Source organism: Ursus arctos, unplaced genomic scaffold (genome assembly GCF_023065955.2).
Source record: "Ursus arctos isolate Adak ecotype North America unplaced genomic scaffold, UrsArc2.0 scaffold_23, whole genome shotgun sequence".
In the NCBI taxonomy this organism is placed as follows: Eukaryota; Metazoa; Chordata; class Mammalia; order Carnivora; family Ursidae; genus Ursus; species Ursus arctos.
Window position 1 is genome coordinate 44,781,783 of NW_026622908.1, and position 140,159 is coordinate 44,921,941.

General features: G+C 55.3%; 3 protein-coding genes across 6 annotated transcripts; 1 reads left to right on the top strand and 2 right to left on the bottom strand.

The window, feature by feature from the left end:
- Positions 1-46,554: 46,554 nt before the first annotated feature.
- Positions 46,555-88,822, bottom strand: LTO1 (LTO1 maturation factor of ABCE1). Of its 4 annotated transcripts, XM_026482975.3 has the most exons (6): positions 88,643-88,817; positions 86,975-87,080; positions 85,439-85,509; positions 82,406-82,523; positions 81,985-82,097; positions 78,266-81,514 (listed from the first exon to the last, which is right to left on the bottom strand). In XM_026482975.3, the coding sequence occupies exons 1-5, from the start codon at positions 88,690-88,692 to the stop codon at positions 82,029-82,031; spliced, it is 414 nt and encodes a 137-aa protein (XP_026338760.1). In that variant the 5' UTR covers positions 88,693-88,817; the 3' UTR covers positions 78,266-81,514; positions 81,985-82,028. The 4 variants fall into 4 exon arrangements, with proteins under 4 accessions (XP_026338763.1, XP_026338760.1, XP_026338759.1 ...); XM_026482974.3 differs by having other exon boundaries at positions 78,266-82,097; positions 88,643-88,821; XM_026482978.4 differs by lacking the exons at positions 78,266-81,514; positions 81,985-82,097; positions 82,406-82,523 and adding an exon at positions 46,555-47,188 and having other exon boundaries at positions 88,643-88,822.
- Positions 60,970-71,868, top strand: CCND1 (cyclin D1). Its single transcript, XM_026482972.4, has 5 exons — positions 60,970-61,377; positions 62,930-63,145; positions 63,660-63,819; positions 67,589-67,737; positions 69,891-71,868. The coding sequence occupies exons 1-5, from the start codon at positions 61,180-61,182 to the stop codon at positions 70,053-70,055; spliced, it is 888 nt and encodes a 295-aa protein (XP_026338757.1). The 5' UTR covers positions 60,970-61,179; the 3' UTR covers positions 70,056-71,868.
- Positions 88,823-101,279: 12,457 nt separating the features above from the next.
- Positions 101,280-106,305, bottom strand: FGF19 (fibroblast growth factor 19). Its single transcript, XM_026482872.3, has 3 exons — positions 105,927-106,305; positions 105,456-105,559; positions 101,280-102,830 (listed from the first exon to the last, which is right to left on the bottom strand). The coding sequence occupies exons 1-3, from the start codon at positions 106,165-106,167 to the stop codon at positions 102,516-102,518; spliced, it is 660 nt and encodes a 219-aa protein (XP_026338657.1). The 5' UTR covers positions 106,168-106,305; the 3' UTR covers positions 101,280-102,515.
- Positions 106,306-140,159: the final 33,854 nt, after the last annotated feature.

Consider the following 140,159-nt stretch of genomic DNA (forward strand, 5'->3'; position numbering starts at 1 on the left):
CCCCATCCGGCCCCCGACCCCAGGCTCCACAGGGCCAGCGCTGCCCTTGGCAGTGCCAAGAATGTCCACCTGTCCCTGTCTGTCTGTGGGTTTCCTCCTCCTTTCCCTCGAGGGCTCGGCAGTGCACGTGGATTGCCACCTGCTGCCCCAGCAATGGCCGTGCATCTTCGTGGCAGACCACATAACCACCTCTCCTTGGCCATCGTGGGTCCCACTGGTCACCATGTCACAAATACACCCCAGAAAGAGAGGCCAAGCGGGTGAACAGCCCCCATGGCCGACACACTTGACTTATGACCGTGGACTCCACTCCCTCTGCCGAAAATTCCCCGCATGCCCGGTGGTGCCCGATGGCGGAGGGGTCCGCACGTTGGTTAAGAGCGAACCAGAGACTCTGCCCAGAAAAAAACCGGACTTTGTACACAAGGGATTGATTAACATGGCACCTACACAACACATTGCCTGTGTAAGTGCGTGTGTGTCTGCGTTTTCGGGAAAACTTGTCCGGCGCGTCTGGAGCTGGGTGGTGTGGCCACATCCACTTCACTACATGGACAGATGGGGTCCAACAGGGAGGGGCAGGTGTAAAAACTCTCAGTAAATGACTCAGTTACACACAACTTAGTTAGTTCCTTCTGATCCTTCAGGGGCGATTTTGCCCCCCTGGAGTTGTCTGGAAATACCTGGAGGCATTTTTGCTGGAGTCGGAGGGGCGTTGCTTTGGCATCAATCTGGTTGGTGGAGGCCAGGGGTGCTGCCGCACAGACCATGTGCCCAGGACAGCCCAGCCACGAAGAATCATCAGGTCCAAACGTCAGCAGTGCCCAGGCTGAAAACCCCTGCTTGGGAGGGCTCGTGATCCTAGTTTCTGTGCTGTTTGAGTGGTTAGAGTACTTTTGCACTTTTAGTTGTCCAGGAAGACCCGGACCACCGCACTCTAGGCTTCCCAAAGCCACCTCCTCGCTGGTTTTCCCGCGTCCTTCTGTGTCCTCATCTCCAAAGGCAGACCCTGTGAGCTGGCTGCCTTTCCAAGACCTTGTCCTGGCCCCTTTTCCTCACTTTTCCCCGAGGGAGCAACCACAAATGCCTACCTTCCTGACTCCCTTGTCCAGGTGTGGCCACGGAGCCACTTCAGACCACAGCAACACAGTAGAAGCCATTAGCTGGGATTCCCAGGAAAGCTTTGAAAAAGGACAGAACCTGTTGACTTGCCCATCAACCTTGGTCTCTTTCCCCTTGTTACCCAGAGTAGGGACCCCCCCTAGGGAGGGACAGTCACCATCTTTGACCCTGAGGATGCCTTGACTCGGGAATTGTTTTGAAGACCACCCATAAGCCAAGGGCTCCCACTTTCTGCCTGCACCCCAGCCTGCCCTTCCCTCCTGCCTGGCCAGTGTCCCCCTTTGTGTGTCCCACAGATGGACCTCTAATATATGAAACGTTGGAGAAGCTTCCCGCCCCGACCAGATCAGCTTTTCCCATGGTCCCCTCCAGCTCAGTGGGCAGTGGCATTTCTGCTCTTCTGGTGGCTCAGGTGTGGACCCTGGAGTCACCTTGACTGCTCTCTGTCTCTCACATGCCAAGTGCAAGCTTGGCAAGCCTTAGCAAATTCTGTCTGGCTGGCACATAGTAAGAGCTCAATAAATACATGTTGGATGAGTGAATGAATGAATACAGAAGGAGAAAGCGCCTGGGTCCTCACTGATGCCATGCAGCCCGTGCCAGCCTCTCCTGCACGAGAGAGAAGACCAGATTCGCCGTAGCGGGCGCCACGCCGGTCACTGCAGGCGTAAGACGCCGCGTCCACAAGGAACTCGGAGTCTAGCGAGGGACACGGACGAATGCACAGAGACTTGTGGACGGAGCGGAGCCTGCAGTCTGCAGTGAGGGGCAGGTGGAGGGTGTTACGGGCTCCTCTCCTGTTCACGCTCCACCAACAATGAATCCCCACCACCTCCCCATCTGGAACTTTCCTGAGATCCCTGTCCCTCCACCTTCTCCCCTCAGGCAGTCCTTTCCTTTGCGTCGGCCTACCTGCCAAGGCTTCCCTCAAGGACACTTCCTCCATGGCACCTCTCCCGAGCCCGCCAGCCTCCCTGATCTCCGGGGAACCCTGACAGTGTCTGAGCCTATAGCACAACGCCTGGTGCCGGATAAGCCGAGGGCCGGTGTCCCGATCAGCAGAGGGAAGTTTGGGCACAGACATGCAGACACACACCAGGCACAGACAGAGGCAGAGACCAGAGGGACGCGGCTACAAGCCAGGGAACGCCAAGGATTGCCAGCAGCCACCAGCAGCTGGAAGAGGCCAGGAAGGATCCTCACCTAGAAACTTCAGAGGGAGTCTGGCCCTGCAGACAACTCGATCTGAGCGTTCCGGCCTCCAGAACTGGGAGAAAATACATGTAAGCACCCCAGGGTCTGGCCGTTTGTTCCAGGAGCCCAGGATGACCCAGCAGCTAGCTCACACACCTTGCAGCAACTCACACCTGCCACAAGCTCTCCAGGCAACGCGGGTGCGTGTCTGGCGCTGGCCACGTGCTGCCCAGAGCCCGGTTTGGAGGAGCCTCACCGATGGCCTTTCATCCCCCTTGGCTTATGGGATTGGCAGGAACCAAGAGTCCCTTGTCCTCTGCACCAGGGTCCACGTGGGCACAGTGCTCTTGCCTCCCCTCCTCGGTGAGCGCTCTTGGCCCCGCGGGAGGCAGGCTGGAAGGGCCGCCCCATGGGAGCACACTTGCGTGACCGCCTTCTCCCGCATCTCGCAGAGCCAACGCCAGTCCTTCTGGGTTGTGGGCCCCGGGCTTGCTTCCTGCCTCCTGGAGCGACTCGAGCAAGGGGGCGCTGGGGAGCCAGGCCTTTTACTCCCGCTGCAGGGTAGTGGTGCTGCGGGGCAGGGTGGGTCCAGGCCACAGCAGGGCCACCACCTGTCTCCAACAATCAAAGCGGAAGCCTCGGGCAGGGCTCCCGTCCACCCTTGGAGGGCCGCTGAGTGATAGCCCGGAGCCCCGGCCGGACCCGCTCCGCCTGTCGCATCTTGCCACACTCTCAGGACAGTTTTCCTGGGACTGGGGGCTCGGTGGCATGGGATGATAGCATTGTCCTCCTGGCTCTTGGTTAAAAAGCTACCCTTTCACCTTGGGGTGTCTGCCCCTTACCAGGGAAAAAGAACAATCTCTCCTCCCCGCCCTTGCCTCAAAAATAACCTGTCAGCCTTTCATCCAGGAAGGAGACCCCAAGCATTTCTCTGAGTTCCCAGGATGACCCTGGGGGCCTGTGTGTTTTCTGTGTCCCCAAGGGAGTCTCACTGCAGCTCCGGAAACAGGAACTCCTGTGCCCATTCCTCCAAAAGCCGACCTCAGGTGGCCTGCAGAGGCACGTGCGGTGCTGTCAGCGTCACCGGTGCGTTCGCACAGACCGGGGCAGACCCTAGAGGAGAGCTCATTTTCAAGTCTACGGGCCAAACAGCTGGTGGGCGGGTCGTCTTCACCTTTAAACCAGCTGAGCCGTGATAGTGGACGGTCTGCAGAGGCAACGGTCCGTATGTTCACGGTTCTGTGGCCGGCACAATGGCTTTCCACCCGCTGAGGACCCCAGCCTGGAATGTGGGAGCCTGGTGCACTGTGAAGACAGCCTCTGCTCCGATCCATCCCTCAGAGAACAGGTCTCCTCCCCGGGCTGCCCACCTGGGTCCTCTGAAACAGCACCTGTCCTTCCGTCCAAGCTGTCTGATCATTTATACAGATGCGGGCACAGAAAACATTTCCATGCAAGTGTGTTTCTGGGATCATGAATTTGCTTTTCCAATGGGACGTGGCGAGTCGAGGGCCATCCCTGCAGTCTGTCCCCAACAGCCACAGCCGGGCTGATTTTGCAAAGCCAGACCCAAGTTCCCATCCCTATAATCAGCTCTCAGACTTCGATGGAACTGAGGATCCCCAAGGAGCTGTGAAAATGCAGATTCCGGGGACACCCTAGAGGTTCTAATCCACAGTGTCTGAGCCGGGGGCCAGGAATCTGCATTTCTACCAAGTTTTTCGTATGACTTTGATGAAGGTGGTCTGAGCAACACTGCTCCGGAGAAATACAGTCTAGAAACTTCTCACTGCGATCGTCTTTTTTAAAAAACCATGTCCCCACAAGGATCTGTGCTCGCGCGTGATGGGAACACCTTGGTTGTGTCCAGAGCGTTGTTGGCCACGGGTCTGGGCCAAAGAAGCGACAAATAATAAGCACCTTTTATTTTGCCTGATTAATCCCCAAAACCTCATAATGCTTTTGCAAACCAGATATTTGATGCTGAGGATTTTACCTGACTCTCACCGAGGAAAATAAGAAAACGGGAACGTTGGTGGTCTCGTCCTCAGACTCACATCCAGACAGCCCTGCATCCTTCGGGGAGGCTGTAAACAACCTTGCTGGGCGGAATTTTACATATTACGTAATTCACCCATTTCAAGGACACAATTTGATGATGTTTTAGTAGATTTACCAAGCTGTGCCGTTTCGGTCAGGCCCACTGAGGGCTCGTTCCCCTCGAAGCCCACTCCTGACCCCTCCCAAACCACAGTTAATCACGTTCTGTCTCTATCGTTCACCTTTCTGGACGTTTTGTAGAAAGGAATCACACAGCGCGTGGTCTCTTGGGAGGGGCTTCTCTCACTCAGGGTGTTTCCGAGCGTCACCCGTGCTGTCCCACCGACCGGCAGCTTGCTCCCTTGTAGGGATGGACGCACGGCACGTTGTCCAACCCAGTCACCAGCTGATGGACGTGTACGTGGTTTCCAGTTTGTGAAATCGCTCTTTTTAATGGCCTGAGGGTGTGTCCGCATGAAAGGCTGGCAGGGGCTGGTGAAAGCCCCGTGCGGGGTTCCACCATTTGGGCTCACCTGTCTGTGCAAGGCCAGTTCTCCGGACGCACAGCTTGAGGCAGGGGTTCTGGTGTGGAGGTTTATTGAGGAAGAAGCCTGTGACGGAGGAAAGGGGAGGGAGGACGTGGTGCAGGGACGCCTGGCACAAACCACACCATTGAGTTGTCTCTTTCTGAAGCTGGGGCAGCCTTTTGGACACCCTTCAGTTGGTCATTGGCGTGGGCTGCCCCCAGGGGGGCCACATAACTTCATAGGCAGGATGGCATCGGCCACGTTACCACCAAGGTTGGACTGGACCATACTTGAGATGGATCTGGGAGGGCTTCCTGGAGAAGGTGACAGTTCAGGGGTTCTCGGAAAGTAGAACTTGGTCCAGTCATGAAGGGGAGCAATGGAATTTAAGAGAGAAAACAGACGCAAGGAAGCAAGGAGGTCTTGCTTATTTAGGGACCCAGAATGTGCTGGAGCTGGAGCTCGGGGTAGAGGTGGGGATAGGGCGATGTTTTGGGGTTTGGGTTTTAGCTCAAGGGGAGTGAAAACCCAGGGGGTAACATGGGTACATCAGTTATGCAGTCTGCTCTTCAGCCTGATTGTTCTCATGGACTTGGCTGTCACCACCCCTGTGGCTTTCACGGGTGACCCAGGATGCATTGCGGGGGGTGGCTCAGCTTGGACTCTGTTTTCTTATTCCTTCCTTCTTCTGGTCCCAAGGCAGGGCCCTTATGGGGCCCTTATGGGCTCTACCCTCTTGCATACAAAGATGGATAAATTCTGAGGGATGCAGAAAGGGGCTAGATGTTCAATTCGTTCCCTAGCATCTCCAACCAGGAGGGACTTTTGTGACAAACCCCGTGTTTTCCTCTGCTTTCGGCCAGGGAGCTGTCCCACCAGACCAGTCTGACATCCAACAATGGTTCAAATCGTGTCTGCTCTGCTTTGAATGCTCTGTCTTTGCCCAGCCACGAGCCAGCTCTGTGAGGAAGGCCGGACTGCAAGGTTCTGGGTCCCGGCTGTGCTGGCATTTGCACTTGGAGGAAGGGAAAATGATCCATCTGTTTCCTGTCGGCTTTGGAATGCAGGGTCACCTGTCCGGGTGGGGGCTGCTGGCTGGCTGAGGTCATGGGATGGGCCCCCCAACGGCCCTGGGGGGTGTGATCGGTGAGACGTGCTCAGGGCACCCTGCAGAGAACATGGGCCCTGGAAACAAAGCCCGTGGACTTAGTGGCTCTCAGAAAGAGTAAACGTATCCTGGAAATTCGAAGGCTGGAGCTAAGAACACATGCTGGGACGTTCCAGCTGACCTGGCTCCAGAGGAAGGAGAATGAGCTCACGGCCTCCTCTGGCAGCGCGGGGTCTTCCCCCACCCCGGGGCCTTTGCTGCTGTCCCTGGCGGGCCCTGCCCTGAGGTGGGGCGACATGAGGAGGTCTGTTCATTGCTCTGCGTATCTACGTGGCCTCAGCCTGAGGGAAAGCCGGGTGAGGTTGGGGACAGAGACTGCGTGTGTCCGTATCTCCTGGGGGGCTGGATATGGGGGCAGTGCCACCTCCAACCCCCCTGCCTGGTGGGGGCAGGGTTCGGGGCTTTCTCTTCCAAAGTCCTTTTTTTTTTTTTTTTTAAGATTTTTTTATTTATTTGACAGAGACAGCCAGCGAGAGAGGGAACACAAGCAGGGGGAGTGGGAGAGGAAGCAGGCTCCTAGCGGAGGAGCCTGATGTGGGGCTCGATCCCCGAACGCTGGGATCATGCCCTGAGCCAAAGGCAGACGCTTAACAACTGCGCCACCCAGGCGCCCTCTCTTCCAAAGTCTTAAAACTTGGCTCTTCTTTCCATCTCTCTGTCTCTCTCTCTGTCCCCATGTCTCTCTCTCTGCCTCTTTGTCTCCGTGTGTCTCCCTGTCTCTCTGTCTCACTCCCTCGTCAGCTGGCCTCTGCTCCATGCTCATCCCCCTCGCTGCTGGAAGGTCTCTGAGGTATGCGGGATGGACTCCAGCACCGCCCCGAGCGTTCTCAGGCCAGAGAGAAGGAAGGAATTTATGAGAGCGCCCTGGGCGTCAGCGGGCAGGAGATAGTGACTCACGTGGTGTTAGGCTCTCGGTCCTGGGCTTCAAGCACCCGGGAGGCAGAGAAGGTCACTTACCTTTGCACATGGCAGCAGAGTTTCACCTCAGCGGGCAGCCCCAGGCCAGCGTGGGAGGCGCTGTGGGGACAGTGACCAACCCCGGAGGACGCGCAGAGCCGGCTACCTCTCCTTGGACATGTCACCCTGGGCGAGTCACCCGGGAGGGACCTCGTCCACAAAGGAAGGCCTGGGCAGAAGGACTCCAGGGCCCCCTCCGGCTAAACACACCCTCTAGCCCATGCCGAGCTGGCTGCAGGTGGGCTCCGAGGCCCCAGGGTGGGGCCCTCATTTGTTGCCCTTCCCCTCTGTGGGCCCGAACCGGCGGTGTGCGTGGCCCCACGCTCCTGGCAGGAGGATGCAGGGCAAGTTTCAGGTGCAAGGCTGAGCAGGCCTTGGGCTGGGGTCTCGGGGCAGCAGCCCACCTCTGTTCCCTGCCAGGCCTGGGCTGCCCACCCAGGCCGGCTCGCTGGCATAGAGGTTGAGCCCGGAGCAGCCCGGATCCAGTCTCTGCCCGCAGAGCAGAGCCCGGCCCGCTCCTCCCGCAGGCTGACAGTCGCAGAGTCTCAGAAGACAGAGGCCACTGGGAAGAAGGCTCAGAGCCACAGGAATGACACGGTCCTCAGTCAGGTTCGCTAAAATGTCTCTGCAGAGAGGTCACTTCGAGGCCTCTCGATGCCAGACTCAGCTCAGAATAATCTGGGCACCTCTCTTAGGGTTGATCAGCCACACTAGAAACCCCCGTGACTTCATGATCACACCTTGTTCTCCATCAGAGTGGGGTGTCCCCAGCCTGGTAAGCCGCCTCCGCTGAGAGCTGGCGGCCCCCGTCAGATCCGGCTCAGAGCCGCCGCAGCCGCGAGCTCCCAGCCGCTCTGCACGCCCGCGGTAAGGCCCGCTTACCGGCCCGGAGGCGCCTCGGAAAAGAGACTCCGCATCAGAGTCCTTACAGAATCTGGGTCTCTCTCTCTCTCAACATTTTGTTTTCTAATTAACAGACTGGATTTTTTGAGCATGTTCAGGCTTATGGAAGATGTGAGCGGAAAGTACAGAGCTCCCCTCCGCCCCCTCCGCCTCCCCAGCTCCCCCATTACTGACATCCTGGTCGTCGAGATTCGGGACCCTACCTCGCCTCGACATCGTCACCCAGAGTCCACAGCTGACCTTCGGGTCCACCCTGCTGTTGCGCACTCTGAGTCAGGACGTGTGAGGCCGTGTGTCCACCACCACAGCCCCCTACAGAGCAGTCTCACCGCCCAAAACTCCTGGCTGCTCCGCCCGTTCACCGCTCGCTGCCCCTCACCTCTGGCAGCCCCGCATCCTTCTGCCGTCTCCACAGTTTCCCCTTCCCCCGAATGTCCTACGGTTGGAATCGCACAGTACGCGTGGCCCTTCGATTGGCTTGTGTCACTTAGTCAAACACAGTTAAGGTTCCCCATGTCTTCTCGTAGCTCGAGAGCGCCTTTCTTTGCGGCGCTGAGCTCTACCCCGTTGTGTGCACAGACCACAGCTTGTTGACCTATCCACCCGCTGAGGGACATCTGGCCGCTCCCGAGTCTGGCCAGAGACGAAGAAAGCTGCTGTGAGCATCTGTGTGCGGGTCGTGTGTGAACATACGTTTCCAATCCCTTCGGGGAAACACCAAGGAGCACAGTTGTTGGACAGGCTGGTCCACATGTGTTTAGTTTCGTCAGAAACTGCCAAACCGTCCTCCAAGGTGGCCGCCCTGCCTGGCCTTCCCGCCGGCGGTGAGCGCGAGGTCCCAGGACTGTGCGTCCTTGCGGGCACCGGGCGTGCCGGCGGGGTTGGGGTTTGGGCCCTTCCACTTGGTACGCGGTGAGGTCTTTGCCCAGGTTCTATCCTTTGCTAATTCTTTGGGAAGAATCACGAAGAAGGGCGGGACGGGATTCCAGGGAAGCTCCTGAAAGGGAGCTGGCTCAACTGGGAGGTGTGTTCTTCCCGCCCTCTGCCCTTCCTCTCTGCTGCCTAGAACTCGCATGGGATGGCTGAGCTCCCGCAGCCACTCTGCACCCCGAGGAGTCTCTGAGGCTGGAAACTGGGCGCTAGGCTGGTAGAGCAGACAGACTAAAGAAGGAACGGGGTTTCTGGTGGAGCCCTGTAGCACCCACGGTCTGCTTACCTCCTGACTTCTTTTAGGAGGAAAGGAAACAAACTTCTGTGCTGGATAAGACACGTTTTTGGACTTTTTATGACATGTAGTCAAATTACTTCTTTCCTGTCTGAAGAGCCGTGCTAGCAAACACAGCCTCGGTCTCCAGTGAGTCTCCACGCCTGGGACAGCCGCCGTCAAGAGGAAGCAAAGGCATTTAGCACATATCCAGAACCCCCCTGGGACCGGCCTCGTGCTCTGGCCCCACAAGAGGGGTGAGAAAGTGCCTGTTCTGCGTTGGCGGGATGGCCCCTTGAGTGGCAGCAGGAGCCGTCAGCCCGGACAGGGGAGGGGGCACGCTCTGGAAAACATGGGACTAGTTGCAGCAAAATACGTCATCAGATGTGAGACTAACAAAGAGCAATGCATTTCCGCATCAAGACATTTTATGTCACGTGTAATTTTAAGTACGTATATGTGTGTGCTCGTGTGTGTGCCACGAGGTCAATAATCAAACAAGTAGGTGTTTCAAATTCCACCTTTAGCCCCAGAAGCTAACGGAGTCAAGCTCACCAAAAGTTACCTCTGCTTTAATCTTCCCTTTGGGGAAACAGAGGCCCACACCATCCATCGGAGATCATCAGGCATGTTGAATAACTGTCTTGTGGGATAAGGGAAAGAGCTCTCAAAGACTCATTTGGTTGAATAAATTGTTATACTTGGTGTTTTTTTTTAAGTCATGTTATTCGATAGTTAGTACTATCCGATATATTCTAATCATGAGGATTCTAATGATATGCTAATGTGACTCTAATAATATTTTCTAATCAGGTGGATGTCCTGTGAAATTTGCCCAGGGTGTGAGGTGCCCTGTGGAAACATCATTGGTTGCCCTTCTCAGCCCTGGATTTTAACTTGCCCCCTGTCCCTACTGGGGCATTTGCTGGTCTTGGATAGAATGGCCACCACCTGAGGCCAGTCTGAGCACAGCTCAGACACTCAGACCCAGCTTCCGGGTCTTGCATTAACAACACCTGCTTTCGGCATTGGCCAGAACCCCAGCACGACCTCTGGGCCTCTGGAGGTGGGGTGTTGGGTCACCCTTAACCAAGAATAAGCCAGGCCCCAGGCAGCCTCTCCACGGTTCCTACTCCTGGACGGTGAAGGAATGGGTGCCGTTGCTCGTTGGAAGCACTCTTTCCTGGACCTACTGCTCCCTGACCGTCAGCTGTCCATCTTCGTACAGTCACGAAATCTCAGGACTGCTGGAGACCCTGCAAACCATCTCTTTCGTTTAGGCCTCTCCAAAGAAAGACTGTGGCTTCAGTAACAACTTATGGCCCATCACACAACAATAACTAAACTTCCTAGATGTGAAAAAGCAAGCAAATAAGTTGCTTGTTGTTCATTTGTTTTTCTTCCCATTAAAAACACACATGAGGTAGACTTGAATCAAGGTAGCTTACCCATGGTGGAGAGCCGTGTTTCAGATAGGCACCTACGACGATGTAATACAAAGCTTTGTCACAAAATATCTCTTTTCATTACTTTTCAACATTTTGGGGGTATAAGTAGGAAATTTAAGATAAGAAGCACTCCTAAAAATGGCAGGTTGTAGAAGTTGTTGGTTGCTGCGAATGGGATGGTAGAATTCACCGTATTGAAGTTCGCTTAGACTCTGGAAAGCGACGTAGGTCTTCTTGGAAGAAGGGAATGAGCAGCAACTCCATCCATCCACGGGAGACCGAGTTGGCTGCAGTAATCTGTGTTGACGTGATTGCAGAGCCAGAGGACTAGCAGTCGTGTTACCTGGTGGGGAGCTGGGAGGGAAAACCTTCCCCACCAGGAACAGGACCCGGCACTCAGTGGACTAGCTCCCTGTCACTGGGGTTGGCATGACAGCCGGGGTGTTGATGCTTTCCTGACTGTCAGTCCTGAATCTAGTCTTGAGTTCAGGGTTGTGAGTTCAAGCCCCACATTGGGCTCCATGCTGGACGAGGAGCTTACTTAAAAAGGGTGGGGGGAGGGGATCATGTTGTATGCACTACTTTATTAATTAAATGTCCGTATCGTGAATTATGATTAGTTGTAATCAATTGTGATTAAACTTACATATTAGTTTTTTTTAACTCAATAATTTAACTAAGTTTTTGTTCAGCACCTGCTGCATGCCGTCTTTGGGTACCCTGCATTTGCGAGGCTCACAGTCCGCAGGGAAGGCAGCAATCATGGTTCCATATCACACAAACATATTCCCTTAAACTGCCCACTGCAATGAGATGAAAGGTGACTACAGACTAGATCGGGAGCACGGACCTGGACAGGGGCCCAGGGAAGCATCAGACTGAGCTAACAGGAAGAATAGCTACGGGTCTCTCCATTGAGGGCCAGACAGATTTAAGGACCGCTGCACCGGCCTTTAGGAAAGGACATCTCCCTCCAGGACTCCTTTAACGTATTCACCTCTACTTTCCTGTACAGCTTTCACGGTTGGGGTTCTTGTTTCTTTGTTTTTTCACTTAATTTATTTTTAGTCTTCTGGAACTTATTTTCGAGTGGGGGATGAGTATGGATCTATGCTCATATTTCTCCTGTATACTCTCCATTGATTTGGAACACAAACTATATTCTACCTATTGGGGGCCTGTTGCTGAATTTCTCTTTCATCCCATTAATCTGTAAGTCTGTTCCCATTACCTTACCACACACAATCCCTACACCCATATTGTAAAAGCCTTCATTTATGCTTCCTTCACTTTTCTCAAACATTTATGTTTCTGGATGACTTTTAAATTCTCTTTGCCAGCTTCATCCTAAAATCCGACTGGGACTTCATTTGGCTTGTGTTAAACACATGGATTATTTGGGCAGATACTTGACATCCTTAAAGTCATGGATAGTCTGTCCATTAATAGAAAAGTTGTCTGTTGCACCAATCTTCTTTTATGTCCCTCAGTAAAGTTTTATAGTTCTCTTCTTTTATAGTGTTCTTTCTGCACATTCCTTGTGTAATTTATTACTTGAGATTTTACAGACTAGGTTGCTATTGTGAATGAGATCTGCACTTGTTATGATAGCTCCTACTGAGCACCACTGGTATACAAAAAAGCTATTGATTTTTGTAGAATTAGTTTCTAACTAGCCACCTTCTGAATTCTCCTACACTCATTTTTTGTGAATACTTCAGGATTTGCAGACAATCCTATTATATAAAATACATGTATGTTGTTCTCTCCTTGCCAAAACTACACCTCTGTGGGGACTTTTGGAACAATATCGATGAGTAATAGCAATAATGGAGCATTCTGGCCTGAGCCAGACTTAAATGGGAGTGTCTAGTGCTCGGTCATTGAGTATAAAGACAGCTGTTGGGAATTATCCAGATGTTATAGGTTTTTCCTTCTTTAGACCTAGCAATGTGGAGAATTATGTTAGCAGATTTTCTAATATTGAGCCCCACCTTCTTTGAATAAACCTGCCTGGCTCTGCTATAGGCTTTTAAACATCCAGTTGGAATTGATTTGCCATTATTTTATTTGAAATCTTATTTTATAAATCTCTATAACTTAGGTATGCCTGTAGTTTTGCTTTGTGCAGATAGGAAGACTGTCCTTCTTTATTTTTAATGATAAGTGTAGTCTAAATTGCAGAGAGATGTGGAGTTACTAGAGCACTGGATGGCACTCAGACTTTTTGGAGGACATTTCATTGGTAACTTTTCAATTTCTCCTCTGGGTGTTTGTCTTTTCAGGTTGTCAACCTTGTCTTCGTTCAATCACTGGGTCATTTCCATTTTTCTAGGCAGCAACAGGCATCTCACGAGCACCCAGAGAGCGCAAGCGACTTCTCAGCAGTGAGTCCTACACAGCCTTTGGGAGAACTGTGTGAACGATCGATCGCGGGGTCTGTGTCCACCCCCCAAGCCCATCCTTAGTTGTTTCTCTCTTTATACCTTGATAATGAAAGCATTTAATCTGTCTCGGAGAGCAGCCTTGACCTCATCCCTCAAATGTCAATATGTCTGTAATTTCAGTTTTTATTTCTGCTTTGCCCTAATTTAGAAGAGTGTTTTCATTTTTACTTTTTGCAAGTAAAATTGGAAGTGTGTTTTTTAAGACCACATGGTTGGATTATAAATTTCTGGTTGTACTGCTTTGTAAATACGACATAAGAGCCAGAAAATGTTCATTCTCTATGTGTAGGATATAGAATTTGCTTGTGGCTCTGTCCGTGCACTCACACATATCCCAAAAAATGTTTATTAATTATAATTATATTGTATGCTCTATTTTTTGCCTATTTCATAGATTTCCTTACTATGGGCCCACAAACCGTATCCACTAGTAGACAGTGATTCAGAATTCAGAATTTTTTAGTCTTTTGAAAGGTAACATTTGGTATTTTACATAATACTCCCACAGAAGATTGCTCTTTTTCAGTGAAATGCACAAATACTAGCACTAAGTGACATAACACCCTCTGTAACACCCACCCATCAACTCAGATCCAATTTGGCTGCCTAATGGGCATCAGGCTGATAAAGTTTTGGCTTTCAGAGTTTTGGGGGTTCCGAATATGGGAAAGAAATGCCGGGCCTTGGTGGGTTTCTGCCCTTACATTTCTAACAATTTTGCATTATATATTTTAGGGCATAATTATTTATCACCAAAAGGCTCGAGTCAGTATGTCTTTATCGTGATTTGTACTATTTATCAAAATAAAATTGCCTCCTTTCTTCTGCTTGTACTTTTGCTGTTGAATTTTACTTGAGCCAATATTATTATTGTGACTCCTACTTTATTTTTGTTAGCACTTTCTTAGGATGTATTCACCTATTCATTTATTATTTTTTACCTTTTGAAAAGAAATGGCAGGGGCGCCTGGGTGGCACAGCGGTTAAGCATCTGCCTGCGGCTCAGGGCGTGATCCCGGCGATCTGGGATCGAGCCCCACATCAGGCTCCTCCACTATGAGCCTGCTTCTTCCTCTCCCACTCCCCCTGCTTGTGTTCCCTCTCTCGCTGGCTGTCTCTATCTCTGTCAAATAAATAAAAAAAAATCTTTAAAAAAAAAAAAGAAATGGCACATATTTGATACTTGAATTCTTTTGTTAAATTTTAGAGTCTTTTTAACAAAAGAATCTATTTCATTTACATTTATTATATTATTATTAAATTTATTATTATTACATTTATTATTATATTATACATATGTAATACATTATTATTCATTACATTTACATATATTATTATTACATTATAAGATATTCAGTCTATTTGTCTCCTTGTTGTATTATTGTGTGTGCGTGACCTTTTTCATTCATTGTGTTTCTGTCTTGGTGTGTAGAATCTACACTAAGTTGAATCCTATGAAATTGTCTATAGTCAGCGGTTTGGAACTTACAAATACGGAAATTGTATAGAGTTCAGTCTGATAGCTGACCACTATCTCCTACTGCTTTGTCAATGCTGATGAGTTTCCTGACTTTTCTCCCCTCTGGATTCTGTAGTAGGTAATTTTCAGGAGACTTCATCTTCTGGATACTACCCCACTTTTCCTGTCTTGTCCCACTTGGGTGAGTTTGTCCTTTTTTGCTTGTTTGTTTGCTTGCTTTTAAATCCCTGAACAAAGCAAGATTTGTTCAGGTGCCATGTTTTTAACCAATTGGGCAAATCAGTCATGCTGGTTGGGTTTCCTTTCTGAGATCCTGACAGGAAAGCAAGCCAAGTGCTCGATTTCAATCTGATCCCCAGTTTCCTTGGTCAGAGCTTTACCTAAAATCCTACTCTCTGCTCTGCTGGGGTGCATTTTTGTCTGTTCTTCCCCAGTTTTGGTATTAGGCTACCTCTCACTGCTTTTTGTGCCATTGTAATTGTCATGTTTTCAGCGTCCCTGGGGGCATTTTACTGGAAGTGGGAAGAGAATTAGCTCTAGATGTCACCTGTACCAGTTAGCTAACTCACCCCTCCCCACCAACTCATGCTATCACATCCCATGTAAAGTTTGGTTCTTCTGAGTCACACATTAAGCACCTTGCAATTTTAACATAAACCCACAGACATAAAATGATGGTGGCAAACAAGGCAAAAAGGAGCCATGAACCAAAGCTTATGGCAGACAGCTTTGCCGAGACACATAGAACAGCATCTGCTCTCAGCCTAACAGTGATAAACCTTCCTTGTAGCAATCAGAGTGATGTACTAGCAAATACTCTGATCATCAGAACAGCAGATTTTAGCCTTAAAAATCATGTTCATATACAAAAGTCCAATGTCATGAGACAGATGAGACCCTTGGTAGCGTTCCTTGTTGACAGAAGCTTGGCTACACGGATAACAGCCAACTTTTGTTATTACAGCTCGCGGGAGCCCATGTTGGCCACACTTCTGTAGCCAGTGTGACAATTCCACCTCTAAGCCTTATGCATTCACAAGCATGTACCCCCTTGGGCTAGTCAGGGCATCACCTTTTACCAATAACTCTACCAGTCCCAGACTTTTCCAAATGGGGTCCTAAGTGGTGAGCTATGTGGAAAACACTGAGTGCCCCCTGGCTTTTCTCCTGGCTGTGGTCATCACAGGCTTTCTAAATCATGAATCTAATCAAGCCTCTTTCTGCTCAAGTGACTGCAGTGTTTCCCACTGCTGAGACACAGGCCAAACTCCATAGGGCAGCTCTAAGAGACCCTTCGCAGAGCGGCCCCCAGCCTCTGCAGACTCTGAAGTCAGCTTCAGTGACCCTCCTCACTGGCCCTGATGTCATTTGTCCTTTCAATGGCTATGCTCCTTCCCATGGAAGGCCCACCCTCTTCCTACCCTCTTCCTCCTCTTCCTGCCAAAATCCAGCTCATCCTTCAGGATCCACAGTCTTCTCTGATGTCCCCAGGCAGGCTCAGTCAGTCCGCCTCCCATGGTCTCACTGTCTGTCCCTCACCAAGGCAGGTGTCCTAAGCCACTGATTCCCATTCTCCACAGCATCACTGTGCTCAGACTTGGGAGGACGTGCCCACGGACTGGCTGACTCGGGAGGTGGTGTGGCATGGAACATGGGTGTGGGCTCAACCTCTCTGTGTCTCCTAGACTCATCTACAAACCGGGAATCCACAGCACCTGCCTCTTTCTTCAGACCGAATGAGAGCGTTTGTAATGTGCTTGGCCACAGAGCCAGTACCAGGAGAGGAACGCTGGCTTTTGTTATCACTGTGATTGCATTCTCCTTACCCTTCACACCCATGTCTCCTCGGGGCCACAGACAATGCCTGACACAGGGTCAGTGCCTGAAGCATAAAAGGTTGTCTGTCACAGCGGGGGACAGAGCCATGCTCTCCCCCACACCGTGTTACCTGCCATTTTTCACCTGTCCTTCTGGCTCATCCCTGTGTTCCTTCCTGCTGGGACACATGTGCTGGGACTGAAGTCTGAGGCAAAAGATGTAGCTTCCAAAGGGATGGGTCTGAAATAGTCATGGCTGGTTTGCTTCATCTTAAAAGCTGTTTATGGTGGATCCCTTATCAGATAGCTCTCCCTCCACACCTGCCCCGTGAGGTTATCAGCCAGGAGCTGGAACCCGTCGGGATTCCTGGCCACACCCTGGGGTGAGAACCAACAGAGAATGCCCTGAAATTTCTCTTGCATCTCAACCGTGTCTTTAGGGTTTTCTCCAGAAATCTATAGCATATCAGTAAACACAACCTCATAGAAAACCTGGCTGGATTTTGACATTTAAAAATGGCAATGATTCAAACACAGACTCATGCTTCTAACCCTCCTCAGGAAATGCTTTTTGGTGACCAGAATTACACATTTACATGCTATGTTTCCGATCAATGGGAGTTCTCCAGCTGCTGGCATGTTTGCTTTGGGGTTTTTTTTCCCCAGCACTGTAAGAGCTTGTTGGAACTGGACACAGAAGAGTTGAGTCAAGTTCCTCAAGTTAGTTCTGAATGTTCAATTGACTAGTTCAAGTTCTCTGCATGACCCAAGGCTGACTCACCCACACCTTGGCCACTGCCCAGTAGAGTAAACTTAGATACTGCAGACTCACTACATAATTTTTATAACAAAATCCATTCACCAGGAGGACTCAGACTGGCCTAAGACAACATGTTCCATGGGATGGTTAAGGATCCTTAATATATAAAGAGCTCTTAAAAATCAATGGGAAAAGAGAGAATGCCTATGGGAAAACGTAGAAAAGACATGAGCAGACAATTCACACACACATAAAAAAGACCTAATTACCGGTAAAAATATGAAAAGGCCCCCAACCTTATCATTAGTTAGAGGGGGGAAAAATGAAATAATATAAGGGCACGTGTTTTGTTTTGTCTATCAAATTGGCAAAGACAAAAGAAGTTGGCAGTACCTAGTGGCAGTGGTTGTTGGTGGAACCATCAACCTCTCCAGCCTTCACAGGAGAGGTGGGGTCTATGTGACCCTGTTAATCAAACCTTAAGCTGGATCCTCTTTGATAGAAATTATGCATCAAGGAATTAAAACCTAGGAAATTTAGGTAAGTGTATAAGGACAGATATAAAAGGATTTTCACTAGGGCATTATTTTTAAAAGCAAATTATATAAACTCCTCCACCCAAAGAAAAACACCAAACCCATATGCTCTCACAGGGAACCCTCCTCCTAAACCTTTCGTCCCAAGGCCATTTAAAACTCTGTGGAGCAAAGAACGAGAAAGAAAACTTTCAAACTGTTTTCATAAAGCAAGTGTAACACGGATACCAAAACTTGCTAAAGGGTTAGATAAATATCTTTTACAAATATCATGGAGAAAATCCAAACTAAAATATAAACAAAATTTAGAAGCACATCAAAGGACCAAGACTGGTACAATACTAGGAAATACGTTAATATAATTGATCATATTAATTGACCTAGTGGGAGAAATCAAATGACTGTTTCCACAGTTGGAAAAGCATGTGACAATATCCTGATAACACCCTCAACAAAGTAAGAATAGATGGAAGTGTCTCTGATATGACAAAATACATCCATCCGGGTCAGCCTTGTGCTCAACAGAGAAACTCTAAGACTATCCCCTGCATTGTTCCAGAATTACTAGCAGATACAATTTTAAGAACTATTAGAAGTACAGGAATCAAAAAGGAGACAAAGTCTTACTCTTTGCAGATGATACCCATTCATTCCTAGAAAATCCATCAAAATGCTAGTCTAAGCAATAAAATAAATAAACAAGGGAGCAGCTATATGAAAAAAAATAGCTTACACACACACACACACACACACACACACACACACACACACACCCAGAGCTACATTAGAAGAGAACACTTGATTTTCAGCTATTTTTTTTAAAATAGTAGTAATAAACATAACAAGAATTTTTTAGATCTATATGGAAAAATCATAAAAAACTATTGAAGGACAGAAGACAATTGGAAAAGCAGGCCAGGTTTAGAAGTCACTCTCCTTAAGCTGATTTATGAAAGTCACTTGACTCCAATGCAAACATGAACAGCTCTTTTTCTCTGACCAGACAAGGCAGTGCTAAGCTCCATGCAGAAAAATGGGTAAGGCAGCCAGGAGAACCATGAAAAAGAAGAGGGACAAAGAGAGGCATTATCCTGGCAGGTAGTAAGACAGGTCTCTAAAACAGTGTGGGGTCATGAGCAGATACACACACTGACCAGAGACACAGTCCAGGAAGCCCAAGTGAATGTGGAGCACAGATGGGTCCTCAGGTCAATGGGGAGAACATGGCCAACAGATTCACCACCTACGCCGCCATAAACCCCGGGTGAACCAAAGGGCCAGATGAGAAAAGAAAAGTCACAAATCATGAAAGACTGGAGGAATATGGGGAAGAGCTCTTTTATAGCCACATGAAGGGAAGGCCTTTGCAGTATGACCAAAAATATAAAAAAGATAAACAAAACCCCACCCCATAAAATGTACTACAGAAAGGTAAACATCTCACAAAACAATGAGTGGGGAGACACACCGTGTCTGCTGTCATGTCACTTCTTGCTCTGGCGGGTGAGCACAGAGTCCCTGCCCGTGTCCCCCCACCCCTCCTCACACAGTAACACCAGCACGTCCTTTCCTCTCTGAGATACATGTTTAATTAAACCACTGATTGTCATAAGATTGTGACACGCTCTTGGGATTGCTGAACCAGAAGAAACACTGATGGTCACCTGGGCTGACCCCAGCAAATAATTCGATGACAACTCTAACGGGCTGTACCATGTCCCCCCAAAATTCATATTTTGAGGTCCTAACTCCCCAGGGCCTCCAAAATGTAGCAGTAATTAGGTCTGGAAAGAGGTGATCAAGGTAAAATGAGGTCACTAGGGTAACCCTGACCCGCAAGAGAACGAAGACATTCCTCCAAGCCGCCGTCGTGTTACCCCAGACACAGGGAAGCAAAAGGATCTGCTTCCAGGCACTGTAACAAGCCACATTTTCCCAGAAAAATTCTCCCAAAGAAGTCATGTTCTTCCCTGTCGTTTTCCTCCCTTGCACCATTTTAGATTCTAGAGCATTTTCAGAGAAATTTAATCCTTATGTTTCAGATTCATTTATACTGAAATCATCAAAATGCTTTTTTGTCTGTCTAAGAGGATTTGGGTATTCTTTTTATAGACCCATTGAAGCCATTTTTGCTTTGAATCACGTTCTGGCAGCTCTAAATGAATTCAGACAATCCCCCGCCAACCCCCCCACCCCGCATCCGTCTCTGCCCTACTGTCAGAAAGCTCAAAATCCAGGCAAGTGATAAATTTGGCTAAACGATTTCCCCTCCCTTCACATACTGAGACTGGTGGTGCTGGGGGTCTGCGGGGGCCCTGCCCACTCCCACCACCTGCATGCTGGAGGGGCTCAGCTGACTCCCGTGGCCTCCCAGCATGCTGTCCCCTCATCTAGATTAGACTCTCAAGCCAGGGACCTTGAACCCTCTGAGGGCACACCCCTGCCACGTTCGGCACACGCTGTCCGGGGTCCTGGCTTAAAAAACATCACCTGGTGCCTGGCCCAGGGCTTCACAAACCTGGCTCCATCTTCAGACCATGTGGAAGCTTTGGACAAACCCAGAGGGTTGCAGCAGGAAGAGCAGCAGGTGTCCTCACATTGTCCTTCAAAGCTGCCCCTGGGGTGCCTACGGGGGGGTGGGGCGAGTGAGGGCTGCCCACACTCTACGTGCAAAGGAGATGTGGGTGGGCAATGCACAGATGCCTGGAGCGAGGGGGGCGGCCACGGGAAAAGCAGCAGTCTCCAAAGCAGCCCCTTCTGCACCTGCTCTCCTCCACCCCCAACCCCACTGGGGCTCCTACCCAGGGCAGACACGAGGCTGCCAGGAGGGCACAGGTAACCCTCCCCCGGCCCCCACAGAAGGCACCAGACACCCCCTTTAAGCTTCTTCTCCTGCCTCAACTTTTCAGCCTTTGAGGACATACACTCCCAAAGGCAGGGACAGGGTCTCCAAGCCATTGCCCTCCTTGGGGCCGTCCTGGGGCCACACCAAGGAACTGCAGTCGCCAGGGCGTACTTAGGACACAGGGCTCTGCTGGCTCTGGACACTTTGGCATCACAAAGGCAGAGAAGGAAGGGTGACACCAACGGCAGGTGGCCATGAGGGAGTGGAAGGGGGGATGTGCCCAAATCTCAGCCCAGGGCCCGGGAAACCCTGCACGTTGACCAGCGACTCTTGTCATCAAACCGGTGCTAATTGTCCAACTACCAAGAACACGTGTGATCAATTTCAGATACTTCCGCCACCCGCAGAAGCCAAGGTGTTTCCCTTACTGGATCTTTATCAATGGGATGTCCCTGGCCCCACTTCCTCGGTCTCACCGGGCGGAGCGTTGAGATGCGGAGGCCATAGGTCCCATTTCTGGCCTCCGCGCCTTTGTCCTCTTCCCGCGGTGCCCCCCCACCCCCCCGACTCTGTCTCCTCCTCTTCCCCCTGCGAGGCACAGGGGCGTCACTCGTCCCTGGAAGCCTCTCTGCCACACACACACACACACACACACACACACACACATGAGCACTCACGGGCACACATATCCATGCACACACACATGCGCTCACACACACACAGCTGCCTCCTTCTGGAAGATGCATGGCCGGACATCAGCAGGGACCACGTGGGTCTCACCTTGGCCATCTCTGCCACTGTCCCTCTGTCCCTCCAGAAAACAGCACATGGACCACACCTGCTTGCGCCCGTGAGCCCCACGTCCCTGTCCTCAAGCAGCAGGGCAGCATCTCCAGGCTTGAGCTCCTGAAGGGCATCGTGATGGTGCTGGGCACGGGCCTGAGGACTAGGAAGGCCCTCGCTGCGTGACACCGTGAGGCAGCGGGCCCTCTCCAGCTGTCTCTGCTCTCTCTGTTCTCCCAAGAGGAGAGATGCTGGCCCTGACTCTGTCCAGTGGTCGGGCATTCGGGTCCTTCACCTCTGGGCTCACCGTAGAAGGGAGCTGAGGGTCCGGGAAGCCCTGCCAGGCCTTCCCCGTGACGATGTGACGGGGGAGGGGATGATAACTGCAGGTGTCCCACAATCACCCCGATTTCCGTTGTTGCCTTGGATTCAGCTTTGGGCGGCCTGGCCCAACCACAGACTCCTGCATATGGCCCCAAGCATCGCCTGGCTTGCATTTTCCTCCCATGGAAACCAAAGGCACGTTGTGAGCCTGCCTGGGAAGGAGCCGGTGAGTGCCTCAGCCCCCCACCCACCTCACAGCCTTGGTCATGGGGGCGGGGGGGCGGCCCAGGAACATGGTCTTTTGTCCCCAGGTGCGGCCTCCCTTAAAGGGCAGCTCCAGCCTCCGAGAGCATGGCGAAGGCTCATTCACAGGACTTACCAGTCCCACAGATGGGGCTTAAGCAACAGACATGCACTGTCCCCCTGTCCTGGAGGCTGGAAGCCCGAGATGCAGGCATGGGCAGGGCGGCGTCCCCCTGAGGTCTCTCTCCTCGTGTGCGGACAGCCGTGCTCTCCCTGGGTCCTCATGGGGTCGTCCCTCCGTGCCTCCCTCCGTAAGATGACCTCATCTTCACTTGATCATTTGCAAAGACCTTATCTCCAAATAAGGTCACACTCACAGGTACTGGGGGTAGGGCTCCAACATGCGGGGGACCCAGTGCAAGCTGTAGCGTAGGATAAGAGAGAAAGATGCTGCTCGCCCTTCCCTCCAGGCCAGGAGTCTTGTCACCCTGGAGAAGTTGGGCATGACACAGACCCCGTGGGGCCCAGCTCCCTCACACGCTGGACCCTGCATGCTTGGGGGGAGAGAATGACATGGAATCCGTCTGTTTTGTGGCTCCAAGCAGACCCAACGGGCGCCAAGTATGAGAAGCTGACAACAACATGCCAGCCTTTTAAAAGGATTGTCGTTAAGGTTATTACTGTTATTACTGATGCAGCCACGGTTTTATTTAGACGAAAAACTGGCCATGAGCTCCTATCACCACCAAGGTCTGGTGTGAGTACAGATGTCCACCAGGTGTGAACACCTGACGAGCCACGCACACACTCTGAGTGCTTGCATCATGGGGAGGAAGAGGACCTCGCCAGGAATGTGACTGCGGAGACGGAAGACCTTCCTTCTGTGCACATCCCGCGAGTCCCACGGCCACAACGGTTACCTTTCACCGCTTACCTGGGGAACAGGAAGTGGGACTGCGTCCCCAGTGGCACAGCACTCGGGGAAGTGCTCCAGCCAGCGGCCCCAGCCTTGAGCCTGGGAAGCTCTGGAGGGGCTGCTGGCAGCCAGTGAGGTGTTCACAGGGGACATTTGTCCCCTTGGTTCAGCCCTGCCCCATGGAGGGGAGAGAAGGAACCTGAGGGCACACAGGTGGGGCTTAAGGAAGACCCCTGCCCCCACCTGGTTAAAGCAGAGGCATCCTGCGGAGGCAGTCCTCCCACACAGGAGCCAGGGGGTGGCTCCAGGCCCAAGAACAGTGGGCCAGGCCGCCCCCAGGGTCCCCAGGGCTGGCAGCCTCACGCCTCACCTGCGTGGGAGCACATCTGTGCTGCCCTCCTCCCCGATGACGAGAGGACAGGACAGGAAGCACAAGGAGGTGGGTAAGAAGAGGAAGGCAAGGTGGCCTGCTGCGTAGACAGCCGGCTCCACCTCTCTTTCCCTTAAGGCCAAAGGGGGCCCCGATCGGGTTCTTACCTCACAGAGCACGTGCCAATTCCGTGAGGCCTGGTGTGTCCTCCCAAAGCTCACGTGCCGAAAGCGCTAACCCCGACACCGCTAAATTTGGAGGCGGGGCTTCAGGGAGGCAGTGACGTGAGGTCATAAAGGCGGGGTCCTGATCAGACAGGACAGAGCCTTCCTCCTCTCCTACTGGAGAACGCAGTGAGAAGCGGTCATCTGCAAGCCAGAAAGCAGGTCCTTACCGGACACAAACCCCGCCAGCCTCCAGACCCTTGAACCTAAATTCTGTGGCATTTTGTGGTGCAGACCACAAGCAGACCACGCAGGTGCCCTTGTTTCAAAAATGATCACTTGCATGCGCACAGGGATTTGGGTGTTCAGAAAGCTTTGCTACCCTTTCCTCCTGGTCCTTACCCTCTCAGGAAGCACGGCGCCATCCCGTGGGGTGATGATGGGCTGTGGTGGGACCAGGCCCAGGCCCAGGTCTTGGGCCCTGGCCCACGCCATTTCTCATACACCAAAGTCACGTTTTATAGCCATTTATTACCGACATGCAAGCTCACTCCACATGGGCACCGAGAATGCATCCCATTTTCCAGAGTTGAAAACTGAGAACAGAAGCACTTAAGCCAAATGCCTCGAAGCAGGAGGCAGAAGCCGGGCGGAGGGCGCGGGGGGTGGGGGGGTGCTCCAGGTATTCCAGGCCGTCTTGGTTTAGTGGAAGGACAGTCAGATGCGTGATCCCTGACACATGGCTCCCCAGCTATGCAGGGCTATGGCGGCCTCTGCTTGGCCTCAGTTTCCCTCTATGTAGGCTCCCTGACAGGAACCCAGCGAGTCCGAGGCAGCCCCTACCCCGCCGCCGGATTCCACGCATCTGTGCAGAGCGCAAAGGCCGCTGACTTGCTGCCAGGAATCGGGTTAAAGGGCAGAGGATTTCGGGTTCCAGCTCACCTTGCACCTCCCGCAGTCTCCCCAGCGGCCTTCCAGAGTTGGGCTTGGGCGGCCGCGGGGCTGACGCTGCTGGCGGCGGCGGATGTCCCCCTCGGAGCTCCCAGCCCTCCGCACACGGCTGCCCAGTGAAACTGGATCCCGCGGGACGGCTAAGCCTTCGGATGCCTGCCATTCCTTGGCTAATGCTCGGCTTAATTAAGACATGGACTTTAATGGCATTCTCACCGATTACTTGAAGAAATGGCAGGTCCGTAAGATGATATTTCCTGCTGTGCAGGGATATCATGATGAAATCTCCAAGTCATCATTTCAACACGGGAAGTTATCGGCTACCTGGGGCAGCGTTGGCCCCGCCGCACAATCGGCCCGCTGTTCCGAGTGCTACCTAAGAGGCTGAGGCGTCCGTGGTCCCCAGCAGTCGGTCGGGGGGAAAAAAGGATCAATTGAGTGTGTTAGCTCTGCATCTAGACCTTCTCAATGTTTGGTTTGCTTTGATGCTGACGAAAAGCTCTATACATTTGAACTCGAGGCTTTATCTTTTCCAGACTTCGGTCGTGCCTTAAAGTCAGCTAAAAAAAAAATAGTCAGCTCGGGTTAAATTAGCATTTCTCCCTTTCCTTCTTTGTCTGTCTTTATGCCCTTCGGTTTTAAAAATAAACATCATCGTTTTATAAAAATTAATAGACCAGAATGTCTGCCGTTCAGCAGCCCCTCGTGGGACACAGCCACCAAGCACTGCTTACCCGGGTCGAGCACGCAGCCGAGTTCTGCGCTGGGTCTAATACACTCGGCTGTCCATCTCGCAGTCAGGGCCGTAAGGGGAAGGGAAAAGGGGCACGTATTTCTATAAGGAATCAGAACAAAGTCTCTATAATAACTTTCTCTCTAAGGAAATTATCCCTTTTCATAATGTGCAGCTCTGTTTCCCAAAGGAACAGTCTGGTATGAGCAAAATGGGACAGCGTCCCTAAGCTGACCTGTGTGCCTTTCCTGGTGTCCTCCCTCCCAGAAACAGAATCACAACAGGGCCACCATTAGAGCTGGGTCAGCACCGCCGGCCCACCCTCCATCATCAGGCCCTGGGCAGATTCAATGGGATAATGAGCTGATGATTCTGGTTTCCTCCATCAACACCCTCGTTCAGCCACTTGGTGTCCCGAGGAGTTTCCCAGGCCAGTGTCCACAGCGGGGAGAGCCGCTGGTGGGCTCTCTGGCCACCCTGCGCGTGCGTCTTGCCTGAAGCATGAAGTCACGTCCACACTGGAGTGGGTGTTTTCTAACACGGCTCCCCCTACATGAACCCCACCCTGCCTGCAGCTAGTGCTGCCTTCAGACCTGGCGAAATGCATGCGTTCTCGGGAAATTCAAGTGCATTATCGTTCTCCAGTAGACTGGGACGATGGTAATGAAACCAGGAAGGCTTTGCTCAAGCCAACAGTGGATGGAGCTGACCGTGCAGGTGTAGACAGGACCAGCTGGACAAGTGGAGAAGGAAACAACCACTCCTCACTCTAAATACCCCGGGCTCTGCCCCACAATGTCCTGCTCTCCGTCCCTCTTAGGAAGAGGGGATCTGTGCGGGCTTTTGGCTCAGAATCCGCCCTCTGCCAGGACCGTGGCTGTCCTCTCACTGCCTCTCTGCTAGGCGGCCGGCTCCTCGCAGAGAAGCACCGATCCGTTTGTTTATTCAATCCGTTTTGATTTATTCATCGGATTTAAATCGCCTCTTTTTGATAAGTGCCCAAAGAATGAGGGTGGAAACAGCTCTCTGGATGCAGACGCCGGCCGGTGGCTGGTCCACACGTGTTTTCTCTTAACCCCTCCTGCAGGGTCCCTGCCATGTGTCAGGCCAGTGGACGAGGGTGGCAGGGCCAAGAAACCACGGGAGACAGTGTTGCTTCATCCCTGGTTTCCCAGACCGGCCTGACTCTGCTGGGCAGGCAGATCCGTGTGCTCATGGAGAGGATACCAGACTTGGGACAGCTGCCACGGGTCAGACGGGAGCTCTCCTCCCCAGTTCAAGTCTGTCCAGATCCACCGTACGGAGTGGGACTCTGCCATGTCAGACCCCCGTGGTCAACCCACAAGGGCAGCCACTCTCTCACCCCAAGCTCACTGTGCCTTTGAAAGCCATGGTGCTGGCCCACTTCTCCCCATGGGCTTGGCCACCAGGAGCACCCCCAGCCTTTGATGTTGGCTGCTGAGGACTCATGGGCACCCCCTTGTCCAGAGAGCTCCCTCAACTGCACGGGAGCCTCAATACCACACAGCGGTCACCCTGGCTGGGAGAGCCACAGCCCAACGTCTGACTCACCTGGTGGTGGCCCTCAACGTGGGACCAAGTCTATGGTACAGTGGACACTCCAGAGCCCCCTGCGGGGTCAGGCGAGGGCAGTGTCTGGCTAGGATCATCATCTTGTTGAGCTTTCCCCGGTGCCCCTCCCTGCTTCCTTCACTTCCTTTCTCTTGAGAGCCCTCCCTTAGTAAATCATGTGGATCCCAATCCTTGCCTCAGGCTCTGTGTCCAGGAAATCTGACCCAACACCCTGCCCTTTTGTATCTACATCCTCAGTGGAAAGCCCTCCTTCTCCCTTGTTATGGGCTAAGTTGTGTCCCCTAAATATACATATGTTCAAGTTCTAACTCTCAGCACCTCAGAATGTGACCTTATATGGAGTTGGGCCTTGACAGAGGGAATTAAGGTAAAAAGAAGTCATTAAAGTGGGTGCTAATCTCATATAACTTCTAAGAAGAGGGGCTCAGGACACAGACACACACAGAGGGACGACCCCGTGAGGACCCAGGGAGAGGACGGCCGTCCACACACAAGGAGAGAGGCCTCAGGAGATCCCTGCCCTGCTGACTTCCAGCCTCTGGGCCTAGGAGACAGTGACTGTTTAAGCCCCTCCGCTGTGCCGCTTTGTGACGGCAGCCGGGGCAAACTGCTCCAGACTTGCCCTCACTGGCGTTGACTGCTTCCCTCATCATCCAGGTAGTTCATTATTCCGGGTTCTCCGAGACAGAATGAACCATTGACCTGGGACAGCCTTGGGCCTGTCTTAATATATAAGCATGTTACGGTGCCTTACGTGTGTCACAGGCATTCCTGTCCCTTCCAGCAGAAACTTTGTCTTTTTAAAAGGTATTCCCCATTGCCTTCCCCACAGGACCCAGTCAATTGTCAGCCCGTGCTTGTGGAGCTCAACCCTGGCCTGGCCTGAATTCCTCGACTCCCCGGGCAGGTGGTGTAGATGGTGTCACACCCCGGCTCGGCACCCGGTGGGAGTGTGGCCAGCTCTTAAGCGCTGGCTCCGTCCGGGGTGGCCCTGGGGACAGGCACTGGGAACTTCTATTTCTTTCCTCGCGGCTCAAGGCTTCCTAAGAAGTCGCTGGCGGAACCCACGTCACCAGTAAGATTACAGGCAGAAGTGAGCACCTGAATCCATCTTGGCCCCCCACCCCGGGGCTTCCTAAGCTAGGGCCTGGCTTCCCCCAAGATCCCCCCCTCGGGAGCGAGGCCGCGCGTCCGCTCACCCCCGAGGTCAGCGGTCCGATACGGCCGAGCCGAAGCTATCTGTTTAACAGACAACGGATCTCCGCGGCAGAATCCGCAACCGTCATCCAAGACGCTGGGGGTTTTCTTCCTCGTTGAAATGGATCTTTTGAGAGTCAGTCAAGAGGAAAGAATGCGAAGAGACGGAGTGCGGTGGGGTACCTCGGTGGAAGAGGCCCTTGACTACGGGGAACATGAAAAACAGAGAATTCACTCTTTCACCCACACACTTCCTCCGGTTACCTATAAATCTCCCTGTCAGAGAAACGACCCATTTGTTTTCCTGAAGAAGCCGGGAGAAAACGTCCAGAGTATGACATATTTACTGCGAATGTTCGCCATTGTCGGAGCCGAGTTTTTGAAGTAATGGAACAGGACGCGGTCCCTGCCCCCAGCCTCCGTGAGGATCCCCCGGGCTGCTTTGCATAAGCCGCCCGTCGGCCAGAAGGGGAAGCAAATGCAAATATCATAGGATGGATTATGATCACGCGGCCCCTGCCCGATGGACAATAGATTTCTCACCAGACCCAACATGAGCCACAGCCAGGTTGCGTTTATAAAAGCACTTTTGCGCCCTTTTCTCCTTCTCGGTATTTCGGAGTCCCTTCAAAGGCGTCAGAAGTGTTTGGTGCAGATATTCAGAATAAACGAACCCTTTTCTTCCCTCTGTGTGGCTGCCTTTGTAATAAGTCTTCTTATGTGCTGGAGACGTATGTAACTCAAGATGAAAAGACATTTTATAGCCTCGCGGTAGAATGCTGGGAAATTAGCAACATACCTGTGGCTCCCGCTCGCGCCGGAGGGAGTCCGTGTCAGGCCACGGGAAAGGGGCATCTGCACGGCCCCTGGGCACCAGCCTCCCTCTTCCCAATATTTCCATCCAACGGCTTTTCCGAAAGGCGTGTACAACTACTTCGGGTAACCGGCTGTGATGAGAGAGCACGATCGCTCGGTGGCCACGGACGCCCACTGGGGGCTCGCCCAAGAATTTGTCCAGTAACTGGTTTCCAAGAAGTGTTGTTTACATGTTTACGTCCTGCTCTGATTTGGAGACATTCAGACAAACGAGGCGAGGCGGAGTTGAACACAGGAAGGTCAGCCCTGAAGGCCCTAAGCAAGTCAGCGCCTCTTAATGGGCCTCAGATGACCCGGCTAAGAAATGGGTCTAATTATACCCACTGCCCCAGATTGTTGGGAAGCTTAATTAATGCTTGGAAGTGTTTTGAGATCCTCAGATGAAAACAGACCACAAACGCAGAGTGTCATTAGGGGACCCAATCGGATGCCTTCCTTTCTGCAGTAAAATGCTGTGGGCGTTATCTGAACTTTGTCCCTTCTGGCTATGGTGCTTCCTACGGTGTCCCTCTCTCCGCCACACCTGCTTTTGAGCCCTTGCAAAGCCCTTTGATTTCCACGGGCCACTTACCACGCTCCAATACAATAGTCCTCAGGTCTGAACCCACTCCTTCACAACACCCTTTCCAGGAAGGAAAATGTATCTTGCTGTCTCCCGCGGACTCCCGTTCATTTCTGCCTCCCCGACGGCATCCTTCTGTGATGACTGGTACTCACCCCACCTGGCTTAGATTGCTCAAACACACAATGGTCTTTCTTCACGAACAGCCAAGCAGAGGTCTTGGGTTCACTGTGTTTTATTTATTCTTCTGTACCATAATAAAGGAGAAAGACTTGACTGATTTTAACTAAATTTGGGCTCTAACGAAGGGATTTGGGATGCACATAATTTTGTTTTGCCCTTTGATCTGCCATCTTGGAAACATGGTTTTCTTGCTCAGATTGTGTCCAGTTGGCAAGAAAAATAGATGGCGGATCATGTGTGGTCAGAAGCTCCCAGGCTCACCGGTACTCGAGGTGGTTGTGCAATCCTGCTAAGCCACTTTCTCAGGAGTATTATGTGAAGTTGAGTATTTTTTAGTTCTAAACGCCAAACAGGCTGGAATGAAAGTGACCCTCATCTCCCTGGTGGGGTTTCTGCTGTCCCCCCTGCAGAGGACGCTTTACCCTCGAAGGTCACTTGGCTCCCTCCTCTGCCCGACTCAAAGCTCCACACAAATGTCCCCGGCCCCTCCAGCTTCTCCCGCACCCTCACCCGCTGTCACTCTCAATCTCTTAGCCGGCATTGTTTCCTTTGTGCGATGATCTGTTCTTGTACGTGTTGTTGTCCGTCTCCCACCCTAGAGCACAGTGTCCACGAGGCCCGCACGGGGGCTGTCTAATCCACTGCCATGTCCCTCTCCCTAAAAGACTACCTTGCGCATAGTGAGAACTCTAGAGAAGCAATTAGAGGGTTGGCCTCCGCCGTCAGTGGCATCGGATACTATCTCCATCTCTTAGCTCCAGGTCCCCGGAAGGCAGAGATTGGAAAAGAGGCTTAAGTGTGAGTCTCTCACAGAGGACAATGACCTAGGGGACAGGGAGCAAGGCTGGGGAGGAGGGAGGGCCAATACGAAGAGCACTGGGACTGCTATTGTTGTGGCCACTGGTTGCTCAACCCAAGGCATTCCCGGCGGGGCCGTATGAAATGCATTCCAGAACCTTCCTCTGGAGAAGGGGAAGCACTAAATCCCACCTTTGCGCGTCAGCCCCCACCCTCACTGGACAGAGTCAGCCCACAAAATGTTGACTTTCTAGCACTTCCAGTGTGTGATGTGCGAGTGTCAAGAGCCCACACACCTTCAGGGGTCCTCAGAGAAGCCAGGGGGCAGGAAGCAAGGAGCACATGCCGTGTGGAGCTCTAACAAGGTGCATAGGGGATACGATGATGAGCAGAGTCCTACTCTACTCTCCTACCCTAGCCTTTGCTCTTGAACCCACGCATTCCAACTTTGGGGGACACTGCACCATAGAACGGCCACTGGTCAGGTGCATTCACCACACAGGGCGAACGGAAGGAAGACGGGGTCCCCGATGCCTCTGGGTGTAGCCCCCTTAGCTGAGTCTTTAACAGGACACTCCAGCACTCTCTCAGGCCGTCTGCTTCCGGCTGATGGAGGCATATCATTGGGGCAGTGGATCCCATGACCATGTACTCAATGTTGCGTGTCCCCAGCTCTAAAACAAGAGCTTGGTCCAAGGCATGCCGTGATACCTTGTGACAGATTCTGTAAGCCATTTGACGCTGGCAAAGCACTGTGAGCAGAGAAGGGAAATCCATATCTAGGGTAGTGTCAATTCCAGAGAAGACAAACAGCCCTCCCCTCTAGCTTATCAGGGGTCCGATGTAACCCACTCGCCCTCAAGGAATGGGGACTTGTTGAAGGCTTGTCATTTGTCTGTGCTGCTGAAAGGGTGGACATCCGGTGTGAGTATTGGAGTGATTGGAGAAGACTGGCTGTTATCCTCAGGACAAGTCGTCCTACTCACCTGGTCACCGAGAACCTGCTTTGTGGGACAGCCCTCTGCTGGGCACTCAAGATCCGCACACATTTGCCCACTCCCCTAGGTCTACCGACATGCGTTTTCTCCAGCCTAACTTGTTCATCGTCTTCTAATTTTGTTCCTTCCAGGCTCCTATCCAGTCAGCCAAGCCAATTCTCCATGTCCAGGAGTCTACGCAGGCTCTGACTTCAGGACACTTCTCTCTCATGCAGAGTGGATGGCAAGTGTGCCGCCTAGAGATTTCCCCACCCCACTCTCTTTCAGGGCTCCTCCTCAGTGAGGATGTAACATAAAAGAAGTCAGTGTACGTAAGTGATGAATCACTGTATTATACACCTGAAACTAATATTACACTCTATGTTAACTAACTGGAACTTAAGTAAAAACTTGGGAAGGAAAAGAAAGAAGGCAGTTTTCAGCTAGCACCAAGATCCTGGGCCAACCCTTCTGTGAACCAGGTCTGAACTCTTCCCTCTCCCGACAGTTTATTGCAGAACACATCCAAAGATCATAGGTGTGAGTTGAGGGAGAAATACAGGTGCATGGGGGGCAGGCAACATGGGAGTCTGCATACCTGTCCGTGTCCTTACTTATGCCTTCCAGGCGACTTATAGCCAGCCAATCCCTGATGCGCCGTCCTACCCAGAACATACCACTCCTGATGGACAAGCTGCAGCTGACACTCACTAGGGATCCCATGGCCAGGTGCCTGAATGCTACACAGCCTAATGGCATGTCCTGAGCTAGTCCTCAAATGCAAGTCATTTCTATCGTAAAAAGCACGTCTCATCCAGAACTCTACGGGTCCCCGCGGAGACTCTTAGAGAGACTTTCTGCACGCTTCACCTGTGGATACAATTGGCACTATCCGTCTGATGAATCACACGTCCTGAGAGGCAGAGGGGCTCGAACAGCACCCTCCACCTGCTGCAGAGCCCTCTTGCCCCAGGTCGCACAGGATGCCTTTCACACCACTCAAGAGACTGGTTAAAACAGAATTTTGAGGTGTGATATATATTGCACCCCCCAATCCAAAGACATTAAGTGTTGCACTCCCATCTGAGTAGTAGGAGATGCGAGATGGGCAACAAATTGTTCTTTGCCTTGGGGGGGCTGTCCCAGCATGCCCCCAATGCTGAATCCCTAATCATTTCATTGATGTGCAGGCCCTTATGTTTTCACGAGTTTGTCTCCACTGCCTGGGCATGCATGGATCTCGATGCTCCATGCTTACCAGCTCCCGTTAGCACATGTTATCAGTTTAACAGAGTGGTACTATCTACAGACTATCAAGATGACTGTGGTTCCTGTGAGGTATCTTGTTTGGTGAACAGGAGAGTTAATGTCCTGGATCTGTAAGATAGTGAATGTGTCCTGCTGTCCTTCCCATACAATGCTCCTCACTGATGGAGATGGAAAAGAACACATTCACTGTATCAATAGAGGCATTTCATCCAAATTCCATTCCTGGCTCCAAGATGGAGAAGTCACTACCAGAGTTACCTTCCCACTATAAACAACTATATAATTGGAGGGGGATACCAAACAGTTGTGTTTGAGCTTTGGACAACAGGGAGCAAAGATTGTGATTCCCAAGAGAGGAAAAACCCGTGAGGTGATCCCACCAATTTCCCTTTGTCCTCTGCCTATGGGAAATTTCCCGACTGCAGTGGCTGGAGCAGAGCAGAGTGGCAAGCTTACTGAGCTGAAGAGGCTGCCAAAATAACCCAAATCAGTGATTAGGACACCAGAGGAGGCAGCTGTGCCAAGCGGGGACACCTCAAACACTTGTGCGGTTACCTGCCAGTCCTTGGCCAAGGGTGGGGCTGTGCATATGCAGAGAAAGATACCCAAGAATTATACAAGAGCAGCTTCTATGGGGTTGGGAGGCCAAACAGTGTTGAGACATACTGGAGTTCCAGGCCAGCCAGAAAGGAGAGATTTCCTTTATATTCTAGACATAAGAGACATCAGAAAAGTCATGCCTTAGGAGTAAAGACCATAATGTAGAGTGAGGTTTCGTCTAAGTCTCTAACAGAGCCTAAACCAAGTCCCGACAAGGGCCTTTTATGTGGCTAGAAAGCAGAATCTAGAGAATGAGTCAAGTCAACTTAGAGGGGAAACACCAGAGCCAAGTCTATGCAAGTTCATGTTATCAGCCAAGAATCCAACCACCCACTAGAATAAACACCAGCACTACTCAGAGACAAGTATAAGAATCTCAGATATCTACAATGTGTCATAGGCAATGCCATATACAAAATGTAGCTCCATATAACGGAAAATATTCTAGTCTAGACACGCCAAACAGCAAGAAAATGTGACTCATACTCAAGGGCAAAAGCAGTCAATTGAAAGTGATCCTGAGATGTCCCAGATGTTAGAATCAGCAGATACAGACTTTAAAGCTATTATTATAAATATGTTCAACGTGTTAAAGGAAAGTATGGTCCTAATGAGTGCATGGAAAGGAAATCCCAGCAGAGAAATCAGAACTTGAAAAGACAACTAAAGGAAATTCTTGAACTTAAAAGCACAACGATAAATGAAAAAGTAAATGGATTTACTTAAAAGAAGATTAGAAATGACAGAAAGCATGATCTGAAGACAGATCAATAGAAACTATCCAATCTAAAAAAAAACAGATCAGGGGCGCCTGGGTAGCGCAATCGTTAAGCGTCTGCCTTTGGCTCAGGGCGTGATCCCGGTGTTCCATCGAGTCCCACATCGGGCTCCTCCGCTGGGAGCCTGCTTCTTCCTCTCCCAATCCCCCTGCTGTGTTCCCTCTCTCGCTGGCTGTCTCTCTGCCACATAAATAAATAAAATCTTTTAAAAAAATAAATAAATAAAAATAAAAATAAAAAATAAAATAAAAAAAAGATCAAAAAAATGAAAAGAAAATTAGCAGAGTCTCAAGGACCCATGCAAAAAATCCAAATGGCCTGGCATATGCGTAGTCACAGTCCCAGAAAGAAAAGGCTGGACATGAGGCGGAGAAAAATGTTGAAGAAATCAAGTAAAAAATGTCCCCAAGTTGATTATTTCCATTTAATGGGGCGTGGGAAGCTATTTGCAGATCAAGAAACTTACTTTTCTTCCAAATAAGATAATGACAAAACAAAACCAAACAGCACACAAACTACACCTAGGTGTGTTACAGTAAAACCACTGAAAGCCAAAGATAAAGAGAAAATCTTAAAAGCAGCCACCGGAAAAAAGCACATTATACACAAGGAACAAAGGATGGTTGGTGTCTCATCAGAAACACTAGAGATCAGAGGACAGTGGAAAGAGATAAAAGATACTTCAAGTATTAAAAGAAAAGACGTATCAATTCAGAATGTGATATCCAGTGACGATGGTTCTTTTTTTTTTAAATGAGAGAATTGAAATAAGGCATTTTCAGGTCAGGAACGCCTGAGACACTTTACAGCCCGCAGATCTTTACGACCAGGACGTTCGTGCTGAATTCGCACCAGTTGGAAGCAAGGCTGCAGGAAGGAACGAGAAGTGTCTGACCTGGTAAGTCAGTGGGGAAATAGCCACATGCCAGTGTCAGATTTACCGTCTTCACCAGGAGCGGGTAATTCCATTTGACTTTTCCCACCAAGGGCTCTTTTTCCACAAGTGGGGGAATCCAAGCCAGGACCTCCAACACAGAGGTCTGGCGAGTCCAAGGACACAATAAGGGGCCACGGAAATGACCGCAGGCCGAGTCCTCGGATCTGCTGTGAGATGGACCTGGGCAGGAGCCCCATTTCTCACCTGACCTCCACAAGCCCCCCACTGTAAGTGCTGGAGTTTCAGCTCTCCTGGTTTCAGACCCTACATCCAACAGTCCCGGAAAGTCTTGGCACTGCCCTTTTCTCCGTGCACGGGCGCCCCAGCAAACAGCTGCATGTCACTTTGGGGAAGGGCCGGGGAAACGATTGCTGTATAAACTGGCACTGCCAGTACAGGACCCTTCCTCAAGGGGACCCAGCTTCCCCTTTAATCAGTTAGTTAATTAATTAATGGGGTCAGGGTCTGCGACCTGAATTAGAGCCTCTGCCATGAGTATTTTCTTGATTTCCATTAACGTCTCTTGAGCAGCCCCTGCACTCCCCCCACGTAGGCCCCTTCCTCCCAGAGCAGGAAGCATCTCTGACCCCCACGGCCTTGCTGGGGACCCACCCTAGATGTCAGCCTCATCAGCCTCAATGTCTGGAGGGGTGACGGCCAGGATAAGCCTCAAGCACCGTGAGTGAGGCTTTGGGGGATCTCTCGGCAAAGGGACCTCTCCCCTCTGTTGGGGGTAGTAAGGAGGTCGTTTCCGCTGGGGTGCAGGGTTCAGGGGAGTCTGAGGGTGTAGCATTCCCCAGCGGCTCCCGTCCTGCATCTCAGAGGAGCACGCTTACCCTGCCAGGACCTGACGTGCACAAATACGCCGACCCGGCTGGGCAGGGATCTCCCTTGCACTCTGCCCTCCTACAGCCGGACCTTGGGTTTGATTTTCACCACGGTCCGCCCTACAGGAGACGAAATCTCCGAAGGCTGCCAGAGGCGCCCTGGCTTCCCCGGAGTGACTGGAATTATCAGCTGGTCACTCTAAGCCTGACGTTCCCCGTTCCAAGGCTCGAGGGGCCATTTAGCAGGAGGCAGCCCGCTCCACGCAGCCCAACGCCTCACCGTCCTCGTGCACCTCATCCCCGGGAACGACAGGTGAACCCCTTGGTCTCCCCCCCAGGAACGGGATCCTCGTGGCCATCGGACGGTGGGAGTCACACCCCCACCGTGAAGCAGTGAACTAGGGCGATTGCCTGGATTTTAAACTCAGGGACCAACGTTCAGGAAGATAATGAAGTGAAAGAGCTCGGGCATCTCACCCTTGCCTCAGTGGCCCTGACTTCGAAGGGAAGAGCAGGAAGTTGGGGCCCAGGGGTACTTTGTGACCGACCATCCATTTCCTGATGCGGGCCGTACCCAGCCAGCCCGCCAAACCCTATGCCCCTCTCTTCCTCCTCCTCCTCCTCTTCCTCTCTCTCCTTCTACTCTTCGTCCTCTTCCTCCTCCCCTCCTCCTTCATTCTTTGGGATTGTCCTCTTTGGTGGTACAGTTTGCTAAACGTGAGCATTTTTTTAAAAAGATTTTATTTATTTATTTGACAGAGAGAGAGACAGCCAGCGAGAGAGGGAACACAGGCAGGGGGAGTGGGAGAGGAAGAAGCAGGCTCCCAGCCGAGGAGCCTGATGTAGGGCTTGATCCCATAACGCTGGAATCACGCCCTGAGCTGAAGGCAGACGCTTAACGACTGAGCCACCCAGGCATTCCCTACACATGAACATTTTGAAAAGAAACGTATTTAGACCTCTGGGGCAGGAGGGAAATTGTGAGTTTTCTGCCCACTGTTCTAGAAGGGAACAGAAAGAGGGGAGCTGGCAGCATCTCCCTGCTCTGGGAGCCAAACAGCTCTGTTTGGCTCTGTGAGATCTCCCTCCTGACACCAGTGTCCTTGGCCTTTCCCAGAGGCAGGTTCCTGGTGTTCACAGGCCCCCAGCCCGGCTGCGGAGCCCTCACAGACAGAGGGGCTCGTGTTATAAACATGACGCACCTGTCCCAAGTCCAGCCCTTGGGGCTCACACCTGCAGGGTCACCAGCCTTTGGCCACTTCTACTGGTGAAGAAATGGGGCTCGGAGAGGTGGCACCACGTAGAAGGGACAGGGCTCAAGTTCAATGCCAGCTCTTGGGATCCCAGATCCCCTGCCTCGTTTCCGCTCCACGCTGGCCCAGCAAAAACGCTGACCACCAGAGGACATGGCTGAAGGCACAGGGAACCCCCAGGCTGAAGGGCTCACGGATGGAAAGGGGTCCTCAGCCAGGCTACTCCTAAGAGCCTGCCCAGGCAGGGGGTCTAGGAGTCCTTGGGAAGGTTGGGGGGGAGGGGCCATGGGCGGTTGGAATACTTGAGGGGTCTGGGGGTTCAGGGCTTGTGCCCCAGATTCGGGTCACAGTGGGACGTCCCATGCTCACTCATAGCCACAAGGCACTTCACACTCAGTCTGAAACCTTAACAGGACCAGCTCAGGGATGGCGAGCAAGGCTGGGGGTGGGAGGGGCAGGCAACACCCCCAAAGAGAGGGTTGGTGGCGGTGCAGCCTGGGAAGCAAGCGCTTTTGCTTCTCAGTGTTTACAGAGTGGTCGTTTCCTGTCTGTCCTGACTCCTCAGGTGCTCTTGACCATGGGCCAGCTTTTCCCAAACCTATCACTCCCATGTTCCCACACACTTCCAGCAGAGGGTAGGCACTGGGACCCGGAGCAGGATCCCCCTCTCCAGGGATCACTGGTCAGGACAGGTCCCGAGGCTCCGGCAGAACAGCAGTGAAGTCCAGGGAGCCCTGGCTAAGAGATCAGGGCCCTTGGCAGTGAGGTGGGTTCCCATGGCCTCCGTGGGTCCAGGCAGCCTTCCTGGAGGAGGTGAGGTCCAGCAGGGCTCTGAAGGATATGCAACATTTGGATGGGCGGGCGAGGGTGGGGTAGTGCTGAGGACCCCGGGTGAGCCTGTCCCATCAGGCGTATCCGAGAGGTGACTCTCACAATTTCTCCGTGAGGGTTTTCAACGTTGCGCTTATCCTAGTGACCATGTCCTCCGCACACGACGCCCACGCAGAACCATCTGGAATGTTTCTGATCTCAGGGCTCAGGCTTCCACTTCTCACTCCTCAGGAGTGAAGAGATACCCAGGGCAGGGGCTCGAGCCGTTTCGGCAAAGTGGGGTGTTCGGCAGAGTGAAAAATGCTGCAGGAATCTCAGAATAACTTGTAAATACAAATATGACATGTATCGAGTTACAAAAAAACACAAATGGCACCGAAACTGGTTAACTGAATATTCTTTTAAATTAATGTGTGCTACAGAAACGGCTCTACTTCACTGATGTGTAAAATAAACCCCACAGCAGGTTTAGAAACGTCCACGGTTTTGAGGGTGCTGACCACACACAACATCTCAAGCCTCGGCAACAGCCATGATGTGATTTGAAAACATCCGTGATTTTTTTTTTTTTTTGAGAGAGAGAGCTCAGAGGGGGAGGGGTGGGCGAGAATCTCAAGCAGATCCCCGCTGAGCGCGGAGCCCATCACGGGGCTCGATCTCAGGACCCCGAGACCATGACCTGAGCTGAAACCAAGAGTCGGACGCTCAACTGACTGTGCCCCCCAGGTGCCCCTAAAACATCCGTGATTTCTATCCGCAGAAAGCCCCCCACCCCACCATTTCCAGCGTGGTCTGCTGCCGCCTGCAAAACGCCCAACTGCAGTCAGAGGCTGGTGAAAACAAAGACACCACTCTTGTCCCTTCCGAGTTCACGGACCCCAGGTGAGGGACCCCTGACCTAGAAGGTCTGTGTCGCTCTTCACGAGCTGGGAGATTAGTGTCTGGCTGCTACCATGCTAGCAGGTGGGGATGCCAAGAGGACCATCTCTCGTGCCTTGGGACTCAGGACGAGCTTCGCCCGCTGGGAAGACGCCCCACGGCAGAAAGGTGCCTGCACGGGGCAGAGCTCTAGTCTGGTTTAGCGTCATGAGAATGGCTGTACGTGTTGGAATGTGGGGTCCCTGTAACTGACAGCAGCTAACAGAGGCCAGCTTGACCCACAGAGGACATTTGCTCCGAGGGAAGGACACAAAATGAATGAGATGCTCCCCTTCTTTTTTTGTTTTTTTAAGATTTTATTTGTACGTTTGAGATAGAAAGCAAGAGAGAGCACAAGCAGGGGGCAGAGGGAGAAGGACAAGCAGAACCCTGCTGAGCGGGGAGCCCAATGTGGGGGCTCGGTCCCAGGACCCTGAGCTCATGACCGAGCCAAAGGCAGACGCTTCACCAACTGAGCCGCCCAGGCGCCCTAAGACCCTCCCCTTCTTAAGAAGTTTCTCATTTCACTGTTTAAGAAGTGTTATCCTCCCACGAGGATCCAGAGAGGCAGCCAACCTGGGCTGGGAGCCTGGCCTTCCACTGCAGGGTCAGAATCCCTCCCCGCCCCCAACGGGACTTCCTGTCTTCAGCCCCATCCACCCCACAAGTCTGCCCTACAGGAGAACCCTGGGCATCCCTTCAGTGGTCCCTGAAATAAATCCCAGGCTCCCTGACCTGGTGCCCCACCTTCTCTGCTCTGGCCCAACCCATCCTGAAAGTCATGCCTCCCCCTCCTCCACCCTCCTTGCCTTCCCTACCCTCTCCCCACCACCGGGGACTCTTGCCCCTCCCCACAGCTTCCAAATGCATTCACACAACAATGTGCCCATACCCCAAAACCGGCCTGCCCTCTCCACGGTGCTCCGCCCCACCCTCTTGATCATTGCCTGTTGGTTTGTGACGGTTTGTAGAGATGCTGGCCCCCACCTGGTTGGAAGAGCCAGGCAGGGAAAAGGAAGTGATAGGATGCAGGATGACGCTGAGTACCTCTTCGGTGAGTACTTGCCCCCAGGTTGTTGGCAGACTGTGACACAGAGCAGGGGAGAAGGGCAGGGGGCATCAGAAGGTCCCCCGAGCAAGGTGAGAGAGGGCCGCAGACAGAGATCTCGGGCCCAGCAGTAGGGGGGTCCCCAAGGATGGACCCGCCATTCTCAGGCAAGCCCTCCCTCAGTTAAAACCTCTTAAGCCATGAAAGCCGTAAAATAAGACAAAAAAGAAGCTTGGTGCGTCTGTACTCTGCTCCCCCACGACGCATACCCTCAATCAATTTAAAAAAAAAGTTCTATCTTGGGGCGCCTGGGTGGCACAGCGGTTGAGCGTCTGCCTTCGGCTCAGGGCGTGATTCCGGCATTATGGGATCGAGCCCCACATCGGGCTCCTCCGCTATGAGCCTGCTTCTTCCTCTCCCACTCCCCCTGCTTGTGTTCCCTCTCTCGCTGGCTGTCTCTGTCTCTGTCAAATTCAAAAAAAAAAAAAAAAAAAGTCCTATCTGAATTTGTGACCGCACCTCTCGCAGAGGCCTGGACCGGCTACCAGTGGAAACTTCGCCGAGCAGCGAACGCTGTGGTCTATTGACCAAAACAAGCCCATTTGCAAATTGGCAGGTGGAATTTGCTCCGTGAGGATAAAAGGCTTGATTCGCGACCCTTTGAAAAAGTTGTTGAGATATTTTTATTGAGTGCAAAAACAGGACCGGGGGGAAATAATTAAGTTAATAAAGTTTTTTACTGAATTTAGTTAGAAACGACGGTAGTGTTTTAAAGCAATGACTTCCACTGAAGTTTTTAAAATGTATTTTTACAAGCTGGGTTTTTTTTTTTTTCTTTTTCATCCCCCCCCCCCGCCTTGTTTTAAATCTTGCTCCGTGAAAAGCCTTCTAAATTCCTGTTAACCACATTATTTTCGGTTCCTGAACCATGGTTTTGCCCTGCGCCCAGGGGGGCCCCACCTCCCGATGTACAGATGGGGCGGCCGGTTTCCCAGAGGGCGGCTGGGCGATTCTAAGACGCCGCGATGCCGATCTGCAGAAGCCGCTGGACGATACTCAGATCCCCGAGGGGCCCGGGAGGTGTTGGTGGAAGACCTAAGGCTACGGCCCTTGTGACCCCTCGGCGGCCCGTCTGCCTCCCTCCCCGTCCCTGACCCAGCACGGAGACAGAGGGTGAGAAGGAACTCGCGGGGACCAGGGGCCATGTGAGCCCAGGTGGATTGCTGTGGACTGAATGTTTGTGTCCCCCCAAAACCAGTGTGTTGAAACCCATCCCCCCATGTGCAGTATCTGGAGCTGGCTTTTGGGGAGATGCTCAGGGTCAGATGAGGTCATGAGGGTGGGCCCCCCACCGGGATTTGTGCCCCCGTGGGAGGCAGACCAGAGCTCGTTCACTCTCTCCACCATCGGAGCACACGCAAGAAGGCGGCCAGCCAGTGGACTCTTGAAAATCTCCCCCGACCTGATGACCAGCAGTCTCATTAAAGCCCAGCCCAGGGCTCTCCGGGGGCCCCGCCCAGCTCTCCCTGCTCTCCTGACGCCTGGCCCTCAGAACTGCCCAGCTGCTCCCCCGCCATCCTTCCTGGGCCACGTGTTCTTTCCAAACTGAATTAGGTCTAACTTTGAATCTGCAGAGGCGAGACATTCCGTTTCAAGAATCGTACTGCAGGCAGGGTCGTTCTTGAAGACACATGTCCAACGTAACAGTGAAACACCCAGGCAGCCGTGCTCAGTGCAACCGTCCACCCAGCGAGCAGGCAGAGGTCGGCTCCCCTGAGCCAGGCCCGGCTCCAGGACCCAGCGGTGGATGAGACGGGTCCGAACATACCCGGGTCCTGCCCCGCAGAGCTCACGTCCATGCGAATACCATAAAGAAGGGAATTGCAGAGCAGGTCAAAAGGCAACACGCAGGGGCGCCTGGGGGGCTCCATCGGTGAAGCGTCTGCCTTCAGCTCAGGTCATGGTCCCAGGGTCCTAGGATCCAGCCCTGCATCGGGCTCCTTGCTCAGTGGGGAACCTGCTTCTCCCTCTCCCTCTTCCTCTGCCTGCCACTCGGCCTGCTTGTGCTCTCTATCTCCCTCTGTCAAATAAATAAATAAAATCTTTTTTTTTTTTTTAAGGCAATACATACTAGAGAAAAGCAAATGGCTGGGGTGCTGCACGCTCGGCGGAAGGGAAGTACTGGGTGGGCAGGGCAGGCTGCCCTGAGAGCATCGCATCTGAGGAGTTCAAGCCTGTGAGAGAGCCAGATGTGCCGATAGCTCAGGGAAGCAGCAGTGCAAAGGCCCTGAGGCAGGAGCATGTCTGACGTGTTGGGGGACCAGCCGGGAGGCCAGCAGGGCCACAGGAAATCATAGTGGGGAAGGACAGAGCGGGTGTGAAAGGTGCAGTGGGGCAGGACCTGGGGCCATTGGAGGGATTTTGGCTTTTCTTGGAGTGACATGGGGAACTGTCTGGAGAGGCTGCAGGGGGATTGGAACCAGCCACAAATGTTCCAGCTCTGTCCCCTTCCAGGCACGTGATAGGACTGCAGTGTCTCCCCACCTAAGGCGAGTGAAATGTCAGCATCCCTGCTGAGCGGACACTTCCAAAGCCAGAGCATGCTTCGCCAGGTACGTGCCCCCTCGTGGCCCCTCACCAGGTATGTTCCCGCCCTCGTGGCCCCTCGTGACCTGCCTGGCCTGGGACGGTGGTGCCCGGTCCCCTGGGACTGCCTTGGGCCAAGCCCCTTGCTGACCCGCTCTATGAGAATGAACAAGAAGCCTGTGTTGTCTCTGACACTGAGGCTGGAGATTTTGTTTGTGCAGTAGGACGCAGCCTCACGCAGGGATGGAGGAGTCCTGCAGGAGGGCATTGCCACGATCCACGCCAGAGGCCACGGCAGCTCGGGCGGGGGAACAGCAGGGGAGGTGGGGCGTCGCCGGTGTCTCGACACATTCGGACGGCAGAGCTGAAAGGCCTTGCTGATGGACTGGGCACGGGGGTGAGTGGAAACACAGGTCTAGGTGGACAGGCAAGGTTTTTGCTTGAACTGGAGGGATGGAATTCGGACCCGTCCTGATGGGGAGGCTACAGGTGTGGGGGGGGGTGTCAGGAGCCTGGACATGTTGGAGACGTCTCAGAAATGTTAGGTCTGCAACGTGGGCTGGGGACCCGGGCAGATATCCAATGGCTGCACCATCCATGAATGTGGGGGTCTCGGGCCAAGTCCCAGCTGGACAGGTCCACCTGCGGTGGTTGGGTTACACGATTCTGGGGTGGGGGAAGGGCCGCTGGTCATCAGGCCATCTGGGTGACCTGTGAGCTGCCCTCGCTGGCCATTTGAGGGGGAGCTCCTTCCTGCCATGCCAGGTGTGGACAACCCAAGTCCCACCCCCAACCCCCTTGTGCATCCTTGACCCCGGCCCTCAGGTGCCTCCCTGTCAAAGGCCACTTTCCTGGGTGCTGCAGGGGGACAGGGCAAGGGTCGTCTCCACTCTCAGAATGCCCCCCCTTAAATAAAGCCCCCGCCTTGCCGACCAGGTCCAGCCGCCTGGTGCCGACCTGAGCCTAACCCACTCTTGAGCCACCTCAACCTTTTCCTAAAACCAGAGGGAACGAGGCCTGGACTGGGGTGCAGAGGAGCCCCGGTGTCCCCGCCTCCAGGACTTACAAGCCCTCTGGAAGGAGAGACAGGGAAGGGAAAGATGGCTCTCATTCCCAGACTCTTCTAGAACAGCAAGAACCCAGATTATTATCACAACGGCTTACTTCCACCTATGTTTACCCGCCTGTCTGAATCAGGGAAGATCATATCCTTCCAGGAATAAGTAATTCTTCCATTCCATAAACTACTGTAAAAACACATGAAAATGGGGCACGCTGTAGGGGGACCACACCACAGTTCCAGGTCGAATGAAAGTGTGTAGACCAGCGTCAATCACAAAACAGAGACTCAGAAATCCAAACGCAAGTAGGAACACCCACTAGAGCCCGCGCAGCCTGGGGTTTAGCGGACAGCAGCATACGGAGGCCAGGTCTCAGCGGGGCACGCCGCGGTGGCACAAGAAGTTAACAAGAGGGGAGCCGGCGTCAAAAGTCATTCCTAAACAAAACGCTTATTTTATTTTTTTTGTTTTTTTTTTTTTAAGATTTTTTAAATTTATTTGACAGGATAGAGACAGCCAGCGAGAGAGGGAACACAAGCAGGGGGAGTGGGAGAGGAAGAAGCAGGCTCATAGCGGAGGAGCCTGATGTGGGGCTCGATCCCATAACGCCGGGATCATGCCCTGAGCCGAAGGCAGACACTTAACCGCTGTGCCACCCAGGCGCCCCTATTTTATTTTTGTTTTTAACTTCATCTATATATTTATGTATTTGAGAGAGAAAGAGAGGTAGAACACGAGCCAGCACAGAGGGAGGAGAGGGAGACGGAGAAGCAGCCTCCCCGCTGAGCAGGGAGCCTGGTGCCAGACTCGATCTCGGGACCCTGGGATCACGACCTGAGCCGAAGGCAGGCGCTTCACCAATTGATCCACCCAGGTGCCCCTGTTTTATTTTATTCCTAAACCGAATCTGACATACAACAGTATTTACTTTCAGGTGCACAACAGAGTGATTCGACCCTTACACGCATCACCAGACGCTCGCCGCGGCACGCGTGGGCACCTGGCACCACACAGCGTTATCTGAGACATCACTGGCTGTATTCCTTATGCTGTACTTTACAGGTCTGTGACTTACTTGTTTTTTAACTGGAATTTTGTACCTCTTAGTCCCCCTCTCCTATTTTGCCCATCCCCCACCCCTAAACATTTTTATTTAAAAAAATTTCAAACACAAGCAGAAACACTCAGCACTTAAAAAAGTGTCCCCAGCAAGTAAGCAGGGTTTATCTCTAGACCGACTGGCAATAAAGCGGGAAAACCATCTATCATATTAGCGTGAGACACAGTAAAAGGTCATTTAATTATCTCAATAGATGTCAAGGGGGCATTTGAAAAACATTCACCATTTCAAAATCCCTGTGACAGGTTTTATTCTAAACATGATGACAATTGTGAATTTCAAAACCCAAAGCCAGTATTCCTGAATTAATCATTCACTGGCAGCGAAAATCGAAATCATCCTGAGGTGTGCCCCATCCAGGGACCAACCCTATTTTAATGTAAAACCAGAAATGTTGGCGAGAGCTAATAAGAAAAAGAATGAACATTTTAAATATAGGAAAAGAAGGCATAAAAATGTCAGTTTTGTTGGAGCCACGAGTAGAAACCTAGGAAAGCCATCAAAAGTGCTAGTAAATTAATTCTGAAAGATATTGTACATTAAAGACTGTGTCAGCTGTGTCTCACACAGCTAGAATACTCGTGTAACATAAAAGATTTCAAGAGCAATTAAAAATCAAATAATTGAGAGAAACAAACTGAGGCCTCAGAGGGGCGGGGGGTGGGGAATGGGATGGACCGGTGATGGGTAGTAAGGAGGGCACGTATTGCATGGTGCACTGGGTGTTATACGCAACTGATGAATCATCAAACTTTACATCAGAAACCAGGGATGTACTGTACGGTGACTAACACAATATAATAAAAAAATAGTATTATAAAAAAAATCAAATAATTGAGTATCCATTTACTTGGGGAACACAAAACGCTTATTCAAAGGCCATGATAGGACCCTAATAAGAGGAAAACAGGAAAACGAAAAGCAGAACTTTATGGTGGTCCTGGTGGGAAGCAGAAGCGTGGTAACGGTGACGAGGGGGTCCCGCCGACATGTGGGAACTGATGGCTAAAAATCCAGGAAATTCACAAGCCGTTGGTGAGGTCATGCAGCGCTTGAGCTCTGCCCCGTGGCGTACCCGCACCACAGAGATCAGCAAAAGCCACAAATCGGGGCTTCTTTTCCCTAAAAGCCAGTTTCCCTGCACACCATCAGATGGAGGAAAGCCCAGAGATTTTCCTACCGATACTTTTAGGAATATGATAAATTCACGGTGAAATTCTAAAATTTCCCTTGAAATTCCAAAATTCCTCTTGAAGCAGTCAGAAGAAAGGACCACAGAGGGAGAAGGGTGTGTGCACGCACACGGGTGTGCTTGCTTGAAGAACTTAAAGTTCGAAAGATTCGTAAATGTGTATGTAAATGCCGAGGAAAGTCTGGAAAGAGCTACAAAAAGTATTACCAATGGATCTGGATGGTGAGATTGCAGGTGGGGTTTTTTTTGTTCCTAATTTTTTCTTATTTTATTTTCCATTAGAAACATGTATTACTTGTATGTTGGGAAAACACATGTTTCATTTTTTCAGATTCACTTTGACAAGCTAGAGGAAAACAGAATAGGAGACAAATGCAAAGGAGACAAATTCTGACCAAAAAAAGCGGGGGAAGCATCTCATTGGAGATAAGATGGAGAGGCTTGAATATGTAAAAAAAAAAAAAAATTAACTTCTTACATAATCATATGGGTAATAAAATGCAAAAAGAGCAACAGCCTGTAGAAAGTAAGTAATAAACACAAATAAAGATGGTTAACTCTCCAGGTCTATGAAGGAATCATCGCTATATCCAGCTTCAACTTTACAAGCGATCAGAGAAAAAGAAAGTACAATGTCTACACCAGAAAATTCAGAAAACAAATAGGCACACGGGAAAATGCAAACCTTATCGCTAGCAATTAAAAAAAGAAAACACCAAACAGGGGCGCCTGGGTAGCGCAGTCGTTAAGCGTCTGCCTTCGGCTCAGGGCGTGATCCCGGCGTTCCGGGATTGAGTCCCACATCGGGCTCCTCCGCCAGGAGCCTGCTTCTTCCTCTCCCACTCCCCCTGCTTGTGTTCCCTCTCTCACTGGCTGTCTCTCTCCATCAAATAAATAAATAAAATCTTAAAAAAAAAAAAAAAGAAAGAAAAGAAAACACCAAACAATATGCAAGCATCATTATTTGGGCTCTGAATCCAGCCAAAAAGAAACAAAGTGGTGGGACCCTGTGTGGGGGAGTGGTGGGAAAACAGTGCCCCTCCACACGCTGGCGGTGCCTGCTGTAATCTGCTTCTGTCTGACAAGTCCTCTGACTGCCCTTTTTCTCCTACTGAGGAGAAAAGACAAGCTATTTGTACTCTTTTATATGACTTTCAAAAATATGATCCGAGATAGTGTTTCCCAAGTAAACTTTTTGGAAACCTGCCCCACGATGTGACATAAAAAGAGTGTTCTGGTCACAAGCAAGCGTGGCTCTGTACTGCAGGACTTCTCAGTGCCTTTACGTGCAATGTGCATTGCATATCTCTAAGAGCAAGTAGCCTTTACCCGATGGATTTGACCTCAGAATCCTTTTATGATAACTATTGACCTCTTACGGAACACAAAGCTGCTGGGAAGCAGAGAATAAGAGAAGTGTTTTTGTATAAAGACGTTATTTATGAGAGCAAAACTTTGAAACCACCTGAACTGACCCCAGCATTCAGCTGTATTTAGTAAGAATGCTTTGAAGCTAAGTCCTCTCTCATTGGGCGGGTAGCTAAGCAGGCTTTTTCCACTTCTTAAAGTCATTGTGCAGAGTTGAGCAGGAGAGAGTGCTGTGGTCGTTCACAGGAGCCCAGTTTCCCCGTTGCCGTTGCTCAGGGTCCCTGTTTAATTGGGAAAACCAGAGATGTTATCAAAAATCACATGGCCTGCCAAAGTCAAACCGGAAAGCATACTTAGCACTGGATGTTCGGGTATCTTTGTTAACCTTTAGGAAGGGGAAGAGGCAGAGCCTGGTTCCCCAACGATGGTGTCAGCTCAGCTAACCGACCAACCCCTGATTAGATCTGACTGTGAGTCGGGACCAGAAACTTGCACCAAATAAACTCATTCATGTCTTTTTCAGTCTCCTGTGTTGTGGGCTTCTTTGCCTTCTGTTTCCTAGGAAGTGTTCCTGCTTACAAATTTTTGATCTTCTCCCAGGCCAATGGAAGGGAGTAGGGAATTCACCCCCCACATTGGTCCCATTGTAGGGTGAGGGGAGCTGAACCAGAGAAACACAGGTGTAAAACCAGAGCATCAGAGACTAGACAGATGCCAACGGATGAGGGACGTTCTCGAGGGCAACGGTGGTGAATGCAGGCCCAGGGGACCCTGCAGGGACAAAGAGAGGGTGGGGACCCACAGCCGGATATTGATTCCTCCACCCCACTCCCACCCTCCTCTCTCTCCCTCCCCAACCGTTTCCTCCTTCCTCCCAATCCCCCCCCCCCCAACATTTAGCACACACACTCTCTCTCTCTCTTTCTCTCTCTCAGCAGCCTGACCTTGGTGATTGGGGAAGCAAGAGAAACACACTGAAGCCAGAAAGAGTCCATGTGTTCCCAGTGACATTCAAATGACCCTGACCATCAGGGAGATCTCTTGGGCCAATGCCTGACCTGGACTGGCCTGCAGGCACCACTCTCTCTTCAAGCCAAAAACAGATCTTTTTCACCCTCAGCTTGGCTGATTCCTTCATTCCTTGGTCCAACGTATCTGTGCGGAGCCCCTACAACGCGCCGGACCCCAGGGTAGGGTAGAGAGGGGAGGGTTCTCGTCCTGCCCAGGACGCAGATAATCTCAAACACCAATGTCTAGCAAAAATGAGAGTCGACAGCAGTGTGCGTTCAGAACTAAGTGGTACACGAGACCAATGACTTGTATTTCCAGATTTTCAAAGCCAGCCATGGAAGGGCCCAGCCCCGGGGGCGGTGCGCGGCCTCCGGGCCAGAGCGTTTGCCCTGCTCCGGGATGGATGGCTGTCTGTGCGGGTCGCAGTCGGAGGTTTGCAAGTTTATCACATTAACGGTGCCTGAGCCCGCGAATCCAAATTACAGGCCGAAGCCACAAAATTGTCTCCCCATCAAAGGCCTCTTGCTGAACGCCCCCACAAACACCAGTGCCCCTTAATCAGGGTCGAGGGGATGGGCCAACGTGCTCTGCTACGGGGAGCACGCTCATTTTCCCAATTTTGCAGAGTTCCTGGGCAGTCTCCCTGTAATTTTCCTCTCTGTATTCTTTGGAGGGGGTTTTGTGCATCGAAAGCCCGAGTCTACAACAACAAATACCCACGCTGAGAGCCCTGGCCAGGGGCCGGCTCTGCCTGCACCCGAGGCTGGCGGGCACTGCGAGGGGGCTCTCCTGCGGCCCCAGTGCTCCTGTGTGGGGCCCCTCGGCAAGAGGAGCCTCTGTGCTTTTCTGACTTCCTAGAGCTGCCTCTGCAGACAGGACCCCCCTCCCCATCCCTGCCCTGCAGCCCACCTCTGTGTCAGAGCTCAGAGCTGGTTTCCCAAACTCCGAAGACTCCTGAGAGAGGTCTTCCCTGGGAGGCCAGCCACGGGGGGTCTCTCCCATCCATGAGCTCCTGGGAAGGCTGGGATGTGGTGGAAGGCAACAGGGTGGTCACTCCGTAGGACAGAACTCCTGCACAAAGCAACCAGCCGAGTGAGAGGCGCGCAGCGGGAGCCGGTCGGTGCAGCTGAACACAGAGCAGGCCCTTCAGAGTCCGCACTGATTGTGTCTTGCTTTGAAGGCCAAGGTGCAATGCACCTGGGGGCAGGGGACACCATTGCACAGGGCAGCTGAAGGTCAAGGGCAGAAATAGGGGAGTGGTGGGCGTTAACGACGGGAGTGGCTATTTTACGGGGATGAGTGGGAGGTCAGGGGGAAGCTGACTCAGGCACATGGTCTTGTAGTGCGGGGCTGGTGACTGTAGAACGTCTTCAGGAGGCCTTGGGGAGCCACAGAGGGCCCCTGAGCGCAGAGTGGCATCAGGAGGGAGAGCCCTCCCGTGTGTCAGGCGAGGCGGGCGGGCAGAGGGAGCAGTCAGGCACAGAGCCCGGGGACCATTAGAGTAACGGGGCTCTGCTCTACGAGGTGGAGGTGACTTTATAGGAAAGCTACACCTCGAGTGACGTCTGTCTCCCAGCTTGGTTCTCCTTCAGCATTGTGTTGGCGATGACGGGTCCTTTGCCTCCACACGAATTACAGAATCAGCTGGTCAACGTCCACAAAATCAGTCTCTGGGACTCGGACTGTCACTGCACTGGCTCTGCAGGCCACACTGGGGAGAGCCAACATCGGGACCACACAGTGGCTCCCCGTGCGTGGACGTGAATCTCTGCTTATTTGGTTTGTTCTCTGATTTCACGATTCAGAGTTCGGGACTTTTCGCCATGTAGATCTCGTATTAGACCTACCCTAAGTATTTCACTTTCGGGGGTGCTAAGGTAAGTGGGATTGTGTTTTTAATGTCCAATTCCACTTGTTCCTTGCTGGAATATAGAAAAGCAACCGACCTTCGTACGTCAACCTCACAGCCCGCAACTCTGCCACGTGCCCCTGCGTCTTAAGGCCACGACCCAGATGTTTCCCTCATCACTTCCACCCACAGCCCCCTGGCTGGGACTTGGTCACTCGGCCACACCCAGGTGCGGGGGGGAGGCCGGGAAGTGTCGTTGGCTGAGTAGCGACTGCCCTTAAAAATTCTGTGTCTACGGGAAGGAAATGAACATCAGAGGACCCCACGGTGGTACCTGCCACATGACCTCCTCTCCGAGGACCTCTCCCACGGGATTCCATCTAGACAACGCCGCCGCTGGTCCAGGGCTGGGGCGCTCTCTAGGCCTGCCTCCCATCGAGGCATCCTTATGGCTCTGACAGCAGTAACGGCTGAATCAAGCAACACACGTGTCTCCCAAGGGCCACATGAATCCTCAGGGGACTCTTTCGGCCACTGGCCCCAGCCCCCCAAGTCATGGCCTCGATCCTCACAGGACCTCTCTTCTAGCAGATGAAGCAGTGGAAGGCTGGGGTTTTGGGTAGAGCTTCCTGGGCCCCCGAGGAGACACTGCTTGGAAACGCAAGGCCAGGCCTTCACGGCACTGCGTGGTGACCACCGAGGAGCAGGAGAGGCCCAGACTCTGCCTCCTAAGACGCGGGGCAAATGGGTTGCCAGCAGGACGAGGGGCACACAGTAACCGCCGGATACACCCGAAAATGAGATGCGCTCTCCCTTCTGCGGCCGGCCGGGCTGGGGCCGACGAGAGCAGCTATCTGTGTGTGAGCACCAGGCCTGAGGCGGACTCTCCCGCCTGCCCATGAAGGCAGCCCCGCTGACAACTCCCTGCAGCCTCCTGGCCCCCCACCCCCACCCCACTCCAGAGACCAAGCTTCTCCTGTGTCGCATTCGTTCCTTGCGCAGCAGTAGATAACTAATACACCTGTCAACAGCCTGGGCCGTGTTCCGGGGAGGGGGGAGCTCCTGCTCCCCGGCACCGGCCACTGCCCTGTTGTAATACTCCGCGCTGGGGGCCCAGGGTCATGCCCATGTGTCCGGCTGGAAGGCAGGCTCCTTGGGAGCAGGGATGGTGCCTGTTCTGAGCAGAAGCCCCGGGAACGGGGAAGACACAGGCACATGGCAGGTTCGCTCTAAGCCTCTACTGGCCCTGGGAGGGACCACCTTCTCCAGCTGCCCCCCTTGACAAAAGACGAGACTCAGGTCCCCGAGTGGAGTAAGGGACGCTGGAGGGAAGGGAGGAGATTGGGCTCCTAGCCCCACTGAGCTTTCTGATGTCATGGGGCCAGCTCTTATTGTCTGCCATGGGGCAGGCCAGCCCGCGGCTGGGGTGCAGGACACACATCAGGGGGCCGACAGGACCAACACACCCCCAACCCCCTAACCACAGAGGGTGTGCGGTCACGAGCGCTCTGTCCTAGGGTGAGTCAGCTGCCCTGGGGTTCCTGCGGGGACAGAGAAGGGAAAAGCGTCTGGACGCATGGCTAAGATTATTTTCTCCGTGAGCCCCTGAGTTAGGTCTGGGGCGCTAAAGGTAGGTTGAGTCGGTGGGAGTCAGAGCTGAGACCCCACAGACGTGGTTGCCAGGGTTGCTGGTAATGCCCACCCTCCTCTCGGTCTTCATGGAGCCCTGACCTTCACACGGCTCCTTGGGCCACGTGCTGCTCCTACGGAGATTCTTACGTCACAGCAAAAAATCTTCCCCTGTAAGTGCCTGTGGGTCCAGACTTGATGAGCTCCCTGCAGAAGGAATAGGAGGAAAGACCGAAGGACGGACGAGGGCGAGTCGGAAGGCGGGAAACGGCTGAGAGAATCTCTCCGAAAGCGTCCAGGTCTGTCCCAGGTCTCCTGGGTCCCAGAGAGCTAAAGCCCCAAGGTGCTCCCCGCAGCTGGAGTGCACTCGGGATGGGCCCGGCGACGCAGGGGACGTGGGAACGCGTCCACATGAACTCACTCAAGACCGCTCACAACAGTGCGATTCCGACAGAGGAAGGGGAGAAGGAGAACCGCCTGACTGCCAGCGGGCACGGGGCTTTGTTTGGGGGTGAGGAAAATGTCCTACAGTTAGATCTTGGTGATGGTTGCACAACTCTGGGAATACACTAAAACCACTGGCTCGTCTGCCCCAAATGGTAAGCTTCATGCGATGTCAATTATATCTCAATAAAGGCGTTGTGTGAAGAGTGAACCTTGCAATATCCAGGTGCTTCGTCACTCGCCTCTTCCCTCCACCCCCCCCCCAATTTTAGAGTGAGCCAGCAGGCATCCCAGCTCCACCATGGCCACAGGACCCTACTGGCCCCACTTTCCCATCTGTAAAATGGGGATAAAGAGACTGTCCCCAGAGTGGCTGGGAAGGCACGGGTGGGAGCACTCAGTCAGCATCTGTCACGGCCCTGCCGTCCCCTGTACCGGGCACCGTTCCCGGCTCTGGGCTCAGCCTGGGCAGGAGAAGAGGGGCTGCTTCCCAGGTGCGGCGCCACACTTCCCCACCTGCCCCTCCTCTTCTTACCCTCCTGCCTCCATCCTCACCTCTCATCTCTTCTTTCCAAACAGCCTCTTTCTATGACCTTGAAACTCGTGTGCGAATTCACTGGGGGCAGGGAATCTGGGCTGGGCCTCGCTGGCCAGTAACCCAAGGGCAGGGGCAGGGGTGGGTGAGGCCCGGGAAGGGGGGATTCCTCTTCCAGGGGCCCCCCACCCTCCCTTGGGGGCCTCCCCCTTACAGTTGCGGCGCTCACCGGACAAGCCACAAGGGGATTCGAGACCTGTTGCTTTTCGACAACTCCAAAAGCACAGAGGACAGAGGGAAGGATGCCTGCCCAGGACAGGGCAACGAAAGGAAAACTTCACATACAATTTCCCCTTTGGCTGGAGGAATATCAACCCTGCTCATATAAGCCTTTGATTTTTAAAATAAATGGGAGGGGGAGTTGGTTGGGACCTAATGAAGGAGGTGTGCTTCACCCCCACTCATGAGTCCTCGGGGTGTGGGATTCAGGGTGGGTCTTTGCTAATGATGATGGGTTTTACAGGTGAGGGAACGGAGGCTCAGAGAGGGGGAGGTCCCACGCATGGGCCTTGGGGAGCCGGGACTAGGAAGGGCTGCTTCTGGAGCCCACACTCTCCACCCCTTTGCTTTGGCACTAGTGAAACCCTGGCAGAGTTCAGACTCTTCGATTTTGAGGGAAGTGTACACCCTGCACTGTCTCCCTTCAGGGTTTTGTCTTGTGCTGTTCCAACATCTAGAACATTCTCTCCTCCCTCTTTGCCTGTTCATTCTCTACCCTCCTCATTCTTGGGTGAAGCCTTTCTCTTCACCCCCATCAGAAAGCTAATGGCAATCAGACTGCTCGGGACTTCTGCGCGTCTACCTCCGGAGCGGAGTGAGCAAGACAAGGACGACAGTAGCTTGCAGAAGGCACCTGCCCGTTCGGCCATGAACTCCTGCGTAAAACCAGCTGTCCAGGCATTATCTCTCAGGTGCCCATAGGAAGCCTCTGAAGGACAGACACCGTAACTCACTCATGTTTGGGGCCTGTCTCCCTGCCCCTAAACAGCTCATAAGGCCTGACTCAAACCAAACACAGGGATTTGCTGCTACGAGGCACATCCCAAGTTTCTCCCTCTCCCAAGCCCTAGTGGGCTGGACAGTGTCCTCCAAAAAGCTATGTCCACCTCCTAACCACCAGAGCCTGTGAATTTGACCTTATTTGGAAGAAAAGGTCCTTGCAGATGTAATCAAGTGAAGGATCTTGAGATGAAATCATCTTAGGTTACCCGTCTGGGCCCTAAACCCGATAGCAAGTGTCCTTGTAAGAGACAGAAGAAGAGAGCACACAGAGCGGAGCGGCCACGTGAGGGCAGAGGCAGAGGCTGGAGGGGTGCGTCCAGCAGCCCAGGGAGCCCAGAGCCCCCAGAAGCTGGAGGAGCAGGGAGGGTCCTCCCCTAGCCCCTCCGGAGGGAGCAAGGCCCTGCATCTTCATTTTGGACTCTGACCTCCACAATAAATGTCTGTCATTTTAGGCCCCCCTCCCTCGTGTGGTCCTTTGTCGTAGGGGTCTTGTCAGGGCTGAGGAAGGGTTGAGGCTCCAGGTGGAGGGTGAGCATTCGGCTGGCCCACCCCGCCTCACCCCTTCTCTTTGGAATTAGTAAATCTTTTGCGGCCAGTCGGGGCTGGATGTAAAACTGAGTTCTTTACTTAGGACCCAGCTCGGGGTCCTAATCCCAATGCCTACCCCCCTAGGGCTTAGGAGCCCCTCCCTGAACCTCTCAGCCTCTCCAGGTCTCCCTACTGGCTCCCAAGTCACATGGCTGCCCTGGCGCCCCCATGAGCCGGCCCCGCGCCTCATCAGTGCCTGCGGGGTACGGACTGCACCACCAGGCTGGCAGGTCCAGGAGCCCTCTCTCCCCACGAAGCTCCAGTCATAGCTAAACGTTTAAGCCAGCCTCCCCCCACCCTCCCCACCCCTAACTGCAGCAAGACCCTGAGGCCAGGCTGTGCCCCGGCCACGGGCTCCCACGGTGAGCCCCATGGCTTCCTGAGAGTCGTGCCTCTGCTTGCAGCCGTGTCACTGACCCACACCTTCGGCCAGTTTCACTTGGGACTGCCTCCCCCCTTCCCCTTGAGTAGAGAGTGGCTCCTTCTATGCGATGGGATGACAGGCACAAACTCTGTTTATCCAGACACCTGAGCAGAGCCGTAGGGTATCGGCCCTCTTGGACGCAGCAGAAACCCCCCCCCCCACTTTTATATCTGTCCCTCATCCTTGCATTGACACTTGTGCCCTTAATTCATGTGCTTACCTTTTTTTTTTTTTTTGGAGATAGAGTGCACGTGCACCTGTGCGTGAGCAGGGGGAGGGGCAGAGGGAGAGGGAGAATCTCAAGCAGACTCCATGCTCAGCGTGGAGCCCGATGGGCTGCGGATTTTAGGACCCTGAGACCATGACCTGAGCCAAAATCGAGATTCCGATGCTCAACCGACTGAGCCACCCAGGCGCCCCAGTGGACTTAGTTTATAAACCTTTTTACCGCTTTTCCAGGGTGAGAAGGAAGAAGCGAAGCTTAATGTGGTTCAACTTTTTTTTTTTTAATTTCAAAATACATTCTAGGATTTAAATCTCACCTCCACAGACAGCTCAGGAGAAGTCAGCAAATAAAAGCAAGTTTATAGACCAGAAAGCCATTTTTAAAAATCCTCTTTCTGAATATAAACTGAAGTGTTTAATCAATTCCACATACACCGTGCATCACATGGCCTTCATTCTGCACGAGAACAAATACATGAATGAATACATTGAACAGGCCTTGACATACACCAGGCCCTGCTGCTAACTGCTTCACACATATTACCTTAATTACTCTGCTCCGTGGCCTTGGGAAGAGTGAAGTCATACCCCATTTTACAGAGGAAGACAAAGATTTACCCGAGACCGCACAGCTCCTGGAAGATGCAGGTCTGTAGGTGACACTCTTGGCACTTTCACAAATAGGGCTGCAAACTTCCTGACTTCCGGAAAAAATGCCTTGGTTTTGCACGAATTCTTGAAAAAATAGATTATTATCCTTATCATCTTCAAAGGGCCCTGAAATGGTTCTGACAGTGCCCATGAACACTGAGGAAGGTACGGCCTAAGGGCTGAGACAATGGGACATCACGGTTGCCAGTAGTGTGAGCCTGGATAAAGTGCCTCAGTTTCCCCACCCACCAAGTGTGTTCCTGGGGTTTGTTTCGACAGTGATGAGATCGGGGGCAGGGTAACTTGCAGGAGAAGTGAGGAATGAGGATGGGTCCATGAGTGGAGGCTTGCTCTCCAAACCCTGCAGTAGCCCAGATTCTGAGCAAATGGGCATGTCTCACCTGGGGGGGTGGGTGCTGGTACTGCTGTGTTCCCAGTAGCCTTTTCCACCCCCTCCCCCCCATCCCTACTTCGATGATTGCAAGTGAGCCCTCTCTCCACTCCGAGAGATGGCAATATCTGGACAGCGTTTGGAATTCCTCTCACCCCTCCCAGCCTGGGGGACCTTGGCGGAGCCGGGGTCCTGTGGGCACCAGTGGGATCCAGGGGCAGAGGCAGATATCCTGTTGGTTAAGGTCAGCGGCTCAGGATCCCCGGATGTCCTCAACTCTTTATTACCTTGAACTCATCTTCAGAAAAAGACCCTTCAGGACTTGTCAAAAAACAGCTGTAGCCAGCTTATCGGGCCTTTTCCTACCAGCTAAGCACTTCCCAGACTGGGCTTCCCAACTGTGCAGGGCATTGGGCTGTGCCACCCACTGCTTCTGAATAATAAGGAAAAGGAGAAGAAACCGGTAAGAAGCTGCAGCTCCTCTTCTGAGCTCTGTCACCGCTGGGAAGGCATAATGGTCACTCCTGTTCCTCAGATAGACAGTCACCTAATTACAAATAAGGGGGCCTGAGATGCTTCCCGTCTGCCTTTACAAACGAATGTCATTACTCCAGCAGCACAACTCTCCTTATATCGTTTAAAAACAACAACAAGAACAACAACAACAACAGCAACAACCTCAATCTATGGGCGCGGGCAGGGTGGCCGTACCATGCCTCCGCGTCCCGCACCCTGGGAGGTCCGCACGCGCTCGGGCGCAGCGAGTGCGCGCCTTCTCTAAGCCTTACGGTAAGCGCGGCTCTCAGAGCAACCACGTGGCGGCGGAACCGAGGCCGGGCGGGAATGTGCGGAATGCGCAGCGCGGCCGCGCGCTGCTCAGGAGCCAAGGCCCAGGTTCCCGCGGCGCGCGCCCTCGCCTCCCATCTCTACCCAATCGGACCGTACCGCAGTCTCCGCTGAATCGCCCGGGGCTCGCAGGAGTAGGTCCAGCCCCGCGCAAGCACCCTGGAGGGGTTTGAGGACAGAGCGCGGCCTGTCGGGCTCCTCGGACTCCGCACGCCCAGAACTCCCTAGAAGGTCTAAACCCGGGACTGCCGCCACCAGCCCCGACGGCACGAGGTCAAGGGGCCTAAAATCAGGGGTGTAGGGCGTTGGGTATGCAACCCCCCTCCCTGCACCTGGAAAAGAATTTCCTTTTGCTTTTCCCCTCTTGGCAAGTGTGTGGAGCCCCAGAACGCGGAGGTTCCCCATAATAAAGACCCCGGCCATCCCTCCACCCACCCCCGAGGCCAAGCGAAGGATGGAACCTCTCTCGCTCTCGGGCGTTCCAAGGGCACAAAGAAGCAGGCACGAGGATGTGGTCACATCCCGAACACAGTCTCCGGGAAAGCGCGGGAATGGGGATCGAGTGACCAATCCTCCAGGCGAATGAGGGGGCGTCGAGCCCTTACCGGGAGGAGGGCAGGGAACATTGCGGGAGCCCACAGCGACTTAGCACGGCCCCTCTTCCGGAAAGGTCAGCTCCAGCTAGCTAGCTGGCGGGCTGGGTACAGAGGCCCCTCCCGCGAGTCTCCACTGGGGCGCTCCGCGCGCTCTCCAGGGGCGGGGTCTGCTCCGCCTCGAGTAGGCCGCAGCCCAGCTTGGCCAAGGAAGACGCGGATGGGACTTGGCCTCCTAGGTCATTACTCCCACCCTTCAACCGATTTCTTTGCTTCGGTTGGAGGTGGTTATCTGCTCAGTCTGGGCGCCCCCTCTGCGGCTCTTGGCTAGAGTCGGGCCAGGGGCCTGAGCCAAGAGGCCAGGGAATTCCTAGAGAATTTTGGGGTTTCATATTGCTCAGGGCACCAGGCGATGCTTTTTGAGGGCGAAGTTCAAGGAGTTAGATGCTTTCCCCCCTAAGAGTGCACCTTCTCCCTGGGGAAACTAGATGAGTTAGGAGCCGTCGCCCACCCCCACCCCCGCACCACCTGTTGGGGTTTGCTTTTTAACTCCGGGCACACCTTGCCCAAGACCTTCGGAGCTAGGGGAGGAGTGTCCCGTCCCCGCATCCTGCCAGGCCAATGATTGGGGCTTGGGTAGGGGGTTGGTCTGTGTGTGGCTGAAATTCATTGATCAGGGGCGGAAACAAGTCCGTGGCTTGGGACGGTGGGAGGTGCGGCTGCCCGGGTTCCCAGCGTGTGGCTGTCCCAGGTGGGCGCCGGATCCAGAGTTCGTCCCGGGGCTCCCCGCAGCTTTGGAGTGCCAGGGGCCCGCACCGTGTAGCCCTGGCGGAGCTACTGCAGTGGGTGCACCTCCAGGAGCTCCCGAGGCGAGCAGGGTGGGGGAAGGGGGGCCCCGGGTCCCCGCGGCCCGCATTCGGAAGCGTTTTCCTGAGCGACTTAAGGGCTTAGTGCTTTCAAGTCGCCGCCGGTATGCGGCTGCAGGTGACCCCACCTTGGTGCGCCCCCTCCGGTCCTGTGTGGGGTGGGCGGCTGCGGGAGGTCGAGGTCAGTAGGAGATCTCCACTGGGCCCTGCGCCCCCTCCCCAAAGTCCCCGGCCGGGCGGTGCGCAGCCGCAGTGCGTGCAGGGGTCGGCGCCGCGGCGGGCCGGTTCCTGAATGAACGCGCTCCCTTCCCCCGCCTTGAATGAAGGTTCCCACAGCCAGGGACGGTGGCAAACGCGTCTGCCGCGGAATTCGCCCTCTCGGGGCCGGAGATCCGCCCCGGCCGGCTGCGGTCTCCCCTGGGGACGGGTGGGCGGCAATGAAAGCGGGAAGGTGATTTAAGTTACTTTTGGATTTTCTTTCCAACCAACTAGTGCCTTCCCGATTGGGTCGCTGGCCCTTTGTCTCCACATGGTCACCGAGAAATAAGCGCAGAGCACTTTAAATGACCCCAGAATTCGCAGTTCCTGCCTCGTGGTGGGTTTTTAAAAGGCACTGTAAAATTAAAACTGCAACAGAAAAGTTTTTAAGAGTTGCTTTTCTCTTTGGAAAAAAAATTTAAAATAAAAACGCGTCGTGGGCTCTCCTAGAAGCAGCCGCCCTCAAGGGCCCAGGGCTGGCGGCCCCCTCTGCAGCTCCAGGGACGCGTATCTAGGCTCCCCGGGGTGGGGGCTGGGCCGCTGGCGCTCCCCGCCAAGGCCCCAAATTCCTGCGCCTCCCCCGCGGGTTCCTGGACGGCTCTTCACGCTCGCCGGCCGGGCTTGCACTTTTGCGCCCGTCCCTGAGCCGGGAAATCAACGAAGTTCCTAGTCAAGATCTGCCCGGTCCGCCTAGTAACAGCGCCGCGCCCCCATTGGCTCATGCTAATTCCAGTTTCCTCTGTCTTTCTCCCGGGTTAGGGGGAAGCTCCCTCCCGGACCCCGAGCCCGTTTTGCCGTAGTGGGCGAGCCTCTTTATGACCCGCTGCCCCTCGCTGTCGCCGGCCGCCTCGGGCCGGGCCGGGGCGCCCGCGGGGCTCGCGGCCCTCGCCCTGCGGGGCAGCAGCCGCCCGGTGATAGCGCGCAGCCCCATAAATCATCGGGGCAGCCGCCCGGTCCGGATTTTATGAATGAAAAAGTAGCCGGGCCGCCCTCGTGCGCGGGCTGCTGCTGCTACGAGGCACCGGCGTGTCCGGGGCCAACAGGAGCCTGGGTGCCCGGGGAGGGGGACACGGCGGTGGGCGCTCCCTGCTCGGGCCACCCACCGCTTCCGAGGCGTGAGCGGGGGTAATTACCCTCCTGGACTCGGAATATTAGTAACCCTAATTCCCGGCGGGGGAGGGGAGCGGGAAGAATCAGCCCTGAGAGGGGGGTGTCTGTCTTGCTGCGTGCACCCTTGCGTAGGGGAGGGGGCTTTTCATCCGTTTTCTTTGAGCCTTTACTGTTAGGGGATCCGGCGGTTTGATGACGCTAGACTATATTCAGAGGGAAGTAAATGAACGGTTTTCTTAATTGGGGGCAAGTAGTGTAAAAACTTATCAAAAAAAGTTGAGATTGGGCAAAATGTCCTTTTATTTAAAAAAAAAAAGTCACCAAAGAGATTAAACCTGAACAAAAAATTTTAAAAACCCACTTTTCTATATTCTTTTATATGGCTCTTAAGGGAGCGGTAACATTGGGTTCCCTCTCGTAAAAACCACTAATATATATAGATGTTGTTTAAAACCAGATCAATAACACCCATTCCTTTAACTTAGAGTTGTTCTAATTTTTGCCAACCCCTGCCATCCCCCCACAGGCTCACGAATGCAGCCCCGGGCTAATTGTAAATGTGCAGAGATGTCCACACCCCCAACAAAACCAATTAGAAAGCTTCCGGTGGTCTTGTCACAGGCAAGAGAAGCGACTAATATTTCCAGCGATTTAATTTTTTTTATTATTAAAAAATAAGTCAGGACAGAGACCACTATTTTGCAGCCTTCCATTCAGGGCGTTTTTCTAGCTCTTAAATTGCCGGGATGGGGTGGGGGGCTGGGGGGAATAGGAGATCCCTGAAAGGATGTATTGGCCAAGGTAGGAAGACGACCGGCAGATCCCCCAGGCGGAGGACAGGATGAAGGAAATGCTGGCCACCATCTTGGGCTGCTGCTGGAATTTTCGGGCATTTATTTTATTTATTTTATTTTTTGAGCGAGCACATGCTAGGCTGAAATCCCTTTATGGCTTAGGGATACCCCCTCGGGCATTTGCAACGACCCCCCCTGGCGCGGGAACGAAGCCTCCACCAGGGTCGCGGACTCTGCTCCGCGTCCCTGAGTGCTAAGTGGTTCCTGAAATTAACACGTGTTAATGAAAATGAAAGAAGATGTAGACGCTGAGGTCCCTTGGCCGCCTCTCCGCCCGTGGGTGCCCTCGTGGCGTTTTCGGAAATGCGCCCATTCTCCCGGCTCGGATATAGGGTGTCGCTGAGCCCCAGAGTCCCCCCTCCATGCGGTCTCCCCCGGCTGCGGGTGGCCTGCTCGCCCCCCCACCCCAGTTGTCCCCCCTGCAGAGCCACCTCCACCCACCCCCAAATCCCGGGGGACCCACTCGGGGACGGCAGACACCCCTGCACCCCTCTTCCACGGCGGGGAGAAAGGCAGCCTCGGCCGATTTGCATTTCTATGAAAACCAGGCTTCGGGGGCAACTCCGCCGCGGGGCAGGCGCGGCGCCTCCGGGATGGCTTTTGGGCTCTGCCCCTCTCCGCTCCCCGGCGCTCGGAGCCCGCGCCCCCTCCCCCTGCGCCCGCCCGCCCCCCCCTCCCGCTCCCATTCTCTGCCCGGCTTTGATCTCTGCTTAACAACAGTAACGTCACACGGACTACAGGGGAGTTTTGTTGGAAGTTGCAAAGTCCTGGAGCCTCCAGAGGGCTGTCGGCGCAGTAGCAGCGAGCAGCAGCGTCCGCGCGCTCCGGCGAGGGGCAGACGAGCTCGAGGGAGCGCGGGGCAGCGGGAGCTAGAGCCGAGCGCGGACCGACCCGGGACCCACCGCCGTCCCCAGGCCGCCCAGTAGAGCCCCAGCCATGGCACACCAACTCTTATGCTGCGAAGTGGAGACCATCCGCCGGGCGTACCCCGATGCCAACCTACTCAACGACCGGGTGCTGCGGGCCATGCTCAAGGCGGAGGAGACCTGCGCACCCTCCGTGTCCTACTTCAAGTGTGTGCAGAAGGAGATCCTGCCGTCCATGCGGAAGATCGTGGCCACCTGGATGCTGGAGGTGCGGGGCTTCGGGCGGCTCTCTTAGGACTTTCCTGCAACTTGTTGCCCAAACCCACATTTCTTTGCCACTCACCTCCCTCCCTTCTCTCCCACCCCAACTTTGAAGTTTGCCGGGGTGCTGCTAGGAATCGCATTTTCAAAATATATAGATATTGTGGGTGTTTTTTGAACGAAAAGGGGGTGGGGGTGGGGTCGTTTGAAATTCCCTATCCTGGCGGGGGTAGTGGGGGGGGAGCGGTCGGGGAGGGGACCCTTAGAGAAAAGCCAGTTGCCAGGGGCACCCCAGTTGGTTCGAGGGTGCGGGCCGGCGGCCTGGGCGCTCTTTGTGGCCCCCGCCTGCGCCCGAGCCCCGCTGCGCCTCCTCTTCGGCTGCACTGCCGCGAGCCGCCTGCTCCAGAGGGAGGGGGCATAGATTTGATTTTTAAATTAATATCCATGGACACGTATGCAAGGGCCGCTCGTGCCAGTATTATGCGCCATCTTTGTTCTTTTATTGCAAAGCAAAAGTGTTTATTAATAATTGGGGGTAGGGTGGGGGCGGGGAGCGGCCGGCGAGGCGCTGGGGCCGCCGCGAGGGGCCGCGCGGCCGCCGGGAACCGGAGGGAGGGGCGCGGGGACGGAGCGCGGGCAGCTTGGGGGGGACCCCGCTCGGGAAGAGGGGCCCCTTTGTTCAAGCTGCAAGTCCCGGGGCGCCCCGCACGGCCAGCCTGGGCCGGGGAGCACGCCGAGCTGCAAGGTCGCGTGGCCCCCAAGACGCTGGGGATTGACCCTGGTCTGCAGGGGTCTCAGCTTGGGGGACCTGTCTGGAGCGAGCCGGCGGCCCGGGGCACACTTTCAGGCCTTCAGCGGGCGCCCGGGGGGGCCGCAGATATTTTAAAATAATTTTTGAAAGTGCGGCGTGGTGCCCTTGCGAGAGGGAAACGGCGCCCGCGCCCAGGGGGAAGGGGGGGCCCCCAAGTTTGAATTCCTGGGGCTCTCCCCAGAGCTTGCAACGAGCTCTCGACCCCTGGCCTGGGTAAAGGGCCGCCCGAGGGTCATTTTCAGGGGTTTTTTATGTACCCAGTTATTTTTTTTATATTTTTAAATATTTTTTGAAAAGATGACGTCTGGGGAAATGCGCCGCGGCGGCCTGGGACGCCACCTTTGTGTCTCGCAGGCGCTGTGAGCGCGGAGCCCAGCCCCGCGGCCCGCCCCGCGGCCCCGCGGCCCCGCACCCCATTTGGGATGAGCCCGGGCCAGGCGGGCCCCGGAACACCCACGCGGGCCGGGGTCCTGGGGCTGGCCGCCCGCGCGCGACGCACGCCGCTAGCCGTGCCCACTCCCGCCCCCACCATGCCAGCCTCCCGGGGACTTTCCCTTTCAGTTTCGGGGTGGGTGGGCATTGGGGACACGCGGGGGAGGGGGCGCGGCAGCGGCTGCTTCTGCCGACCCCCACTCCCGACCCGCCGCGCGCTCGGGACCCGCCGCCCGGGTGCGAGCGGGGGTGGGGGGCGCGGGGTCTCCGCGGAGGGGGCCCGGCGGCGACGGTCACGGCCCCCGTGCCCCGGCAGGTCTGCGAGGAGCAGAAGTGCGAGGAGGAGGTCTTCCCGCTGGCCATGAACTACCTGGACCGCTTCCTGTCGCTGGAGCCCGTGAAAAAGAGCCGCCTGCAGCTGCTGGGGGCCACCTGCATGTTCGTGGCCTCCAAGATGAAGGAGACCATCCCCCTGACGGCCGAAAAGCTGTGCATCTACACTGACAACTCCATCCGGCCTGACGAGCTGCTGGTAACCTGGGACCCCCCCACGCCCCTTGAGCCCCAGGACCCCGGGGGTGGGGGAGGTGCAGTGGGCGGGAGGCCCCCCGTCGGCCGCTAACACATCCTAGGCCCCGAGGACCGGCAGCCACACCGGTGGGGCCCCTCTCGAGGAGCGGGCGGGACCCCCGCCGCCCCCCATACCCAGCGCGCCCCACCACACACTGTCGCTCCACTCCCACCTTGGCTGCGCCCCTAGCGCGGCCGAAAAGTGGGCGGCGCGCGCCCTCTAGCGACGGTGAAGCGGGCGGCCCGCGCTGCTTACAAGGGCTCCCGTTCCAGGTGTGGGTCTCTTTTGTCTCCACTTGGAAACAGTTGGCCTTTTCTACGGCACCCCCTCTTCTTGGACCTCTTTTGGGGTGACATGCCGTCCTCCATTCCTGGACCCCCAACATGTCCTATCCCTTCTCTCCTGGGCCGTGTCCCACGGAGGGGGGGAGCAGCCCCTGCACCTCTCTTTATACTGGTTCACCCCACTTCCACAGCAAATGGAGCTGCTCCTGGTGAACAAACTCAAGTGGAACCTGGCCGCGATGACCCCGCACGATTTCATTGAGCACTTCCTCTCCAAGATGCCAGTGGCCGAGGAGAGCAGACAGATCATCCGGAAGCATGCTCAGACCTTCGTCGCCCTCTGTGCCACAGGTAGGGCGTCTGGGTCCTGCTGGCCCCCGGCCCCAGCCTCCCTGGGTGCCCCTTGCCCCTGGTGGAGGAGCATCTTGCCCTTTGCCTTGGTTTCCCCATCTGAGGAGCTGGTCCCCAGGCCCCTCCTGCTCTCAGAGGTGCTCCTCTATCCTTGGACTGTGTGCTGGGGCTAGGTGGAGGGTGGAGGGGGTCCCTTCCTGGGTCAGGCAGCTGAGGCTGGCCACAGCCACCACGCAGTGCCTTGGGGATGGGGGTGGGTGGTCCACCAGGCTGGGGCCACTCCGTGCTGAAAGGCATTCACCTTGGCTGCCCAGCCTGCCTCCCCTACTCCCGTCCTTCCCCCCCGCCCCCCCATCACCAGTCCTTCCCTGTGTCCTCAAGGGGCCCCCTTCTGGCCTCTCCCGGGCTGGGCCACCTGCCAGGGGCGCCTACAGGGGTGGGGAGCGCCGGCCCGCAGTGCCTGCACCACGTGCTCTGGGCGGCCAGCAGCAGCCCTTGTGCGGGGGCGGCCAGCAGAAGAGCTTAGCCGCCTGAGGCCCCGCCAAGGGGTGCCTCAGGCCTTCGCAGCTCAGCTGAGCCTGGGAGGGGCTTCAGAGCAGCCTGGAGTTGGGCTGCTGTGGTTGGCAGCAGGGGGCCAGCCTTCCCTCCCCCTGGCAGGGCTCTGGATGGTCCCTGGAGGCCCCTCCCTGACACCGCCCTGGCCCTGGCCCCTGGAGAGTTTCAGCACTCCGCGCAGACACCTACGCTCCGCATGGCCTCCCGTTTCCCCCAGCCCTAACCCTGACACCCTGTGACCTCTTTCTCTCTCCCTTCGATCGCATGGGCTAGGCCCAGGAGATCTGGAGAACCCTGCCTGGGGACCTATGCCCCCATCCCAGCCAGCTCTGCAGTGGGCCACCTCTGCCCCTGGTCAGGCCTCAGCTGTCACGTGTGTTTGGGGCTCAGCGTGGGCAACTGGAGGGCCACACAGCATCGAAAGGGGAAGTTGGCATCTGTCACTGCCTCCCCAGAAGCAGCAGAACCCCTAGTCTGGCATCTCCTGGCACCCTCCTGATGTTGGGGTGCTCCGATGGCTGCTATTTCTGGGTCAGGCGAGAGTCGGAAAGATTCTGCTGGCCTCCCCGTCCTCCGCCTCCCACTCAAGGAATGAACCCCTCCTCCAAGCCCTTCCAAGTGAGAGGAGTAGGGGGACACCGTCAGCCTGGATGGATCTGAGGGGTGGCAGCTCTGACCCTGGGGCAGGGGCAGGGAGCCTCCCACTAGCCATCCCCTTGGCCTCCAGGGGCCAGCCCCGCAAGCAGGCAGGGAGGCGTTCTCTGGCTGGGGCGCCTCGGAAGAGAGAGGCCTCTGGAGACTTCCAGACAGCCTTTTATGGAGCTGAAAGTGGTTCAGAGAAACGGCAGAGTTTCCTGGAGATAATGCAAGGAACGGTTCTTGCACACCCTCCCCCCCCAGGATGGCGGGGGCGGCCTGGAGCTCCCCTCCCCCAGAACCCCAGGGAAGCGGGGTGTGTAGCCTGCGTGCAGTGCCTGGCAATGCGGGGAGCAGGCCCGGCGCAGAAGCTGTAAAGGGGCTTCAGTGCTGGCTCCCCAGCTGCTACGGGTCCGTGGGCACGAGCACGCCGGGCCTCTGTCTGAGATGGGGCCCAGCAAGCAGCCCCTGGCCTGCAGGGTGCAGCCTGGGCCCAAGTCCTGGGCCTCCCTGGAGAGAAGGTGTGGGGATGGAAGGCGGTCACCCAGCTTCTCTCATGCATTAACTCCAGGGCGGGGCCTTGCAGGGGGCAGGCAGGCCAGAAGGAGGAGAGGTTCACCCGCCCACCCAGGTCCCTCGGCAAGATTGTCCAGGTCCAGATCCTCCCCTGCACGGTTCGAACGTAACTGAGATGCAGCCGTGCCCTTGGTCGCGAGGGACCTCTCGCTTTTGAGTGACGTGATGGCAGCTGAAAGCAGAAAGAGGTTGGCAGAGACGGTAGTGAGGTGGAGGTGTGAGCAGAAGCCCCAGAAGATACTTCTGTCCTCCCCGGAGCAAGGGTCCTGCTTGATGGTGCCGTGAGGGGGGCTCTGTGCTTGCCCTGGTGCCTGCAGACTGGGGCTCCCCCATGTGTGCACACGTCCGCCACACCGCGGTTGCTTTTGCTTCTCTGTGAACGTGTGTGTACATCCGCGTGCACTGGAGCTTGGCGGGGTGCTGCCGTGGGCGAGGTAAGCAAACGGCCAGGGCTGCTGGGACGCTGACAAGTCATCGAGGCTGATGAGTAGGTCTTAGCAAGGGTCAGCGATGCCTCCAGGGCCTTGCTCTGGCGGCGGCCCCAGGCTCTCCGCACCGCGCGGTCGGAGCAAGCGTGGGCGCTTTGGGCATGCAGTTGGGTTCCTCCTCATTGACACGCGTAAGCCCCGCACCGTGCACACGCACATGCATGCACACACTCTATCTACACATGTGAGCCCTGCACCATGGGCGTGCACATACATGTATGCACATGTGCACACACACGTGCACGCACGCACACCCCTCCCTGGGGAGGCAGGCTTTGGAAGCGAGCCTGCCCCCAGTACGCCATCCCCTCAGACGGGAATCTCGAGGTGCAGCCACACTGTTGCTGGGACAGCAGCAATCTGTGCAGCCCTGAGTGCCTCACGGAAAAGCTCCTCCTGCCTGACTCCCCGCTCGCAGACTGGGCGGCACTGCTCCCGTTCAAAGGCGGAAAGAGGTGGCTGCCTCTGGGATTTCTTTTTCACGGGGCCCGGCAGCGGGCTCTGTCGCCCCTGCAGGGTGGCTCCCCTGCTCCCCAGCCCCCCGCCTGCTGTCTGCTCCCCCCATGCAGCCTCAGCTCTGCTGTTCCCGGAAAGGCAGCCCAGGCCCACGAGGCCCCTCCCGCTCTGCTCACCCAGCCTGGTCCTGGTGCTCCACGTGCCCCACATGAGGCAAAGGGGCTGACAAAGACGCCACGCCAGGCCCCCCTGACCGAGGTGCAGAAATCGTCGGCCTCTCCCACCAAGAATTCCACACTGGGTGCCACAGAATGGCAGCCCACGGGCCCCGCATGGCCACTTACACATCCTCCTTCCCGCTTCCCCACCTTTTCATGACAAGTGTGGGAGGTGCTGGGCTCAGCCTAGGAGCAAAGGCAGGGGTCCTCCGTCTCCCCCCCCCCCCATCGCTGAGCTGTGCCTCAGGGCAGAGGTGAGGTAGTGAGGGAATGCTACCCCTGCTGGGTCCCAGGAGGAAGGTAAAGTGGGGATAAGCATCCCAGGCCACCACGGGGAGCGCTGCCCCCTGCACACTCCTGGAGGGCTGCCGTGGGGGACAGCGAGACCTGTGTGTGTCGTGTCCCCCCGCCCCCCCCCCCCGAGTGCAGACCTGACGGGCCACCTCCAGTCCCTGGGTCCCAGCCGCACATCTTGTCCCTTGTAGTCTGTCACCTTTACAAGTTAGTGTGAATAAGCAGCACGTCCCCGAGGCTCATGTGCAGCCATGTCCCTTCCCCAGAGGCCTTTGCGGTTTGTTTCTGCCGATGGCTGTTTCCTCAGTTTGCTTCTTATGTTTTCAAGTGAGCATCACAAGCTCGGGTCGGGTGAATCCTCGGCCTGGCTTCTGCAGCCCGGTGCTGGGTCCACCTCCCGACCGGCACTGCGGACCCAAAGCCCAGCCGGCCGTTGGCGGGGACGTGCCCTCATGTGGAGCTGGTGCTCAGGACTGTGGGGATCACGGGGTCCCGTGGAGGGTCCCCCACTCACGGCCCCCTTGCCTCTCTCCCTCTCTGCTGCAGACGTGAAGTTCATTTCCAACCCGCCCTCCATGGTGGCAGCCGGGAGTGTGGTGGCCGCCGTGCAGGGCCTGCACCTGGGAAGTTCCAACAGCTTCCTGTCCTACCACCGCCTCACTCGGTTCCTCTCCAAAGTGATTAAGTGCGACGCGGTAAGTGATCGGTCCGCGGCGCCCGCGCTAGCTCGGCAGGACCCAAAGCTGCCGGTCACGGATGGGAAACGCTGCGGCTCGTGCCAAGGCCCCCAAAGTGATGGAGGGTGTAGGGGACCGTGTGTGGGACGGGACAGGTGCCGTGTTCAGAGGCAAGGGACCTGGCCCAGGCTGACAGGGTGCCAGCCTCACCCCACTGTCCTGGGGCTCCTTTGGGAGGAGAAGCATCTCCCAGAACTTGCGGGCAGGCCAGGAGGGTCCTCAGGCTTCTGGCGCCCCCAGGGCTCCCAGGAGCAGGCGGGCCTCCCGGGGAGCTGTCCAGGAAGAGGGGCCACAAGGCAGGCCCGTCAGTGATCCGTGCCCTAATGGCATGTGGAGTTGGGGCCCAGTGGGGCTTTGTCCGGACCACAATGCGGATGGCTCGTAAACGGGAGCTTGAAAAGGCTCCTGTGAGGTCTGCAGATGCAACAATGGCCCATGGAGACAACCCCGTGTTTTATGGCCCCCTTTGAGTGGCTGCTGCCATTGGAGCCCCGAGCCGGAGCTGATTGTGTCTTCCTTCTTCAAAATACCATTGTTTGATGCCCAATTCCTTTCTTGTCTTAGAGAAAGAATGGAAATCACAGTTGCGGGGGTTTGTGGCCTTTACCAGACTAGACCAGCGAGGTTGGCGGGTCAGCCCTCGGCCCCGCTGGTGTGCTGAGTGGGAACCAGTGACCGCCCTGACCCCGGTCCAGGTCTGGCTCTGCTCGGGCTGCCTTCTGGTGGTCCACCCTCGAGGGCCCCAGAGGCCCGATGGGCCCTAGTAGCCGCCGGCCTCAGCGCACCACTGAGGGAAGGACGGCCGGGCCCTGGGCAGAAGCCCGCCCGTCCCGGCACTGCCGGCTGCCCGGAGGGGGCTGCGTTCTTGCTTCTCTCCCCGCTGGGAGTGGGCAGTTCCTGGAGGGGTGGGAGGGGGCTCCCCCCTCAGTCTTCGTGCTTACTGGGCCTCCTGGAGGGGTGGGGTGTCCTGGGTGGCTGCTGGGGTCCCTCACCACCGTGCAGCTCACCCTCAGTGAGGGGGACACGACACAGACGGCTGCAGATTAGAACCCAGATCGCAGCGGATGGACAGGGGAGAATTCAGTTGAGACTGAAATTTGTTAGGCTGGTTACCCGGTGACCAACGCAGCGGAGCCCCAGTGCAGAAAAGCCTCAGCCACGGAACCTTACGTGTCCTTGGGCTGCGAGCCGCGTCCCCCCTTCCCCAGAGCTGCTTCGGTCGCAAGCGTGGCTCTTCCCCGGGCCAAGGCTACAGGTCTCAGTGGCTCTGAGGAGGAAGTTAGGGCCATGTGGCCAAGGGGAGTCTCTTCCTGGATCCACTCCTTTTGGGCAGTGAACCCCTGTTTCCAGCCCCACCTGGTTGGGAGTTCAGCGGCCCCTAGGGGAAAGGCGCAGGTCTGTTTTGCAGGCTGGCCTAGAGACTCTACCTGGTTCTAGAATAGAAGCCCAGTGTAGCACCCCAGGGGTTGAGACGGGCCGCCTGGCACCTGTACCCCCGTGCTGTGGGAGACTTGCTTCCATGAGACCAGGAGAGGCCCCTGGACTCCCAAGATTCCTCTGGGGCGTTGAGACCTCGGGGACGGCGCCGGGCCAGGCCAGTGCATTCTCCCAGGGTGCAGGCCAAGCGGGCGAGGACAGAGGGGATAAAGGGTCCCGGCCGCCCCCAGCCCACCCAACATTCACTCTCAGTCATGCACGGCCTAACACTTTTGACGGCCATTCATCACGGAAGGCTGGATTCACCGCGAGGGCTGACACGGCGGAGGTCAAGTCCAAAATGCAGGGCTCAGGGGGCCTCAGGGCAGGCCCGGGGGGCAGCAGGCAGGCGGGCGAGGGCGTCCTCGTGCTCGGAAGATGGCCAGCAGCCCTGTGGCCTGCGCGGGGCCTTTGGTCCTAAGTAGGGCTGTGTGCGCCTCAGGCGGGGCGGGGTGGGGGGCATGCGGGTCGGTCCTGGGGTTTGGGCTGTGGCTCCACGTTTTCCTTCACCCGATTTGGGGGAGGCAGCGCTTTCGATGAGGCTCGCTTCCCCCAAAATGGCCCAGGTGCTGGCATGTGGGGAGGGCCCGGCCTGCAGGCGTCCATCTGAGGACCCCTGTCTCCCATCCGGCCAGGACTGTCTCCGGGCATGCCAGGAGCAGATCGAAGCCCTGCTGGAGTCCAGCCTGCGCCAGGCCCAGCAGCAGAGCCTGGACCCCAAGGCCGCCGAGGAGGAGGAGGAGGAGGAGGAGGCCGACCTGGCCTGCACGCCCACCGACGTGCGAGACGTGAACATTTGAGGGGGTGCGCACGCGGCGCGGGAGGGGCCGCCCGGGTGCTCCCCTGACAGGACCGCGCTCCTCGCCAGGACCGGTCACCACCAGAAGGGAAAGCTTCCTTCTCCTTTACTGTCGGTTTTTTCCTTTGCTCTTTTCTCCCTTCCGTCTCTGACTTCAGCAAAAGAAAAAAAGTACCCGAAAAAAAACTGTCTTTAAAAAAAAAAAAAAGGAGAGAAAAAAAATAGTATTTGCATAACCCTGAGCTGGGGGGTGGGGGGAGGTTTGCTACAAAAATAGAGGACGTGATACCCCATAATCAGCTAGGTTTTCTGTGGATCGTTCGTGACTCTGTTGTAAGGCTAGGCATTAACACAAGCAACGAGCGTGCAGGGGAGGGTTAGGGTGGATTCTTTCTGTGTTTAAAACAAAACAAAACAAAAAAAAGCATAAAAACATTTGAAAAACTAGAAAAAAGCCAGCCAACCACGTTTGGAGTAGAGGAGGGTTTTCGGTAGAAGCGCGTCCCGAGGAGGCGGCCGGAAGGCGGTCCTAGGTAGCCCGCGCGTCGCTTGCCGCGCATGTAGTCACTTTATCAGCCCTTCGCGCTCCTTTATTCCCTAGGTAGGCGAGTAACCCTTCACCTGTCCGTGGCTGATGGAACCGCAGTTAGCGCAGCGCTCCGCGTGGTCGCGCGCTGACCCTCTTCCCGCCGGCGGCGCCGCGCTCGCGGAAAGCCAGCTCCGATCCCGGCCCGCGCAGCTAGAGCGACAGAACCCGCCACAGCGACGTCATGTATTCTATTTTTATAATCTTCCTATTTTTGTAGTTGCCTGTTGAGATAGATGCTGGTTTCTCACCCCCACAGACCTGCAGCCTGCTCACATCCAGGTGAAATCCATGGCTCCTTTTTTTTTTTTTTTTTCCTTCTCAATATTCTAGAACCATTCCATTTCAAAGCACTTTCAATCCAGTGGTATAGGGAATCTCTCTTGTTTCTGTTGTGTGTGGAGGGCGGGGCGGGGGGGCAGTTTCTTAATGGAATGGTTTGGGAATATTCACGTCCTTGAGTGCAGACAGGATGGCGAGGCAAGTGCATGTCACTTAGGGAGTTAGCGGGAGGGGATGTTCCTGAAGACGAGCTTCTGGTCAGGAAGTGCACTCTTACGTCGCCAGGACGGTGCACTCCTTTCTCTGTAGAGCAGTGGAAGTCCGGGAGTCCTTGGTGCCAGCTGGTGTTCGAAAGCGTAGGGGCCTTTAAAGGTGGACCTAGAGAACGCGTAGTTTAAGGGTTAGGAAGGTTTTTAAACACTAAAATATATAATTTATAGTTAAGGCTAAAAAGAATATTTATTGCAGAGGATGTCTGTAAGGCCAGTATGATTTATAAAGTAATGCAATCTCCCCTTGATGTACACCCCCCGACACACACACACACACACACACACACACACACACACACACGCTTTTCTGCCTTTGATGTTGCAGGTTTCATACAGTTTGTCAAATTAGGTCCTTTTTCACAGGAGAGAGAAAAAGATCCTGAGGAAAAACACGAAGAGCATGGATTTGGCCGATTCAGCCCGTACTCGGTGTTGCCCTAAATGGGAACCCCATCTGAGAGGCCTCAGAGTTCCACAGAAAAGGAGGGTACTCGGAACAAGTGCAGCCCCAACGTATTCTTGTCCCCTGTCCCCTCCTTCTGAAAAAAGAAAGCTTAGCAACCAATAGACAATTTGCACATCTTGGTTTTGTACCTTTTCATAATGACTACGTGGTGGGGGAGTCGAAGGCGGCGAGAGCACAGGGCCGGTGCTTGGCGGGGGTGCAGGGGGTGGGGGCGGGGGGCGGAGGGCCGTCGGCGGGACCCCGCGGCGGGCAGGCTGCGGCTCGGTGTCCTGATTCGCTGCTACCGATGACTTCCCAGCGCGGTTTGGAAACAGATTTCACATCGCTTTTCTGTCTCTTTCACGTCGTTTTGCTGCTATCGGAGGATCAGTTTTTTTGTTTTTGTTTTACGATGTCATACTGCCATGTTTGAGTTTTAATTTTCTCATAGAAAAATGTATTAAGGATGCCTTTTTTTTGTAGATTTTTTTTTTATGTGATCAATTTTGACTTAATGTGATTTACTGCTCTATTCCAAAAAGGTTCCTGTTTCACGATACCTCATGCTTCTCTTAGCCATGTGCAGACCAGGCGGTCAGGCTCCATCTGACCCGCGGCCTCCTGCTCCGGCAGACACGCGGACCGGGATCCCGAAACGGGCCCGGCGGGGTGGGCTCCGGGCCACGGTCGTGCACGCAGCCCAGCGGCCCCGGGGCCGCGACCGCCCCCTTCTCCCTGCGCCTGTGATGCCGGGCTGCCCGCCTGACCTGGGACGTGCCACCATGTTAGCTTTGACAGCCGGATCGTTCTTGACGTGTAGCTACGAAAGTTGCGTCATTATATTATTATTATTGTAACAAGTGTGTCGTCACGTGCCACCGCGGTGCTGTGCTGCAGGACTCAGTCACTCCGGATGAGCGGAGTCGCCTCTGGACTTGGGGAAAGTGCCGGTGTCGCCTCTGCGCGTACGTGCCCGTGTTCTGTCCCCTTCATTGCCGCGGCACGCTCGTTCAACAAAGACTCCGGATCTCAGTGAGGCCCACTGACAGTGCCGTGCACCCGACTCGCCTAGCACGCTGCCAAACCCAAAGGATTTGCACCACGGGCGGCCCCTGCCCGGCTGGGTCAGCCTGGGTGCTCGCTGGCCACCGGCCCCGGCCCGCCCCGGCCCGCCCCGCCCCTGCAGGAACACCGCTTCTGCTTACCTCAACCGTTCTGGCTGCAGCATCTCTGTCTGAACCAAACGGGGTCCTTGAGGGACGGTCTGTCCTCGTGGGGGGGGTGGGGGGTGAACGTGGTGTGCGCTCGAAGGCCAAAGGCCGGGGGCAGGTCTGGGGAGCACAGCGGAGTCTGTCCTGTGACCAGCAAGGCTGTGAGGGTCTCTGGTGGGTGGGCACTTTGGGTCTGCGTGTTTTGGTTGCACACTGTGGCACACATGTAACTGGCACGTTTCCAGCAGAAGACAGAAGACGAACATGAAAAGTCTAGAAATAAAATTGGTGAACCCCCAGTGCAGTGCCTGGTTTTTCCTGGGGCGGGCAGGGAGCCGGGGTTCCTGGGCGGGGGGATGGCAGGCGGGCAGGGCCTCCGGCCTCGGCACCGCCAGCATGTGGGGCCACACCCCCTGTGTCATGGGGAGCTGATCTGTGCACTGCGGGGTGTTTGCCTGTACCCGGGCCTCCCCCCACCGGATGACGGGACGGTCTCCATTATCACAACCCACGACGGATCCTGACATGGCCAGAGGTCCCCGGGTGATCCGGAGGGAGTCTGTGATGATCTCAGCTGGGGGGACATCGGGGAGGGGGGCTAGAAAGAGGTCGGGACCCCTTGCATTGGCGGCTCCCAGCCCACATCTCCCCAGCACCGCCACAAGGCTATTTGCAGATAGGAAAATAACCTTTCTCTAACCCCTGGCGCAAACTTGCTGTTTGTTCTCGGTGAATCACTGCCCCGGTCCCGAGGCACCCCCCAGCTCAGGGAGGACAGCAGAGCGTGTGTTTGGGCTTCGGCCCGGTGGCCTTTCACATGGACCCAGTGACCTGGGAGGCCTTGGACACCTGTGACGTCTGCCTGGGCTTCAGATGCACGTGGCCGGCCTCGTTTCCAGCCCGACGTGGGGAGTGGACAGAGAAGGTGCCAGCAGGCCTCAGGGTCGGCTCCATGGGGCCTGGGCCTCTTCCCAGAGTCTGGGGTCCCCAGTGTGTCCTCAGCCCCCAGACTGTCAGGTGGTGAGGGCTCAGGAGGGAAGCCAGGGATATCACTCCTTGTCAGGTCAATTCGCCGTGGCCTTTATGAGGCTCCTGCTGTATACAAGCCCTGCCCCTTAGGGTGCCCCTCCTCCCAGCGGGAAGCCTCCAGATGGGCTACGCACCGGAGCACCTGGAGCAGGTGGGTGCGGCGGGACCGGGACTGCTGGCTTCCCCACAGCAGCCCTGTGCCAGGCAGGTGCACTCTTGGGGCTCCGAAAGGGCCTCTGACACAGCAGACTAAGAGGCGGTCAGAGCCAGGGGAGGCACCCAGCCCCAGGGGCAGGCCAGGGCTATCCTGAGGAGTGGTTTCGGGGAGCAGAGGTAACAATCTCACTGCGTCAGGTTCAAGCAGAAATCGGGGCGAGCAAATGGGGGAGCCAGGCCTGCAGAGCCCTTCCGTGGGTTCCGTAGAAAGGCAGAGGCGCAGATGGGGGGGGGTGCGGAGGCCTGGTGCAGAGCAGTGCAGGGGGAGGAGGGTTCTGGAGTCCCCCATGCCCTGTCTCGGGTCTTGGAAGACCCCAGGAAAGGACTCTGTAGACCTTCCCTGGCAAACCACCCACCCTGTCCCCTGGTGGGAGGTCTGGCTGCCCCAAGCATCTGCCTAAGGTAACAGCCAGCCTTTGAGGGACTTCTGAGACCAAGTCGCCCCCTGCTGCCCCTCTCCCAAGCCGGAAAGCCTGTCCTTGCTGGGTCCCACCGCCTCACCTGGGGTCTGCCCTACCTCCCAGCCACCTGTGCCCAAGCCCTCTGGGGCTTCTAGCTCCTTCCAGCTCCATCCAAGGTCCTCAGACCTGAGCCAGCTCTCCCCTTCACCCCTGTCTACCCCCCGTCTGAAGTGCCCTCCCCTTCTCCCCAGGGGGTGGGGGGGGTGCAGGCGTTCCCTCCCCTGGCCCCGGCAGGTGGCTCTGGGAGGTCTAGGAATCATGATACCTGGGTGTTCCATGATATCTGGGCTATGAGCCCTTGAGGACAGATGCCTCGCTGGTCCTTCTCTGCAGCCCTAGTCCCAGCCTGGAAAACGGTAGGTGCTCAGAAGTGGGAGCGGGAGCAGAACGGAAAGGGCAGCAGGCGGGGGCCCACCGGCCAGGCCCAGCTTGCTTTGTGAGCTGCAGAGGGGCGGCCCTGCCTGACCCAGGGTGCAGCGGGCAGACCCCCACATCATGAGGACACGTGCAGAGCTGGAAGGCGAGTCAGGTCTGCAGCAGTGGGCACTGCTGGGCTCCTAGGGGCCACGGCCACAGCCACCGCGTCAGGCTCCCAGAGCTCATCTGAGCCCAGCGCCCCAGGGGGCCTCCTGGAAGCCTCGCTGCCCGTGCATCTTGGCTCTGCATTTGGTGAGGGACGACGGTCACACCACAGGCCACTCCCAGCAGCGGGCACCGCAGCATGGGCTCGAGAGGGCACACATGTTCCCCGGGGGCTGGCGGCGTGAAGCGTGCGCCCCGCACACTGGACAGGCCTCTGCAGCACACAGGGCTCTGTCATCCCAGGAATGCCTTTGATCAGGAGTTTATGCAGAGGGGGCTGCAGCCCGGGGCTTCTAATCCGTTCCCACAGCCCCCTGGCCCGCGGCCCCCAGCCCTGAGCCACACTGAGGCCCAGGGCAGACAATAGCCGGTGGACGGTGGGCGGGCAGCTCCAGCCTGGGCCTTGGGGCCCACATCCGGGGCATTGTCACCGCCACTCACAGGGTCACGCAAGGAGGGTGGGGGAGAGGAATACGGAGCCCTGCTGAGGGGGCCTCAGTCGGCCTTGAGCCTCTCGGAGAAGGCTGGGGCCACGAATCCTTTCCATTTTCGGCTACGGGCAGTGGAGATGGGCGGCTGTCTCCACATGATCTCCCTCTGAGCTGAGCGTCCCGGCCCCTGGTCCCCAGTCCCCGGAGCATGGCTGGCCGGTGCTCCTTGCCCTGGTCCAGCACAGGGGAATCACAGCTCCCGCTCACCGAGCACAAATGGCAGAGCAGGCAGGGTGCTCAGGGCCCAACACAGTCCCTCCCTAGATCCTGAAACAACCTGGTGAGTGGGCCCTATGTTCTCACAGCTACAATCGCCGCCTTCTCAGCCAAGGGCAGGCAGTGTCTACAGAAAGGGTCAGAGCGAGGGCCCGAGGCTCTGCTGACCACCGGCTCTCCGCCCCGCTCAACAGCGCCCTGGGCAAAAGCAGCCACGGGTGACAGTAAATGGATGAGCTCGGCCATGTGCCCGTCGGGCCTTGTGTGCCCAAATGGGCAGTGGGCTGCTCGGGGGCCGAGGGTGGCGGCTTTCAGCCTCCTGCCCCAGAGGCGGAAACCAGGGCCCAGAGAGGGGCAGTAACTGGGCCAGGATCACACAGCCAGGACACGGACCGAGCCGGACCCAGGGCCAGATCTGTGTCTCTGGAGCCTGTGCTCCTGTCGGCATGGCTGCTTGTCCCTCTCTGCCCCTCAGCCCCCCGCCCAGTTCCTGCTCTTTCTCTCAAATAAATAAATAAAATCTTTAAAAACAATTTTTTTTAATTTAATAAACAAGTAAAACGTAGGAAGCCTTCAAGTGGCTCTTTTCACCCAAAGGCCAGCGCCTGCACTTCGGGCCCAGCTGCGCCAGGAGGCCCAGGGGTCGAGGTCAGGTCCCCCAATAGCCAAGGCTTCAAGTCAGCAGTCCCTGAAGTCAGGCCAGCGTCTTGGTCGGTGGGCCTGGAGAAGGGCAGCCAGGCGCACTGGCGGGGGAGGTGTGAGGCAGCCAGTCGTGTCGAAAGCTCACACACACTTACGGGCACGCAGTACACAAGGTGTTTTGGAGGAAAAGACCCAGGGGTTGGATCTCGGCTCCGCCACCTTCCGGCTCTGTGTCTTTCCCTCTCTGAGCCTCGACTTTCTCATCTGAAAAATGGGGATAACTGTGTCTACGAGAACACAGGCTTGGAGGAGGGCAGGGTGTTGTCTGCACCTTGCTCAGACTCTGTGACCTGGCCGAGCCCAGAACAGGGGCTTAGAAACCTCAGTTCAGTGAGTGCTTTGGGGGGTGAGGGCTCCAAGGTCCGAGTGTGTGTGCTCCTTAGCACGGTGCCCGACACAGTCACTACTCTGTAAAGGCCATCATCACCCCATGCGTCATCCGGGTGTGGAAGGAAAGGCCCCAAAACCCAGCAGCCCTCCGGGTGGCAGCAACAAATGGACCAGTTCTCGTTCTCTGTGCCAGCCCCAGTCCCCTGCCCGGTGCTGGCTGCTCTGCTCTGCGGCTTGGGTGAGAATGACCCCAACCCCAGCTCCAGGACAGGAGCTGACGGGTCAAACCCAACAGCACATCCGCCCCCCAGGGGTGTGGGGTTGAAGGGTGGCAGGCTCAAGGGTGAATGTGAAATCTAACAGAGCCAACGAGACATGGAGAGACATTTTCTGAGGCTTCTGAAAGACAGCCTCCCCCTCTCTTCCTCAGGACTCCCGGGACTGGTGTGGCTCTTCCACCACCCCGGGGGGCTGCTGCGGGCCACGGGGTGCTCTGAGCTTGAGGCCAGTCCTGCGGCAGAGCAGAAAGAAGGTACCAGCTCTCCGGACAGCTGTTGGACCAAGCCTCTCCTGAAGTGAGCTCCCTTTTGTTCCAGGAGGCAATCACTGTCCTCCAGTATGGGCTTCATGTCATTTGGCTTTCAAAGATTCCTAACGATGACAATTTCCATGTGTTTTCTACCTTTTCCAGATTTAACAATATAATCCCCAATATAAACGATGAGGCTGAGTTCTGGAGGCTGAAAGTCTGAAATCAAGTTGTGAGCAGGGCCACACTCTCCAGTACTGGTCAGCACCCCCTCCGGCTGGTAGCTGCATCGCTCCGATCTCGGCCCTGCCTTCGCACGACACCCCCTCCCCATGTGTCTCCTCTCCTTACGAGGACAGTCACACTCTCCCCATTCAAGTATGACCCGTCTTAACTTACGCCTGAATCACATCGGCAAAGACTACTTCTGAATGAGGTCGTATTCACAGGTACCAGGGACTAGCAAGGCGGCGTGGCTTTTTTTTGGGGCGGGGGGTAACAATTCAACTGGAAACAGGCGAATCTGAGCTCTCAAGCTGGGGGGCGGGTTCAGTGAGCACCCCGCCATTCTAGGGGCACTCCCCCACTAGAAACAGTAGATGCTCAGTGAATCCTTGTAGAAAGGGTGGAACCAACCCGTCACTAAGGCTTCAGTGAGCAAGCATTTCCAGGGCTCTTGTGCTCCCTGGCGCCTCACTCTTGAGCAGTGGAAATGGGGTCAGGCTTGCGTATCGCCCAAGACAGCACCTCTAGCCCCGCCACCCAAGGCCCAGCTGATCTGCTACAGGGCCCCAGACAGACATGGCCAAAGTGCTGTCTCCACAGGGGCCCCAGAGGGACACACCAGCAAGGGCCCTGATGCCAGGGGAGGAAGGTTTTATTCAGAAAGGAGGCAGAAGTCCTTGAAGCGTTAGGAGTGACTTTCCTTCTCGGACAAGGAACCTGCAAAGCCCCAGCTGGGCCACTTGATCACACGGACTTGGACTTGCCATCCAGCCTTCCGTGGCAGGGCCCTCAACTACAGGACTCCTGTCCTGTTGGAACTGGACACCATGCCCACTTGTCTCTGGTCAACCGTCCCTGCTTGGTGACTTCAGTTTCCGGAGTCAAAGACCAGCTTCCCACTTCATTCAGGACTGTGATTACTGTAGGAATGAGGATGACCTCACAGGGTAATTAGTTTCCAATCTCTCCAGATTACGCTGCTGTGAGAGGCATGGTCTGTGGGGCTGAGGTCAAAGGAAAGCTCACAAAGCAGTAGGGAGGGTGAAGGGCACTTCTTCTAGGAAACCCTCCTTGCCCACCTTTCCCTTCCCTTATTCTCAAAACCCCACTTACAGGCTCTCCAAGTGCCTCCAAATCCTTTTCTCATCCTGGGTGGAGAAAAAGCACAGTGAATATGAAACAGAAAGTGAACTGTGGCCCCTTCCTAGGACGGTTTGGCCTGTGCACAGGCATTGCCCTTGGTCCCGACTCACATTCCAGAATTCGATGAAGCAGCTCCAGGGGAAACGTTTTCTCCTAAGTCCTAGGTCAGCGTTCTTTCCCAGCAGCTGCTGGGGGGTGGCTGCTAAGGGCTGAGCCGCATCCCCCCAATTCCGACGTGGAAATCCTGACCCCCAGCACCGCAGAACGTGGCTGCGTGTGCAGACAGGGTCTTTAAAGAGGTGATCAAGGTAACATGAGGTCACCGGGGTGGGCCCTGATCCAGCATGACACAGAGACACGCGGAGGGACGACCCCATGAGGACCCAGGGAGAGCACGGCCGTCCACACACGAGAGAGGCCTCAGGAAGCTGCCTTGCCCGCGCCTGCATCCCGGGCTTTGGCCTGCAGGACTGGGGGGCAGTGCTCGTCTGCTGGGTGAGCCTCAGTCTGGGGTGTCTGCTACGGTGGCCTGCGTGGACCAACAGTGGCACAGAACACGCTGGGAGTTTCCAACGGGGAGGAGGGAGCAGGCCAAAGCCTTGGGAAACCGATGTTTTTGTTCCATCAGAAAGGAACAAATCCCACACCGGAGAGCTCCCAAAGTCAAGGCCAATCTGGACAAAGGTCAACATCCAAGAGCAGTAGGTGCACAGGACGGGACTGGGACAGGGGAGAGCGAACAGACACCGTTCCTGAGAACGACAGAAACCTCTCCCAAACAGCCTTGAACTAGCAGGACATTCATCAGCTCATGTAACGTGAAGTCCGAAAGCAAAGCAGCTCAGGGGCTGGCTGTCAGCGGCGGGAAGCCACCAGGGCCAGGTTCTCTTCAGCGCTCCGCTACATGTGCCCAGGTGTGGCTTCGTCCGGAGCCAGGTGTCAGCCGCCTGTAGTAACCCCAGGTGTCACTTCCACGGGACAAGTGATTCCAGCACACAACTTCCAAAACAGATATGCTCTCTCTTCAGAGCGATACCACCTTTCCCAGAGGCCCCCCAAAGACTTCTATCCGCTACCATCTCCTCGGCCAAAAGGAGCCATGCGTAGGCCTGAGCTCGTCACCGCAGATGCCATCACTTGGGACAGAGCAAAGGAAGCGCTGAGGTGGCCTGCTGGTGCCGTAATCGGGGTCTGTCGGAGGCGACCAAAGGTTCCTGGAGACCAAGTCCAGGCGGGCACACAGAGGTCAAGCCCAGTGTCCAGAGGAGAGTTCTGAAGGAGCTCAGTGAGGCAGCTCCATGACCTGTGGCTGCCCGCAGCTCACACAAACCCTGGGAACAGGACAGGCCAAGACTGGGGGACAGAGAGGGAGTCTGGCGCAGGAGGGATCCATTGCAACTGCTGACAGGTGGCTGGGCCAGGGCCCTCGAGGAGGAACGGACCCCTGCTCGAACATCACGGAGCACGGCTCTCTCGCAGGACCCATGTCTACCACACATTCTGATAAGACGCGTGGACAGAAACGCAAGAGAAAGCAGCAGCGTGGCCCACTCCTGCGCGCCCGCCCTCGGACCTAGATCCCAGCTAACTTGGAGTAAGGAATAAATTTGCTGGGTATCACGTTATAAATGCTCCCAGACAGCCTTTAGCTTTAAAATGGGCTATTTATTTTTCTCTCCATTTGTAAAAGGAAACCACCACCACAACACAGACCTTAGAAAACACAACAATCCACCAAGGAAATCCACCACAGCCGCCCCCTCCTCACCCCCCTGCCCGTCCCACCCACGAGGGATGCCCACCGCTGGCCTTTGAGGCCGCAGGATCCGACCAGGGGGTCGGCGCCGTCCGCAGCCGTAAGCACACCAGCTCCCGGGAACTCCGGGGCCGAGACAAGGGCCGTGCTCGGGGATGCACACGCCAGCGGCAGCGCGCCAAGACCAAGCCCCAGTCTCTTCCTCAGCACACTGGCCAGGGCAACCCAACGAGAGGGAAGCAAACCCCCAAACCCCGCTCATGCAGGCTGTCCGCACCACCAGCCTGGACAACACAGCGGCAACTGCTCAGGCGTTCCAGAATGATGTTAGGAATGTTAAAAACTGGAACAGATTCACAGTTAATGCCTTTATTCACTTCACACATGACTTTCAGACACGCTGCCTCAGACGGGAGCAGGCAGGACCTGCCAGCAATATGGAGGGCGCCCCCCGGAGGGAGCACACGGGGACGGGCAGAGGGACGCCCAAGGATCACGGTGGGAACCACCTGCCCCATTCATCCATAGCTCCCCGTCGATACAGATGCCTGCAAAGTACAGGCAGAAGAGATACGCAGTACCCTCAACACAAGGCTCCCTAACTCTGCAGAGATAACAGCAGCCCAACATGTAGTCTTTGGCCTAAAGTATTTCCCCCCTTAGCCATGTGAATGCTGCAAAGCCCCACCCCCACCCAGAGACAGTGCGACAAGCGTGTCCCAGCTCCCTCTGAAGCCCCTCTCAGCCAGATGCCATGTCAGCTGTCCAGTGACTCCCTGTGGCTCCACAGAGCACAGTGGGGACCCATGCACCCTAGGCCTGACAGCAGCGAGCAACTCTGTGGCTGTGAGCTCACGTTCCAGAGCAGGCAGCACAAGACGGCGGTGACACGGTGGTGACAGGTGGGCGGAGGATCGGAGTCCGAGCTGGTCCCCGCGGGCCGTCCCCGCGGGTCTCGGTTTCCTCATTTGTAAAGTGGGAACACTGAAGGGATTACACAGAACAGGGGAACGCATCACCCAGCGCCGGCACGTCCTCGGGGTCAGTGAATGGCAGTCCTGGCACACCGCCCACCAACTCACGTCACCTCAACCCAGGTGCTCTCAGTTTCTAAAAAACTATTCCACTAAGCACCGAGTCCAGGCTCGGGGGTCAGGGTAACCCTAGCCAGAGCCACCCCCAGTCCAGAACCAGCCAGGCCCGCCCAGCTGGAGAGGACCACCGGCCAGCGACCCTGGATCGGGAGCGAGTGGCCTCATGAGGGCTCTGGCAGGGAGTCACTCAGACTGCGGAGCAGACAGGGCCCAACAAAGGCCGGGCCTGTGTGGAGGGGCCACAGGGGGCCCCCAGGGAGAAGGAAGCCCTCTCACTGGCCACACTGGGGCCCCCCCACAGAACAATGAATACTCCATCATTGTTTCGCCTTGAATCACATTCTTAAACAATTAACATACGGACATCTGTTCCTTGATGTTCCGTCTTTGTTCATCTGTCATCCTCAAAATGAAAGTCCGGAACCTTCCACACTAATCTTAAAGTCCGGCTGAACATTTAGTAATGAACAAAGCTGAAAACACAAAAGAAAAAAGATGAATTTTTTAAAATCTTATTTATTTCTACTGACAAACTAGAACAAAACCTTCTACCTGCAGCTTTTCGTGTCTACGACACCAACCCCTAAAGAAGTTCTAACGACTGTCCGTTCTCTAGGCCAGCTTCGGTTTTCTTAAACAGAAACACAAAAATGACGTGCTTCCGTGGCCCACGCGCAGGGCACACGCAGCCCTGAGACCACAAGCGACGTGAGTGCCTGGGACTGTGCGTGGCTGGCTCGGAGAAAGGCTCTCCTATCAGAGAGAGAGGCAGTGGACAAACCTGTTTAAATTTCCCTCTAATTTTGTCTAGGTCCTCGTGAAGTTTATCATAAGTAGGGTCATCGTAAGGGAACTTCTGAATCATTCCAATCAATGATTCTAAGGCCTTCATCTTTTTGCTGTAAAGCACAGAAATAAAAGCTTTTAGTCTTCTGTACACAGTGGGCTCTGCTTACGTAACGACGATCCGCATCACTTACCTGAAAGCCGTGGGTGTGCTGAGCATGCCCGGGTCCAGAAGCCGGATGAGTAATTTTCTCACTACACACAATAATATTTTCCTAGCAACGTGCTCGCGCCCACACCCCGCGCTCAACATCAGGTGCGTATCAAGCTTACGGAGGTACCTGTATCCCAGCCAGGGAGCAAGCGACCGAGGCAACCCGCCGCGACCTCCCCTAGGTCACAGACGTGGGAACAGGCAAAACCAGACAAGAACAGAGCGCTGGGGCACGATCAAGCCTCTGTGGGCCGGGGATTTTCCGGGACCCAGAAACATCACGCTCACAGCCTTGGGGAGGTCAGCGGCAGGTAGACCAGCAAGGCCCTCCCTCCAAAGGGCAGGAACCGGTGTCTGGGTCCAGTTCCCTCTCCCAGGAAGGCAAAGCTCTGCTGGGAGGCGAGGGGGCTCCAAGGCACTCGGGTATTTAACTTCTCTGTGACGTGCAGACTTAACAGCCACCTCCGGGCTTTCAAGAGAAGTAACCTCCATCAAGCCCAAAACCCAGCCCACAGCAGGTACTCAGTTAAGCGTTAAGTCTCCTTGCTTCCCCTGGACCCTGGAGACCGGGGCTCGCACCTGGGGGTGGGGAAGACCGTTCCCAGATGTGCACATTGGGGAATGCACCGTGATCCTGACGGGCACCCTCCCCTAGACCACACTGGGTCATCGGAGTGTCAGAAGGATGCTAGGTATTGATTAATGGGAATCCTACAGAACTCTTCCCCAGGATGAATCCAAAGCAACCAACATCGCCTAAGAACCGGCTCGGAACCGCTGCTTTTAGGTACACGAGGAAGTCTGCCGATGGCAAGTCGGTTTACGAGAACTACGACGGCTACCTCTCTGAGACAATACAAACTGTAAAAGGTCAAAGGAAGTAAATTAAAGCAACGAAGCACTCAGTTTCCAGGGCGAGGGAAGGCAAATGCCAACATGTGGAAACGGCTGTATTCCAGCATGGTAAGAATACCACCCACTTTTAACTTGGCAAGTAGCAACTTATTCTTCTGTGGTCAGTGAAACTACTCGAAACACACCCGGCCCGTCACACCGTCAAAGTCAGTGCCTGTCAGGAGGGTGTGCCCGCTCCCGGCTGATCCACCAACACGGACGGCGCCAGAGCTCGAGCTCTGCCACGGCCAGACGCTGGTCTGCACACGGCTCCACCAGGCTGCTGGGGGGGTGGGGGAGGGGTGGCACCTCGGACTCCATCAAAAGACACGGCCCTCTGATGTAAAGCACCGTCCTCCAGTCTGAGATATCGCCTCCCGTGGCTTCTCTGGCGTTACAAGCCCCTTATTTTACTGAATGCAGATCGGGCTTTTCCCTTACTTGGAACATAAAGAAGCAAAAGACCCTCTATCAGCCTTCGACCATTATTTTAAAATTATCCTACCATAAAAATGCAAAAAACTGACAACAGCTCCACAAGACAGGCTTCTACGTTGTGTTCTAAGGAGACCGCGAGCTGCGCTGGTGGGGGTGGCCGCGAGGTGCCAGACGGCTTCTACCAGTCCCGAGCCCTGGCCCGGGTCCTCCTCTAGCTGAGACAGACAGGGCGCGTGGCTTTAAGAAATGAGGGAGCCCCTGCTCGGGGGCCAGGGTGGCACCCCCTGGGTGTGAGACCCTCCGGCCACCGTGCAGCTCTCCTGCAGGAGCCAGCACGAGTCAGTGGACAGGGGGAGGCTGAGAGAGAGCTCCAAGAACCACCTCTGCTCATCCTCTCACAGACCGGCCGGGGCAGAGAGCCAAGCTCAGCTGTGACTGCCACCCAGTGGCGCCACAAGTTGCCAAACACCATCCTGACCGCTCTCTCAGTCCTCAGAGGACCATCCCTACCCTGGATGCGCCTCGGCTCCCGTACACATCTGGTCCCCTGCCAGTGACTTGTGCCAATGGAGCAGCCCAGGGACTCAATCGAGGTAGGGCAGGCCATCTCAGCATCACTCACAATCAGCTGCGAGCACTCCCGTCCTCGAATACAGAGGCGCCCAAATGCTAGAAATTCAAAATATTTCAAATAAGATGACGAGTCAATGGGACAGGGGAGTGCCACCTTCCCTGCTGTCATCCACTCTCCTCTCGGGCCCCTCCCAGGCCAGGTGAAGCCAGCAGACATCAGAACGAGGCAGAGCCCCAGCCAAAGCTGACTCTGGGCTCCCAGGAGCAGCGCGACGCCAGGCCATGTGTGCCTTTCACTTCAGGCTTCGTTCCCAGCTTAAGAATGAAGACAGATGTGCCCCAGGGTCCCTGGGGCTTCAGCAGGTAGCACATGGCGAAAACAGTCTAAAAAGACTACAAACGATCCAAAAAATAGCTAGCATTTACTCAGCGCCCCCAAGTACCAGACACGTGTCACACACACACCGACTTCTCTCACCAGCACACCTAGCTGGGTGCACGAAAAACCTAGCAACAACACAGCCACCACTTCTGACCCCAGTCACACCAAGCCCACTGCACTGTGTTTACTAGAAGCTCTGGGGAAGATGAATGAGAAGATAAAATCCACTCCAACGTTATTTTACTGGCAGGCGATCTAAAATCCACTTGGTGTTCTGATGCCTGCAGGGAAAAGGCAGAGGGCTCCAGGGAGGCTTGACAAGTAATAACACATGTTCACCAGACACGGAAAATGAGCTCTGTGCTATTTACAATTTCCTGTGACTATCGTGACCATATTGAAGTTTGGTCTATTTTCTCCATGTGATAGATGAGGAAACTGAGGCACGAACTGTCCAAAGTCAGAGTAAGCTATGGAACCACACTCTTGCTCCACACAGTGAAAAAGAAAGAAGTCTTAAACTTTACCTGTCTTTCTCAGTGGCACAACTGTGCAGGAGACATCTCCAAGCGGAAGCAAAGCCTTGATAGCACCCGATCTGTGAATTTACAAAACAGTTAAGAGTGAAATTAATAAGCAACAAGCTACACTGTATCTAATTATCAAGCTCTCGAAACTAAAGTGGGACGGAAGGCAGTGGTGCTTCTCATGCCGCGGTTCTGGGAGCACCTGCTAGGCATCAGACCACAGGAGTCAGGTGGCCAAGCCTTCAGCAGGGCGGCGGCCACCTCCCAGAAGTTCCCACTGGCCCTGCTCCTGGCCCTGCATGTCCCATGTGGTCCCCTCTCATGCAGCGGGATGGCCCGCGTAGCCAGAACACAGGAAAGGCAGCGCATGGCTTCTGAATTTAGGCATAGCGGACATCACTCCTGCCTTGCTGTCTTGATCACTGGCTCAACTGTCATGAAGCCACTCAAGCAGCCCTACTTTGCAGTCCACGTGGCAACAGCAGCTGTGTGACTGAGCCATCTCAGAAGTGGCTCTCCCAGCCCCAGGGGAGCCTACACATGGCTGCAGGCCTGACTCCAGCCAGCACTGTGTGGCCCGGAGCCAGAACCACCCAGTCCAGCTGCTCCTGGACTCCTGCCCCTTGGGATGTGTGAGAGATAATTGGATGTCGGAGGCGCCCCCAGTTTACGGTGACCCGCTCTGCAGCAGCAGACATCTACTGCAGTCCCGACTGCCACAGGCTCTGCCATTCAGAGCTGGTCCTCCGTAGTGAGGGCCCATTGAGGGCAAAGGGAAGAGAAGACGACTATGGCTTTCAGGGGACTTCAGTGGGAACGGGTGACACAGGGTAAGGACTGAGGTGGCTGGATCACTGTGATACGCCAGCATAAACTGAGGTGGCCGAGGACCGGCTTTCTCATTCCCCAGACCGCACCACTTCATTCCCTCTAGGCAGGCACACCTCAGAGGGATGCGGGTTCGGTTCCAGACCACCGCAACAGACGAACTGCTTGGTTTCTGGGCGCATATGAAGGTTAAGTTTACACTACACTGTGCTCGAAGCGGGTACAACAGCAGTACGTCTACACAACAACGTACGTACCTTGGGTAAAAAATGCTTTATTGCTAAAAAACACTAACCATCATTGGACTCTCGGCGAGTCATAACCACCCATCACCAAAGTGAATATAACAATATTGAAAAGGATTGAAACAATGCAAAAATTACTGAAGTGTGACACAGAGACAAGAAATGAGCAAATGCTGCTGGAACAATGGTGCTGACAGGCCTGCCCGGCACGGGGGTGCCCAGACCTTCCAGCCGTAAAAATCACAGTGTCTGCGGAGCGCACGGAGATGAGGCGGGCTTGCACGGCAACATGCTCTGTCGGTCTGGACAAAGACTGTCGCTCCAGCAGCTTCCTCCAGGCCACAGCCATCTATCTAAAGAGGCCTCAAGTTCCAGCTCTACCATACTGATCACCACAGCAAATTATAAACTACAAGTGAAAAGGACACACTTCTAAAAATGGGGGGGGGGGTCCCCCACTTACCTCAGATCCAATTTTGGCTCCATGTAACGTGCCATACTGTCTTCCTTCGATGATGCCCAAACTGTTGCCTTCTTCATAGCCTTCCTGATATCCCTCCCCGTGAAACCTGTGATGGAGAAGCAAGCTTGCTCAAAGAAACAGGAGAAAGAGTGTTTTTCCTGGAAAAAAATTTTCTCTCCCATATTACCCAGACTCGGCAAGACAAGACACAGTAGAGTAGAAACAGTACCAAATTTAAGTCAGAAAACATAGGTCACGGGGCGCCTGGGTGGCACAGCGGTTAAGCGTCTGCCTTCGGCTCAGGGTGTGATCCCGGTGTTCTGGGATCGAGCCCCACATCAGGCTCCTCCGCTATGAGCCTGCTTCTTCCTCTCCCACTCCCCCTGCTTGTGTTCCCTCTCTCGCTGGCTGTCTCTATCTCTGTCGAATAAATAAATAAAATCTTAAAAAAAAAAAAAAAGAAAAAGAAAACATAGGTCACAATCCCAGGTCTACCCCTCAGTCTCTGCTGGCAAATCACCACACCTCACGAAGCCCACTCCGCCTCTTCTACAAGGAGGGGGTGGCCGAATTCGTGAATCCCAAACCTGGTAAGATACCAGAAAAACATGGGAGAGTTTTAAAGATACAAATTCGAGGGCCTCAGCCCCTGATACTCAGGAAGTCTGGAGGAAGGCCCAGGAATCCACTTTTTGAAACCCCCAGTTTGCAGCGACTCCAGTCTGCAGCCAGGTTAGTGGGAAGTTCTGAGTCTAGCCTACACGACTGTGTCAAGTGCTTCAACACACTCCGCCATATACACAGGGCTTTCCATCACAACTCAGTACACCAGCAGGGAGAAATGCCATCAGATCATCACAAAATATAGGAAGGCAGTGGTGCCCGGAATATAGGAACGGCTGGGACTCAACAGTGTGAGTGGGACCATCCTAACCTGCAGTCACCAAAAATAGAAGTCTGCTGGAGCCCCCTGTGAGGCAGTGTATGCCCCCACTTATTGGCTGTGTGACCCTGGGGAGTGATCCTGCCTCCTCATCTGTAAAACAGGGTGGATAATAGGATCTAACTCACAAAGAGGGCTTAAACAGTTAACCGGGATACAACACTGAGCTCACTGTTGGGTTCACACAAAGCTCTAAATAAATGTCAGCGGCTGATGGTTAAATGTTCGCTCTCTTTCACGAATGATGTCTATTGATGTCTCAAGTGGGCCGGGCACTGGAAGATGGCCACAAAGCAACTCGTGGGTCGCCACCGTCACAGCCCTAGGCACTCCCCAGGGGCTCTAGAAGGAGAGGGATGACATCTGACACATTTATCAGCATGTCCATGAATGCTGCCGTATGTCCCACCAGTAAGGAACAAGGAAAGGGGGCAGCGCCCAGATGGCAAAGGTCCGTCCCACCCAAGTACGGGGCGTCCCGGAGGAAGGCAGTCATCAGGCCGAGCAGATGCTCGGGGCCGCCCCGAACCGGGAGGCGGGTCGGGGGAGCAGCTGGGCACGTGGCGATCCGCCGAAGAGTAAAGCAGCGGCCACAGCACCTCGGCCCCACACGTGTCCGCGACCCCAGGGCGCCCCCCACCCGACGCCCGCGCGCGCGGCTCACCAGGCCCGCGCTGCTTCCAAAGCGAGAGAAGACGAAGGCCCGTCCCCGCCCCGCCACCCACCTCTCGTCCGCCATCACGATGGCGTCGAACATATCTTGACTCCCGGCCATGGCGGCTCCCGGCCCGAACCGCCCTGCCTCTCGAGCTCCGCAGCCCCGCGAAGACACCGCCACCCACGAGGATCGGGTACCCACTCACCGCTTCTGCGGAGGCGAGGCCACTTCCGGAGGCGGCGGCGCGGGGCAGGCCGGGTAAGGACGGCGCGCGGGAGGGCCCAGCTGGCGCCGCGGGGCTCGGACGCATGCGCGCCAGGGGCGGGGCCGGCGAAGCCGAGCCTTGCCTTCGCCGGAGGGGGGGGCGGGGAGGCTTAAAAGTCTAGGTGGGACATCCAGGTGAGCTTGCAGGTGCAGTTTATCCACAAGAGCCGCGGAGGAAATCACGAAGGGAAAACCAACATATTTTACTACGTGAAAAATGCACACTCGTGCACGCCGAAAGTGGTGATAACATTAAAAGCCAAGGAACGATCTGGATGTGTGTTTGTCCTAAATATTCTCAACTAAGGGAATAATGTGTCTGGTTTATAAAGAACTTACTAAAAAGGATAAGCAATGGGTGCATCCTAACAGGGGCGAAGAGATGGGCCAAAGGCTTGAGTGCGAATTCACTGGTCAGGCAGGCAGAGGGGAGAAGGGGGTGTCTGTGCCCGTGACCTTGGAACGTCACCTCCAGGACTTGCTCTGATGTTGGCTGCAGCACGGTCTGCCCATGCACCCCGAGGACTCCAGCAGCCGCCAAAAATCATGTTTGAGGCAAAAGTGAAGCCATACAAAATGTTCCCAATGTTCAAAGGAAAAAAAAAAGTTTACATACCCTCCAATCCCAACTACATTAAACAATTACGCTCTTAAAAAGAATGGAAGTGCACCGAAATGTCCACAGTGACTAGATCCAGAGTTTGGAATTACATTAGTTTTTAAATGTCCTCTTTTATATTTTTTTCTGAGCAGTCCGTGTTTGCACAGTGAACGTAAGGTACTCTTGGAGCATAAAAAAGCCCCATAAAACAGTTTTTTTCAGAAGATGAAATTAAATAGACTTCGTATATTTTGTGCGATGAGTATCTTTTTGTTTTTAGGTGGGTTTTTTTTTCGTCACCAAATAAAATCACAAAACATTTTGATGTAGGAAAAAGGGCAAAACAAGCAAACAAATCCACTTTCCCATCATTCGGCCACCAATTCATTTTTTTGAAAGATCAGGTACATTTCTTTTTTTAAGAAAAGATTTATTTATTTATTAGAGAGAGCGCGTGAGCGTGCAAGAGAGCACATGTGTGAAAGCGTGGGACAGAGGGAGAGGGAGAGCGAATCCCAAGCAGAGCAGATGTGGGGCTCCGTCCCAGGACCCAGAGACCACGACATGAGCCAAAACCTAGAGCCCGAGGCTTAACCAACTGCACCACTCAGGCACCCTGCCACCAATTGATTTTTGCTAATTTTGTTACATTGTTCCCCTTTGAATTTCCACATACAAATAATCAGATATGTATAATTTTATACCCTTATCCCCGCCTATTCATGAGTTAATGAAACTTAACATTATATTACAAAAATATCCCAAATAAGGGAATGGTTCTTTCAGTATTACATATATAAAGCAAATTTTTTGAACATAAACCCCATCAGCTGAAAGAAAACGAAACAAGCTGTACCTTTTGGAATGGGAAAACAGTGTGTGGTAGAGAAACAGACCATTACAGGATAAAACACATGGATATAAAGACATATACAGGGACGCCTGGGTGGCTCAGCGGGTTAAGTGCCTTCGCTCAGGTCCGGAGCCCTGCATCCGGCTCTGTGCTCAGCCTGGAGCCTGCCCCTCCCTCTGGCTTGGGTTCTCGTTCTCTCTCAAATAAATAAATAAAATCTTTAAACGAAAATGAAGACATACATAGAAGAGTACGAGTCTTAATTTCAAACTTTAAATAATTGTGCAAAGTTTTGAAAAATTACATGTGCTACAAAAATCAACAGTGTTGATTCAAACTATTGTTTTGAAAATAAAGCTTTGGAGAGATCTTCCCCTCATGTGTTTCACGGTTATGTTCCTAAAATACTGTCTTGAACCCAGATTGCTTTAACATTAAAGGGTAAAAGATTGGTTGTGTTATCTTGGATTCTCAATACTTGTCACAAATTGCTTCATTTTCAAATAGGATCAGACTTCTAAAAGAGGGCCTCTAAGGTAGAAAAAGGGAATTTTAGCATACAAATATAATTTATTTCAAGATCCTTAAATAAGTTTCAAATTCGATGTCCTTTTTAGCAACTGAATTCATTAAAAAGTAGGTAGAAAAACTCAGAATTAGTATTTCTCCTTGTTATCTGAGTTTTTTGAGGAAACATTCCGATATTTGCTTGTGTAGAGATCTTAGGAACTGAAATTTCTGCATTTAATTGAATGGAATAAGAAATGATAAATTTGTACAGGTACCATGAAAACTAAAAAGGTTTTCAAAGGTATAGAGCATTTTAAGCCTCCATATTTAGGATCTCTGAAAGCTGCCTTGATTGTATTTATTCTAATGGCTTCAATACACTATTTAAATATTTAATTCATAACAAAAGGTATAAAGGGATGCTATAATCAGCTTCCAGGAATCTACCATATCAACAAACAGAATACACTTCAAAACATCGTAATGATTCTCATATTCTTGTTCAAGTTCAAAGAGCACTAAATCAATATAACTAAAGTGAAAAACAAAATTCCTCAAAGTTCATGGGAAAGTATTCATTTACTGGAATTGATCTTTTTTTAAATTTTACGTGTATCTGCCACAGAATACACGGCCTGCAAAACTAGCCAAACCAAACCTGAACACGTGGGTATTCTGTTAACCCGGAAACACATCCATTCTATTAGCGAGTTAAAAACAAAACGTGTCATTCGTTCCCGTGGTGGTTAAAGAGGAAAACTGCCGCCCTCTCAACCGGTTTTGATTTATGTTTAAAAATAATCTGCAAGGGTAGGGGCCCTATAATGCTGCAGATTAATTCCGTCCTTAGCTACGGCGCTGGAGTGCTCACGTCTGGCTAATGGACTGATGAGATTATGAATAATCTTTCTCTTCTCCTCTAGGTGTTCCTGTGTTTGATTTTTCTTTTAATCATGGAGCAAAAATGCCTTTCATAATCAGAAGAAAAAACAAAGAATTGACTTCAAATTCTTAAAAGGAAGTCATTAGATGACAACTTACTTCCAGGAAATAAGTCTTCCTTTCATTCTATATTCATCAAAAATAAATGAAAATACAACTGGAAAAAAGAGGCATTTGGGGGCTTTAACATCCCAGTGTGACCCCCTGGGACAGGAGGCAGAGAATCTAAGGATTGGGTCCCTTGCAGGTTCTGGGGCTAATTCCCCTCTGTTCCTTCCCCAGCGTGGAGCCCTGGGAACCTACGCAGAAGGTCCACTTTCTTTTTTCTCTTTCTTTTTAACCCACTATTTTTTTATTAAGTTTTTATCTTAATTCCAATAATTTTTTTAAAGATTTTATTTATTTATTTGACAGAGATAGAGACAGCCAGCGAGAGAGGGAACACAAGTAGGGGGAGTGGGAGAGGAAGAAGCAGGCTCCCAGCGGAGGAGCCCGATGTGGGGCTCGATCCCAGGACTCCGGGATCACGCCCTGAGCCGAAGGCAGACGCCCAACCGCTGTGCCACCCAGGAGCCCCCTTAATTCCAATAATTAACATACAGTATAATACTAGTTTCAGGTGTACCATATACAGATTCAAAACTTCCGTACGTTATCACACACTGTACCCAGGGCTTGTCAGGACAGGTGCACTCCTTCAGCCCCATCACCTGTTTCCCCCCAACCCACCTCCCCTCTGGTTACGGTCAGTGTGTTCTCTGTAGTTAAGAGTCTGTTTCTTTGTCTCTCTCTTCTTTTCCTTTGCTCATTTGTTTTGTTTCTTAAATTCCACATGTGAGTGAGATCCTATATGGGGCCCTTGGGTGGCTCACTTGATTGAGCCTTTGGCTCAGGTCATGATCTCAGGGTCCTAGGGTCGAGCCCCGGAGTCAGGCTCTCTGCTCAGCAGGGAGTCTGCTTCTTCCTTTCCCTCTGTGCTCTCCCTCTCTCTCTCTCAAATAAATAAAAACCTTTTTAAAAAATGAGCGAGATTCTATGGTATTTGTCATTTTCTGACTGACTTATTTCACTTAGCCTAATACTCTCTAGCTCCATCCACTTCATTGCAAATGGCAAGAATTCTTTTTAATATTTTATTTTATTTTATTTTATTTTATTTTATTTTATTTTTATTTGTTTGAGAGAAAGAGTGAGTGAGTGAGAGAAAGAGCACGGGAGCAGGGGCAGAGGGAAAGGGAGAAGCAGACTCCCTTGCTGAGCAGGGGGACCAACGTGGGGCTCGATCAGGACCCCAGGATCATGACCTGGGCCGAGGGCAGACACTTCACCGACTGAGCCACCCAGGTGCCCCGCAAATGGCAAGATTTCATTCTTTTCGATGGCTGAGTAATATTCCATCGTACATATACGCCACCTCTTCTTTCTCCAGTCATCAGTCAGTGGACGCTTGGGCGGCTTCCATAGTTTGGCGATTGTGGATAATGCTGCTGTGAACATCAGGGGGCACGTATCCCTCTGAACTAGTTTTTGCATTTTGGGGGTGAACACCCAGTAGTGTGACTGCTGGATCACAGCGTAGTTGTGCGTCCTGTTGGCCACAGTGACTGCACCAGGGTGCCTTCCCGGGAGGGCCAGTTTCTACCTGTCTGCTCAGGAATCTCTGGCAGCCAAACGGCAAGAGACCTGTGATGGAACTGGGCGTCTGGTGCTGTGACCAGTGACCACGAGGCTTCTCCGAGCATTCACACCCAACAGAAGGGCCCCAGCCAGCTGGGGTCAGCCTCCACCCCGGGACAAGCTCTGAGATTTGGGCCAGAGCGGGTGACCCCAGCCCCCCACCCAAGCTCCTCATCACTCCATCGTCCTGACTGCCCTGGGACCCACAGGGACACAGGCAGTGCTTCCAAATGCAAGACAGAGAAAAGGTGAGTCTGGGCAGGTAGGGCCCACCTGAGTTCCTTAAAGCTCGGTTGGTCTCAGGGGACTCATATGCTTATGCAGAAGCGGACTCTTTGGGGGAAAGTAGCACAAAGCTCTGGCAGCGGTCCTTTCACTGAGAGGGGACCAACTTCTCCCGTGCACCCTTGCGTTCGCTTAGGCTTTTCTGTGCCGCAGTCCCAAACACACACCCAGACGTCTCCGTGGCTTCCCAGGAAGGGCTCATTCCCGCGTACAGAGTCCAGTATGGGCTGGGCGGGGGTGTCTCCAAAACTGTGATTTTTAAAGTAAATACAGTTCTAGAAGAAAATATGAATGTTTGAATGTTAGCAGAAGCCAAATTTGTGAAGCTTCCTTTGCAAAGGGCCCATGGCAGAGTGGGTGCTCCGTAGATGGTGTGAAGTAAGTGAAAGAACAGGGCTGGCAGGTGGCTGGGAATGCCTCCCACCCCATCCCCCACCCTGCTGCCATGGGGCCAGGGGAGGGAGCAGGGGCCGGAGGCCAGCAGGGCTGTGTTTGCCTGGCGTGTTTGACCACGGCATGTGGGGTCATCCCTGTAGAGGGTGGCCTTCCACCGTGGCCACTCAGAGGGGGGAGCGGTCCTGTCGAGCCCACATGGGACAGTGAAGGCAGGACCCAGCCTGGCTCCCCCCCACCTGCTGTCCCTGGAGAGGAGGTGAGAGGGTTCAGGAACCCCTCGCAGAGGCTCTAGGGTGTCTGCAGTGTGGCACCCCTTCCTTTCTTTAGAGGGGCCTCAGCTCTGGTCCTCCGGTGTCTGCCTTCCCAGGGCTGTGGCTCCTTCTGGCCCCAGCACCCCTCTCTGGGCTTTCCCTCCCTCTGCCCCTCCTGGCATTCCCCCATTTTTCCCCTGCCTGGGAGAGCTCCCTCCTTTCCACCCTCTGTGGAGCAGACCTTCCTTCTTGGGCTCTGTCCGCAGAGCCCGGATTGCCGGATTGCCGTGGGGCCAGCCCTGCCACTTCCTTCTCCTGGCCTGACTATCCCCCTCCCAACAGGGCGGTGACATGGGAAGGCAAGGCTGGGGCTCCCTGCAAGCCTTGGGGCATGGAGGGGAGACACCCAGTATGGGGTCTGCTGCAATAAAAGCCAAACCCCTTTTTCCACTTCTTCCTCTGCTCAATGTGTGGTGCTGCTCGAGGAAACCAGCTTTTCTGGGCATCTGAAATGCAGCCTCACAGCTGGGAATTAGTGGAATTCAACTCCCCCGGGGGCCTCAGTTTGCTCATCTGTAAAATGGGAGGAATACTGGTACCCACTTGCAGGGTTGCTAAGAGAATGAGTGTCTGGCATGCAGGAGATGCAGTAAATATATTAATAACCATTAGCAACATGACAACTTCCTGATGTATAGCTGATGCTGGGGCGCAGAAGGGAAGGAGTCTTCCCCTCCCTTTGTAACGCTCCTGGGGTCCAGTATCCGAGGTTTTCTTTTTTTATGGTATGTCAGTGACCATACAGTACCTCATTAGTTTTTGATGTGGTGCTCCATCATTCATTGTTTGCTTATAACACCCAGTGCTCTAGTATCAGAGATTCTTGACTCCACCGAGAACGTCCTCCTCGGGAGGGCCGAGACGTGCCAGGGCACCCACCACTGGGGGGCGCTGTTGCGCTTCAGGCCGCTCCTCTCAGCGCGGCTCCTGGCCACCTGCCGCCTGCCCCGGCTGGGGAAGCCCCTCCCGGCGGCCCTTCCACAGGGCTGGAGCACTCTTATCCCGAACTTCCATTGCCCCAGCCAGGCTGCAATAACGATGATAAGGACGCACTTATCTCTGTGTCAGACCCTTTCTTAGGTTATCGCTTGGAATTCTTAAAAACGTGGGTTGGAGAGGGATTTTATCACCGTTTCTCAGGGTGGACACCGAAGCTGGGGGGGAGGGCTGCTTGGCTTCTAAGGGGCAGATGTTAAAGCCATCCCAGGGTTGGCCACCCCAGACCACATGGCCTCCCTCCATTACCACCTGCCCCAGCCTCTACCTACCCAGCCCTCATTAGAGCAGGTCCTGGCCCACAGCCCATGTCCAGCTCTGAGCTCTCAGATCACACATGGAGGATACTCGCTCGGGCCAACGGACATTACCCAGCTCTGATGGAGGAACGTGATCTTGGAACTGCGTCCCAGGTCCCCCAGGGAGAGCACTCAGGCTCTGGAACTTTCCCCCATCAGCCTGCTTTGGTCTGGGCCCAGCTGCCCGCAGCTCTCAGACTCCTCATCCAGGGCTGGGGTGGGATCTAGGCTGCACATGGGTCTAGGCTCCCCCGCCACCTGGCAGCAGGCACTCCACCTGCGGCCCAAGAGCCACAGGGCAGGGCAGCTGGCAAGGAAGAAGGTGACCCCCGGCCTGCCTCGGGGCTCTCCCGAGCCCACCTGCCCGGGGCCCTAGCAGTCCCAGGCCAGTGTCAGTGAGTGGTGAAACCCCCGGCCTGGAGCCCTCCCCGTCAGCTCTCCGTCTTCCTTACAGTACATTCAGTTGCAGAGGTTGTGAGGACTGACTGTGCCTGGTGTGCTTTAAAGTTGCCCATGGATAAATTGACAATGCAGCCGGCAGCCTCTGGAAAGATTTGTAACGTGCATACCCTTTCCAACAAAGGAACTCCACTCCTGTCTTTCCATCTGTCATGGGTTGAATGATGCCCCCGAGAAGCTATGTCAAAGTCTTAACCCCCAGAACCAGAGAATGTGACCTTAGTTGGGAAAAGTATCTTTGCAGAAGTAAGGCTCTTGAGATCATCCTGGATTACCTACCTGGGCCCTAAATCCAGGGACAGGTGTCACGTTATAACACAGAAAAGCAGACACAGAGGGGCCACGTGAAGACAGAGGCAGATGCTGGAGGGATGCAGCCAAAGCGCAGGGATGCCTGGGCCCCCCAGAAGCTGGAAGAGGCAGGAAGGACCCTCCCCTAGCGTCCTGCAGGGAGTGAGGCCCTGCTTGCACCTTGATTTTGGACTTCTGGCCTCCAGACCGAGAGAATAAATTTTTCTTGTTTTAAGCTTCCTGGTTCTTTGTAATTTGTGACGGGAGCTCTAGGAAATGAACACTGGATGTTTGGGGTGCGCTGCTAGGAAGCGGGGAACAGAGCAGCAACCCAGGGCCTTCGACAGGACAGGCCAAGAGGCCAAGCGCTGTCCTCTGTGGATGGGAACCTGGGCCTGGCGAGGCGGGCTAGCTTAGCTGGTGTGACTGGGAAGGACTGGATCAAAGAGACGGGCAGGGTGGGTCCAGGCTGTGGGGACTAAAGACTCCATGGTGAGTGGTCATCGTGGAGAACCGTGAGGAGGCCAGAACGTGGAGCGGAGGCCAGAAGGTAGACAGGGGAGGCAGGAGGTGAGGGCAGCGAGAGCAGACGGGTGCAGAGGAATGTGTGCCTGGAACCACGGAGGCACCCAAGTATGTGGCACACACGCAGCCAGGGGACAGGGGACAGGGATGGGGACAGGGACAGGGACAGGGTGGGCTAGGAGGGACTTCATCTCTGCCCATAGTTGGCTTTTTCACAAGGAGAATAACTCACGCATTGGCATTAGGGTGATTAAATACACACCCCTTTAAAAGGAACCTCATGTGGAATCCAAGGATCCCCCCCATTCAATAGGCTGGAAGGTGGAGGCCCCCAAAGGGCCAAGGGATTCTGTGGCTGGTGTGAGAGCTGGGGCCGGCGAGGACTCCTCCCAGGCTCCACCTTGCCCCCAGTGTCTGTGAGCCCCGACTACCACCAAGACTGCACCCCGCCCACGTGGCCTGGCGGACTCCGGCGATGTGTCCCCCATTCTGTACTACACCCCGCAGCAGTGCTGGGTAATCCCCGTGACCCCCCGTGGCCCTCGGAATGAAGTGCACCTTCTCCATCTGGCCTAAAGGAGCCCTCCCTGCTGGGGTGTCCCTCCTCCCCTCAGCTCCGGGAGACAGGACCCAGAGCAAGCTCCCCAGGGCACTCGCGGTCGGGGGACTTGCGAGCCTCCTGCCAGCAACCCAGGCAGGGCACGCGCTCCTTGCACAGCCCTCCGCGAGCCCGTGGGGGTGCAGGTTCAAGCTCTCTCTTCCAGTCACTAACAGACCATCCGGGGACAGACGAGTTGCCGAGAGCGCCGCGCCAAAATCCCAACACCCATCTGTCATCTCAGGTCTCCATGGAGGCTGAAGTCCGCGGTTTGGGGGCTCCAGAGGGAGGCTTCTCTCCTTGGCTTGCAGAAGAGGGGTCTTCCCCCTGTGCGTCCCGGTCCTTCCTCCCTTCTTATGAGGACACCCGTCAAGGGTGACCTCCTGTTGCCTTAACCACCCCTTTAAAGGCCCCATCTCCAAAGACGGTCACATTCTGGGGTGCTGGGCAATGAAGGGAGGGAGGGGGAAGAAGAAAGTGGTTGAGCTCTGTCTTCCTCCGCAGACCAGCCGGGGCAGAAGGAAGAAGAAATAGAGCCATTCTCAGAGCACGAGAACGTGTTGCAGCCCCCCCACCCCGCCCCTCAAGAGCGGTGAAAGGAAGTTCTCTGAAGAGAAAGAAATTATAACAGAAAAGGGCTTGGAACCTCAGGAAGGAACGAAGTGCGTCGGACTGGGAAAACCAAGGGTTAATCTGTGAGACCTTCCTTCTCATGAGCGTTTTAAAGTCATATTTGACAGTTGAGGCAAAAGTTGTAACAATATGTGATGGAGTGCTTAATATATCTGTCTGTCTGTCCGTCTTTCTCCCTCCACCCCTAGTTGCAAAAGATACCCCTTCTCTCCTCTCCGCATCCCCTAATGGAGCCTCCCTTCTCATGACCTTGATAGTGCCCTGAACCCGAGGCAGGGGCCGCTGTTCTCCTGCCCTCTGTAAATGGATGACCGATTCCTGGGTCCAGGGAAGCCTTATGCCCACCGCCCCCTTATACTTCCCTGTCTTTTGGACCATTTCTAGGTGGCGTTTCCTGATCCAGAGGAGGGAAGCTCGCCCAGTTTAGCGCGCTGGATGGTGAATTGACAGACGTAGGCATTGTAGGCATTTCGGGAGAATTCTGTCCCCTCTGGGGTTTTCCTCTGGGGAAGCACCCTGCTGTCAATCCCTGAGCTTCCCGGGGCACTCCTCCAGGCAGAGAGGGGGTGACCCAGGGCTGGCCAATCAGAACAGCCCGGCCCCTGGCTGCCGAGATCAGGTGGGGAATGAACAGAGATCAGGTGGGGAATGAACATGGGACAGGAGAAGGGTTCTGGGACTCTCGTAGGAGACCTTGGTGGGAAAGGGCCGTCTGTCACCCCTGCTGAGGCTGCAGGAGGACGGAAGAGAAGCTGCAGCTGCTGGGGACCATCTGTCATTTCGAGGGGAGAAGATGCGAAGAGACAGATGCGGTCCAGCCACCCCGACCCCCACAGCCTGCCCGAGGCCAGGCACACCTGGCCCTTCAGGAAGGTGAAGCACCCCCCAGGATAACAGCCTTGAGGCAGTGCAAGGATTCTCCCGTCACAGGTGGAGAAACAGCCCAAAGAAAGAATTCTTTTGCATTCTGCTTCTGGGATCTCACCACTGGACAAGCTTATCCAATTGAACCACTTCCTGCCCCTGGTACTTTCTCATTATTTGACCCCACATCGGTGCCACGGAGCTAAAGCTGGGGCTGCCAGATAAAATACAGGACACCAGGTTAAGTCCGAATTTCAGACGAACAATGAATAATTTCGCAGCCTAAGTATGTCTCATTTTGCACGGGGCCGACTTCTCCTAAAAAGTGTGTTGCTTGTCTGAGATTCAACTTTTACTGGACATGCAGCGTTTTTATTTGCTAGACTTGACAACCCTGTCTGAGGCAGGGAAGGAAGATGCAGCAAGAGGGCAAAGCCACCTTCCTACGAGGAGCAGAGGCAGGTCAGGGGAGTGAATAATCTTCCCCGTCTCCTGCCAGAGTGTCCACATCAGCCATAGAAATGGCCATCACAGCTTTCTGGCTGCCAGGTCAAGTGAAAATGTGACCCAGAGTGAAAACGTATTAACCATCAACACTCTAGTGTGAATTAGTGCACAAAGATGTGCATTTTCTCATTATCGTCAGCGGTGCTGTGGGGAGGACACTCTGACTCGTTTTCCCCTTAAGTGTTTGTCTCCAGAGCACGAAAGATCACATGTAAACGGTTTCCCTGTGGCTGTCACCCTGGTCTTCACATTTGAATCGCTGGGGAGCGTCGCAAAATCGTCCATGTCCAAGCCGCACCCATTCCAATTAGACCCAATCTCTGGGGACATGGCTAGCGACTGGATTTTACCCTAGGTGATTTCACTGTGCAACCGAATTTAAGAACCCATGGAGATAACTGTCCTGGGCCATAAGTTCTAGTCCTGGCGAGGGCTGCTGTCTGGCAGCCTGCTCTGTACCAGGCATCTTCGCAGACAGGATTCCATGCGATTCTCCCAACAGTCCTGCAATGCACACCTTGTTTAGCTCACCGTCCACACGAGGACGCAGACTCAGGGGGGGTGACTTGACTTACTCAAGGCGATGCAGTTAACGGCCCTGGGGGGATTCGTTGCCTGACCCCACAGCCCTTCCGCCTTGCCGCTTCCAGACTATGCAGCTCTGGGCTCGTGCCTTCCCTCTGTGGTCCTACACTCCCTCACCTGCAGAACAAGGGGTAGAGGATGCTGGTCAGCAAGTGTCACTCACTCCATGTTGTCACCTGGGGCGGAGGGGGGTGTTCAAGAGTGAGGCGGCCCCGCGATGAGCGAGTGGAGGGTCCACTCTGGGCGCGTCCCCGGTGTGGGGTGCCTACCGGTTCAGAGTGGGGAGCCCTTGCAGGGGGGTTGGGAAGTGCCTCATGAAATGGCCTTGGCAGACTTTTAACTTTGATCTTCAATGGACTAAAGGCCGACCCAAGCGCCCAGTAACTCCCCACTGGTGGAGTGAACCGGACCCTTGTCCGTACCAGGCATGGAGTGGCAGCTCCACTCCTCGCTGCTCTCTCCATCCTCGTCCTGTTTTACAGGTGAGGACGTCAAGGCTCAGAGAAGCCGATGATTTGCTTCAGAATGAACAGCTGGTTGGGGAATTTTGCCCAAAGATGAGCAACTTCTCTCGCAATTTTTGGTTGTCCTGTTGACTGGTTATTACTGGCAACTAGTGGACAGAGAGCCCGGGGTCCCTGTTCACCATCCCAGCGCACTCAGGATCACCTGCCCCCAGCAAAGAGCTACGCGAATACGCGGAGGGGCACACTACGAGTCGGGGTCTGTTTCCTGCACCCGACACGCACCTGCACTGTAGCTGTCCTAAGCACGCAGACTCCCAGCAGACGTGGGAGGAGGAAGCCGGCACCCAGGCCCGGGCAGCCTCCGCCGCTGGGCTGTAAGCTGAACTAGCGTTCCACCGGAGCCTCAGCTTACCGGCTGGCTGTAAGGACTCGGAGCTTTGGGAGAAAGCGCAATTTTAAATGCAGCGCACACACGGAGCGTCTCCTCTGAGCTCGGCACCGCGGGTCTGCTTCCCTTCCCTTCCCGCGCTCCCTCACAGGCATCCAGATGGATAATGAAATGCCACTTTTGGTACAAATTGTGCTTTAATGTAGAAAACAAAACTCACGCACATCATAAATACAACTTGGGCGGTATAAATAAAGTAAGAAAATAGAGAGATGTACATATCAAACAAAATAAATTACTCATAAATACCACGTTGGCAACTAAGTGCTGGGGAAGGGCCCCTTTCCCTGCTGCTTCTGCAAGTTACTGGCAAGACCGGGGGCTTCCAAATCCAACCTTTCCTGGCTTTTGAATGAGATGCAGGTCTACCTAAGGGGGTAGGCTGCCAAGTCCGGCCACCCGGCAAAGGGCTGGGAAGGTGGAAACAGCCCCAGAAGCTGTGTCCGCTCCTCTCTGGTCCACTTCCATGGCACAGGAGGAAGGTGGGAGCGCGCCAGAGCCTCAGCGTTGTGCAGGAGACCGTGCGGGAGACCAAGAACGGGGCAGGCCTGTGGGGTTCTGTCCAAAGGGGCGCCCCTGTGAAACCCACATGCCCGGAGCAGATGGGATCCCAGGGAAGGAGGGCTGCTGGGGCTGTCCTCGAGTCCTGTCCCTCCGAGCAGGTGGTCATTCACTTAGGGAACAGCCCGAGCCCTGGCAAGTGCTGGCTATGTGCACTGGAGATCAGGGGGAGGGGCAGGTGAATTCCCCATGTGCCCTGGGCAGACTGCCAAGTAGTCCAGTGAATGTTATCTGTCCCAGAAGCAGTCATAATGGGAATTTCTTCAGGTTTACCCAGGCTGGAGGAGGGCCTCTGGGCTCTCCCTGTTCCTGAAGCCTGGTGGGCCGTGCTGTGCCTGGTCAGTTCTGTCCTGGAGGGGTTGGGGGAGAGCCAACGATCCTCTCTGGAGTGGAGACCTTGATCAATTCTCATGTGGTAGAGTCAGATTTACCGAAGGTTTCACAAAGTTGGTCACCTGTACGTGAGTTTAAAATGATCGCTTTTCTTCTGGCTGCCTCTGCTAGAAATGACGGGAGAGAACTGCAGGCCATTTCAGCTTGGCATAAAAACGTTCCCAAAGGTAGCGAGTTCCCGGTCAGTGAAGGTATTCAAGCAAGATCAGGGCAGCACAGCAAACTGTCCAGCAATGGCAAAGGTGCGGGGTGGAGGGCTCACGATTTCATCATCATACAAGTCTATCTGCTAGGAACTGGCACAGCCAATGTACAACTCTGTATATGTACAAGTTCTAGATGTTTCTTCCTAAAGCTAACTGGAGCACCAGCCCAGGATTGTACTTGTAGAAGCACGGCCAGAACCCCCTTTGCAAGCACCACAGGTCTGGGGTCCTGGCCTCTAAGGGCAGTGGGAGAGAGGCCACAACCCCGCTTATTTCTGGAAGCTGGGACTCTTCACTAGTCCCATTTTGGCGGCGATCCCAAAAGGGTCCATGCTGTCTGTTTCTAGGGGTGCAGAAAACCCGTCCGACTCCGCGTGGTCCTGGAGTTCCCTGGGCTCTGCTGGGCTCCCAGGCAGCATGGGCAAGAAGTGGGACAGGGGCAGAAAGCCTCTGTCCTTGTACAGCTGCCTCTGTTTGGCGCTGCTCAGAGAGACAGGGAGACGGTGCTTCTTGGACCGGTACACATTGTAGCCGTCGGGGCGGATCTCCTCCTCGAAAGCACAGTCCCCCGCGGAGTACTGAGGCTAGGGAGAGAAAGGGCAGCCGTGAGCACCAGTGGGAGACCCCTGGGGCCACACCACCAGAAGAAGAGAGGCCGGGCACAGGCGAGCATTTGAGCCACATACTCGGGCCCTCATGACTGGCCCTATGTATCTGTGTGTAGTTACATAAAGAGCGTGCTTAGACGTGTCAATCCATACGTCTATGGAGTACGTGCTACATTGTATTAACATACGCACGGAGCTTATCCTACTGCGTCAGTATGATAAATTAGAACGTTGAATGTTAAACATGTGACATATATACTTTAGCATTAACTCATACACACGTGTTTCATATACCTTTATACACACGCGCATACTTAGGCATATTGCATGTATGTTTTACGTATGTACTCAGTATCTGTACATACAGATATCTGTATCTTTTACATCTCACTTCGTAAATTTAGTCTTGTTCTGAGCAACAGATGCATGGAATCAGAGGTGCAACACGCGTGTCTGCCTCCCTGACCCCCCACCCTTACGGTGAACACAGGACTATGGACGTGAGCAAGTACCCAGCGGCCACTGACACTTGGGGACACACCGCCCAACTAGGTGTGCTCTCCTAATCCAATCGGAGGCCCAGATTAAAGCATCTATTCCTCATTTAGACCTGAGGAACAGTGGGCCATTGGAGGCCTTTTTGTCTGGTGCCCTTGAAGGAAACCTTAGCCCCCCAGGGCTCCTGCCTTCTGAGGGCTCCTGCCTTCTGTGGCGGAGAGGCTTCCAGGCAGCCTGCCAACATTATCAAGATAAAGGCGGCCCCCTCCCCCCAGGCCCACGACAGAGCCAGCACCAGCGGGGTGGCGGGTAATGCAAGCCGAAGGGCAGAAAACAGCCCCTGGGGTCCCAGAACACTGGTAGCCAGAGAGGTACTAGTGGGCCAAGCCCTGTGCCAAACTGGGGAAGGTCATTACCTGTGGGGACACAGAGGGCAGGGAGCCAGGGAGGGCTGGGCGGTAAACAACCCCGGGAGGCACCCAGTCCCGTTTGTGCCCCAGCCTACAAAGGTCGCTGAACTGCAGGTGGGTGAGCACTGTGCTGATAAGGCACAGATAAGACTCGAGTCTAACCAAGCAACAACATGCCCATCTCCCTGCACCGGGACAAAGCCACCAGACAGCGGGTGAAATACAAACTGATAAATAAACAAGGGAAGGAAAAGCAAATGGTGGCACTGTTTTACTCTCCCGGTTCTTCAGGAGAAACCAGCACCCCGTTCTCTTCTCCAAACAGAAAAGGAAATGATTACAAGTTGCTTGGAGAAGTGGAATTTATTAAAAAAAAAAAAAAATCCTCCGTCTTGGCTAAGCCATACCCAGGGGATCAAGAGCCAGAACAGGATTTTAGGGGAAGGGACACCCCTCACCCCAAAATTTGGATTAGAATGGTGGGCTAGACATGTCTGCGCCAGCCGGTCCTCCAGCCCTTAGACTCCCCCCCCACCGCCCGTCCTGCCCCAAGTAAATGTCACAACAAAAGTTGCAACTGCGGGTTTGTTGTGGCTTTGGGTGTCAGCTTTCAGCAAGCCGACCACCTCCTTTCTTTCCCTCCGTTCTGGTCCTTTCACGCAGGACTCCGCCATAAAACCTGAAACAGGCCCTCTGGATAAATGGATAAACTGGCCTCAGAGGCACAAAACAACTGGGATACTAAAAAGATTCGCGCTGCGGGGGAGGCCCGGCATCTGCATCTTTTCTGGAGGGGGAGGGCATCCCGGGAGGCGCGGTCTCCCCGCCCCGCCCCCTCGCCCCGCTCCTCCCGCCGCGCCCCCGGCCCAGCGGGGCTGCATTGAGGCCCTGCGCGGGGCCGGGACCTCACACAGCCTCCTCTGTGCGCCCGGGTGCGCGGGAGGGGCGCGGGCTCCCTTTGAACTCCCAGTCTTTGTTCCCGAGACCGAGACCCGGCATCCGCACACTTCCTGCCCGGAGACCTCGATGGTTACCTGGGCCTTCCCAGCCCGTTCCCCCCCCCCCCCCGGCACCCTCCCCCAAAAGCATCTGCAGTACAGGTGAGCGAGAACACGAGAACACACACGCCACTGGAATATTCTAATGCGTCAGCAAAAACCACACTGCTTTCTAGTAGATTAAAAATTAAGAAAAATCTCCCCCATCCCAAATGTAATTTTTTCTGACTTATTTGAAGATTGGCTTTTTAAAAAAGATCCAAGTTGTGAACATACTTTCTCGTGCCTTCCTTTTATTTTATACCGCAGGGAGGGAAACGGAGGCGAGGACCACACACGCGCAGGCCGAGACTGAAAAGGCCCGAGGTGGGTTTCACTGTTTAGTGTCTAAGAAAACCGAGTACAGCGTTTCCTCTGTCCCACTGGGCCGGCCTTCCGCGCAATTGCAAACGCAAAGGCATCTCACCCATTCTCTGGCCACTAGTCCGGGCCATAAACTTCCGTAGAAAAAAATTCGCACTTCAGCTTAATCCGGCCCCTCGCCTTCTTCCCTTCCGAGCTCCATGCCGGACCCGCGGCAGAAAGCGAGGAGAGCCTGGATTCGATCCAGCGCGCCCGGCTCCCCTGCGGGGCCCCGCCTGGAAGGAGGCGGAGGTCCCGCGCCCCAGCGCGTATCCCCCGGTGGAGACACCTACCAGCCCTTGCATCCTGCCGTCGGCGCCCATGCAGAGGTACCGGACGCTGTGCACGCCCTTGATGGCGACGGTCCGCAGAGCGACTGCCCTGATCTCCACCAAACCTGGGCGCGAGAGAAGCAGAAAGCTGCAGCGGGGACCCGCGGGGCCCACAACACGTGGATGCGGTGGGTGCACAGGCCCAGGCCCTCCCCCACTCCCCCATCTCCTCATGCTGTCTAGGACCCTGGGGAGGGAATGGGACGCCCAGGTGCCAAGATCTGGGGTTCCTGGGAGCGGGGGGTCCGCGGGAACCGAAGGGGGCAAGTGGAGAATAACGCGTGGGTGCGGTGGGTCCACGTGCCGGCGCCCACCTCCCTCAGCTCCCCGCGCTGTCAGGTGCCCCGGGCAGGGAGCATAACGCAGAGGTGCCAAAATGTGGGGTCCCCGAAGGAGATAAAGGGAAGGACACAGGGGCGAGTGGGCACTCACTGTGCGCGCTCTGGCCCCGCGCGCAGTCAACCCCGCCGTCGGCACGGATGCGCAGGAAGCAGCTGGAGAGGCCGTGGGGGCCGGCGGTGTACAGGTGCCGTAGGCGGATGGGCTCACCCCAGCCGTAGTGCACGTGCGGCCCCGCGTCCGAGAAGGCTAGGGGGCGCCCGGCTGCGGCCAGGCAGAGGCCGGCTAGGACCAGGGCGCGGGCTACCGCGCACCGGCTCGGCGCGCTCCGCATGGCAACTCCCTCGGGCTCCGCACGCAGTTCTGGCGGCGAGGGTGCGGGAGGCTGGGAAGCTGCAGGACTGTGCGTGCAGAGGCCGGGTGCGTCCCTCGAGCCAGCGGTGCGCTCTGGGTACCTGCGCACTCAGCACTCCTGCTCCGACGGCACTACGGCTCGCGGCCAGCGGCCTTATATAGTGCGTCTTACCCTCCCGGCGGGTGGGTGCCCGCGACACCCGAGCATTTCTTATCAGGATTGCATCAGCCCTCCGCCCCCCGCACACACCCACTCACACCCCGCCTCCTGCCCCAGCCCCTCCCCGGACCCCGCCCGGGTGACCCCGCCCAGGCCTCCCGGATCTCGGGGAGGAGGAGGCCCCGTTTCACCGGAGGGTTCGGGGGAGCTCCTCCCCGCAGCGTAGGGGCCGGGGGCCAGCTCTCTCTTGGCTGGGAGAGTTTGATTTTATAAAGCAATAAAGGAGACAACCGGTCCCCGCCCCCACGCCACCGGCTCCCCCAGGGAATGCGCTCGCGGCGGGGCGCTAGCAGGAGCGGGGAGCAGGAATCCCGTGACCAGAGATTGGGGCACTGACCTTTGCATCCCTCACCCCCTGTCCGGAGGAGCTTCGCCTTGGCTTTAGGGCTCTCTCCCCTTAAAAGCCCACATCCACTCCCTCCCACGACGGTCCTAACCGTCATATCTCCAGATGCAAAGCCGTCCATTAGAATTTCCCCCTGCCGCTCGGACTAGCTCACGTTTTCCTGGTCTTATGTTCTCGCGATCCCGGCCCCCCTCCCGCCCCTTTTACCCCTGTAAATTGCCCCCCGACGGGGGGCCGGGCTCGAGTTCTGGGAGGAACAATGGGGGAGTGGCGCTCGGCGAGCGCTAGATGGCGCTTCCTCCCCGGTTTCGGCCTCTGCGCCGGCTTGAGCGGCCGTGCCCAGAGCTGGAGGCTGGATGGACGGTTGTCCTGAAGGCGCCTTTCGCAGGCGCAAGATGGGCTCGCTTCTGCAGACGGGAAACTCAGGCTTCCCGGCTCGAGCCAGACGCAGCGCGGGGAGGCCCCACTGTGTTTGAGTGCCTTTTGTCGTTGGTCCGGTGCTTGGGTCCCTGAGCTCTTCTCCCGGGCCAGGGCGCGATGTCTTGGGGGACTGGGTGAGGAGAGGCCAGGGAGGCGCAGAGCAGCAGAGAGGGGCGCTGCTGGCCTGGGGGTGGGCGCCAGGCCGGGAAATTGGGGCCACTTGGTGAAGGGGCTCCTGCAATCCAGACTTCCTCTAATGATGCTCGGAAAAGGGAAAAGGCATCCGGAGAATTCCCTGGAGGGAAGGAGAGGGTCCTCCTGGGCCAGTTTTGGAGGAAAACCACGCTGTCTCAGCGAAAAGGCGATGGGCGGGCAAGCAGACGAGACACAGGGAGAGAAATCAGTGCCAGGCCTAATGAATTTCAATGAGTAAAGGCCATGTTCATACCCCAGTCAGTGACTGGAGTTAATGACCGAGCGTGCAGAAAATGTCACCAGGAAAGGTTTTACAAAAAGACATCATCTCAAAGGCTTTATAGACCAGGACCCCCACGCTGCGTGTCTTGGTTCAGAAAGCCACGGCTTCTGTTAAATCTAATTACTTCCCCCCTGTGGCTTTAAATCGACAGCGGCCCCTATTAAACTTAATTACCCTCCCCTGCAGCTTTCGTTTTAAAGATCCTGGATAAATGTGGGGCACTGAGGAGGATGGCAGAGCTGCCTTGGGGGGTGCCGCAGAATGGGTCTGGGGGCGGGGATCACGGGCTTCTGGCCCCACCCCTGCTCTTTTGCTGCCCCTCCCTTGGCCAGAGTGGGAGGAGAACCGCCACTGTGATCCGAGCTGGGGAAGGTGGTAAGGGCAGCAGCTTCCTATGTCCAGGCTCTGTTCTAAGCACACATTGGGTGTTCTCGGCTTAAACCCCTATAAGAACCTCCATGGTATTCTGTCCCCGCCTCCTTGAACAGATAGGAAATGAGGGTCCCAGAGCAGTGGGACCCAGCCTGTGAGTGGTGGGTGTGGAATAGGAACGCAGGCCATTAAGCTTGTGAATCCAGGCCTTGCCTCATCTCTGAGAGGTGGGGTGGCCTCCAGGCAGGATTCTCTGCACCACAGACCCACACCTGGCCACTCCCTGGGCAGGTCATGGACCTGCTGGGCCTGTTGCCTCCTCATGCCTGCTTTGAGCCTTGTCCAGGGGTCACATGGGAGAGTGGACATAAGGTACCAGATAGAGTTCATACGAGCGATGGCCATCCACTAAGGGTCGACTGGGTACTAAGCATTTCCTGGTCACGGGGTGCTCTGAAAGTCCGGGTGATTGACCCATGCTGCATATCAGGAAACTGAGGCTTGCAGAGCTGTCCAGACCGGGTTTGCCCCCAGCTCGGCTGAGCTAGGGGCCTGGGCAGGTCTGCTGGTACCCGTGGTCTGTGTGTTGGAGAAAGACTAGAGCGGCAGAGGGACGCGGTGCTGGCCGGCAGGGGGCGCTGCGGCTAACGCTCCAGGTGAGGAGGAAGCCGGTGCCGACTCCCATCCCTGCAGCCACCAATGTGCTGGATGGGATGATCTGGATTCTTCTGGTGGTGATGAACCAGGTGACGTACCCCAATGAGATTTCATTCACTGGGTGGAGGGGCAATCGGAGCAAGAGTCCAAGTCACCCCGATGCCCCGCTCAGCCCACCCAGGGCCCCAGGGGTCTCAGGCCCTGACCAGAAATACTTCGCTTGGCAGCTTTGTTCTGGATTTGATGTCAGGGGGAATCCTTGGGACTGCCCTTTTCCCAGGGTCACCCTCTCTCAACCCCAGCTTGTCTGAGTTGGTCCTGATGGTGGCAAATGAGATCCACACAAAGGGATTTTCATTGCTTCTAAACCCACGTCCCAGCAGCTCAGAAAATCCTGCTCCGGGTCACTTCCCAGTCTTTGCATTATGAAAATAGTTGTTTTTCTTTTCACTTTATGGCTAGAAATTTACGTGACAATGTCAAACATGCCTTCTTAAGTACCTAAGCACCTCCTCACGCCCATCCCAAATCCCCTGCCCCCGCCCCACAGTTGAGAAGTTCTTTGTAATTACAGAAACTTCTGGGTGGTGGTAAAAATCTTCATCATTAAGTAAGAACTGCCCAAGCCAGAAAGGGCTCTGAATGCTTGGGTTGGGGGAAGCCACGGTTCCTCGCCAAGCCAAGAATGGAACTCAGGGACGCCTGAGTTGGTCCGTACTTTTGCTCGAATCAGCTAGAAGGTGCATCATTTTCCCCAAAGCATTCTGTGTCATCAAAATCCATTTTTCCCCTAGTAGGATCATTCTTCTAAAAAAGCGGCACCCCACTAGCCCAGAAATTGGCAGAGGCCATATCAGAGCGGAAAAGGGAAGAGCCTCCTTATTTGTAAGACAGCAAAAGGAATGCTTTTAACCTCCCAATGAGTTAATGTGAGAATTAGCAAAGAATCTCTATCAATGGAGAGATAAATACTTATACAGAGACCGCCTGGCAAAGCTGGGTGCATAATAGAAGGGGTAGCTATTGTTATTCATTTAAAGACTACCCTGGCCATCTTTGCCAGGTTTAGTACTTATTTTAAAATGTAGTAGCAACCCTAAAAAAAAGACAGATCTCATCTATAGGGACAAAAAGCTCATCAGTACTTGCCTGAGGCAGGAGATGGGGGTGGGGATTGACCAGAAACCGGCAAGAGGAAGCTTTCTGGGATGGTGGGAATGTCCTTTTTCTTGATTGAAGTGATGAGTAACAGGCAGTGACATTTGCCAAAACTCATTGAATGGGGCCCTTAAAATTAGGGTGCATTTTATTTTGAGTTGTGCCTCAATGAAGTGGAGTTTGAACACTGCAAAAGCTGCTCTTGTTTGTGGATGAAAATTTGGTCAATACAGAAAACCACAAAGGGGCCAAGTCCAAAACCTGGAATATTAGGACGGCATTATGAGCTGCTGTTTCTGTTTGGATGAATTTCTTCCTTAGACTTTTAAAATATATATATGTATCTTAAAAAACAAACAAACAGCCAGCGTTTGTATCTTCTTTTCCCCCACTTACTGTGAATATCTCCCAGGACATTAAGCCCCTTTTACAGCCCCCTTGGACACTGGCGGATCTGAGTGAGCTGCGGTGAGTGTGTGGTCTGTTCCCTGCTTCTGGACATTTAGCTTGTTTCTAGTCTCCTCTCCCACAAAACATAGGGTCCGTGGAGACACAGCTCACAGCTATCCACTTTCAGAAGGGGAATTACCAGGCCCCATGGTCGTTCTTCCCATGCAGGTCCCAGTCCACAACACTGGATTGAGGTGGGATGTGGCAGCTTTCTCCTGGAATTTGGAAAACTACCCTTCTCTATCCACACTAAGGGAGGCACAACTTCTCTGGACGTCCTTAGGTGGGTGTGAGACTATGTTTAAGTCCCAGCCACCAGCAGCCAAGCAGGTGGCACAGAAGCTGGGATTGGAAGCTTCTTTTGCTACCGATTCAGACTCCCACCCCACCCCAGGACCCAACACCCACCCACTGGTGAGCTCCCCTGGCGGACAGGGCTTGGGCATGGCTGTGCCTCACTTTATCGTCTGTGATACAGGGGCTGGCAGTTTTTCCTGGGACAGAGGAATTCCAATCCACGTGCTGTAAAGTTGATTTCTGTACATGAATTCTAGTCATCAAGGTGGCTGTGTGTTCCAGTGGAAAATATTTAGACCTGTCAGGGTATCAGCAGCCAAGAATGCAGGAACACGGTAAATGTCACTGAGTTAAAGAAAAACAAATAACTTAATGAGAAAATACGAACCGTGCTCACGGTGATGTCTCTCAAAGCCATAACATTAAAATATTGATATTGGATGGGGCACCTGGGTGGCTCGGTTGGTGAAGCATCTGCCTTCAGCTCTGGTCATGATCTCAGGGTCCTGGGATCGAGCCCCGCATCAGGATCCTGGCTCAGCAGGGAGCCTGCTTCTCCCTCTGCCTCTGCTGCTCCCCCTGCTTGTGCTCTCTCTCTCTCTAATAAATAAATAAAATCTGGGGAAAAAAAAAACAACTTTAAAATACTGATATTGGGAAGCCCCAGAGTCACTGAGTGGGAACCCTGGTGATGCAGTGGCCCCCCTGACCAGCGAGACCCTTGGAGAGCTGCGGGGGCTCGGTCGGCTCCCTCCTGCCACAGCTGGCAGGTATTTCTTGGTATGGTTATTGCTCTGCCATCTGTCTCCTCCCCGGACATGTTTCCGTGGAGGTGGCAAATGCGTCTGCTTGGTTTGCAGCCGTGTCCCCAGTGCCTTGAGCAGAACCTGACACGTAGCCCGTCAAGAAATAGTGCACGAATCATTGAAAGGAAACCGGGAGGTGTCGGTGTGGCTGTGAATGCCCCGGATTCTTCCGTTTGTCTATCCTTTCCTTGCTCATTCTGTCCATCCTTCCTTCCACCCTTCCCTGGCCGGACATTCATTGTTCACTGATCTGAGCACTTTCTGAGCACTTCTGATGGGTCAGATCTCATGCATCGGACCTTTTCTTGCCCTGTGATACAGCAGAGGCAGGACTCCCCACCCAACCGGAGGGCTGTGCTCGGGGCACCCAGTGATGCAAGCAGGGAGGGTGAAGGTCGACCTGTTGCAGGATCACTGGGGCCAGCGGGAGTAGCACAAACAAGAAGCCTGTCCGGAAGTCCCCAGCAGTATACCCCTCCCCGAGGACTGCCCCCTGCATCGTAAGCATATTTCAAGAGCACTTCCGGAGGCAGCCATACCCACTCCCATTTTCACCATGACGCTGGGAATGCTGGAATTCCTCTTGGAGAGGAGTCCGTGGGAGAGAGAAACCCACCGGGGCTGGAGGAGGAAGGGAAGCAACTTTCTGGACCAGAGCCAGTCCCTGCTTCGCTCACCTCTAAGACCTCACCTCTGGAGGAAGGTCTGTTCAGCAAAGCCATTTCTCACAGAGGTCCCGCGGCAGCGCCTGGTGCCGGCTGTTGACCCATTTAAGGCAGATGAGACACCAAGGCACAAAGCCAGGCTGGTAGTAAGGAGCTGATGGGGAAGGTAAGGAGCCGTGAGCAGGCTCTGAGAAAGAAGCTGGGTGAGATCCCCCAGGGACAGCTCTCCTCCCACTTCGCCCCGCTGCCCCCCAGGCCTGGGGGGAGACCGCCACGCAGGACAGGTAGTCCCAGAGACGAAGCTTTCTTGGGCATCGAACTAGTGATTCCAGGTCATTTTACTCATTCTAGGGTTGGACAGAACCTTGAAGATGATTTCTTAGAAGCCCTGCGTCAGTGAATGAACACAGTAAGACCCCGAGAGGGGGAAAGATTTGCCCAAAGACATTCAGCCTGTGGGCTGCAGAGAAAGGACCAGAACACACTCTTACAGCAACATCTCCTTCCCTCCCAGCACCACGGCGTCCAGTGCAACATTTGATTTGTTATAAAGTCTTTTAAAAAAGAAAAACTCCACATGCTGATGATTCCTTATTAAAAACACCTGCTTGGGCAGACTGGCTATTTCAGGGGGCAGGCGAAGGGGGTGCCTGGGAACTGACCAACTGGCTGATGGGCAAGGAGTGTCCTTTTAGGAAGGCATTAAATGCCACGCTGAATTTTACACTTTAAAGTGGCTGACACTAAAAAATAAATAAATAAAAAATAAAATAAAGTAAAATAAAATGGCTGACACTGGGGGTGCCTAGCTGGCTCAGTTGGTGGAGTGCAACTCTTGGGGTAGCGAGTTCGAGATTACTTAAAAATAAAAAAAAGTGGGGGGGCGGCACCTGAGTGGCTCAGTCAGTTAAGTGTCCGATTCTTGACTTCAGCTCAGGTCGTGATCTCAAGGTCATGAGATCCAGCCCATGCTGGGCTCCACACTCAGCAGGGAGTCGGCTTGAGATTCTCTCTCTCCCTCTCCCTCCGCCACTCCCTGCCCCCATGCAGGCTCCCTCTCTAAAATAAATAAATCTTTCTTTAAAAATGTAAGTAAATAAATAATTAATTAAATTAAACTAAAAAAATCTTTAAATAAATAAATCAAATGGTTAACACTATGTTTGGTGAATTTCACCTCAATTTTTAAGACAGCAACAAGGAAGTAGCCTGCTCCAAAGGACATCGCTGAGCCCCTCGGGGACATCGAATATAGACTTTCCTTGGTCCGGTAACAGGTGCGTGGTTGAGTTTCCTGGGCTGGATGCTCACGTCGTGGTTACGTAGCACGTCCTTGCGATGCGGAGCCCCACGCCCCAGTATTGACAACTCACATAGTCACATGCACAACTAATTTTCAAATGGTTCAGAAGAATACCTGTGTGTGTACGAGACAGGGAGCACGCCACAGTGGCACTGGGGCGATGATGCAGGTGAAGGGGAAATAGGCACTCTTTACAGTATTCCGGAAACTTCTCAGCAGGTGAGGAATTTTTCAAAGTAAAATTACTGGAGGGGGACAGTCTAACGCACCTGCCCAATAGCCATTGGTAGCTTATGGCTAGTGGCAGGCATTGCGGTTGGCAGCCCACACACCAGGCTCCCAGCCACGGTCCTGGGGAAGTTCCTAGAGAGGGCCACGAATGCCTCCAGTCACTGTGGTCAATCCCATTTTCCGGAGCAGGAAACCGAGGCTCGGGCGGCTACGCGGCCCACCCACAGCGGCTGCACCAAGTGGTATGGAGAAGTCTGGCTATTTTGGGTCTTTGGGGGCGTGTCTTCTAGATAAATGGGAGTCATGTTGCATCCCTGATGTCACAGGCAGAGGACATATTTTCCGACACAGCCATTCCCTGGAGAATGACCCCAAAGTCTTGTCATTCCCTCGGGAACGCTCCCCACCCCCCATCCCACTCTGTGCAAGTAGATAGTGACTCAGTCTTCAAGTAGATAGTGACTCAGTCTTCTGTCTGTTGGTAGCTTCCTTTGGGTTATAAGTAATGTCTTTTTTTTTTTTAATGGGAAATGATTTTTACAAACTCAGTAGTTGGGTCTTATTCCACACTGGGAATTCAGCACCGAGTGTGAAGGGGTTGCTCTTGTAAGGGGAGCCCGAGGAGCAAACCTGCGTCCAGGTCACAGGGAACGGCCCTTTTAGGAACAGAGATCTTGGGAAGTCTAGCTCCAGCCCGGTGTGCTAGAACATTCTGCACTGTTTTATCGTCACCACCGAGGGTGGTCCCCACGTGGCTGAATGTGCCAGACCTTGTGTGTGTGCGTGTGTGTGCGTGCTCCCACGAGCGTGCATGGGTGTGTGCACGCAAGCAAACCCTCATAAGCGTGTGTGCGCGTGAGTTTGAGCACGTGCTCGAACGTGCGTGTGCATGAGTGTGTGCATGCCTGTGAGTGTGCGTGTGTGCACGTGTGTGTGGCCTGTGGGTCTCACAGCAGCTGTTCTGAGGGTTCTGTCTCCATTGTACAGACGAGTAAATGAAAGCACAGGAAGGACCCTTGTCCCTCGGCAGCACTTTCTGTGACTGACACAGAAGGAAGTGTGCAGTCCAATCACTATTTCCCCTGTCCCGTGTCTGTAAGCTCCGTGGTGGGGGGTGCGGAGGTCTTGGTCACTGCGGTCACCACTCAGGCCCAGGACAGGCCTGGCAGACAACTGCACGATTAATATGGGTTAAGGAAGGAGGACAGAAGGAAGGGAGGAAGGGCAGAAGGACAGGAGAGCGTTGGCTTCGGGCTTTGAGGCTTCCAGCCCCGCCTTTCTAGCAGGTCAGCCGAGACCAGAGGTATTTCTGTTTTGAGGCATTTAGACAGATGCTCGGGGCTCAGTTCCGGCTAGGGTTTCTGGCCGCACATACCACAGACTGAGGGGGTTGGAGATTCCTTCCCAAGGCTCCTGCTATGGGCCTTGGGACAAGCACTTGACCCGGCTTCCCCATCTAGGAAATGGGACGACACTCCGCGGAGGGCTGCGTGAGAAGGGAGAGGCTCGGGGAGTGCCCCAGGCTCCCGAGGCCTGAGGTGGCCGGGGCAGCAGGGCCTGGACTCAGCACCCAGCACCTCTGGGGTGAGTCCCTCAGCCCCAACCCAGACCTCTCACGCTCACGCTGTGACAAGAAGGGACCTCTTCCCAAAGCTCTGTCCAGGGCTGGTCTGGATTGCGACGCTGCCAGCCAGCTCACCTTGCCTCTAGGTCCCCCTCCCCCTCCCCCACCCCGCACCCTGCACCCCGGTTGCTGTAGCCCTCACCCTCCATTCCGGGATGACCCATCATCTCTCAGGGGACACTCCTCCCCCTGGCCCTTGTCCCTGGCCTGATCCCTGTTTCCCCCACCGTCATAGGAGACAGCATTGGTACAGGGGCCTGACCTAGGCTGCAGGCCTCATCTCCCCAGCCCCATTCTACAGACACGGAGACTGAGGCCTGGGGAGAGTCAGCCAGCGGGTCCTCACCGGTAGAGGCTGGCAGGGGGGAGAGCGGGGGCTCCCAACCCATGCCCCTCCTCCTGCTCTACGCCCTTCCTCTTCTGCTCTTCAACCCTCCTGTGTCCCCTTTTGTCCATGCACCTGTTCTCATTCTTGCCCTTTCCCACAAATCTCCGCTCATAGGCCCCATTCAAGTCCCAACGTCACCCCCATGTTAATTCGGATCCATGAACGCCTGATATCTCGTGTCAAGGTTTCTGGGCCTGGCCTACAGACAGTTCTCAACACATTCTCCAGGATGCTCATGACCCCGGGAGGCCAGGAGTCAGCCCTGTGGATGGACTGGCTCCTCTGAGCCTGAGCCCAGCCTCGGAGGTGGTCAGTCGTTGTGATCCCCACGCACAGACCTCTCCTCACTGCACGCAGCTCACCGCCAGACCCACTCTGTGCTCGGTGGTCCTTGGACAGGATTTCCAGCAGCTGACCCTGGTGGCAGCCACTTGGGGTTCCAGAAAGGTGGCAGCACATTGAGCTGCCAGCAGAGCCATGGGCTTACTCTCCAAGGTCAACGGCTAAGGCAGAAGTGAACTTGATTTCTGTCTTACCCTGGGGTGGTTTTGGCTTGGCTAGCCAGGCCAGCCTGCTTCCCTGAGGGTGTCGGTAGTGGGGGGTGGGGGTGCGCTTCAGAGACGCTGGCCAGGCAATGATGGGGACACGTCATCAGTGTAGAAAACCTGGCCTCTCATGGGTAGACCTTCCTCTCCCATCATCAGGGTCTGATTCCCATGATTTTGTTTGTTTTAAGCGTTCCTTCTAGAAGCTCCCTCACAAGACAGTTGCAGTCGCGGTATCCGTCTTTCTTGCACTCGGGACCAATAGGCTGGAATGTGTTTATGTGACGTCCCTGGTGAAACACGGCCAGCTCCGTCCAGCTCCTCCTCCCCTTACTGATACGGAGTGTGCAGCCAGGCTTGGAAGGGGGCACAGCTAAGGCCCCAGAGACCACCTGTCCCCCAGACATCACTCCCCCACCAGGTCACACGGGACTTTTCCGAGGGATAGGGACATGGCATTCCGTGCTTTTTGACTCAAAGTGGCCCCAGCCCACTGATGGTCAGCATCTTCGAGAACAGCAGTGGCCATTTCCTGGGCACCTACAATGTGCCAGGCTTTATGTGACCTGGAGTCCTCCCAGAGCGCATGGCTCTTCCTGCCCAAGGCCACACAGCCGGCAAGCATCAGGCTGGCATTTGAAGTCAGGACCCTTGGACCCTGCGTTAGTGTCCTGGGGCCGCGATAACAATCACTCACTGGGCAGCTCCAACAACAGAACTGGAGGCCGGACGTCCCGGACTAGGATGTATCTGGTTCCTTCCAGGTACTCCGAGGGATGGTCCTCCTGGCTCCTCCAGCCGCTGGGGGCTCCCCACACCCCTGGGCTCACAGCCGTGCCCCTGCATCCTCTGCTTGGCCTCGACATGGTCCCTCTGCTTCCAGTCTCTGTCTCAGGTCTCCCTCCCCTGGCTCTTACAAGGACACTTGTCACTGGATTTAGTCCCCTCCCCCCCCCCCCACCGATCATCCAGGGTGATCTCATCTTGAGAGCCTTCACTTAATTACACGTGCAAAGACCCTATTTCCAAATATGGTCACATCCACAGGGTCCAGGTGGACACACCTCTTGGGGACACCTTGCCATATCCATCAGTCAATGCTCAACAGAGGTAGCTTCTTCTTTGCCCGGAGATGGGATAGTGAGGGGCTGGTACCAGAGAGCCCTCCCGCAGAGACAGGGGAGTGCACTCATGGGTAGTAGGGGTGGGTGAGTAATGGGAGTCCTCTGGGCAGAAGCAGCCTGGCGAGAGCTAGCGGGCCCAATGCCCCTGAGGCTGGCCTTGGATGGTCATCCCGGCAGAGGGCCAAGAATGCTTCCCGACTGTTGGTTCTCTAAGGCACTGCCTCCAGGCACCCTGGGGCCAAATGGGGCTCTTTGGCCTGGTTTCCCACCAGCTTGGCAGGATTGCAAAGTGCCCTCCCGGTCCCCTCCAACCTCGGCCCTGGCACACCACTGGTACCTTCCCAGCCGGAAAAACCCCATGTTAGGAAGCTGGGCCTTGGCTTCCCGCTGCGGACAAGGCCTAGGGAGAGAACCCAGGAGTCCGGAACAGGTTGAAAAAGGCAAATGATCAATGACAAGGAACGAATGGGTCAAGGGAGGGGGTCCAGCCAAGCACTTGCACCCACACCTCAAATTGTCGCCATATAAGGCTGAGTGAAAAAAAAAACAAGGCACCAAACTAAATATACAGTAAAATGCGATGGTGTAAAAACAAAAAAAGAAAGAAAAAGAAAAACACGCAAAACCACGCACAGAGGTACATTTTTAAAAAGTGAGAGCATTTACCTATTTTATTTCTTATTTTTATAGTTCTCTGCTTTGCCCTACATTTTCTCCACTGGAAATGGACCCCTCTTATAGTCACAGCACAGAAGTTATTCAATCAGTCAACGATATTGTGTAGACATCCTCCAGGGGCCAACGAAGGTTGCTGAAGGCATGGTTGGGTGACTCCACTCTGTCCTGAAATGCCACGTCGACAGTGAGTGACCACATACGGGCACGTCAGTGCCGCCCCAGTGGTCAAAGGTGCGCAGACGGCGCTGTCTTACAGGTCGCCAAGTGTCACCTTGCTCCCAAACAAATCCCCGGAGTCCTGCACAACAGCCTTCCATTCAGCCTTCTCCAGCTAGAACCGAGTTCCCCGAGAGGGTCAGGGGAGCTGGCCTCTGGGGTGAGTCAGTGCTTGGTCACCCGGCTGCCCGAGGCTGTGACCCCCTCGCCGAGCTGGACTGGCCGGGCCACGTTGTGCGAGCCAAGAAGGCTTTTAACTTTTTCAAATGCTTTCGCAGCTCACAGTGGTGCCTTCTCCAAAGGGCTCCATGAAATTCTCGGAGACCCGTCAAACCCAGCGAGACTCTGAGCCCTTTGATTTACAGGACACATGTTTGCCAGCTGACACTTGGAGGCAGGGAGGGAGGCAGGGTGGATTTAAATAAGAATAGGGGTGTCAGCTCCCAAAAGGTGGCATATCTCTGCTCTAATTCCTTGACGCCCAGTATGGTTCAGAGGTCGGGGTTGTTAATGGGCAGGGAACAAATTGGGGGCTGCGGGGGCTGTCACCTTTGGTCCTTCCAAGAGGAGGGAGGGAGAGCCACTTGCGGTTCGGGGGCAGGCCTACTCGGTGTGCTCCTGGGTCTGACGTTGACCTGCTTTGTGCTGCTCCCTGGGCCCTGAGCCTTGGTTTCCTCTCCTGTAAAACAGGGCTGCTCCACTAGGCCCGCCCTGAACATCACTGTTTCTCCAGCGCCTAATACCACACTCTGCACGTCCTAGCATCATGTCGGGGCAGAGTGAGGAATGAAGCTGGAGAAAGAGAAACTTTGCCAAGGTCCAGGTAGCCCGAGGTTCCCGAGGAGGAGCTGTGGGTAGACTGCCTTTACTGAGCGTGCCCCCCTCCAGCTCTCGCACCTGTGATGGAGAAAGGCAAGCAGGTGGGGGCGGGAGAAGCGAGGGGTGACGGGCATGTCTCAGGTGCGCTGGAGATGATGCCCTGCTGGCCTGTCTCTAACTGGGGTGGAAAGGGGTGAGATGATTGCCCTGTTTTCCAGAACCCCTCTGTGCTTGGGTTCTCAGCAGCCAAAGGAAGACCACGGGACCAAACCACAGACCGTCAATGCCGAAGGGAGGGGGGGTGGCTTCCAGCTCAGTGCTAGCATGAGCCCGGCGTGGCAGGGAAGAAGAGGAGGGAGCTGGGGGTTGGGGTGTGGGTCACAGGTGGCAGTGGGAAGGGGCGCTTGCAGGGGGCTCTGCCAGTCTTCTTCTTTTGTCTTTTATTCCTACTTCCCAAATTTTCTCCAAAGACCTTGCACTAGCTTTATAATGGTTAAAAAAAAAAATCCTAGGAAGAAGGAAGGGAACGATCACATAAGCATGTAAACCTGTATACGTGGGCAACCTTGTCACACCCCTGCTTATCCTAGTGAACAATGGAAACCCACCTCAATGTTCAGACTGTCCCCGGGGCGAGCTTGGCACCCAGGCCGCGGGCGGCTGTGCCAGGGAGCAGCGGCAGGGCTGTGTTTGCTGAAGTTCTCAGCACTCAGTAAAGCCAGGCTTCGGAGCGACACCTGCGTGGGAGCCCACCCTGATTCCCCACCAAACGAGAGAGGAAGGTATAAAATAGCCCCTCACTTCCCAGCGGTCCTCTTGCTGACAGATCGGGGCGTCTGCCGTCTCCTTTCCGAAACGTTCTCTGCCTACGTAAGCACTTACAGGAAAGCCTTCCTGTGTTACATCTGTGTGGGCACATGGTGGCCCTGCTCTGGCTTTTCAAAGAGCCACACACAGACACCGTGCAAAATGCTGGCTTGAAACAGCTTGGCGTCATCGGGTAAAGCGGAAGCTCTCGGAGAGCTGCACCCTCCAGTTCCACCGCCGGCCGTGGTTTCCCTCCGACTCCTGCATCCCGGGCAGCCACGTGCCTCTAGCCGCCGCCCAAACAGTGCAGACGTCTCCCTACGGGGACAAGGATACATGAACCGAACCGTAGCGCGGCCACACCTGGAACACTACACAGCAAGGCGGTGTGGGCGGGCCACAGGCTCGAGTGGCCGCATGAACACGTCTCCCAAAGACACGGGAAACTGACTTTCTATTAGAGGCTTGTCCACAATAAAGCAACGAAAGTTTTGCAAAGGCAGAGAAGTCAGAGACAGGGGTTTGGGCTGGGCTGGGCCGGGGGGCTGGAGGGAGGGCTCTGGGCACCAAGCCGTTCTGCCTCTTGCCTGGCGGTAGGTCCTGTGGGTCTTCACTCTGGAGCTTTGGGAGAAGCCAGACCGTGTCTTTCATACGCGTGCTGTGTCTTTTCCGTATGTGCGCTGTTTCCTGCAACAGAAAGAGGCAGAGATTTCAGCGAGGGGCTCCAGACACAGCCACGCTTAGCCCTGGAAGGTGACATTGGGGGTCATTCCCACTCCTGGCCAATAAACTTATGACCACTCATCGAGGGCTTGACATCTGTCAACAAATTTAATCCTCACGACAATTTTGAAGACTAGCTTATATTGCCTGCTTTTCTCACCTAGCGAGCCTGGAGCACAGAGAGGTTGACGGCGTTTCCTGGAGGGGTGGGATGCACGCGCCTCTCCTTCTGGAGAGCCGAGCGCTTGAGGGGTTTTACTCCAAGAGCGACCGTAGGTGACTTCTGTCAACACCCCCAGAAAGCAGTGCAGACGGGCTCGGGGCTCCAGGTGGCAGGACCTGGCCTTCCCTGCCTGCCCCCAACCTGGGTGCCAAATGGCAGGGCCACCGGGGGCTTCAGGCTGTCCGGGGGGGCGGCTCCCCTTCTCGGTGCTACAAGCAGGTTGTAAAGCACTTTGGGAGCCCGTTTACACTAGGGCAGCGAATTGCACCCTCGAGGTGGTTCGTGACCCCATTAATTGCCCTGAGGTGGGAGGCAGCTGGGAGGCCCGGGAACAATGCTGGCCAGTTCAGGGGGGGCTGTTACCCCCCAGTGGCGCAGCATTCCACAGGGCTATGGCCTTCCTGGGAGGACCTGCCCAGGGGAGGGGGGGGGCAAGGGCTGCAGGACGCTGAGGGGTGCATGGACCAGGAGCCTCGTGTGGGATGGGGCCCCTTCCTGGGCGCTTGAGCTGACGCTCCTCAGGCCCCCAGCAAAGGGGATTTAGCTTTCAGAGCACACATCAGACAGGCCACATCAAGGGCCTACGCCTTCCAGGTGTCCATAAGCCAACAGGGAGCGTTGGCGCTGGGCACAGGCCTCAGGAATGCTTTAGAGGCTGAGGTAACCAAGCAGGGACTGGCTAACACCTGCTCGGCCTGCCTCTTGAGCGACCCGATGTGCCAGCAGCGTCCTGATGCCCTAGGCAGCCACAGCAACCACGCCCGTGCCACAGGGCACCTGCTGGGTGCGTCCTGGCGGTCCTGGCATTTAGGGAATGGAGGGAGCTTCGAAATGCATGTTTCCAAGGAGGAAACTGAGGCCCAGAGAGCAAGCCTGGCTCCCCTCCAGGGCTGTATCCATGTTGTGGCTGAGCATGGCTTGGGACCCAAGGCCCCCTCCTCTCACTAAGGCTGGCTGGCCCCTGAGCCTAGAAGACATCTTTGTGCCACTGAGGAAAGTTCCCCTTTGCTTGGCGGGCAGGCTAGACTTCAGCCAGGAGGAGCCCTTGTACAGGGCACAACCTGCACAGCTGTACAAGGCAGACCTGCCTGGACTCGTGCACAAGATGTGCCCTCACATGTGTGTGCGCCCAGGGATGCACGTCTCTGGGCGGCCTGCTGTCACTTTCATCAGCTTCTCAAAGGGGTGTGTGACTTCCTCAAGGGAGAGGAGGCCAGAACAGTGGAGTCCGTGCGTGGGGCTGGCCCAGCGTTGGGGAGACAGGGCAGTGCAGACCCCCCGGAGCGGGGATTCTCTCCTTCCCACCTGTGGAAACAACAGCACGTTCCTGTGTCACACTGCCCTCAGGGAGGCACAACAGAATCACAGATACCGGGGTCTCCCGCAGTTTGGGGGCCGGGAGGTGGGCTGGCAGGGTTCGCACACTTGCCAGGTCCAACAGAGAGTGAGAGACAGGTGGAATCCAGCAACGGCCCCTGCCTCCTGCCAGCTGAGCCTCACAGGCAGGAGGCCACTGTGGTCCTGGCTGGAGCGGGTCTACGCGGGTTTCTGGACCCTGGGAGCCAACAAGGAAACGGTGCCCAGCAGAGTGCTGGCCCCAGCGGGACATTCTGGAAGCTCCAGGCATGTGAGGGCCCTCTCTCTGCACGCCGCTCGGTGGTTCCTGAGAGCCTCGGCTCTGAATCGCCAGGGTCAGGTTTATGAGCTGAAGGTCAGGGGCTGCCCAGGCACCCACACCAGGACAGAGGGCTGACCTTTAGGTGACCAAGTCAAAGGATCCGGGGACCCCAAGAAAGGGCTTCAGACCTCTGGCCGCCATCTGAAATGCTGCTTGGGGGCTGATCCTAATCGCCCCTAATTTAGGGGCCAAATGGCCAATTAAGAGGCCGTTTGAGAGTCAGAGAAGCAGAAGATGAACAGAGGAGACAGAGGAGACCGTCGCGCTGGTCACGGGGCTCAGCAGGGGGAGGGCGGGGCCTCTGCTCTTGGCATCGCGGAGCCCGGAGGCCTGTCATGCCTGTACCCGCAGCTGCAGAGAGCGACTGTGGGCCCCCAGGGCCGCCGGGCCCCAATGGCCACATTCCCTGGGGCTCACCGTGCCCCAAATGCCTGCAGGTGCTTTCTTCCCGTGTCTCTGTAGGGTCGCATCATCTGAACACTCACGAGGGTCCCCGCGACGCGCTCCAGCCAGCCTGGGGCTCCACTCGCTCTGGGGAGCAAAGCAGAGCCCGTCCTAGTGCATCTTCAACCCTAGCGTGGGCCTGTGTGTGACTGTGCAGGGGTGTGCGTGTGCACGTGAGTGCAAGTCCATGCTCGTGTGCCCGTGTGCCCGTGTACACGTGTGAGAGACGGTGTGTGATGTCTCTGAGTGTGAGGTTGGCTGTGGGTGAGAATGTGTCCGAGTGTGACTGTGCACACCCACGTGTGTAGACTCAGAAGAAACAAACAATACACAAGGAAGAGCAACACACGGACCATGCCACCCCCCACACTTCGTGGCTTCGAACGACCGTATTGTCGCTGGAATTCCCGTGGCCGGGAATCGGGGACTCGGCCGGTAGGGGCTCATGTGGCCGCTGGGCTCCCTGAGGTGGCTCCCGCGCACAGGTGGCCCCTCCCCACAGGGAGGCCTCCTCCCGCCTGGGGCGGGGATGGGGCTTACCTGGGGGGGGGGGACACCGTGTGGGCATCTGGGAAATAATCCACCAAAGGGAGATGTTCCATCTACACCAGGCTCCTAGGGGCCCCCAGCAAGGAAACACTGGGCAGAAAGCTGGAGAAAAGGAGGGGTGCGCCCTGGGGCCTTCATGGAGTGGGTTCTAGGGAAGCCCAAAAGTCCGGAGTGGGAAGGAACCCGGGAGGGGGTAGGAGGTGGGGGAGGAGGGCGGGCAGTGGGGGTGGACCTCGGGGTCTTGGAGGCCTCCAAAGAGAAAGAGTAGAAAGAGCATTGGCTCTTGCTCTAAGGTCCGAGGGTTTAGAGGCTGGGGGCGGGGGGAGGAGAGGCAGGTACGTGGACTAATGGACACTGAGGCTCGGGTGGTGGGCCGGACGGGGAGGCTCTCTCAAGCTGAGGGCTGAGAAGGGGCAGCACACAGGCTCGGGGTTCTAGGGAGGCACTGGCCTGGGCTGGGTGGGTCCGCGGAGACCCCTGCCTGGGGGAGTTGCTGCAAAAGCGCAGCTGGAGGACTGAGGTCAGGGGCTGGCTGGCGTGTAACATGGGAACCTCAGAGCACGGCGCCGCTCACGGGGCGAGACCGGGAGAGAGGGGCAGGACCGGAGCACGTCCTGCAGCCCATGGCAGGGGGAATGGGATGGCGAGAGGTGGGCTGTCCCTGGAGGGCACAGGGACAGTTTCAGGGCCGAGGGCCTGGGCCTGGGCCGGCTGGGGCACACGGAGGGCGGAGGGCAAGCACTGGGTGCTTCCTGACCGGATGAACGGGAGAGGGAGGTAGGCTCGGGGCAGAGGAAGGAGGAGGAGCCCCAGCTCTGCCGCTCTGCAGCCCTGTCACTAGTGACCAACCGTTGGGAGGGAGCTGAGGGGCCCCCCTGGGACATAGGACTTCTGTGCTGACACCGGGATGAGTCGGTCAGCCTATCTGTGCGCTAACCGGTGACCTCCTGCTATAAAGCAAGGATCAAAGCACCTGCTGCCCGGGGCTGTGCCTGTGAGCCTCCCGGAAACCACTGTGCCCGCAGAGAGGCCCCCGGCCGTCTCCACGCACGGAGAGGATGTCCCAGGTAGGCTGGCCAGTAGACGCCACTGGCACCCCTACACGCGCAGGCGCCCTTGAGCCCCAGAGGAAGGCGCCTCTCTTCAGGGTCCCCCCAACCCACCTTGCTGCTGGGGGTCTCAAGGCAAATGCAGCCTAGCCGCTGGGTGGGCGCAGGGAGTGCCCTCTACCTGTGATCAGCCCACTTCCCAAATTCTTGGGGACCAGCTGGGGTCCCCCCATCCCAGCCTTCCCTCTGAGCCTTTAGTGGCTTTGTGGCCTTGGAGTCTTATCAGGTCCTCTGTGATTGAAAGTGATTTGTTTGGGCTGAAAGTAATTTGTTTTCCCATTTAAATTTGATTATATCCTGGGGGGGGGGCGCTTCCTACCTGACCCCCCACCCCAGGCCACTTAACCATTACCACAATTACCATAAAAACTCTTCAAAGGGCAGGACCCTCCCCCGAGACCAGCCCATTAGGGCAGAGCTGAGCCCCTGGGGCTGCAATAAACTTTCTGATGTTAAGTGGTGGCCGAAGTGTCAGACACATGCGATGGGCAGCCCGGGTGGCCTCTGTGGCTTCCTGGGCAAGATGCCTACAAATGGGGAACCCAGGGTCTCTGCGGGGCTTTCCTCCCAGCCACCACCACCAGACCCTGGAGGCACCACCCAGGACTGGCAGATGACTGACCACCGCTCCCCGGTATTAGGCCCCCAAAGTGGGCAGGCCCTTTGAAACAGGCTCCTGTATTTTCTCAACAGCACACCAGACAGGGGTAGGCTGTGCCCATTTCACAGATAAGGACGCTGAGACTCAGAGGTGGGAGGACCTGCCCAGGTCACCGGGAGAGGAAGTGCAAGACAGCAGGACGGAGAGCTGTGCCTGGGCGCCCTCGGCTTCCCCGCGAGACCATGATGTGAATGGATCCCCAGCAGGTGCTGGCGGTTTCAGGGGTGGGGTGCGGCCGGGGCAGCTCCTGAGGGGAATCCGGCCCCCAGCTCCCTGGCCAGATCTGACAGTCTGGGCTCCAAGGGAACAGGGGAACAGAGTGTGAGAAGAGTCTCAGAAGCCGCTGGGCCTCCGTTGAGCAGACATCTCAGGAGTGGCCAGGGTACCCACAGGAACAGCCACACCGGTCACGGCCGAGGCGGGCATCCAAGCACTGGGAGAAGCCATGACATTGCTCTGCAGCTGGTCCCCACCCTCCCCACAGCTCAGGGGCAGCGGGGCGATGACGCCCCTGTGACTGCTTCCGCTCCTCCTGGGGGGTCCAGCGGATCTTCCGAGATGTTCTGCAGAAGTCTGTAGCCCTGGCCTCGGGAGCCCGATGACCTGCACAGACATCAAAAATCCATTAGGGGGGCGCCTGGGTGGCACAGCGGTTAAGTGTTTGCCCTCAGCTCAGGGCATGATCCCGGCGTTATGGGATCGAGCCCCACATCAGGCTCCTCCACTATGAGCCTGCTTCTTCCTCTCCCACTCCCCCTGCTTGTGTTCCCTCTCTCGCTGGCTGTCTCTATCTCTGTCGAATGAATAAATAAATAAAATCTTTAAAAAAAATCCATTAGGAAACGGGGAGGAAAGGCAAACTGGACCCCTTCCTCCGCCCGCACCCAGAGTCCACCCCGCACCACAGCGCGACTGTTTGGGTGGGGCCAAGAGAAGAATAAGGACCTTTCAGAGGGCTGCTGGCGGGTGCAAACGCGGTGAAGGAATGCAGAGACCCATGACCTTTTGCAGAAGAAATTCTCCCTTCTCGGCCCGCCCAAGGCTCTGCTGGCCTCTCCCGCGGCCTTTCCAGGGCTTCCCTTAGAACCACTTCCTTTTCCTCCAAATGGAATGTTGGTGGGGGAAAGCCCTCTGTCTGGGGACCCCCGGGGACCCTCTGAGGGCTCCCTGCTTGAAGATGAGCTATGCCAGTGTCAGCTTCTTTCCTGGGGTGGGGGAGTTCTCCATTCAAAGAGGACCTGATTCTGCTCTCGCCCCCCGCGCCCACCATGGGGAGTGTCTACAGGCAGGGGTGCGGGTGTACGTTGCAGTGGGATGGGGAGGGCCTGGATGTACTGAGAGGTGGTGTCCGAGGCGGGACAAAAGTCACGGCCTCTTCGATTTCTTAACCAAACTGTCGGGGTATTTACAGGACGGCTGGTGTTTGTGCGATCTTACTCCCGGACAAATCACCCCACGGCCCACCGTAGACTTGTTCCCCACGGTGCCGTCTGGGTGGGGCTCAGTGGGTTTAGCTCATCTCCAGTCTGCTCCACGCCCGGGGGGGCCTCTCACCAGGAGCTCCACTGGGGCTGGAACATTCGGGATGGCTTCACCTACATGGCAGGTGGCTCTGCTGTGCTAGCGGAACAGGCTGGGGGCTGCCTGGGCACATCCCCCTCTCTTGCCGCATGAGCCTCTCAGCTGGGCAGCTGGGTCTCTCGACGTGGTGGCTCGGGGCTCCAAGAGAAGAGCAGTGGAAGCTGGCAAGCCCCGAAGGCCTAGGCCTGGAACTGGCCCCAGGTCACTTCCAGCACATTCTCCTGGTCTAAGCAAGTCCAGGCTAACCCAGGTTCAAGGGAGCTAGGTTCTAGCTCTTGACGAGAGCCAAAGCAGATCACCTGTGGTTTGGGACTTGTTTCCAAGAACCTTCCATTCTCATGGCTGATGGCTTATGCTTTTGGCAGGTTTCCCACCTTGCCAACAGTGCACGCCCTGCTGCCTCCCATTCCTGGATGCTGGGGAGGCCCCAGGGGGCATGTCCCCCCATTGCACTGAGTGAGGGGGTTAGCAGGAGCCTTACACCGAGAAGCCTGCTACTGTCGGTTCCCGGCCCCAGCTGGAAGGGCCGAAGGCCAGAAGAAAGTGGGGCCTAAGAGAATGAAGTGAGCTTAGAAGCAGAGGAGAGGGCAGGCAGGTGGAGGTGGGACCCATCCCCGCATCACCCATTTTCTGAAAGGCAGGTTGGGTCCCTGTCTCAGGCTCTGCAGTGATTGGCCATTAGTTCAGTTCCGGTTTTTTTCAAGTCTCCAAAATAAGCAAGACTTACATCAGAAGTTTGTTTCTGCCTCAAGAAAGTGTCTGTTGGGGGTACAGCAGCTCAGCCCCGGGGGACCCCCAGAGGCCTGGCTCCTTCTACCTTATTGCCCCCCCTCCCCAGACATTTTGTCCTCACCTGTGCATGACAAGACAGTGCTGCGACAGAGCCACATGTCCAGCAGGAAGGCGCACAGAAGGGAGCCAGCTCGTGCTCGCGCTAGGACACCTGTTTCTCAGGATACACCCGGCAGGCTCTCTCTGCTCTCGCTCTGGCCCTGTGGCTCCCTGGGAGGCTGGGGTGGCGGCGGGGGGGGGGGCGTCCTAATCTGGGGGCCATGCGCCCAGCTCAAGGTTGAGAATTCCACTCCCTTAGAGCAGAGCACATCAGCCTCTTGAGAACCAGGACGCCCTCTCTGAGTAACAGCATGAAGCATTCAGAGGAAGCTACGCAGGCTGGCAGTGGTCACTGATTATACTAAAACGTAGTTATCAGAACACATTTGGAAAATGAATTTGTGACTTAGGAAAACTCGTGCTTTTTTATGGATACACTGAAAAGCAAGACGGTCGGCAGGTCTAACAACCATCATCATTTAGAAGTGACGATGAGGAAAATCCGCCTTTCTAGATGACACAACCGCACGATGACATGAACAGCCCCGCGGATCCTCGGGACGACCGGGCCCATCGTGCTGTTGACGTATTATGGGTCAGGAATGAAGGAAGTGGTGAATTTAATGAATGTGTCACGTCATTCTCTTCCTGGTTCATAAGCCCCGTGAATTCCATCCGGGGTCCCCAAGGGGAGATTGGATATTGGAGGATGACTCACAGTCTCTTAGGATGGTTCCTTCCCAGAGAGACAGTATGAATGAGGACCCACCAACCCTGCTCAGCTCTGGGGCCACAGAGTCCCAGACCTTCATATGCACCACCTAATTTGGGTCCTGGGGTAGCAGTAACAAGGGAGCGCCAACTAGGTAACTTAAAATAACGGAAATGTATTCTCTCACAGTCCTGGAGGCCAGAAGTTCAAAGTCAAGGTGTTGGCTGAGCCATGCTCTCTCCGAAGGCTATAGGGGGGACCTTCCTGCCTCTCCCAGCTTCCGGTAGTTGCTGGCAATCCGAGGCATTCCTTAGCTTGTCGACGCACCCAATCTCCTTCCCTGTCTTCATGTGTGTCTGTGTGTCTCTGTGTCCCTGTTTTCTCTTATAAGGACACTGGTCATTGGACTAGGCACCCCCGTCCCCGATCCAGTGTGACCTCATCTTAACATACCAATTATATCTGCAAAGACCCTGTTTCCGAATAAGGGCAAATTCAAGGTACAGGGTTAGGACTTGAGTGTATCTTTTTGGGGGGCATAATTGAACCCACAACCCCTGCCTTGGACAATCACAGAGGATCGGAGGAGTCAGGGTCTCCAGAGAGATGCCTCATCTCATGGGAGGAAGCTGAGCCAAGAGGGGGCAGTGGGAAGGAGCTTAAAAACTCTTCAAACTGCAGGGTCTGTGAGGGCAGAGATCTCGTCCCACTTGCTGCGTTGTCCCAGCATCCAGCACGTGCCGGGGACGTAACTGGCGCTCAGGCCGCTGGCTGAGCAAATGGACGAATAAAGGGAAGTCAGGCGACACCGAGGCCACTGTGCTCACACTGCCCCGTAGCTGCTGAGCCCATATTCACACCGCTGCGTCCTCATCCCTGTCATGCCAGTTTCTGTAACAGACCACCACATTTCAGTGGTTCAACACAAGACAAGTTGATTCCTCGCTCACCTGACTGTCTGATGCGGATGCGCCCCGCTGGGCGAATGTCACATGATGGGTCGGGGCTCCAGGGTCCTTCGTGCTGGGCTCCACCATCTCCTAGGAGAGGGATTCGTGAACTCTTTCTGAAAAGAGACAGATACCGTATCTTTTTGGCTAAATGAGCCACACTGTCTCTGTCCATTGCAGCCGGGAAGCAGCCATAGGCCAGGTGTGACCCATGGCAGGTGTGACCCACGGCAGATGTGACCCACGGCAGGCCAACGCTGGTCCACGGCAGGTGTGACCCACGGCAGGCCAACGCTGGTCCACGGGGCCACAGCACACCAGCCCCTGTCTTCCTGCCATGGAGGGCTTCACTTTCAGCTGGAAGACAGGGAAAGAGAGCGGCGGAGAAGGCACACCCGTTTCTGCATCACTGTGTCTCTGCCATGCACATTCTGTCAGCAGGAAGTTGTGGCACGGCTCTGCGGGGATCCAGGGGAGGTGGGGGGGGGCAGCTCGTGCATGGATGGTGGCTCACTGGCTCCAGGCCTCCCCTGTTCATGATGTACCCATCAGGAATGTCTGGGTTGTGCTCAGTAACAAACATCCCCTAACCCTCAGTAACTTGAAACAGCAAACTTTCTCTATCTTTCCAGCCGTGCATCCATCTGGGTTTGCAAGGGCTGCTCAGGGACCCAGGCCAATGGAGACCTCACCTCACCACGTGTTCCCCCCACTGCCAAGGCAGGGGCTCTGTGAATCGCTCACTGGTGTTTAAAGCTTCTGCCCAAAGTGGCCATTTCACTGGCCAGAGCGAGTCACACGGGTTCAAATGTTACCACGTTCTCAGAACAAGAGAAGCAAGCGTGTGTGGATGGCCTAACAATGACACAGCAGGAGCTGGCCTCTCGGTGGGCAGCGGGCTGCCTCGAACGCCCAGCCCAGGGGCCAGGCCGCATGCTCCTGGAGAGGAAGAGCCCAGCCTCCCAGGTCATTGTCATCAGAGGTCTCGCTCCAGGTAAGTGACCAGGTTCCCAAGGGGGGAGGAGCCAGCACGGAGGAAGCTGCTGGGGCCCAAAAGCCCCCAATATGGATGGCTGCAAGGTCCACTCTGTGCAATTTTTACTTCCTCCTGGAAGGCAGGGATGGCAGCTGGGGAAAGACAGGATTGGTTTAAGAAGACACACTGGCCTGGTGGCCGACGTGGAGGGTGAATGAGAACGCTCTCAGCCATAGGTGAAGGAAAACTCAACCCAAACTGTTTAGGGAAAAAGTGGAGGGGAAATTTATTGACTCATGCAAATAACAAGTAGGCAGGGAGCGCTCACATCAGGTCTGGTTTGTTCCAGGGATTCAAAGGGTATCACTGAGCCCTCCTTTCTCCCTCTGCTGGTCTCCTGGTTCTGCCCCTCCAGGCCCGCTTCAGGCTCCAGGGCCCGACAACTTCCGTCCAGGTGGCCAGAGGGCACATTCCCACCCCAATGGGCAGGGAGAGAGCGGCTTCCCAAGCCCTGGGCTTCCCCCTGATTGGACGAGCCTTGGGTCATGTGCCATGTCCGAACCAATGACTGTGGCCAGGGGAACAGAATGCGCTGGTTGGCCAGGTCCTGGTCACATAATTTACATGCACCTGACAGTGGGGGAGGGGTAGTTTCCTCACCAATAAAACCTTAAAATAAAATTTCACATTCAAAATCACAGCTGCATCCCTTTTAACACCCACACAGAGTCCAGAGCCTCTGCTGGGCATTAGTTGTCTTTGCAGCATAGCACCGTTAGGCATGCTGCATGTTCTCAAACTTCCTCTTCGTCCTCCCCACCGGGTGTCGGCTCCAGAGGAGGGAGACTGAAGTCTGCCTTGGTCACTGCTGTGTCCCCACATAGTAGGTGCTTGGTAAATGACTGGTGAGTGAATGAGTGAGTGAGTGAATGAAGAGGACCTGGCATTTACCATGAAGGTGATAACAGTGACCCTTCCCAGGCACAGGCTGGGAGCCTCGAGCTGGGCCAAATGCTACCCATCCATTGTCCCGATGAGGGCCCAGCGGCCCCTCTCCCTTTTCAGACGAGGCTCAGAGAGTGACGTCACCGGCCGGAAAACACACAAGTGGAGTCAGAGCGGCCTCCACCCCGGCCTGCGTGCTGTCCCGTCCCTTACTGCCTCCAGGGGAGGTCCACAAGCAGACGAGAGGTGGGGGCATAAGATTTACCCACCCAAATATGAGCCCCCCAAGAGGGCCTTAAAATTGTATGCCCTAATGGACACTTAGAGACAGCTGTCGGGGCATCACTGATGGGGAGAAATAACACGGCCTTCTCTGGTGCAGGCGAAGGTGTGCGTGCCCCTCCAGCTGGTGATTCTAGCCCTTGGTACAGGTGCCCTGGGAGAACCTGCTGGAGACAGGGCTGTGGGGCAGGGCAGCTGCAACAAGAAGAGGAAAGGTTCTGAGCATCTGCGGCGGGAGAAAGGCGGCGTGGTTTCTGCTGCGCTCACGTGACGGATCATGTGACAGTCATGGATGCAGCCGTGAAAAGACGACCTTCCAGCCATCAGCAGGCATGAACCTCACACACATAAGATCTAGTGAGAGTAGACAGTGGCTACCTCTAGGAGAGAGGGTGCACGTGGTGCTATTTTCCTTGTTAAGTTTGGGGGTGGGAACCTGGGTATTTGCCTATTTGCTCTCCTTCACACCTGCGTGCGTGTGAAGTGCAATGTCTAGTGTCCATGCTCACGATGGGACAGATGCCTGTGGCATTCACACTCAGGCTCGTGTGTGCACCACAAGTGCAGATAGGCCCCTGCACACACCTTCACGTGCATGCACGTGTCACCATGCACTCACACAGGCACACACCAGTGAGGCTGCTGTTGGGCCCCTAGTGAGTGTCCAAGGTGCTGCCACAGGCCTTCAGTCCTGCCCGTTGCCCACCCCACCCCCACCCCCAGAGTGGGGTGGGTCTCCTAGGGCAAGACTGATACACCTTTAATCTTTACTACGCTGGGCCCCCAGGAGAAAGGGTGAAGCCTCTGGGTGGGTTGCTGACACGGACTCTGGGCCAGAAGTCCTGCAAAATGAGCTTTGTGACCCCACTGATTGGAGGGCACAGTGTGTCCATATGAGGGAGACACAGTGAGACATGGAGGGGGATTTAGACAAATAAAATTATAGCCCAGCCTCCAGGCATGTGGCCAGATTAGCCTTCCAGCTCCCGGGAGGCTGGTCCTAAGTCTGGAGAAGAGAGCCCACCTGTTCGTGTGGGCTTCTGTCCTCCAGGCCTCCCAAGAACATCTTGGTCTTCTTAGACACCATGGCGGCCAGCCTCCAAGATGGCCTCCACTGATCCCAGCTCCCGGATCTGTGCCCTTGGACAGCCCCTCCCACACCGTGCAGCGTTGCTCCGTGCGACCAGTAGAATGGCAGAAATGACACACTGCATATGACTTCCCAACACATTACTGCTCCCACCCTGTTTTCCCTTGGATCACTCGCTCTGGGAAGCTGGCCGCCATGTTGTAAGGTCACTCAAGCAGCCTTATGTGTTGAAGAACTGAGGCCTCCCCCCAGCAGCCCTGTGGGTGAGCCATCCTGGAGGTGTGTCCTCCAGTCCCAGGCTAGCCCTCAGAAGAGACTGCAGCCCAGCCACTGCTTGACTTCAGCTTCATGAGAGACCTTGAGCCAGAAACGCCCAGCTGAGCTTCTCCCACACTCCAATGCACAGCTACTATGTGAAGTAGTAAGGATTCATCGTGGTTTCTACCCCTGCTGTTGGGGTAGTTGGCTGTGTAACAATAGATAACTAACACAGATAGTCTTCCCATTTACTGAACACTTGCTGTGTGCGGACACTCGACATCCCGATCTGGTTTCCTCATCACAGAGATCCTGATGGTGGATGTAACGGTCCCCACATCATAGATGAAGAGACTGAGGTTCAGAGAGGAACCGTACTTACCAAAGTCCCATGGCCAGGCAGGGGTCAGAGCCATGCTTCGAGCCCAGATCTGTCGCCCCCAAACCTCTTCCCCTTGCACTCTGCTCACCTTCACTGCATTGGAAATGGAGGGTGCTGCCCGTCCAGACGGTCACTGCGGGACATCAGGCCTGGGTTTCTGATGAGACGTCTCAGTTGCAGAGAACTCCTTAGAGTGACAACTACAAGAACAACTTGCATTTTTTTTTAGTTGTTTCCCAGGGGTGCCGTAAAAAACAGCTGCAAACTAGAGGTTTAGAGCAACAGAAATGTATTCTCTCCCAGTCTACAGGCCAGAGTCTGGGGGCTCTGGGCGAGGGTCCTTCTCACCTCTTCCAGCTCCTGGGGCTCCAGGCACCCCTGGGCTGTGGCTCTATCCCCCCAGCTCTGCCTCCACCCTCTCCTCTGACGTGTGGCCTTGCCTTATGTACCTTCTCCCCTTCTGCGTCTTTTAAGGACAACAGACATTGGATTTAACCATCCCCCTCCTTGGCCAGGAAGATCTCATCTCCATCCTTTCCTGAACTACATCTGCAAAGATCTTTATTCCAAATATGGTCACATTCTGAGGTTCTAAATGGACATGAATTTTGGGGAAGGTAACTGTTCAACCCACTACACGTTAGTTCTGCATTTTGTTGTTTATGTGTGCTTCCCAGCACACCTGCGAGATAGGCTCCAAGAGGCTCCGGGATGGGGCCCAGGTCTCCCAGCCAGCAGGTGGTCGAGTCAGGCTTCTTGCCTTGGGAGTCTGACACCACGGCCACACAGGTGAGTTCAGGCGGCCTCTGCCCTCCCGGTCCACGTGGTGCCCCAACGGGGTTCCTGGCCGTCCCTGGGGCTACAAGAGCTCCCACAGGTGGCTGTGGGGGGGCCTCTCCAGGTGGGTGCCAAGACCATCAGAACCTGGTAATGATCGGGAGCTCCCCTTGCAGCGTTCCCTGATGGTCCATTAAAGGCAAGTTGGGACCTAATGATTACAGGGAAAGTTCAACTGGCTTCCCCTTTGAAATACACAAAGGCTGCTCAGGTAACGGGCTTGAGCCTGAGCGTTTGAAGTGGCGGTCCTCCCAGGGAACATCTGGCAGGCTGCGTTACCCGAACTACAAACACGCCAGGCACAGCTGGCCCTCAAAGGCTGCCTGGGCCAAACATCGGGGCCAGGCACGGCTTTTTTCTTTGGTTTTGACTCGCCCCAAACTCTAGGATGCTCACTCGTGCCTTTCTTTGGTGGGTGGGTGGCTGAGGGGAGGGGGGTCTTTCTTTTAATTTTTTTTCTGAGCTGAACTTCAGAGAATCTTAACACCAAAGAAACGGGGCTGCCTCGCTAATTCAGGATTAGTGCCGAGCCAAGCAATTACGGCGGATTCTCACGATGGTTAAAAAAAATAATATGTACAGTCAGAGCCCTGTTTCAGGATTTGGGGCAGTATTTTGGGGATCAGCAACCCCCCATTTTTTCTAGTCTCCCATGCATCCAACAAATACTCATCAAGAACCTACTATGTTCCAGGTGATGGGTAACAGCAAGAGCAAAGGCCCTGGGGTAGAAAGAGCTCGGAGCAGCGAATCTGCCTGAAAGGGCAGCAGGGCTGGAGGGTGGTGAGCCGGGGGAGCAGGTGAGACAGAGAAGCAGAGAGCCCAACAAGGCCCAATCCCACAGGGTGTGTGGACATGGTGTTGGGTACCACTGGAGTTTTGGGGCAGGGGAGTGACTTAGATTTTAAAAATGTCATCTGTGACTATCTAGGTTCTCAGATGGCTTTCCCGGAAAACACCATCAGACAGGGGCCCATCCGGTCCTGTGTCTGAGTCTTGTGTGCAACCCCAGCACCCGGCCCTGGGCCCGGCACACAGTGGGCCTCATCACTTGCTGGTTTACCAGATTAAAGTCAAGTCCATCGCAAGGAGCAAGGTGCCAAGTGCCCTTGGGGGTGTTCTCCAAGGTTGTTTGGGGGACAGGATAGGGCTGGCTTGGGGAAGACAGGCCCTCCCTGGGAGAGCGCTCCAGGCTCCCCTCGGCAGCGATGTGGCCAGGATCCCCTCTCAGCCCAGGTGGGTGGTGCAGCGCTCTGTTGCTTCTGAGGACACCCAGCACCGCAGGGGAGCCAGGGCTGGTGCAGGGCTGAGGCTGGCCTGCCATCCTCCCTTCTGTGCCTGCATCCTTCCTGCCTCCACCAGCCTTCTGAACAGGCACGCAGCAAGCATCGGGCCAACAGAGGCGTGAACGCACAGTTCCTCCACTACTGGTCATCAGAGAAAAGTCGTCGGTCTTCTCTGGGCATAGGATACCTTCCCCCGCTTTCCAAAGGTGTCCTCCTCGGCTTCTGGGCCCCTGGGCAGGAAGGGACAGTGGCTGGGAGACGTGCAGGCCACCTGGATGGGGGAGGCGTCTCCCTACTGCCCACGGGGCCTGGAAAGAGCCTCGGATGCTGACTGCTTGCACCTCTGTTCCCCGGGGAAGGGCTGGCAAGACTTTGGAGAAATCCGGACACTTTCTCCTCCGTCTGTAGCCGAAACGTTTTCTGCTTATAGAAGTTGGCTGTGGACATTTTAGACATAATCGTGAATGAATGTGCACACACACACACGCCCCTTCTAGAATCCCATCACTGAGAGATAACCAGCACGAGAAGTTCGGCGAGGATCCTTCCAGAATTCCCACATATAATCACACACATTTAAATTTTCCCAGCACTTTGTATTCAAACTATTGCCAACCTGCTTTCCTGCATTGTGTTTCATATCACAGAATGTAAACTGTTATTTAACGGACCCTCCAGGGGGCTGTTGGGGTCTCCTTTTCTAAGTGTGACGGTTCCTATTGTGGGAAATACCTGTAACATGAGATTTATCATTTTAACCACTTTAACGTGCACGGTTCGGTAGAGTCAGCCCGCTCCGTGACGCGCAGTCGCCACCACTACCTAATTCGAGAACACGTCCATCCCCCCGAAGGGATCGCCACCCCTGCCCCCTCCGCCGAGCCCCTGGCTCTCTGTCCGTGTGGACGGACCTCGTCTGGAGGTGTCATACCAACGGAGTCACGCGGTATGTGGCCTTCCGTGGGGCTCCTTTCACTCCGTGGATGTCTTCAGCTTTCACCCCCGTTGTAACAGGTGTCGGGCTCCGTTCTTGCTTATGGCTGAACAATAGTCCGCTGTGTGGATGGGCCCCGTGGACCCCGTGTTGTTCATCCGCTCATCGTTTGGGCATTTGGGATATTTCTGTCTTTCGACTGCTGTGAGCAGTGCCACTCTGAACATTCACGTACAGGTTTCTGCGAGGACATAGGTCTCCAGCCTTGAGGGCACATCTCCGGAGTGGAATTGCTGAGCCCTGCAGAAACCCCATGTTTCACCTCCTGAGAGGCGGCCTGTCCCCGCGGCAGCTGCAGGTGCAACTTCCACCAGCGTGGGTGCTAACTTTGGGCGCACGGCCCTCTGGCAAAAAGCCAGGAGGCTGAGCGCGGGGCCGGGCTGTTCCAGCCCCTGCTTGGCCCCCGCTGGGCCCTCTCTGGGTGACGGGCACGGTCGGGGTGAGGAGGACACTCTGGGTGCCTGGCACATCCTGCCCCTCTCGGGGACCTGCTTTTGGCGTCTGGGGTGGGAGCTGACACTGGCATGTCCAGAGGCTGCCTCCAGAGTCAGTACTAATTTGGGGAGAAGTTGGTGGCTTGAGGGCTCGGGCCCGAGGGCTGGAGGCCGGGAGGCTGGCCTCGGTAGGGCCCCCCCAGGGCAGAAGGTGAAGGTGGGAGTCAGGGGAGGGCTCTCAGTGCACACACTCAGGCTGGGCAAGGCCCGGTCACGCGCAGAGCTGCCCTGCCTTACAAACTGCTGGCAGCTAGAGCCAGGAAGGGTCTCCAGCCCTCTGGGCGGCTGAGGGAGGGGATCAGCTGAGGAAGACGTGTGAGCCAAGAGCTAGGAGCAAGAGGCAAAGAGATGAAGAAGGGGAGTTTGGGGTGTTCCAGACAGCAGGATTGGGGTTGCTTCTGGGCAGAAAGATGCTTCGGGAAGGCCAGTGTTTCCACCTTGATGGGGCACGGGCAGGTCCAGGGTCTGAGGTTGAGGAGCTCAAGGGACACAGCTTAGGAGAAGCCGGGGTGAGGGAATACACGTGCTGACGGGCCCAGTCGGGGGGGTCCCGGGCACCCGTGAACCAGGCTGCAGAGGCCAGAGGTCACCATCTGTGCGGGGCGAGGAAGGCTCCCCGGAAGTGGGTCTTGCAGGACGAGCAGGGATAAGGAGGGAGGAAAGAAGGGGGCCATCTGGGCCAGAGAAGAGAAGGTAGAGGCGTGGAGATGGCCCTGGGTGGGGACAAGAGGCCCAGGCTGGCCACGGCCGGAGCCGAGAACACGGGTCCAAGGCAGGTTTCCCCCAGCACCTGCTACAGCGTCGTGCCTTGCTCTGCCCAGAGAGCAGCCGCCTGGGAAGGCTACGTGCCCGCCACGTGGCCCAGTGAGGGCCAGTGAGGGTACGGGACAGAGAGACCCTGCCGCAGCCCGGCCCCCACGGCTGCAGGGTCCCAACCTGGAGCCAGAGCAGGCCAGGTGGGCGCTAGGGGCCAAAGGACCTTGGCCACCTAGTTCTTCCAGCTCACAGGGCTCCGCACTGGCGCTCGGGCCAAGAGCATTGCTGGCAGACGCACTTTGTACTTCCGCGGGAAGCTTTCATCTGCAGGCCGCGGAGGCCTTCACCAGCGCAGCTTAATTAAGGCTCCCAGGCTCCTAAGTGCTGTTTTGCAGCTGGATGGCGTACAGAACAGAGGGATTAAGTGATTTGTCCAAGATTGCACAGCAGAGCTGGGCAGACCCCCTCCCCGGGGTCAGGGGCACTCCTGGCCTCTGCCTGCCGCCTTCTCTCTCCTCTTGTTGGGTCTTGTCCTGCTGGGCCCCGAGAGCTCAGCTGATGTCCTGAGGTCCCTGGAAATCCACGCTGGGCCCTGCTTGCCAGCAGCCAGCCCACGGGTGAGCCGGGCTGGGGACCTTTCCGGGATGTGGTGGCCGAAAGCGAGGGTGGATCTTTGGGCCTGGAATCTGCTCCCACAGGGCGCGTGGGGCCCCGCAGGGTTGCTGCCGGCTTAGGACCTCTGGGCACTGGGCCCCCGGCAGGGGTGAGGGGGCCGGGCAGAGATGCCTGGCTGTGGGGAAGGGGGTGAGATTGGCACCCGTCCTGCTGGGAAATTCCTGACGTTCTTTCGTTGGGTCTGTGAGCTCATGAGCAAGGGTGGTGGGTGCATTTTCTAAACCGGAAAATAAGTCATTCATTGAAAAGGAGAAAAACAAACGGGTTTCCAATCTGAAGGCTCAGTGGTCATCAAAGTCAAGGACAGGGGGGCGGCCTGACTGCCCCCGTGAGCTGGGACAGCATGGTGTTTGCAGAGAACTGGCTCCCCACTCTGCCTGCCCACCTCTCCCACCTCCCTGCTCTGCTCCGGTCCCAAGCACCAGCCTACAGCTGGGTGATTTCAGGAGCCCCCGCTGGCCTCTGCTTCTTGTCCCACAACAGCCCAGTGACCCTCTGTCCGAGCAAGCGCCTCAGGCTCCTCCTCTGCTTAGACCCACCTGTGGCTCCCTCTTCTGTCCCAGGAAAAGCCCGTGCTTGCCTCCCCTGCCGCTGTAGCCTCTGGCCCCCCTCCCGCCGCGCCCTTGCCTGGCACCCACCCTAGGGCCCCCCACCACCGCTCGGAGGCTGCTCTTTCTCAGCAAGGGCTTCCCTGCATTAGACTCGCAACCCCCCATCCTGGCCACACACCAGCATTGCCCGAGGCCCTTCTAGGACTCTGAGTCATCTTGTTTCTGTCGTACTGCCTGTCCCCCAAACCAGCACGTACGCTCTCTCCGTGGGGCCAGAGCCTTCGCTCCTTCACCAGAATAGAGCCTGGCATAGCGTGGGTACCAAGAAATGTTCGCTCAATCTTGAGTCTCTCACAGCCCCTCCAGGCCGAGAGCTGAGCGGGCACCAGAAGCAGGACGAGGGGAGTGGAGGTCCTCCAGGTGTCGCATCTCCAGAGTCTGCTTTGGGACAGTTTGCTCAGAATCATGAACCAGCGACGTTCCTAGGGAAGAAACCAAGAGCCAGGGCTTGAGCGAGACCCCGAGCGCACCCCAGGGCAGACGGGGTAGGGCAGAACCTTGTCCTCAGGGTAAGTAAGGGTAGGTGACCTGTTGACCTGCCCCCCTCCCCATCAGGGGACTGGAAGGTGGTGGCCCAGCCAGAAAGACGGAGATTCCAGAAGACAAGGGGCAGAGGGGCAGGAGTTGACAGGGCTTTTGAGCAAAGGTGCCCTGTGGCCGTGCCTGGGAGGTCCCGGGGAAAGGGGGGGAGTAGAGAGACGGAGGCCAGCCCCCGAGAACAGAGAACACCGCTGCTGTTCCCACAGCACCAGACGTCTGTGATCCCAGGAGACTCACAGTGCAGCGTTTCGAGAAACGTGTTTTTCTCATGTTACAGCGAGCGGTGAAACAGTTTATGCACAGCCCTGGGTCAGGACCCCCCAGAAATGGGAAATGGGACTCCAACAGATAGGCTGAACCCAAAAGCCCAAACCCAAAGACTGCCTGGGCCTCACCCTTCTGTCCTGGTCCCTTTTTTTTTTTTTCAGTACAGTTGACATACGTGTATAACTTCCATCCTGGTCTTGAGGGTCCCAGTCCTTCCATAAGACCTGTCTTGGGTGTGGAAGAGTCTCCAGGGCTCCAGAAAAAAGAGCTGGGAATTAAGGGTTGCCAGATTTAGCAAGTAAAAACAGGACGCCCAGTTAAATTTGAATTTCAGATAAATACTGACTAATTTAATCTCAGTATATCCCAAGTTTAGTAAGGTGTGCCATCTTTGGGATATTTGTTAAATATCCCAAAGGTATTTGTTGTTTATTTGAAACTCAAATTTAACTGGGAATCCTGGATTTTGTCTGATGACTCTTGTGGGTTTGGCCCCTGAGACTCCTGGGGACAC

Bases quoted from the DNA above. Each gene is read 5' to 3' on its own strand.
- LTO1 (XM_026482973.4), bottom strand. From the start codon at position 88,692: ATGGCCGGGAGTCAAGATATGTTCGACGCCATCGTGATGGCGGACGAG. The intron at 87,081-88,642 runs GTGGGTGGCGGG...TCTCCATCACAG, and splicing joins ATCGTGATGGCGGACGAGAG to GTTTCACGGGGAGGGATATC. The intron at 85,510-86,974 runs GTAAGTGGGGGA...GTAAATTCACAG, and splicing joins GAGCCAAAATTGGATCTGAG to ATCGGGTGCTATCAAGGCTT.
- FGF19 (XM_026482872.3), bottom strand. From the start codon at position 106,167: ATGCGGAGCGCGCCGAGCCGGTGCGCGGTAGCCCGCGCCCTGGTCCTA. The intron at 105,560-105,926 runs GTGAGTGCCCAC...TCTCGCGCCCAG, and splicing joins GCGGGGCCAGAGCGCGCACA to GTTTGGTGGAGATCAGGGCA. The intron at 102,831-105,455 runs GTAGGTGTCTCC...TTCTCTCCCTAG, and splicing joins ACGGCAGGATGCAAGGGCTG to CCTCAGTACTCCGCGGGGGA.
- CCND1 (XM_026482972.4), top strand. From the start codon at position 61,180: ATGGCACACCAACTCTTATGCTGCGAAGTGGAGACCATCCGCCGGGCG. The intron at 61,378-62,929 runs GTGCGGGGCTTC...GTGCCCCGGCAG, and splicing joins TGGCCACCTGGATGCTGGAG to GTCTGCGAGGAGCAGAAGTG. The intron at 67,738-69,890 runs GTAAGTGATCGG...CCATCCGGCCAG, and splicing joins AAGTGATTAAGTGCGACGCG to GACTGTCTCCGGGCATGCCA.